The sequence below is a fragment of the Astatotilapia calliptera genome, chromosome 14 (assembly GCF_900246225.1).
Source record: "Astatotilapia calliptera chromosome 14, fAstCal1.2, whole genome shotgun sequence".
Lineage (NCBI taxonomy): Eukaryota > Metazoa > Chordata > Actinopteri > Cichliformes > Cichlidae > Astatotilapia > Astatotilapia calliptera.
In genome coordinates this window covers 38316110-38460288 of record NC_039315.1, presented here as the reverse complement: position 1 = coordinate 38460288, position 144179 = coordinate 38316110, and the positions used below count along the sequence as shown (strand labels likewise).

The 144179-nt window shown below is 40.8% G+C and overlaps 3 protein-coding genes and 2 long non-coding RNA genes across 7 annotated transcripts in view; all 5 read left to right on the top strand.

The window, feature by feature from the left end:
- Window positions 1-12486, top strand: part of LOC113036351 (PHD finger protein 12) — a 19257-nt gene extending 6771 nt beyond the window's left edge. Inside the window, exons 4-15 of one of the 2 annotated variants that reach the window (XM_026192659.1) lie at window positions 1895-2351; window positions 2473-2593; window positions 2672-2804; window positions 2899-3069; window positions 3533-3676; window positions 4510-5206; window positions 6367-6471; window positions 6597-6743; window positions 6858-6953; window positions 9577-9659; window positions 9751-9889; window positions 11271-12486. In XM_026192659.1, the coding sequence (XP_026048444.1) occupies window positions 1895-2351; window positions 2473-2593; window positions 2672-2804; window positions 2899-3069; window positions 3533-3676; window positions 4510-5206; window positions 6367-6471; window positions 6597-6743; window positions 6858-6953; window positions 9577-9659; window positions 9751-9889; window positions 11271-11743 (2766 nt within the window). In that variant the 3' untranslated portion in view covers window positions 11744-12486. The remainder of the gene's footprint in view (window positions 1-1894; window positions 2352-2472; window positions 2594-2671; window positions 2805-2898; window positions 3070-3532; window positions 3677-4509; window positions 5207-6366; window positions 6472-6596; window positions 6744-6857; window positions 6954-9576; window positions 9660-9750; window positions 9890-11270) is intronic. The other variant, XM_026192661.1, reaches the window with a different exon arrangement.
- A 26543-nt stretch (window positions 12487-39029) lies between these two features.
- On the top strand, window positions 39030-41887 carry LOC113036961 (dehydrogenase/reductase SDR family member 13-like). Its single transcript, XM_026193603.1, has 5 exons — window positions 39030-39281; window positions 39363-39481; window positions 40063-40186; window positions 40698-41024; window positions 41198-41887. Exons 1-5 carry the CDS (start codon window positions 39158-39160, stop codon window positions 41455-41457), a joined length of 954 nt encoding a protein of 317 aa, XP_026049388.1. The 5' UTR covers window positions 39030-39157; the 3' UTR covers window positions 41458-41887.
- A 7753-nt stretch (window positions 41888-49640) lies between these two features.
- LOC113036840 (dehydrogenase/reductase SDR family member 13-like) lies at window positions 49641-55620 on the top strand. 2 transcript variants are annotated; one of them, XM_026193377.1, is made up of 5 exons: window positions 49641-49867; window positions 51105-51223; window positions 54440-54563; window positions 54635-54961; window positions 55078-55620. In XM_026193377.1, exons 1-5 carry the CDS (start codon window positions 49741-49743, stop codon window positions 55335-55337), a joined length of 957 nt encoding a protein of 318 aa, XP_026049162.1. In that variant the 5' UTR covers window positions 49641-49740; the 3' UTR covers window positions 55338-55620. The 2 variants fall into 2 exon arrangements, with proteins under 2 accessions (XP_026049162.1, XP_026049163.1); XM_026193378.1 differs by lacking the exons at window positions 49641-49867; window positions 51105-51223 and adding an exon at window positions 53299-53323.
- Window positions 55621-63192: 7572 nt separating this feature from the next.
- Window positions 63193-77693, top strand: LOC113036939 (uncharacterized). Its single transcript, XR_003274525.1, has 4 exons — window positions 63193-63257; window positions 74995-75060; window positions 76684-76773; window positions 76885-77693. It is a non-coding gene; the product is annotated as an uncharacterized LOC113036939 (long non-coding RNA).
- A 33775-nt stretch (window positions 77694-111468) lies between these two features.
- LOC113037020 (uncharacterized) lies at window positions 111469-115053 on the top strand. The gene is made up of 3 exons (XR_003274542.1): window positions 111469-111691; window positions 112817-112952; window positions 114236-115053. It is a non-coding gene; the product is annotated as an uncharacterized LOC113037020 (long non-coding RNA).
- The last annotated feature ends 29126 nt before the right edge of the window (window positions 115054-144179 follow it).

Below are 144179 nucleotides of genomic sequence, written 5' to 3'. Positions count from 1 at the left end.
AATGTAATCGGCCTCCAAATGCAGTCTCCAAAGGGTGCGGCCCCTGAATTTGGACACAGCTATGATACCGGAGACTGCGGCTGTGTCCCAATCCAGTGACCGTACGCTTCAGAGTATTCACAGTTTGCGTACTAGGAACGGCGCGTACTAGGAAGTACGAGAAGTGCGGAAGTGAGAGGTTGTGAAATGGGACGGTCTAGCCTTCGTCGCGCTGCTCAGGTTGCCTAGCAACCATGATACAAACCGCGAGAAACGTTTCATACAGCATTGTTTGACAGAAATGAAGGAGAAAAAATGTTTTGTTCGTTCATTTTTTTTATGACATCACTTTGATTAGTTGAGTATCTGAGGCTGAGACATGTTCATACTTTTATTCCACAACCGGAGAGAAATAAACAGAGAGAGATTGCAGGACAGACAGACAGGTGACAGTCTCAGGTGTACACACTGCTACACAACAGCACCAGAGAAGGAGGATTTAGTGTTTGTGTTATTACGAGTGCTGAACAAGAAGAGTTCCCAGATGGTACAGTGGACACATGTGTGACTCCTGTGATTAAAGCATCTTTCTTTCAGCTTAACGAGTGAACCGTGAGCTCGTTCAAACACACGTTAAAGTCCGTTTGGCTCGACACCACCGAACAGAGGCAGCAATATAACATAGCTAACATTAACAGTGCAGTGAATCCTGCTTGTGCCGTGATATTCAGGACTGCAAACCAAGCAGCATCACTGACTTTCAGCTTGTTGTGTTTGTGGATGTATAACTGACTTTAATTATCCATAAAATCATCACATTCTCTGTCAGATTAAGGTTGACTATTGAACGGCGTATATTTTAAAGTAGAGGCTTTAAAACCAAGCTGACGCTGAAAGTACAAACATCACTAATGTCACACAACTTTGCTGACATGTGGGCAACAGTAATGTTTTAATGTTCTTCATTATTAAACATTTGCACATAAATAAGTGACATAACATTCAGTACTCACTTTTAAAAGTTTACTCTTCGGCCGCTCCGCTTCAGCCGTCTGCCGTATTTTTCGGCAAAATTATCCACACCCACTGTTGCGCAATGAATTGTGGGATGTATGGGACCACGAAGTCTACAACGGACCACACTTCAAATTTGGGGAAATTGATGGCACATTTGGCAACCGCATTTGGAATACACTTTGGATTGGGACAGCCGTCGTTGCGTCGCTGTGACGTAATCGGTCTCAAAATGCATACTTCGAAGCGTGCGGTCGCTGGATTGGGACACAGCCTGGTTCTTCTTCTTCGGGGTTTAACGGCAGCTGGCATCCTTGTACATGCAGTGCTGCCATCTTCTGTTTCATTTCGTTGTTACACTCTTAAATCCTACTACTTATTCCTGCATCTTTCAGGGTCTTACAAAGCTTCAAACGACACATTGACTATTAAATTAGTCGTCAACGATTTTGATAGTCGACGTAATCGTGGCTAGTTGACAAATTGTGGGAGCCCTAATACAAACCACTGCAGAAATAAATACCTACAGCATGCTCTAATAAATATTATGCTTGACCATAATAATTTAATAAAATATTATGGTCAAAAGTATTGAACGTTGCACTGAGGTCTAACAAGTACAAGTACAGAGATGAGTCCACTGTCAGAGGCCATAAGAAGATTAACTGTAACCTTCACTAAAGCTGTTTTTGTGCTGTGATGAGCTCTGAAACCTGACTGAAACTGTTCAAATAAGCCATTCCTCTGCAGATGATCTGTTTGCTTTTTTTTTAAATGATTTTTTTCAAGAATCTTTGAGATAAAAGGAAGATTAGAGATTCATCTATAATTTGCTAAGACAGCAGTGTCAAGAGATGGCTTTTTAAATCAGTGTTTGGGTTTTTTGTGTGACTTTGTACAGAAAAGAGAACAGAAGTCTGAACAGACCAACGGCCTGCCAGAGAAATCCTCCTCCAAGCGCTCTGCTTCTCCATCCGTGGAGCTGGAGCTCAACGCTGGCCCACTGCGGCTTGATGGTCTTCCTCCGGGGGCCGGAGCTGCAGGCCCTGGTCTACGAGTGGCCCAGGTACGACTATTGGACCGCAGAACCAGCAGCAGGCCAAGCAGCCGACCTGGGACTCCAAATTCCAACACTTCATCCACCCCAACCCCCTCAGAGGAGCAGAACGATGGAGAGGAGGAGGCAGCAGAGCCTGAGGATGAAGTTCAGGGTGCAGAGCTCGAGAGTTCTACAGTTTCTGCTCCGACCCCGCGACTCCTCAAGAGGCCCTTTCAGCTCCTAATAGCGGCTGCTATGGAGAGAAACCCCACTCAGTTTCAGCTGCCGAGTGAGCTCACGTGCACCACTGCACTACCAGGTCAGTCAGTCATAATGACTACCAAAATATGATTTCTTTCAGCACCCTAAGTTTAAAATACCTCTTTATATATGCAGTTTAGACTGTTTCTTCAATGTTGCTCTTTTGTTTGGATTTCTAGGCAGCAGTAAACGGAGGAAAAAAGAAGAGCTGCTTGGAAAGCCCTTCAGGAGGCCTCAGCATGAACTGGATCCCAATGGTCTAGTCCCTTTGCCAGTCAAAATCTGCTTTTCATGCAACAGGTCAGGAGTTCTGGAGCACAGTGCAAAGAAGTAGAAGCAATGACAGCAGGTACTAATTCTATTTATTTGGTCTCTCAGGAGTTGCAGGTTGGCTCCATTGATCCAGTGCGATTACTGTCCCCTCCTGTTCCACATGGACTGTCTGGATCCTCCACTCACAGCTTTACCTGCCGGCAAATGGATGTGTCCAAACCATGTGGAGCACTTAGTAGTAAGATGCACTGTGCTGATTCTAAGCTAAAGCTGCTTTCCCTTTCCTTTTATTGATGTAAATTTGTATTGATATATTTTTGTTTGCTATGCAGCTGAATCAGAGGAGCCTCAGCCTGTCCAGCCGCTGTCAGCTCTTCGATCAGTTCCAGGACAGGATGTCCCAGCACGCAGTTAAGTTGGACTTCCTGCGTAGAGTACATCGACAAAATGCTCCCAACCGGCGCACCACTCACCAGCGCAACAAGAAAACCATCAAGGTAGACGTACGTCTCAGTGTGACGGTGCAGTGTGTTGGATTTCATATAATCCTTTTTTCTTGGCCACTGGAAATGTCTTTTTGGTTAAACTGTCAGCAAGGATTCGCATTTGCACTGTAAAATTTTTATATAACTTTAATGCACATAAAAAACAGCTGCTTGTTTAAGTGAAAATACATTGATGTTTTGTTTTTTTTTTGCACTAATAAAGTTGAGGAGTTGGAAAGTGTTTTGTCTAGTGTCAATTATATAGTTATCGCAAATTTTCAAATGTATATCGTGATAAATATTTTGGTCATATCGCCCTGCTCTACCTAGATACTGACATTCTGTCTTTTTTCCAGCTTCTGAAATTTAAGCAGTTGTGCACTTGTATATGAAGTGATGCTATTTTTAGACACATCTGAACGTACTGGTTAATTTGCTAGAAAGTGTTAGATTGTCTCTAACAGTCAGTGTTTTTATTCAGGTGCCAGATGCCATCAAGTCCCAGTACCAGAATCCTCCGCCCATGCTGCTTCCTGCAGGGGTGCGCCAGCTGGAGCTGGTTTGTAGTGGCATTCCTGACCATCAGCCCACAAAGCATTTCACCACAGAGGCTGAGCAGCAGGAGGTAGGCACAAGAGAAACCAGCAGCTGCCTAACATGTTCTTTAAGTCAGATTGTAATGATAGTTCCCTCGAAACAGGCTTTTGTGTGCTACAATCTGTGTCATCTGATGTAATAGGATGTGAGATTAATAGGAGAGCAGCGTAACCTCCTAAGACCCAAACTCTTTCATGGCATGCATTTTTAATTTCTCTTTGCTATTTGGGCTGATTGGGACCTGATGAATGTAAAACCAAAGAATTATCAGATTTTATTTTTTACCTGATGTTTGTTTCTGAGAAAAATGAGATCCACATATGAGGACATTCGATTTAAATTTCAATAGAACAGTGGCAGTATAACGTCCTCGCATGTGGAAATCAGGCCTTTGTAGAGCAACATTTAGTATTTTGGTCTAGCCAACCCAAAATGTGATGTTCACATATGTGGACACCAGGTCCTAGGAGGTTAAGGATGATTGATCGCTTTCCTTTTCCTTTTGGATGATTGGATGAGAGTTTGGACAAGAAGTTTTTAGAGAGTTAGATTTTTGGTGTAGATGAGTGAAACACTGACACATCCTGTGTACTGTGTTTATCAGAAAGTAACAGAAAATTCAGTATCAGAAGTTCTGAAAACTGAACCAACTGCTTCACGGCACTTTGCAACAGTTGCATTAGAAAGTCTGTTTTTTTCACAGACTGTAGAGCTTTGAGTAATTTGAAAATTGCAGCAAAAGATAAATTCTGGTATCTGTTTGTTTGTGTGATATAAATGAATCCTTGATGAAGGGGAGGGCCTCTCAACAGAACTGCTGGTTGCTTCTTTATAAAAACATACATGTGTTGTGTTGAACAGTGGCTTCAGGATGTCATCGCTCTCCAGTGCAGTATCATGCGACACCTATCCATCAAACAGAAGGCCTCATCAACAGAGTGGCACTTTGAGCAGAAAGCAAATACACAATCAAGTGGAGCATCAGAAGACATGAAAACTCAGGCCTCATTAGAAAGGACTTCTTCCCCTGACCCCTGCTCTAAAGCTTGCAGTACACCCAGTGACTCCCAGGGGGCCTCTCTTTCCAAGGACAGCCCATCAGGGCTAGTTCTTTGCAAATGCACCGTGACACCATGTCAGAACTGTAGGAAACCTAATGGGCCTCTGGAATTGGTTCAGCCTCCCAGAGCCAATGGACCTGTAGACTGTAACAGTGCCTCAGATTCCTGCAGGCAGGCTGAGCTACAGAACAGACTGAAGGCTGGGAAAACGCCATCAGCTTCTGCCTCTGGACTGGTGAACCACATAGGAACAGAAACGGTTAAGAAGGAACCTGAGAGCACTGTAAATGCATGTGCCCAACAGAACTGCCCCACTGCCCCCACGATATGGCCCCACAGTGGCCAACAGAACCACAGGAGCCAGACAGAGCCCCAGGAGGAGTGTGTGAGCACCGATGAAAAGCCCTCCTCAATCACCAGCAGTTCCTTCACAGATGCACCATCTAGAGGCAGCCAGGAGCACGACACAGTAAAGTTTGGATCAGCACCTACTCCAGGTACACATCAGAAATGTCAAAGCTGCAGTCTAAATGTATCACTTTATACAGCTAATAATAATAATGATGATAATAATAGTAATAATATACTCAAGTAATCATTATGTTACTCTCTCCTCATTATACATGTAACGGGGGCCATGGTGTGCATGAGAGAACATTTAATTTGAGGCTATAGCAACATTATTTTGCGTATTTATATTAATTTAAATACATTTTTAACTTTAAGAAATTGTGTTAATAGTCATGCTGTTAGGCTGAATTATTATTAGTATTAACATCTCCACTTTCATAACGTCTGTTTTGCATTAAAGCACAGAGAAGGCCTCAGAACTGAGAATGGTTATATGCTCACCTTTCTTCACTGCAGCCACTACATGCTTGTTTGAAGGCTTACACACATTCACTCGCACACTTTAACACACATGCATTCACACGCGTGCACACTGACCAACTCTGCTTCATCCAGGAGATGCAATACTGTCAGAACTCTTTTTTTCCCCCTTATAATGTAAGAAAGAGCTCCAAGCAGATGGGAAGAAGGCCTTTTTATTTCATGCCTCAGTCTAGGATGGATGGGATGCATAGCTTATTTTATTTGGCAGATCACTTAAAATTGTGATTCTGTTATTTCTACTTTTAATAATTTATCAGTTTTTTGTCTTTAGGAAAATGTTTCTTCAAGAAAGTGGAAATGTGATTGTGATATGGGATGTAAATACAGTAAAAGAGTTGAGCTCTTTTGGCAGATACTGTGTATTGTTAAACTATCAAAACAAGCATTTTCTAAAGTGGAAACAAATGAAACGTTCATTTTAAAAGACCTGAGTTTTCTCTCTTTTGAATGTTTACTGTTGCTATTAATTGAATACTCACTGCTGACATAATCGATGGTGCTAACAGTTTTCTTGCATATTTTGTGTCGTGCAGCCCCATTTACCAAAAGGATACATGGCCATTTAAGAGCACATTTTATTTTCAGTTACTGAGTTATGAAGAAAAAAAAGTTATTCAGATACAACTTGCTTTGCCTTCTATCTCAGTAATAGTTCCTGTGCACTTTTTTCCTTTATAGTGAACTATCAAAAACTGTCTTTTTTCTGGTCCTTCTTTTATCTCATCTCATCAGTTTGTCTCTTTTTTCCTCTCCTGTCCCTCAGACATAAAGGCTGCTCCTGCACTGACGGACTCACTGCTGCCCAACACACTGCCCTCCATCACCAACCTGTCCAGCTGCATGAAGGATGGAAAAGAGGAGGATGGGGGTGAGTTTGTCACTCTGCGGCCACATGTGACAGTTTAAGAGCCTTCGTATTGCTGTGTTCTGCTATGAAACACACGAAGATGTAATTAGCTTCTAGCGGTTGTGTGTGTGTTTGTGTGTGTGCAGGGATTGAGCTGGACAAACTGGATACAGAGATGATCAAGCTCTTGGCCTATCAGAGGATCCAGCAGCTCTTTGCTCCCAAAGTGCCCAGCACTCAACCTCCCCCCACCACCAGCACTACCCCAAAAACCTCAGCACCCCACCCAAACAGTAAGATACCTTTGCACTACAGTTTAGTCTGTTTACTTGTCAAGAAGTCAGTTTTTCTGCTGTTTGATTGCTGTTTTGTTCTAATTATTAAAACCTACACTCTCCTCCTCCCAGGTCAGAAAAAGGTGCAAGCCAGAGCGGTCTTTTACCCTCTGACAGGAAGAGGAGCAGCTGTCAGCATGTGCTATAGGACGTTACACATAGGATCAGGTAGGACATTCAGTCGCTGTGACTTTGACCCTGCTGCATTCTGTGCCCTGGCTCTGAGCCACTCTTAGGTTTCACCTTTGATGAGGAAAGGTTCACGTACTGACGTACTTTATAAAAATCATACCACTTCACCAAACTCCAGTCAATCATGTTTGATTTAGGTTAGGGTTAGGTTAGGGTTTTTTTTGGGACTTTAACTCCTGGAAATATTTTGCAACAGTCTTGAATGTTTTCCACTTGAATAGTGAATAATCTTTCTCATGGTAGAATTATGAGCGTGTTTGGGACTGGCTTCATGCAACTTCAGATACTGACATGCAGCACTCATTTATTCTTTAAGACAGCGGTCCCCAACCTTTTTTGCGCCACGAACCGGTTTATGCCTGACAATATTTTCACGGACCAGCCTTTAAGGTGTCGCGGATAAATACAACAAAATAAAACTAGTACCGGTACCGAAAAAAAGATTTATTCATAACACACGTGAAAAGACCCAGGAAAACCAAGTCAACGATAAAAACGATAAAAAATAACGCTGAAAACCATACATTTCACACCTGAGTCTCAACTCTCGCGGCCCGGTACCAAACGACTCACGGACCGGTACCGGTCCAAGGCCCGGGGGTTGGGGACCGCTGCTTTAAGACATCTTTCCTCTTTGGCATTATGTACACACCAGAATGCTTCTGGGTTTTTATAGAGGTGGTCACTCGTGCTGATCAATTGTGTTTGATTAGCAGTATGTACCTGCTACTTGTCATCTTTATTTCTATGGAAGCAACAAGGGTTTGCTTAGTGCTTCATACACTAATTCTGCATTTTGGCTTAGTTTTTTTCAAATACATGGCAGTAATGTCATATTTTAGAGTATAATATAATAATATATCACAATCTCTGCATCATTAGTCAGGTTGAGTGATAGTTGATACTAGAGCAGGGCGATATGGCCAAAAATATTTATCACGATATACATTTGAAAATTTGCGATAACGATATAACCGACGATATAATTGATGCGAGACAAAATACAACTCCACAACATTACTAGCGCAAAAAGACAACCTTCCATTTATTTTCACTTAAACAAGAAGCTGGTTTTTATGTACATTAAAGCTTTATAAAAATGTAACAGTGCAAATGCAAATTCCTTGCTGAAAGTTTAACCAAAAGGCATTTCCAGTAGAAATGGGCTGACATATCCTGAGTATAACCATGTATAATATCCACTGAAGTTAAAAAGAGGTGCTTTGCAACATTAAACTGCAGTGTGCAGTACGCATTTTTCGGACCATAAGGTGCACAGGATTATAAGGCACATTAAGCGAAACAAAGCAGTCAGATAAATCAAACTTTATTAAACTCATTCTTCTTGCTTCGTCCACTTCTGTACCATTGATTCATTAATGTTGAATTCTCTGGCAGCTGCTCTATTCCCATGTTGCAGTATATTAATGACTAACCTCGTATTGTGGATGGATTATCTCAGTTGTTCTCCTGACTGAAGTTTGGTCCGTTTACAGCATCCTGCCATGCGATTGCATTTGTCTCTAACCATGAAGAACCTTCACGTTAACTTTTATAAGTGGAAAAGTGTTAGTGTTCGTCCTCCAGCTTCACTGTTTATGTTATGCTAATATAGCTGTGTCGCTAGCGATCACGTAGCACATCATTATATACCAGCTAGCCCAACTTCAGTAACCCTACAAACGTCACTGCTGTTTAGTTTCCTGTCTTCATTTATGTTGGAAGTGATAGCAGAGCTGTACGTTTGATTTTTTTCAGAAATCTCTCAGTCAGAACATGCTATATCATGCTTAGGTAACTAGCGAAACTAGCGAGCTAACTTCTGCTAGCTTCCTGCTAACTTCTAACTCCGTTAAATGTAATAACTTTTGTTTTCATGGATGCCTGGAAGTTAAACTTTATAGTTACACCTGGTAAAGCAGCAATGCTGATCGTTTTATTAAAGATGAAAGAATTTAGACAGTTTTTAACTCTAAGTGATGCTGCAGTGTTGTTTGACCTGAAGAATACGGAGTTTAGGACCCAGATTACTCCCAGATTTAAGAGCATCTTAGTCCGACAAATACGACAATAACGACGGCCGCTTGCATGTTCTGCAAAAAAATGTGCTTTGTCGTGTATCTGACGGACAAACACCAAATCAGTTCCACATCACTGAAGTTGCACCATTTTTACAAACCAATTCTGGTTCATCTGTTTCACTCAACAATCGGCCATGTGCGTATGAAAACAAAGGCACTGCGCATGCGCGTTTTACTCCCATTCTATCGCGATATTTCATTTTCCTATCGTTGCCTAACATTATACCGGTATTACCGTGAACGGTATAATATGGCCCAGCCCTAGTTGATACCGTCATCTTTAAATCGGAGTATTTTAAGCAAGTTGTCTGTGAAAGTAAGTTCTTAGACCTGTGAGGGTCACAACAGGACCATGTGGAATAAAAACTACTGAACAAAAACACAATATGTCACATTGGAGTGCAGGTCATTAAAATACATTTTGACACGTCAATATTGCAGAAAAAAAATCCATGTTGCAAATCTGTATTCTTTGTGTTGTGGGAAAGGGTGTTTAAGTCTTTAACTGTTTCTTTAAGGCGCTGACATGGATGTGTGCCTTACAAACTACGGTCACTGCAACTACGTATCGGGGAAACATGCCTGTATTTTCTATGATGAGGTGAGGCCGTTAAACTACATCACTCTGCAGAGCACTCCTGTGGTTGTTAGTGACCAAGATGTAAATTGTGTGTGTGTTTGTCGTCCTTCAGAATACCAAGCATTATGAGCTTCTGAACTATAGCGAGCATGGCACCACAGTGGATAATGTCCTGTACTCGTGCGATTTCTCTGAGAAGACCTCACCATGTCCACCCGGTGGCCTGGTAGCCAAAGTCCAAGGAATCATTCGTAAGTACATCTCCGTCATCTGTTTGGATTGGCTTGAAGGAACCCAGGTCTGTGTGCCCAGTTTGACTTGGACTGCTGATGAGGTCGTCACTCATAGATTTTGTATGAACTTTTTATGAATATCCATCCATCTTCTTCCACTTAGCCACTCATCTGTATGTGTTCTGGTTAAAATGGTTAAAATTTTAATTGTGAAGAAATCATAACATCATTGCTTCTGTAAATTAAAGGAATACTTTAATTTATACTCTAATACTGAAAAGAATCATTTTTAGTTTGGCTAGAATTTCAGGAAGTGTAGCCCCCCCATGTGCTTAATGTCAGTGTCCTGTTTGTTACACTGACACTGCTCCTGCAGTATTGGACAGCTTTTAGTGTTCTTCATCCAAATTGTGGTCAAGGTCACATTTGTCATTCTTAATGGGTACATGTAATTAGTTTGTGCAGTGCAGTGAACCAATGACAAGAAAACTTATCACCTTCTTGCTGTAATTCATACCTTAGAGTAGTCTATGAGATGTGCTGAGCTATGCGTGCTTATATTTAAGTGAATAATATTAGCTTAATATAAAACTAAAATAAATAAGTGAACATCATCATTAGCTGTCTTCAGTCAGCCCATGTTCTTGGACTGCAGCTGCTGGCTCTTGTTCTGCTCTGAGTCCCAGTGAGCTCATTGTATTCTCATTGTGTGAGAACTGCACACGAACCAGTTCTCCGTCTGTTGTAGGTTCTGGTTAGAGTGCCAGCTTGAAGTGCAGGAAAAAAACAAACCATGAGTTTGGTATTGGAATTCATCTCCATCCATAATGGCGATCTAGCCAGCGAGCCTGCTGGTAGAGAAAACACCAAATGGGAAAGAACGGGCTGGCTTATTATTAGCTATTGCAATTTCAAAGTAAAAGTAAGGATGTAGTAAACGTACAGTACAGTGGTAAACTTGGTGCATGTGGCATTGTAGCAATGAGAAAGGTAAATAAAGTGCTAAAATGAGCAGTCAGATATACTTGTTCTGTGGCAGACCACGTTATGTAAAGTCTGAATGTTGCTGTATCACATAAAGCTTCCAGTCTTAATCTGTTATTAAAGATCATTTGGACAGATGTTTGATTAGTAAAGAGCTGCAGTGTGAAACAGCATTAAATCAGATTTCTCTGAAACTGTTTATAGATGATGAGTGTAAAACATGTTTGCCAGAGTTCAGCTTTCCACATGATTTTAGTCTCATTTTCAAAACAAAGTGTTCATTTTTATTTTGTGGATAAAATGTAATCAGTGAAATCTTTTCATGGTTGCATTGTCTCCACATTAATGGAGTTTACTGTGACACTAGTCTGTACAGACGTCTTTCTCAGACCTGCTGCATTTCTTCTTTGCGTAGGTCGCAGTAAGAAACGGGAAGAGAACGAGGGAGCCAACTCCATGGTGGGGTTGTTGCCAGTAGGAGGAGTGATGAGTAGCCAACGTCAGGGTGGTGCTGAGCCGTCTTGTAGCTGCAAAGCGAGTAGCTCCAGTCTAATTGGAGGCAGTGGGGCGGGCTGGGAGGGCACGGCCCTGCTCCACCATGGCAGCTACATCAAACTGGGCTGCCTCCAATTTGTCTTTAGCATCACTGAGTTTGCCAGTAAGCAGCCCAAAGAGGAGCAGGCCACTACACCTGCTGCCAGTTGCACAAGCACCACCACCAGCAGCAGCAGTGTCATCAGCACCACCCTCAGCACCACCGCTAACACCTCCACACCACCACCACCCAGCACTGCCACAACAAGCGGCTTTTCCAACCAGGATGAGGCTGACTCTGAGACTGTACCTCCCCACCAAGTGCCCGTACTGCGTTCTAACTCTGTTCCATAATCCGCACAGGAAGCCCCGCCCTCCCTCTTATTTTGCACCTTCTGTGTCACGATGAAGGGAAAGCTGCACAGCTGGTTGGTCAACAGGGAAAAGTTCTTCTTTTTTTTTTCTTTTCTTTTTTTTAAATGGTTTATATCTTTGCATGAACTTGAAGTATTATTGACAATCTCTTTTTTTCTTTTTTCTTTTAAATGACTGACGTAACCGTCAGGACCGTTAGGACTTTGAGCAAACATTACTTCCTTGGGCTCAATCTTTGTTTTTGCCAGTATATTAGTTATGTATGGTGTAACCTTTTTGTCAGTCAGCCCATTTAGCACAAACATTTTTTTTTCTTTGTAGTATTCAATTCCATACATTCTAATTTCTTTTGCTGCTTTTGCACCACAGGTAGCTATATATGTATGAAAACATACATGCTTATACACTATAACATGTATATATAATGTAAATACATTTTAATTCAGTGCCTCTCGATTGGAGAAACATTGGATTTCATGTAGATTTGCCATTTTTTGGTTTTTAACTGTACAGCTCATTGAATTTGTGATACTGTGTAGAGTACCAGACGTTTTGTGATAAAACTTGTTCTTAGTCTGTACTTTCCGCTGTAGTCCATCTGTAAATACCGTATAGTTTTAGCACTCATTTTAACATCTTGTGCTGCTGTGTATATAAGCACTCTGTCTGTACCTGCTTGTCTGTTCAAACCTGTAAATACAGAAAGATTTTCTAAGAACAAACTCAGTGTTTATGCCTGTTATTTTCAGCCTTGTTCTAGGTCCACTTTGAGCTCTAGTTTGGTTTTCACTTTCTGAGACAGCAAGTTCAGTACTGACAGGGGTGGATCTACAAGGGTGGCATGGGGTGGGCATGTGCTACCCTAAAATAATCTTTGCCACACCCTAGTTGTTTGCATATGACATGTTGTTTATTAAAATAAGTTAGCATTAACACTTTGAGCCTAGCTGCAATTAACGTTGAATATAAATTCTAAAAAATGAATATATTGCAGTGTTACCCTCCCTCCCCTATTAGAAAATGGTTCAGCCCTTGATCGTTTTTTTTAAAAACAATGAAAATCTTTGGCAGTCAGTGACTGACTGAAGTCTAGATGCTCTGTCGGACCTTTGCTGCAGCAGCTTTCGGTTTCTTGATTTGTCTCTGCCTTCAGTTTTGTCTATGGTACAGTTAATAGCATTTTTTTCCATATATACAAAGGCCCTGGAGCCATGCACATTCAATCCTAAATGAAAACATGAACAAGTTTTTCTTTACTGAAAATGAAGAAAAAGAAAATTAGGTTCACAAAAATAGAAGTGTCTGCATTTTCATTTACAAACTGGAATATTTACAGTAGAAACTAAAATGAGGATTTTGCTTTTCCTTTAAGCACACAACTAATATTAAGTTGTGTAACTATTATTTCTGATCACTGTTTTACGTCTGTGTGGCATGGAGTCAACAAATATTTGACACCTGCCTCCAAGCTGACTGGACTACATTAAACAGATCTTCTGCATTCTTGGGTTTTGCATCAAGAAGACAATTTTTGAGGTCATTCCACTAATTCTCAATCAGATTGAGGTCTGGGTATAGGGCCGGCCACTTTATAACATCAATCTGTTTTTGTCTGCAACCAGGATGTTGCCTGCTTGCTGGTGTGTTTGGGGTCGTTGTCCTGCTGAAACACCCATTTTAAATGGTAAATGGCCTGTATTTATATAGCGCTTTACTAGTCCCTAAGGACCCCAAAGCGCTTTACATATCCAGTCATCCACCCATTCACACACACATTCACACACTGGTGATGGCAAGCTACATTGTAGCCACAGCCACCCTGGGGCGCACTGACAGAGGCGAGGCTGCCTGACACTGGCGCCACCGGGCCCTCTGACCACCACCAGTAGGCAACGGGTGAAGTGTCTTGCCCACACAACGACCGAGACTGTCCAAGCCGGGGTTGCCGGTTCGAGCCGGGGCTCAAACCGGCAACCTTCCGATTACAAGGCGACCTCCCAACTCTTGAGCCACGATCGCCCCACGATTTTAAGGGCATTTCTTCCTCAGCATAAGGCAACATGACCTCTTTCAGTGTTTTTAGGTACTGACACTGGTACATGGTGCCTCTTATGTGATAATGGGCCCTATTCCAAAGTATGAGAAAGATAAGATAAGATAACCTTTATTAGTCCCACACGTGGGAAATTTGTTTTGTCACAGCAGGAAGTGGACAGTGCAAAAGTTATGACGCAAAAATTTGAATACAATAAGAATAAATACAGTACACAGCTGTACAGAATAGAATAAAATAAAGATCCCCAGGTGCTTGCACCTCCATGTTTTACAGTCTTCACAGTGTGCTGTGGCTTGTATTCAGTGGTCTTTACACCTAATAAGAACCATCTTGCTCTCATCTGTCCACAGAATATTGCGCCACTTCTCTTTAGGCCAGTCAGTGTGTTCTTTGCCAAACTGTAACCTTTTCAATACATGTCTTTTTTCATCAATGGTACTTTACGAGGGTTTCTTGCAAATAGCTTGGCTTCACATAGGCATCTTCTGATTATTGAAGTACTCGCAGGTAAATGGAGATCATTGATCTGTCTTGAGCTGATCATTGGATGCTTCTTTTCCATTCTTGTTATTCTATGATCTAGGCAGATGGTAGTATTCCTTTTTCTACCATGTGTTTTGGGTTTTCTTCCCCATTTCAAAGCATTTAAAATCGTAATCATTTAAATTCAATTCAATTTTATTTATACAGCACCAAATCACAACAACAGTCGAGAAAAACCCCATCAATCATCCCCTAAGAGCAAGCACTTTGGTGACAGTGGGAAGGAAAAACTCCCTTTTAACAGGAAGAAACCTCCAGCAGAACCAGGCTCAGGGCGGGGCCATCTGCTGAGACCGATTGGGGAGAGAGAAGGAAGACAGGATAGAAGACATGCTGTGGAAGAGAGACAGAGAATCAGCAGAGACGTCTGTTAACACATGTTTAGCAGCATGCATTTCATGTCTGTTAAGTCTATTGGTTGGCTGTTACTCTGCTACACCTAGTCATGAATTTGTTCCCATGTTGTATCATCATTTCTGCCAAAATCAGTACTTAAACACGTTAGTAATGTTAGACACGTTAATAACTGTAACTGTAACGAGTGTGCTCCGTTCACTCAAAGAAGTCAACTGTGAGTTATTCAGTTAAATAAATGCAGCTACACACAAATTAACTCAGATGAATTTGTTGGCATTTTAAACATATCACACTTTACTAGTGATGGGATTTCCGGCTCTTTTTAGAGAACCTGCTCTTTCGGTTCGGCTCACTAAAAAGAGGCGGCTCTTTCGGCTCCGAACCGGCTCTTCAGGTTGTTTTGTTGCTTTAATTAATTTATTATTAACAATAATATAAAATTATGCACAAAAAGGAATTACTAATGTTAAAAAAGTGGTTTTATTTATATATGTTTATATATAAATATGTACAGTGGCCCCTAGAGACAAAGCACGTACAAACTCCAAAACACATTTTTAGCATTAACTGAACTTCCAAAACAGAGCTACCTAGATCACTTAAATTACACAATTGAAAGCATATGTGTATTGTTTGTGTATTAATACACAATCACTCATATATATTCAAATCATTTAAAAAAAATCTTCATTTACCTGTTATTACCACACCAAATCCGGTCGTTGGTACTTGCTGGCTTGTGTAGCCTCTAGGTAACAAAAGCTCAACACTGCCCCCTAGCATCCTGGAGCACTTCTGTTGTGTTTTGTTTGTGTTTTGGAGTTTTTACGTGCTTCTGAGTTTTTATGTGTTTTGGAGTTTGTACGTGCTTTGTCTCTAGGGGCCACCGTAAATATACTTTTATTTATTCACTCCACATAAAATATAATAAATAAATCATATAATACAAAAACCAACTAGTCACAGTTCAACTTTTAACTATTTAAATTTTCAGCTTTTTCCTTTTAAACAAATTTAAAGTGAAACAACACAAAACACTGCAAACCACAACACAATAAAATATTAATTAAAATATGAAAACAAAAAGAAGATGCATATTCTCTGTCATATGGGCCTGCATGAATAAACCTTAATCCTTTATCATCCGCAAATGAAAATAGTTGTGGATAATTACTATACCTTTCTAATGTGACGTTGTTGTCTCTGGCTCTTTCTCTGTCTCTCCCTCTGCTCTGGTGAGAGAAAGGAAAAAACAAACAAACCACGACTCGCGATAAGGAGCCGGCTCGCGTCGTTCACGTCAAAGACCTGGCTCTAAGAGCCATTTCGTTCGCAACCGACACATCACTACACTTTACCAAGTTTAACCCTGTAAGATCCAACCCATCAAAAAATAGCCAGAAAATTCAGATTTTTTTGGAACTCAGATGTTTAATAACCCTTATAACAAAATCCACTTTTTTTGCTATATCATTTTGTATATGGTATATTTTTATTATATATTTATTATATATTTTTGTATATATTTGATACATTGGGCATTTTTTGCAACTTTTTGTTAACAACAATTTTAATTTTAGACAAAAAAGAGTTTTGTCCATAACATTTTGAAATCATGGCAAGTATTGATCATGCTGATGAGATAGGGGTCTCAGAAACTCATGTATCAAATATGATACAAAGGGCATTATAGCGTTAACTCAAATTTTGGACTAGCTACAGTCACAGAACCCACTTTGTGTGCATGTGCTCTAACAGGTTCTCCTAAGAGACGAATGGTATTGATATCAGTGTTTACATTCAAGTATATCTGATTGCTTCTTTTGACAAAGGTCCTTTTTTCCTTTTTACAACATAACAGGGCTGAGTGAATTCAACAATCCAAACTGCCTCTTTACAAAGTCCTGTATCATATCACACTGAGAAAACATCACACGTGCTCAGAAGCTCTCTCTAGTAGTGATGTGGGATACCACTGAGATCAGTTATTATTATTATTATTATTACCCTTTTTTATTTTGTAAAGGGTTCAGATCTTTCGTGAATATTCACCCAGAGCTGGAAATTGTCATTTTCAAATTTGGTTTGTAGTTAAGAAAGAGCACCACTGCCATTTCTGATTATTTTGACTTGTTTTAACTAAAATGAATCAGATAATAAAAATGCATTTCATTGTTGTTATCATTATCCTACATCAGATTGCTGTGGTCCACAGCACTTTTTTACTGTAATTATTACATGTTTGTAGGTGGAAGCAGAGTTTGCCCACATCACCACTGTCCCACTGACATTCATGCAGCAGTTAGATCACCGCTCCTTGCAGCTAATAAAATTCTTCCAAAGGAAAAGACAAGCTCAAGGGGTTGGGAAGCGTATCTGTAACCGGAAGGTCGCCGGTTCGATCCCTGGGCTCTCTGTCCTGGTCGTTGTGTCCTTGGGCAAGACACTTCACCTACCGCCTACTGGTGTTGGCCAGAGGGGCCAATGGCGCGAAATGGCAGCCTCGCTTCTGTCAGTCTGCCCCAGGGCAGCTGTGGCTACAACCGTAGCTTGCCTCCACCAGTGTATGAATGCTAGAGTGAATGAATAGTGGCATTGTAAAGCGCTTTGGGTGCCTTGAAAAGCGCTATATAAATCCAATCCATTATTATTATTATTATTATTATTATTTGCGACAAAAAATTAAGAACATCAAGGCAGACTTGGACAAGGTGTTTTTTTTTATTGTTGTTTTTCTAACAAATGTCTGTTCATCAATATATTTTTGTATTCAATTAATTCTGTTATTATTATTTGAGTGCAACTGTTACTCAATTACTCTTTATTATTCTGAACTCTGTATGGGTTCTTTTTTGGGTGCTATAACTTCTGGCATTTGTTCCTGTTATTCTTTCTGTAATAACCTTTTCTCAAGAGATTTTTTACAAAGTCGATTTTGAAAAATCTTCCTAAAATTAAGATTTAAACTGTTTAAACTGCTACTTTCAGCTGCAGAAACTATTAAAAATTTCAGTTATTTTGGACTTTTCAGTGATTACTTTTTGTGTTTTTTCCTTTTATTTTTTTTCTTGTGTTCTTTACGGCACAATACAACAATAACCTTACACACTGCCCTTTTCTTTGCTGCAGGCTGCTGCCATTGAAACTAAAAGAGCTCGTGTACTAAAAGCACGAATTGTTTATCTCAGTGAAGACCCAGAAACTCTCATAAAGGAGGACACTGTAAGTTTAGTGGCCTCTGCTTTCCACAGCTTTGCGGAAGCAAAGAGAATGTTTTTTTGCAGGTTTGTGTTCTGGCTAAAGATTTATTTCTTTTTATTTTGAGAATGACAACTATTAGGCAATGCGGGAAATGATCCTGGGAATCTTCACCATTAAGATGGAAGCAGAACCCACAGATGACCTTGAAGGTGTTGGAATAATCACTGAAGGTGTCGAAGTGCTTCATGACCTTGGTAACATTGCAAATGTAGTCGCCATGTTGTTTGGCCTCCTTTACTCACTGGTCTTGAGCTACCCCACAAAGCTTAAGTAGACATTTGAGGTTTTACAAACAATTGTCATGGAACTTGATGGAAACTGTCTCTCAACAAAAGCTCAAGAGCTAAAACAAAAACAAGAAATGATGTCTGGATATGTTTTAGCAGACTTTCAGATTTTTAATATGAGATTTTCATTTTATGTTGGTGAGGGAAGGGGGCTCCCAGCTCTGACTGCAACAGACTGGCGACCTGTCCAGGGCGTACCCCGCCTCTCGCCCTAAGACAGCTGGAGAATGGATGGATGGAGAGGGAAGGGTGAAAAATAAAAAATGGAGAATGTAACAGATTGGCATGAAAACGGGGCAATAAGAGATGTCACAAGGGTTGCGTATCTTAACTATTTTCTGTTTTTCCAAAACTTGGTATGTGTAGTTCCCTTCTGCTACAGAGTCCATTTGTTGTTGGCTTGCTTTTTAAACAGCATTTGACACAATATTAACACAGCATAGAAAAACACCAGCTATAATCTTATTAATGTAAAAGTGAAATAGAACCACTTTTCCTACTTATTTGCTCTTTAGTGAAAACTGTTAAACATTACGCCCGATATAGAAGAAGGAAAATGTTTATTGATACTCAGAGATACAGTGGGGCAAAAAAGTATTTAGTCAGCCACCTATTGTGCAAGTTCCCCCACCTAAAATGATGACAGAGGTCAGTAATTTGCACCAGAGGTACACTTCAACTGTGAGAGACAGAATGTGAAAAAAAAATCCATGAATTCACATGGTAGGATTTGTAAAGAATTTATTCGTAAATCAGGGTGGAAAATAAGTATTTGGTCAATAACAAAAATACAACTCAATACTTTGTAACATAACCTTTGTTGGCAATAACAGAGGTCAAACGTTTACTATAGGTCTTTACCAGGTTTGCACACACAGTAGCTGGTATTTTGGCCCATTCCTCCATGCAGATCTTCTCGAGAGCAGTGATGTTTTGGGGCTGTCGCCGAGCAACACGGACTTTCAACTCCCGCCACAGATTTTCTATGGGGTTGAGGTCTGGAGACTGGCTAGGCCACTCCAGGACTTTCAAATGCTTCTTACGGAGCCACTCCTTTGTTGCCCGGGCGGTGTGTTTTGGATCATTGTCATGTTGGAAGACCCAGCCTCGTTTCATCTTCAAAGTTCTCACTGATGGAAGGAGGTTTTGGCTCAAAATCTCACGATACATGGCCCCATTCATTCTGTCCTTAACACGGATCAGTCGTCCTGTCCCCTTGGCAGAAAAACAGCCCCATAGCATGATGTTTCCACCCCCATGCTTCACAGTAGGTATGGTGTTCTTGGGATGCAACTCAGTATTCTTCTTCCTCCAAACACGACGAGTTGAGTTTATACCAAAAAGTTCTACTTTGGTTTCATCTGACCACATGACATTCTCCCAATCCTCTGCTGTATCATCCATGTGCTCTCTGGCAAACTTCAGACGGGCCTGGACATGCACTAGCTTCAGCAGCGGAACACATCTGGCACTGCGGGATTTGATTCCCTGCCGTTGTAGTGTGTTACTGATGGTGACGTTTGTTACTTCGGTCCCAGCTCTCTGCAGGTCATTCACCAGGTCCCCCCGTGTGGTTCTGGGATCTTTGCTCACCGTTCTCATGATCATTTTGACCCCACGGGATGAGATCTTGCGTGGAGCCCCAGATCGAGGGAGATTATCAGTGGTCTTGTATGTCTTCCATTTTCTGATGATTGCTCCCACAGTTGATTTTTTCACACCAAGCTGCTTGCCTATTGTAGATTCACTCTTCCCAGTCTGGTGCAGGTCTACAATACTTTTCCTGGTGTCCTTCGAAAGCTCTTTGGTCTTGGCCATGGCGGAGTTTGGAGTCTGACTGTTTGAGGCTGTGGACAGGTGTCTTTTATACAGATGATGAGTTCACACAGGTGCCATTCATACAGGTAACGAGTGGGGGACAGAAAAGCTTCTTACAGAAGACGTTACAGGTCTGTGAGAGCCAGAGATTTTCCTTGTTTGAGGTGACCAAATACTTATTTTCCACCCTGAATAAATTCTTTACAAATCCTACCATGTGAATTCATGGATTTTTTTTTCACATTCTGTCTCTCACAGTTGAAGTGTACCTCTGGTGCAAATTACTGACCTCTGTCATCATTTTAAGTGGGGGAACTTGCACAATCGGTGGCTGACTAAATACTTTTTTGCCCCACTGTATCTCTGCTTCATTAGTAATAAATGTTTGTTCCACTAAAGTGCCGTAACTTAACTACACTCTGTGGAAATTGTTGACATATCCTGGTTTAGTAAATCAACTTTAAACTACTACGGTTATACCAGTTAAAACAAGTTAAGTAAAATAAAATCCAGTGATTGCCACACTAATTTAAGAGCTGCAAAGTATTGTTTGATTGGTTTTACTAAATATGGTTAACTTACTTATGTAAATAGAACTTAATTCAGTATAATGAAATATTTATGTTTGCATTAATCAACAAGAATTTTTGTTTTGGTCACTTTAATTAGGTGAACACAGACCTACTACCTAAATCAAAGCTGACCAGATAAGGTTAGAATGACCTGATTTTCTTATGTTAGTTACACTTAAGTCACTTATTTGCATCTTAATAATCATTTAGAATTAGAACAAAACTCTGCTTAGTGGAAATTGTTGACATAACTGTATTAAGTAAATTGAACAAGTTATTTTTTTTGAGTGTTGACCTCAGATCATGTGATTGGTTTGAACATTTACAAATATCCGATTTCTTTGCCTTGGAATATTTTGAGTTGTTTTTGCAGTACATTTTGGGTCCTTATGGAATTGCACTGTTAAATTCAGTCCAATCAACCGACATCAGCCAAATCTCTGAATCTGAGCAGCAGTGGAGGAGCGGGGGGTGTCTTACTGGGCTTAAGCCTGGGTTGTTTTTTCAGAAGCTCGGGGTCTTTTGGAGGGTAATTTTTCATAGTTAGATGCCTGGCTGACAACTGTATAAAACAAAAACTGGAAGCGCAGCCAGGCAGACAGAGGAGAACTGAAGTTCGACCAGGTACCAAAGCAAATCATTCGTACTGTACAAATAATGTAAATATGAAGGTGTATCACAAAAGATTGATGTCAAACTGATCACTTGACCCATATTACGTTACTTCTCTTCAAGTGAATCAACAAATGGCGAAATGAAAAGCCGAACAACAACAATGCTGTTTCTTTAGAGAGTCTTAGCTTACATGTGTGTTTATTTCATATTTTCAGTTGTTACCCTCCACGGCTAAATAAATCGGTTTCAGTAATGTACTGATATACAAGAATGGACATAAGGAGCTTCTTTCAAAGAAAAAACTCTGGTAGATGTTATTTTATATATTATGCTTTGTATGTTGTTCAGTATATTTCTATGCAAAACAAGAGGAATTTCAATACACAGCAGTATATTCACAGTTTAAACCAGATATTTACATACACTTTATGGAGAAAATACAAGAACATTTTTTACTGTACAACATCAATTTAGAGTAAACTTGTTTTGTTTTGGATAAATAAATATTGAAATATCTTTTGAATTAGTTAAATGTCAGAATAAAGAGAGACAGAGCTGTCTATTTTTTATCACTTTCATCAAATGTAGGAGTACATGTACACTAAGTCTATTGTTAATTAATAAGAAAACTGCAGACGATTCCATTCTGAGCTGAAGAAGCTTCTGATAGGTTAGTAGAGTCCATGTGAGTAAATTGGTGGCACACCTGTGGATGCATATAAGGCAAAACACAGAGCCTGTTTCTGTGACATGGGAAAATCAAGAGATGTCAACCAAAACACCAGGAAAAGAATTGTGGAGCTCCATAAGTGTGGCTCAATTTTGAATACAATTTGGTGCCATTTACAATTAAGAAATACAGACAGTTTCTCTCTTTACTCTTAAAGTTAACAAATATGTTTTTTATTTTTATCAATCTAAAAGAAATAAACATTTAGTCTGATTTGATGTTACAATTTAAAAAGTGTTTTTATCTGAAGAGTTTGTAAATATCTGGTTTCAACTGTATATTTGATGATGTTGGAGAGAGAGGAGCAGAGAGGGAGAGAGAGGAACTGAGAGGGAGAGATAGAGGCAGAGAGGGAGATGGAGAATGAGGACAGAACAGAGATGGAACAAGAGCAGGTGAGACACACATGTTAGTCAAATGGTTGTTTACCAAAAGTATAACTGTATCATAGGTCCTCATAAGATAAGATAAGATAAGATAAGATAAGATAAGATAACCTTTATTAGTCCCACACGTGGGAAATTTGTTTTGTCACAGCAGGAAGTGGACAGTGCAAAAGTTATGACGCAAAAATTAGAATACAATAAGAATAAATACAGTACACAGCTGTACAGAATAGAATAAAATAATATACTATATACAGTAGAATAAAATAGAATAAAAATATACAATAAGATAAAAATAGAATACGAATGCTATATACAACTGAGTAAAAATACAACGATGCCAGAAAAGATTATTGCACTTAGTGTTATTGCACATGTGTGGATGTGTGTGTTTGTTCAGTTAAAGTCTTTGTTGTGGAGTCTGACAGCAGTGGGGAGGAAAGACCTGCGAAATCTCTCCGTCCCACACCGTGGGTGCCGCAATCTCCCACTGAAGGAGCTGCTCAGTGCTGTCACAGTCTGCTGCATGGGGTGGGAGACGTTGTCCAACAGGGATGACAGCTTAGCCGCCATTCTCCTGTCACTCACCACCTCCACTGGGTCCAGAGGGCATCCTAGAACAGAGCTGGCCCTTCGGATCACCCTGTTCAGTCTCTTCCTGTCCCCAGCAGAGATGCTGCCGCCCCAGCAGACCACACCATAAAAGATAGCAGAAGCCACCACAGAGTCATAGAAGGTCTTCAGGAGTGGGCCCTCCACCCCAAACGACCTGAGTCTCCGCAGCAGGTACAACCTGCTCTGCCCTTTCCTGTAGAGGGCGTCTGAGTTATGAGTCCAGTCCAGTCTGTTGTTCAGATGAACACCAAGGTACCTGTAGCTGTCCACAGCCTCAATGTCCATACCCTGGATGTTCAGTGGTTGCAGTGGAGAATGCTTGTGCCTGCGGAAGTCTACCACCAGCTCCTTGGTTTTACTGGCGTTGATCTGGAGGTAGTTCAGCTGGCACCAGTCCACAAAGTCTTGAGTCAGTCCTCTGTACTCCTTGTCGTCCCCATCAGTGATGAGGCCGACTATTGCAGAGTCATCAGAGAACTTCTGCAGGAAGCACTGGGTGGAATTGTGGGAGAAGTCTGCAGTGTAGATGGTGAAGAGGAACGGAGCCAGAACCGTTCCCTGTGGGGCCCCCGTACTGCAGACGACCCTGTCCGACACACAGCCCTGAGTCCTCACATACTGTGGTCGGTCGGTGAGGTAGTCCAGGATCCAGGTAGTGAGGTGATGGTCCACTCCAGAGTTCACCAGCTTGTCCTTTAGAACCGAGGGAAGAATGGTGTTGAAGGCACTGGAGAAATCAAAGAACATGATTCTCACAGTGCTTCCAGCGGTCTCCAGGTGAGCGAGGGAACGATGTAGGAGGTGAATGACGGCATCATCCGCGCCAATGCCAGGCTGGTAGGCAAACTGAAGTGGGTCCAGTGATGAGCTTGTTAGGCGCCGAAGCTGAGCCAGGACCAACCGCTCCAGGGTCTTCATCAGGTGGGATGTCAGAGCCACCGGCCTGTAGCTGTTGAGGTCCTTGGGGCGTGAAGTCTTTGGCACTGGTACAACACAGGAGGTTTTCCAGAGCTGTGGGACTCTTCCCAACCTCAGGCTCAGGTTGAAGAGGTGCTCCATCACCCCACACAGTTGGTCCGCGCAGGACCTGACGACCCTCGAGCTGATGCCATCTGGGCCCGCTGCCTTCTTGCCATTAATCCTCCTCAGTTCCCTCCTAACCTGGGTGGTTGAGAGAGACAGGCTGGAGCCTTGTGTTGAGTGTGTATTGGATGCTGTTGTTGGGGGTGGGGGGGAGTGAGCAGGGTGAATAGAGGAGGTGTGAAGTGTCTGAGGTGTCACAGGTGGAACAGCAGCAGTGGGGGTGGGTGAGTCTGCAGCCGATGTTGTAGACTGTCTCATGGTTGAATCAAATCTGTTGAAGAAATGATTCAGTTCATTTGCCCACCTCACATCCCTCCCAGGCAGAGAGTTCTGCTGTTTGTGGCCTGAGATGGTTCTGAGGCCTCTCCAGACTTCACCAACGTTGTTTTGCTGAATCATCTAATATTTTCATGTTTTTAACTGGTAGTATATTTATTTGAAACATGTGTATAGTTACTCCATTTTTGTATACTTACTATTTTAATGATATATAATGCATATTGCAGAATGTAACAGCCGCATATGTGTCAAAAAAAAGACTTTTTTCTTTTTTGCCACCCCATTTGATCTCCATGCCACCCTCATACCACCCTAAGAAGATTTCTCTTGATCCACCCCTGAGTACTGAGTATGTAAAAGTTCTTCCAGAAGTAACACAGGGAAATGAAGTGGAACGGAAGTAAGTTCACACCACAGTGTGTGGCTGTCTTCTTTTGAGTAGGGTGTTGTTCAACTTTGCAACCACTAGAGTGCAGGATGCCTCAATCTGCTTTTATTACTGAATGAGACTGACAGTGTAACTGTGCTGCGACCCAGTGGTTTGGGAAAAGTACTTGATACGAGTTAGAGGGCTGAGGAAAACATGTAGGACTTTAATCATCAATTGAAGACCATGTCAAGTCTTACATTTAACATTAAGCTTCATTCGGCTTTAAATTTTCAGATTTTCTTTGATAAAACATTTTAAATGTTTTTTTGATTTTAATCATAGAACACCTGTTCACAATGGCAGTCATCTCAAAACCTTATTTAACGAGTTAATGACCCTAAAGTACAGAGAGAGAACCCCCCAAATCAGACCATCCACTATGACCAGCACGTGGTGATGTAGGGGAGGATTGGCAATGGATCACAGATCAGGAGCTGAATCATAGCTTAACTATAATTGCACAGGCTCACGCTCCTTGGTGACATCTCATGATGATGAATAGCAGCCCCTCTCTTTCACCATCCATGTATGCTACTGTGGCATGTCAGTTACCATATCTTCTTTGTTTGTGTTTGTTTCTTTTCTGTCTATTTCACAATACCTTTCTGTAAATATTGCTGAGAAACACTAATATGTAATCAGTAAATAAATGACTGAATCTGATTAGGAAGCTAAAGAGTCATTAATTCAGTGAGTGATGTTGCTACTTTTGTTGTTTTCAGTAGAATGGCATTCGTAATGTGTTGCCATTTTCTGCTTGTTGCCATGGACCCAAATGTAACCATGGAAATCACAGAGGAAAACGCAGGAGCTGGTTTTACTGATGCTACTGCTATCACATCTGAATGATAGCGGAGAGCACATGCTGCAGGAATGCACTGAATCAACATCTGGTTCAAAGTGTGATTGACTTTCATGGGCCAGCTCACTTTTTACGCTGTTAGTTAGTAAAACATGCCAAATTAATCCCATTCAGCTGTTAACATTTTACCCATTTTATGCTGTTAGTTGTCCAGCGTTTAGCTATGTAGGCAGCTCAGAGGCACCTGGAAGGGCTAACTTTTCAAAAAGAGTGCCCGGATGTTCCCAGACAGTGGCAAGTGTCTAAAATCAGTTTCAACCCTTAGATACATACGTGCAGTTGGCCAGTGAGGTTGTTTTCTTGCAATATCTAATTAATGAAAAGTCTTCATCATTTCATGTTCCAGCGATTCCTCGAAAACATGTTGCTGATATCATACAATTGAAATTTTCACCTTACGTTTTACACATTTTACAAAAATTGTAGTTTTTGTATTACTACCCCAAACTTTCATAGGTGGGTCAAAAACGACCTGCATTCATTTCTGCAGTAGATTCAGAAAAACAAGATGCACCATCACCACAGTTAACTTTTCTCCAGTGTGCCCCTTATCCACTGTCTCCTGGAGAAACATTTTTGGGGACTCTACAACTGAACAAGGCAGATATCCTTCTTCTGATCAAGGCTCCCAAGTCCAGGGAGTTTTACAGCACAGTTTGGATTCAATGGCAGCCTTAGCATGGGCAGCAAGAAAAGAAACACTGATGTACTCCTGAGCATGATGTGATACCTCTGCAAGTGTATAACACAGTGGTGGCCCATGGTGCTGTGCTACAACTTGACATTACCACCATTAATGACTTTTTAAAATAAATTAAATTAAAGAATTGTATTAATAATGCATGCCAGCTCTTCCTGACTGAGCACTCAAAGGAGCTAACCACACCACACATGAGAAGTCAACTGGAATGTTGCCCCCAAACTCCGATCACTAAGGGTGGGAAGGTGTAGGGTGGCATAAACCAGAACTCGGCCACAGGGGAAAAACAGACAAGTTCCAACCTAAGTTAGCAAGAGTTCAGAGCCGAGTAAGAAAGATGGTAAAGTCAGCAGTCTATGAGGGAAATGCAATGTACCTGTATGCCGGGATTCCGGCCAGAAACAGGTGGTTTGTCACAACTCTGTACAGTGAGGAGACAATGCAAGAAAAGAGAGCCGACAGTCACAGACACACATATTCTCTCTCAAACATGCTACCCACCAGCTTGATAGCTAGCCGGGAGCTCGAGGGTCACTGATACCGCCGAGAATGGCACAACTCCCGGCACATCATTTTCAGATCACCGTGGACTTTCGCTACTCGGGTTAAACGTAATATATAAGTCACTTAAACAACCTAAAAATGTTATTGTTGGGCTTTTTTCAGTGTTTTGTTTGTTCGTGAGTAAATCGGTTTGGCTGAGATTAAAGTTATTAGATTGGATAAAATAAAACTTTATTAATCCCCCGGGTGGGGTCCTCCTTGTTTTTTTTTTTTTTTTTTTTTTTTTTGTGTCCCGTTTGGATCTTTAGCCATCAGAATTGTTGTCTTAAGGCCAAGAAAGATGCCAAGCGGATTAATTTTACCAAGTGGATCATCATGGCCTTGCCATATTGGTCCATTTGATTGACCTTTATTATAATTATGAATTTATTTTATTTTCAGTTGCTACAAACGGGACAGACATGACTGGGGGCTAGGACAGGGAGAAAGAATGAAAGAAAGAGAGGGAGAGAAAGAAAACCAAAGAGGAGAAGAGACGGTGAGAAGGGGGGGAAGAAAGAAAAAAAAAACAAAAAAACCCAAAACAAAACAAAACAAAACACCTGGGTCACCTGTATGGAGAAAAAAAACAGAAGAGAAAGCAAACAACGAAGAGCAACATAATAAAAAAAACAGCACCATCACAATAAACTAGCTAGCAGTAGATATCAGTAGATACTAAATAATAAACGATATTGTGCAGCACGCAAGATAGACAGCGCACAATGTGCTTTGAGGCAGCAGCCAAGAAAGCTGTAGTCCGTGTCTGTGAATACCCGTGTGTACACCTGTGGATCAGCATGCTTATATTCCAAAGGTTTCTCCATGTAACGATCTGCTAGGGAGTGTGGGGAGCCACAGCCCCGCCCTCCAGGGTATGAAGCAGGTATGGAGGAGATCAAAACTCCAGACATCCAGAGGCCCCCAGAACACAAGAGACCAAGGAAGACCAACAGAGGGGCAGCCGCGCCACTGTCCCAGAAAGAGCTGAGGAGAGTCCCAGATGAGGGCTCACTCAGCAGCCACCGAGCAGAAGCCAGGGGGAGTTGCAGTGACGCGCCCGTGAGCTCCGCCGGCAGCCAGCTGTGCCTGAGTGACCGAGCCCCAGGCCGAGAGGCCGGGGGCACCCCACCTCCGAAGTGGCCCGAGCGAGCCCCAGGCTCCAGGCCCCGATAAGCGGCCGCCAAGGAGTGAGCCAGTGTGTACCTGGACGCCCATCCCCAGACACAAAGAACCACCAACGCACCGACACCTGAGGGAGTCCGCCACTGGCAGGGGAAGTGGTGGTGGGTGGAGATAGGCCTCCAAACCTTGGAGGGCCTGAGATGTCCCCAGAGAGGTGGCGCCTGACACCCAACCTGACATATAGACACAGACATACAGGCACACACAGACACAAACATCCATTCCCACCCTCATGCTCTCATATGCACTTACTCCACACTCAACCAACGTGGAGACAGACATAAAGAGACGCTGTACACACGATCACACTCCCCAAGCGTACTCTACGAACCGGGTCTAGGTACCCTTGCCCCTGGAGGGGGGAACTGCACCCAGACCCAGGTGGTGTTACCCTTTTTCCTGCGGTGGGGAGAGGCAGACCTCCCCGACTCCGTAGCAGCAGGGAGGCCCCACACTCCAGACCGCAGTCGGACGGCCAACTCCTCCTAGCCCCCCCGCTCCAGCAGGCCGCAGAGAACGGGGGTGAGAGAAGACTCCAAACCTCCCTCCACCCGCTCATTGTAGTGTTGATGCATGTGTGTTCTAAGGTGCAATTAAAACCCAGGAGGGCATGGAGCTACCTGCCAGAGAGCAGCAGGTAAGCGCATAGTCCCTCCTGCTAGCCCTCAATGTCTACGTGTATTTAAAATTGAGAGGTGGGCAACGACGCCAGGGGTGAGGTGTACACCCTGATGGTAATTTAACTCCGTGTATCGTGCCCACCCCCAAGATCCTATATGTATGTGTAATGAGAGTGTGAGTAATGTGAATGTCTAAGTTGTGGGATAAAATTGAGGCAGAGGCAACCAGAAGGGGACAGAGGGGGGGGGGGGGGGGGTAGCCTCCTCTGCACCCTGGTGACATACCCCTACTCCAAGACCCTGCATGTGTGGGTGGTTGTGGTGGAGCGGGAAGAGGGAGGCAGCTGGAGATGGGGAGGGAAGGAAGGGAGGGGCAGGTGACCCCTCCCTGGGGCCAGATCCCCCGCTGACCCCAGTAGGCACTCCCATACTCCGCGACCCGCCAGGGAAAGGGGGCCCAGGCCCATCCAGACCGGGGCCCAGTGCAGCAGCGCCCCCCGGCCCCACAGAGCCCGGGACAGTCCACCCAACCCCACCACAGAGAAAACTGCACCCACCCCACCATCCACTCATCTTCCAGACTACATGAGACAATAGACGCCCAGGCTGAGATCTTCCTCCACCTCTCCTGTATCTCCCCCTCCTGCAGAGAGAGTTCCTGAAGAGAGGAAAGCTCCTGCAAGGTGTGACAATCTCCCCCACCAGTTGAAGAGCCCCCCCAGGTGGCTCGACGCACCAGCGGCACCCTGCGCCAGGGATGGGCCCCCATGCACCCACCCGCCCACAACCCCGGCAACACACCAACCAGGACCCGAGGCCCGGCCAGGGCCCCAGCCTAGAGACGGAGCGCCCCCAGAACCTCACGCCCATCCCGGACCCACCCAGGGGCAGCCAGGCTACCAGGTCAGTAACCCACTCCCGACAGCACAGCCCCTCCTCTAGCCCCGCTGCACGCAGCCATGAGGAAACAGTCACCTGAGAGCCAAAAGAGCCCCCAACCGGACATGACCGCTACCCCGGGTTATTAGATTGGATAAAATAAAACTTTATTAATCCCCCGGGTGGGGTCCTCCTTGGTTTTTACACAGCTGACTAAACGTCAAACAGAAAACTGATTAAACAGAAGTATGAGACGGTCGAGAATTTACGCCAGTGTCCTGTTATATTTTAGATAGCAAGGAGCAGACGGCTGAGTTTATTAAACTCCACCGAGACAGCGGTCACGCTAATCAGAAGGCTAGACTGTCCAATTTCCCCAGCCGTTTACTTCCAGCCTACCCAACCTTCTGAGGACCCGGCCCACAGGAAGATGCAGCCCATGAATTTGGACACGACCATTGGGACCTCCACAGTAACTGGAAACACGTGACCTCCACAGTAGGTGGAAAGACGTTCTTTTTTCTTTTTTTTGTCTCGTTCCTGCATGGATCATTAACCTTGCAAATCGATCGTAAAGGTTGGTACAGAGTCATCCATGTATAAATTCGCCGTTAATAAATATATAATTCTAGGAATCATCTAGGAATGTCTGCAGGAATGTCTTAAAGACATAAAGACCTGGATGGCCGCTAACTTTCTGCTTCTTAATTCAGATAAAACTGAGGTTATTGTACTCGGCCCTGAAAATCTTAGAAATATGGTATCTAATCAGATTCTTACTCTGGATGGCATTACCTTGGCCTCCAGTAACGCGGTGAGGAACCTTGGAGTCATTTTTGACCAGGACATGTCCTTCAACGCACATATTAAACAAATATGTAAGACTGCTTTCTTCCATTTGCGCAACATCTCTAAAATTAGAAATATCCTGTCTCAGAGTGACGCTGAAAAACTAGTTCATGCATTTATTACTTCCAGGCTGGACTACTGTAATTCATTATTATCAGGATGTCCAAAAAACTCACTGAAAAGCCTTCAGCTAATCCAAAATGCTGCAGCAAGAGTCCTGACAGGGACTAGAAAGAGAGAGCATATTTCTCCTGTTTTGGCTTCCCTTCATTGGCTTCCTGTTAAATCCAGAATTGAATTCAAAATCCTGCTCCTCACATACAAGGTCTTAAATAATCAGGCCCCATCTTATCTTAATGACCTTGTAGTACCATATCACCCTATTAGAGCGCTCCGCTCTCGCTCTGCAGGCCTACTTGTTGTTCCTAGAGTATTTAAAAGTAGAATGGGAGGGAGAGCCTTCAGTTTTCAGGCCCCTCTTCTGTGGAACCAGCTTCCAGTTTGGATTCGGGAGACAGACACTATCTCTACTTTTAAGATTAGGCTTAAAACTTTCCTTTTTTCTAAAGCATATAGTTAGGGCTGGACCAGGTGACCCTGAATCCTCCCTTTGTTATGCTGCAATAGATGTAGGCTGCCGGGGGATTCCCATGATGCATTGAGTTTTTCCTTTCCAGTCACCTTTCTCACTCACTATGTATTAATAGACCTCTCTGCATTGAATCATATCTGTTATTAACCTCTGTCTCTCTTCCACAGCATGTCTTTATCCTGTCTTCCTTCTCTCACCCCAACCGGTCGCAGCAGATGGCCGCCCCTCCCTGAGCCTGGTTCTGCCGGAGGTTTCTTCCTGTTAAAAGGGAGTTTTTCCTTCCCACTGTCGCCAAAGTGCTTGCTCATAGGGGGTCATATGATTGTTGGGTTTTTCTCTGTATCTATGAAGCGCCTTGAGGCGACTTTTGTTGTGATTTGGCGCTATATAAATAAAATTGAATTGAAATTGAATTGAATCTACTTTGCTGACACTGATTACGTTGGCACTTTGTTAGCGTTACAACAACTGTCATACCCTCGAGGTATCTAAACTTTAGTGAGGAATGTGTGTACTTTTGGCACCTCTGGTTAGCATTTAGTGGTCCCTTTCGAACGTATTTGATTTTTGCTTGTTAACAAATTCACTTCACTGCTTTTCACTATCTGACATCAATGCACATTCCATTTACTGCATATTGCGCTTTATTCATGTCTCTCATTCCACCTGCATCAACATTGTAAAGTTTGTCACAAAGAGATATATACATTTAAAAATATTAATATTCTCTATTCCATTCTGTTCTGCTTTTTTATTGCCCAGATTTTAGTTAGCCTTTGTTAAATTGTCTGTTATATGTCAATAGATATGTATGTCACAAATAAAAGTGTCTTGTAAATTAGGTTTTGTAATGAATTTTCTCCCAAATCTCTTACATGCTAACTGTAACGTGTTATTTCTGCTAAAACCTGAACTTAAATGTGTATATGGTGTTTATTTGTTTTTCTCTCTGTTTTAGATGCACATATCAATTTGGAATTCTGCCACCAAGCCAGAATTGCAGGAATGCACCACGTGTTGCAGAAGACTCTTTCACTGCCCTCTGTGCCCCCCTTTCAGCCCTTCTTTCAGGGCAAAGATCGAAGAGCATATACACTGAACAAAAATATAAACGCAACACTTTTGTTTTTGCTCCCATTCCCCATGTGATGGACGTAGAGACCTAAAATTCATTCCAGATACACAATATAACCATCCCTCCCAAACAGTGGTCACAAATCAGTCCAAATGTGTGGTAGTGGGCACATCTGCTATATTGAGATAATCCATCCCACCTCACAGGTGTGCCACATCAGGATGCTGATCTGACATCATGAGTAGTGCACAGGTGTACCTCAGACTGCCCACAACAAAAGGCCACCTTGGAATGTGCAGTTTTGTCTCACAGCAAAATGCCACAGATGCCACAAGCAATGAGGGAGCGTGCAATTGGCATGCTGACAGCAGGAATGTCAACCAGATCTGTCGCCCGTGCATTGAATGTTCATTTCTCAACCATAAGCCGTCTCCACAGGCGTTTCAGAGAATATGGCAGCACATCCAACCGGCCTCACAACCGCAGACCTCGTGTAACCACACCAGCCCAGGACCTCCACATCCAGCAGGTTCACCTCCAAGATCGTCTGAGACCAGCCACCCAGACAGCTGCTGGAACAATTGGTTTGCACAACCAAACAATTTCTGCACAAACTGTCAGAAACCGTCTCAGGGACGCTCAACTGCATGCCCGTCGTCCTCATCGGGGTCTTGACCTGACTCCAGCTCGTCGCCGTAACAGACTTGTGTGGGCAAATGCTCACATTCGATGGCGTCTGGCACGTTGGAGAGGTGTTATGCTGTTTTGTGGATGACAAGGTTTAAAACTACTTATAAACACACACACACAAAGTAACTCCACCAGAGTGCCTATTTCAGGTCACTTTTGCCGGTCCAAGCCCGGGTAAAGGAGCAGGGTTGGAATTGTGACATTAAAAAAAAACAATAATTGCTAAAATAAATTTAATTTGTAGTTCTAAATAAACTCTAAATGCATTTAGGACGTTTTTTACTCACTTTATGTCTCTTCCACGATGTTATTTCTCTCTCCAACAACATAGGTTACAATTAGATTAGCATGACCAATTATGCAAATTAGGCGATGACGTCATTTAGCGACTTCTAGCGACTTTTAGGACAACCAATAGCGATTTTCCTTACTGAGGAGTTGGCAACACTGGTTCAAGCCTTTTACCACAAACTTAGTCACTGCTCGGTGACATTCGTCAATCATGGCCTGAAAGGAGACGCTACCGGTAGACTGCAGCGAGAACTGCCAGCATCTGAGCCAGCCAGACTCTGTGTGTCTCTCTTATCATGGTCACCTAAATGCACAGTAATAGCAGGTTTTGTAATAAGGCAGATCGCGCTAACATAATATGCACTGTTAGTTGATTATTTACCTGCCGCATTAACGGGAGAGGACGTGCAAACGTTACCGCTGCTGCTGGGTTGAGATTCACGAGTCCAGAGCGGAATTAAAAACATGACATTCATTTAAGGTTATCACGTGTTTTGTGAGCAAATGTTTTTGCATATTCGTAGTGTTTCCTCCCTTAAATTAAATATCTACTTTGCAAGTATTGCAAGTTGCCCTGTTGTCATCCATTCTCGTAAACTTTTGAGCGTTTGAGCCGCTTACGCGCCGTGTTTCCTGCCAGGTAAATGACGCTCCGCAACGTGGTGACGTCATTCGGGGCGACTGGAATCGATAAGGGAATCGTTTGCAAAAATGGCAAAAAATTCCAAGGAATTGAAACAGTGGGAACCGGTTCTCAACAAGAACCGGTTTTCGATACCCATCCCTAGTTATACCTGTATGCAAAAAAAAATATTTCATAGTTCAGCAATACTGATCAATCTAATAAACTTAAACCTACACCATCCTCCCTATTCTGGTATTTTAAAGAGTACTTAGCGTAAATATTAAGCAAACTAACTAATAGGGTTCCAACTCCTAGCAACAACAAAAATAAATAAATAAAAAATAGGGAACCACCCCCCACCCTCCACCTCATGATGCTTAATCGACGTAATCAATCTTAATTTGATGCAGTGTGAAAAAAAAATGCACAGAAATAAATTATTTTTCAATATATTAAAATATTAACATCTTTCTTCAACAAAATTGCACACTGCACAGATGGTACCTTCCCAAAATAAAAAGTACTATAGCTTACTAGGGTATATATATTAGACTTAATCGTTACTAAATACAGTAATGGACTTCTATTCATTTTGCATCAAATTAAAACTTTGGGTGTCAGATAATTATTTATTAAAAGCTAGACATTTTAAATGAGAATAAGAAAGAAAAGTATGTCTTTGTGCCCCCCTTTTCCCTGTTAATGCCCTATCGGCTCCCCTGGCTAAACTTTGCTAGATCCGCCCCTGCACAGTTACCAGCGTCAGCTACAAAAGGATCCTGGTGTAGAAAGTAATATTAAATAAATTCTAACAATAGCTTATCAAGCTTAAACGTGCTGCTGTTGTTCAGCCGCTGGTTTCCTCTTTCTGGAAGGAAACAAAACAAAACAACAAAAACAAACAAGAGAGACGGACTCATGACAGAAAAGCCGATCAGCTGATCATTAAGCAGTTTCATGATTGAAGTAGCAGCAAGAGAGGGAGAGAGAGAGAGGCAGTCGCTCCATATATCGCTTGTTAAGCTTAACGCAGGAATGCTTTACAAACATTCAGAGATGGACTTACACACTTGCTTTACTTCTCTCGGGATAACTTTGTCGGAGATGAAATGCCGGGTTGCTAGCGAAACTCCAAATGCTATCCAGACCACCGACAGGTCCCGAATGCCACAGCCGCTCTATCATGTGATGCATACTGCTAACGTTCTGAGGTGAGTTACGGCGTGTTGCAAGTTTTGTGAGGTGCTTTCGTGATATTTAATGGATCGGATTACATTTTTTATTTTTCTCCGATATCCGATCCAGTAATTTAGACCGATACCGATACGTAATATCGGATCCGTCCATCTCTAGTTTTCATTAAATATTTTTTTTCTTGTTCACCACATTTCCTGACTGCTTTTGTGATCCACACCATTTTGCTTTCATTATTGAGGATGGCTTGGATATTTTTGTTAATATGTACAATCTGACTGTTAGATAAACTGATTGCATTCTATACAACTACATTTAAATTACATGTGGGGTTCTTTCTTTTTTTTTCTCTCTTACAGACAAAATGATTTGCCGGTGCACTTTCACTGCCCTGTCTGTAACATGACAGTCATACAGCGTGGGGATATGGCAAGTCAATTATTGTCATGTCAGCGTTCAGGACTGCTCCCCACTGAACTCTCCGTGGAGCCCCATCTCCCTCTCGATGTCTTCTCTCCAGCATCTAAACCATTTTCTGAATCTTTGGTAGAACATTCATGTGCTCTACCCTCTGTGCTAAATGAAACTGCGGCTTGTGGAAAGTCCATGAAAATGGAATTCCCTCACTGTGGTCTTAGTCTTCTTAAAAAAACCCTTCAAGGCTCACATGCTGAGGAGGCATTCAAACAGGTCAATAGATGTTTGCCTGGCCTGTCATCTGCAGTGTTTTTGTGTAGAGGGACTTCTTCCTCTTTGTTTTTCAGTTTGCAGAGGACACGGAGCTCTTTTTAAAAGCATGTGCTGACGAGCAGAGACTACAGGTCAATGCGATGTTTGACATTTAATAAACAGACGAAGGCATTGGCTGTTTGTTTGTGTTTTTTATTTGTTGTTGTGGGTTTTTTTTTTTTTTTTTTTTGCAGTGTACAGAATTCTAATTAAGCTTATTATAAAATGTTGTTCACTTGTTTTATGTCCATACTTATGGTAAAAAAAAAATTAGTGTAAAGGTAACAGCATTGTTTATACTTGTAACTTCAAAGTAAAAAGCTTACAGTTGCTATTAACAGTAATGTATTATCCTGTAATCAATCATATTTTTATACATTTTACGAATTAACCCTCTGGGCTCTATCCTGGCCATTTGTGGCCACTTCACTTGTTTTTTTTTTTTTACTACACTACAGTGGACCAAAAGAATGACACAGGTTTGATCTTAAGGATCTAATAGTTGTGTGTGTTTGTGCATGACATTGCAACGCAAATATGTATTTGCAAGATAGACTGAAATAAATTATGATGCATCAAATATTACACAGGCTGCAGTGAATTTTTGTTGATACAGACTATTGAGCTTTGAGTTTCCCAGTCAAACTTAGCTTTGACCGCAAGCTAACACTGTTAGTCTTCTATATATTTCATAACAAGACACCATAGCCAAAATATTAACAAAATATATATTAATAAAAGATTCAAAGCTGCAACACATACTGTTAGTAAATGTGCACCTTTACGCAGGTGCAGAAAGTGCTGCTGCAGTAAGTAAGCCAAACAGCTTCCAGATCACTTATTTTTCTGGAAAGATGGCAAGAAGGGCATCACTGCTCATTTCTACAATCTCCCAGATCTTGGAATCAAATGCCTTTGGCCCATGAAAACCACGTCACAGTAGTAGGAGTCCACTAAAACCTACAAATGAAGAGTGATCCTGGAAGAAATAGGGCACACACTAGTGACCTCAACAATTGCAAGACAGCATTGTCCCCGATGCTTATATGAAATTTATATAATATTTTTATATTTTCATGGACCGGCCTTTAAGGTGTTGCAGATAAATACAACAAAATAAAATGATACAAAGACAAAAACGATGGTATTTTGTAAATACAACAATAAACGTGAATTCGGCTGTGTAATTGTGTAACTTTATGAGCAGCGTCCTTCTGAAATGCGCACTTCTTGTGTTTTTTTTTTTATTCATTTTTAGACAGAGATGAGATCATCTGCAAACTCTACAGAGGCCCAGAGTTACTGTTAATATCAAAAATATAATGCTGTCCTTTGAGATTTTAACATAAGACTGTGAGTGTAATGGATCTAAAACTGTTTAAATCTTCAGAGCCCTCTACAGCCTGGTAACATGGAAACTTTAAAAACAGCAGGTTTTAGTAGTGTAGTCTAATTTGTTCTTTTCATTTAATAATAGAGTCCATATTATATCAACAGCTACATTCACCCTGGAGAGAAACTAGTGAGGGAGACCATCAGGACCAAGCTGGGTTTCCTGGGTCCAGAGGTTTGGAGAAACTTCTTGCCTTTTTTTCATCACAGCTGTCCTGCGCCAGAAGTTCTGTTGACCCGCTGAGAGAGGCTTCATTTACAAAACAACAGGAACACTGAAGCTCATCGCATTGATCAAGCAGGACTCTTCACTAGCAGCTCCCTCACAGGGAAATCTTCAGCACTTCTCCGTAGGCCCGCCCCAGGAGATGGATAAACCCAGCATTTCATGAACACTGTGTAATGTTATAAATACTCAGATACTCCCCAGAGGCTCCAGACTTTTACATAAAGATATTATATTTAGTCCTGTAGAAAGTTATACATTTAAAAATATATGATCCTCTCTGGTTACTCTGGTATGAATAACTCTGAATTACTTTATGGTAAATAACACACTATCTGCAAAAAACTGAAAGAATTCCAGATGACAAGTTTGTAGTTAAACATACAAGTGACGACCTTTGACCTTCATCAGGTTTTATTTAATTGTGTTAGAGAAAATCTCATATGCTCTTCATGCAGCTGAGTACATCAAGTGTTTAAAACGGAAGCTGTGCAGGTCTGAGATCAGCAGCTTTGTGAAACACCAAACTGAGGTCGTGTTAATGCTGATATATGTGACACAGTTACAGGTGTGATTAATCCTTTTGTTTTTTTGTCTTTAACTTTATCAATAAAACAGCTGCAGCTTTCACTACAGCACATGTGGTACTTTAACCTTTGTACTGTTTTCATCAGTTCATTTTGCAGTTCACACGTGAACATGTTGGATGATCTGTCTGCTGTCACTGGGTGGTGCTGAGGTCTGAATCTGAGGGCAGCTCCTGTAATCACAAAGAGAACAGAACCATCAAACTCAAATATAAATTTTATCCCTCAAAATTGAAATAAAGCTGATTCTTCTGTCCTCACACACTCAGGATCTGAAGTTATTCTCTTACATTTTTTTCAGTATTACAGTACACTACAGTACTTTAATCCATAGTTCCTGATTAATGAGGAGTTACTGAAGTACAAGCTTTTAAAAATGGTGTTACTGTCTTTACAGATGTGGCAAGAGACTGAAAACATGTTGTTTGCACATATTTAATATTCAGCTCTGCACAGGAGCTGCAGCAGGGTGCAGCCTGTTGCTTTTACAGTATAATACTTGTAATAAAAGTACAGGAACAGTAATTAGTGACTGAGTAGCCCGGGACGTTTCTCTTGATTTCTTTAGTAAATTCATTTACCTGCACAGATTAGCTAAACGAACCCTGACAGCCGAGTGCTCATTTTAGCTAGCTAAGGTCTCAGGAGCTAGCTAAGGACGGTAGTTACTGAGTAGCTTACAAACACATTTAACTTACCGAAAAAGTGCAGCGGGGCCTCGGGTCCTTCTGTCGGGTAGTCCAGTTTACTGAAGAACACCTCAGGCTGTCAGGTTAAAACAGTCAGTCGTGTTTTCGTAGTGTAAACACTGGGCATCCTCTCAGAGCCTACGCTCTATCTGCTATTCCCGGACAGAGATACGCAAGTTTCTCCGTGACTGCAGCTGCCAGTCAAAGCTGTTATGATGACGTTTCACCCCCAATTTAACATCACCGCGGTAGGAATTAGAATCAAACTTATGGGAGAGGAGACCCCTTGGACATAAATCAGCGTGATGAGAATTATTGACAACAAAAGAAAGAATCTTTGGAAAAAAAATTATCTGAGGAGAATAAATTTATTTTAGTCTGACCCCAGCCACATGGAAGAGGCGGGGTTTATGACCTATACTGCAGCCAGACACCAGGGGGCGATAGAGACGTTTTGGCTTCATTTTGGCTGTAACCAATGACTGTCATTGGCTGTAACCCGATAACAAAGACACAGTCACGCCCATGCAGGAAATGGGTGTGTTTGTTTAAATCTCAGAGCAAGTTACAGCCAGCTGAATTGCTTAGACTTCTTGTGAGCAGGCAGTTTGCTGTGAAACTGAGGCAGGAACAATGTGCCTTCTGCTGGTCTTGGGTCTTGCTATAGCTGTTGCTTATTTTTACCGTGAGATTGTAGTGAAAGGAAAGAGGTGCACAAGCAAAGCAAAGCTACATGGGAAAACTGTGATTGTGACTGGTAAGTAAAGGCTGTGTTTTGTGGCCACTGTGTTGCACTATGTTTCTTTGATGAGCAGAATAAAAGCTTTTTCACCTGCAGGCAGCAACACGGGTATTGGGAAGACCACAGCCCTAGATCTGGCTAAAAGAGGAGCTCGGGTGATTCTGGCCTGTCGCAGCAAGCAGCGAGGAGAGGCTGCACTTGAAGAAATCAAGAGGGTGACTAGATATTTAACCAAGCAAAAGACCCATGTCTGTCCTAAATAACCTGCAATGTTATCTAGTATGTACATTATTGATAGGTTTGTAGCTTAAACCTATTCGCTGGAACGTTCAAGACAATTCAGCTGGGTTTATGGGGTCAGACTGTGACCCCATAAACGACTTCCCTAAACCTACTGGTCTGGAAGTCCAGCAGTTCATCTAAACAAAAGGCACTTATACTTAAACAGATATACGTGTGTTTGCTATACCATATATCAGAAGAGAAGATACAACCTCGCTCATGATCCCAAGAGGTGTGTGATCCATGCTAGAACAACACTCTGGAGAGGAGTAAACGCACCCCCCTCTTCATGCTACACAGAGTTGTTACAGACCTCCTAGGATGAGACATTCTTTCAATCTACAAATGGTTACATACTTCTAAGCATATATAAATATATATTTCTAAGCATAAATGACAATCCAACAATACAAATCTAACAATTATTGTACAGGTTATACCAGGCTCATTCATGACAGTAGATGGACATTGTAAAATAGTTATGTGCTCAATGAGTTTTTCATGTTTTCTGCAGGACAGCGGGAACAACCAGGTGGTGTTCATGCAGCTAGATCTGGGGAGTCTAAAGTCTGTTCGCAGTTTTGCTGAAAACTTCCTCAAATCTGAACCCCGACTGGACATCCTCATCAATAATGCAGGTTTGGCTGTCCATTGCAACTTCATGTCATATGAACAGAGAACTGTGTCAGTGTCTGTCGTCATTGGTTATTATATTTATATTATTATAAATATATTTATCTCTAGAGTATAAAGGATTTTATACATTTAATGGATAATATGGTGAGCTTTGGAAAGCGATTAAAATGTTTTCCAGTCACTTTAGCACACTACGTAAAGAATACAGAGAAATAAGGCTACACAGTTATTACACAACATCCATCCCAGTTCACAGAACTACTTCATATGTCAACTTTGCAAGGTTATGATCCTCGTGCTGCCGATTTTGAACATTCAGGGTTGCAGTCAGTTCTGATACACTTAAACGTGCACTTCTAGAGAATCAGGATTCTGTTGACTATTCCTGTGGCCTGAACTTATCTGACTTACCTAACTATCTACTCTACTGTGATCAGATGTTTAAAAGTCTTGCTTGTTTAGATCTTAACACATCTTGAAACAAGATAAAAGTTTTCTCCATGTTTTGTCCAGGTGTGCAAATGCAGGGTCGCACAGCGGACGGACTGGGCCTGATGTTTGGTGTCAATCACATTGGTCACTTCCTGTTAACGAATCTGCTGCTGGAACAGCTGAAGGCGTGTGGACCAAGTAGGGTGGTCAACGTGTCATCTATGGCACATTACTTTGGAAAAATTGATTTTGACTGCCTTAACACTCACAAAGCTCTTGGACTGGGGACCTCATTCATGGAGGTCCTTCAGTACTATTCTGATAGCAAGTTGTGCAATTACCTCTTCACCCATGAGCTGGCCAAGAGACTGAAGGGTACCAATGTCACCTGCTACAGCCTCCATCCAGGTCAGTGGGCATGGCACCAATATTCCCCATCAGTTCATGCAAACAAACACCGAATTAATGTATAGTACACACACTCGGTATACACTTTAAGTTCTGATCCTACATGATTTAGAAACTGAAGCAGATCTAACCAGCTTTCCCTTCAAGTTAAAGTTGTTCTTCTATTTTTGCAGGAGCCATCAACTCTGAACTGGCCAGGAATATAAACTCGACTTTGCAATTATTCCTGAAGCCCCTCACTGCTTATTTTTTCAAGAACACAGAGCAGGGATGCCAGACCACCCTGCACTGTGCCCTCCAGGAGGGGATTGAACCGTTCAGCGGACGTTTCTTCTCCAACTGCACAGTGAAAGAAGTTTCTGACAAAGCTAAGGATGATGCAGCATCAAAGAAGCTCTGGGAGCTCAGCGAGAGACTATGTGGCCTTGCATAAAAATAGTTAATAGTGTGAAGTTTTCACTGTTTCTGTGATACTTATAGATGAAGTCTTTGCCTGATTTTGTTTCTCAACCAAACAAAAGCCAGAATGACTGGACTGATTTTCAGTAAACATAATTGACTTGTTTTTACAGTAATGATCAGATGTTCACATCGGTAATTATTCTGTGCACTGAGTGCATAAGATGTATACACTTAGATAAGGCTTTGTAATAAACCAGAGTGACTGGTTTATTTTTGAACCACAGTAAACAATCTTCAATCTCAGCAAGTCCAGACTGTCTCGAAGTCACTAAAAAAAAGCAGGTTTCAAATAACTAGTTTGGTTAGCTGAATGATCCTGGTTTCACTGGTTGAGTAGGTGGAGTAGCAGAGTGGTGTTGTCATGACAGGTTTTACATAATAAACATCTACATGTGACTACAGCAAGTTTTTGAATTTTTATTGCATTAGTATACAGCTAATAATCAGTTTATTCAAACGTTTACTCTTTCAGAAGACTAACTGGAAGCTTGAGCTGCTACGTTGTTTCTAATCTCAAATCTCCACCTTTATTTTGAATTGCCTGAAGACAAAAACAAAGAACACCTGTGTCCAATATCCCTTCTCTCCTTTTTCATTTTTAATCCCCTGTATCGTTAAAAACAAACCAGCTCAAAACATTAAAAATTCAGGTAAACAAAACTGTTTCATGGTTTGCTAATTACAGTCACAGACACTTTTTCCCACACGTGGAAACAGCACGTGGGGTATGTGACGGCACGACACAACAACGAACAGAGGAAAAAACGGCTCAAATACACAGAGGGATAACGAGGGAATGAGACACAGGAGGAAAAAACAGGAAGCAAAACTAAATACACTGAACACAGATCAAGGAATGTCAAAATAAAACATGAGCCTGGAGTCATCTATGTGACAGTATTATATCATACTTGTAGCACCACTTACTAATCATCTTTCACTCTACATGAAATTTTATTTGGTGGTTCCACGTATGATATATATACATCACTGTGACATATGGGTAGAGGGTATTCTCCATCACCACCTAGTGGGCATAGGAGGCATTCAGTAGTAAAAGGACGCAACACCCAATCAGATTATGGAGCAAATGGTAAATGGACTGGTTCATACATAGCACTTTTCTACTCTGAGCACTTGAAGTGAAGTGAAGATGATTGAACACAACTTACCTCATTCACCCATTCATACGGGCACTTTTTCTGTAGGTTTTTTTGGTCACTAGAATTTGGAGTGTTGTTGTCATGATTATACTGTATCATGGTTTAAGCATTTCAGCCACTGTAAGTGCTGAACAAGTCATGACACATATGTACAGCCAGTGGGCCTACCCTCATCACACGTCTGAGTACGTGGCTCTTGTATGAATGATAATCTTTCAATCAAGGTATCAATTTAGGAAACTGAGCTAAGGATGTTTTTAAATGACACTGCACATAAAACAACGCAGGGTGCATGCTTACACTGTTATTCATACTTTCTACTTACTCTCATCCTCCTCACCAGGAGGACGAGGTCACAAATTCAACAAAAACAGGTCCTTAGTTCAGTTCAAGAGTGCAGACCTTCCAAAGTGTTTTTCTTATGGTATGACAACAGTGAGTATGAGAACAACTGAGAAGAACATAGAAACACACAGTTCATGAGAAATGTGAACCACTAACCTATAATAAAATATTCAAATATAAATATGGAGAGAGAAGGAATTGTATCAACTGGTATCAATGATCATTTTAAAAGGTACTGAAAGGTGTCGGGAAAGGTCGAGGGATTAAGCATATTTTCCCTGAAAAGCCTTTAGCTAAACCAAAATGCTGCAGCAAGAATGCTGACAGGGATTAGACAGAGAGATATTCCTCTTTTATTGGCTATATTCCTATATTCTTCTTCATTGGCTCCCTGTTAAATCCAGAATTGAATTTAAAATTCTTCTCCTCAAACACAAGGAGAAGGTCTTGAATATTCAGGCTCCATGTTATCTTAATGACCTTATAGTACCATATGACCCCATTAGAGCACTTCACTCTCAGACTGCAGGCTGACTTGTGGTTCCTAGAGTATTTAAAAGTAGAATGGGAGGCAGAGCCTTCAGCTTTCAGGCCCTTCTTCTGCAGAACCAGCTCCCTGGTTGGATTTGGGAAACAGACACCCTCTCCGTCTTTCCTTTTTGATCAAACATATAGTTAGGACTACACTCAAAAAAATAACTCTTTAAATGAACATAAAAAAATCATGGAAAGAATTTCCACGTGATTAAATTGCTTTATTTTAGCATTATGCAATTCTGTTACTCCAACTTAATGCACTCAAGTTGGACCAACTTAATTAAAGATTGATGAATCAACGTATTTACTGCATTTTGATCCAATATATTTTAATAGTGTTGATCCAACTTAAAGAGTTTTGTTCTTTAAGTTGGATCAATTCAACTCAATTGAATTGATCCAACTTAAACCTACTCAATTCAGTAGGTTTTCTCCAACTAATTTACTAAATTTGGTCCCAGCTTAAGTTAATTGAGTTGAACCAACTCATACAAATTAAGTTATTCCAACACAAGTCTTTAATGCTAATAGAAAGCAATTTAATCACGTGGAAATTCTTTCCATGATTATTTTAAGTTAATTTAAAGAGTAATTTTTTGGAGCATTTAACAAAGTCTAGAGCCTGGTTAACATACATTTCACTATTACATCTAAAAAGTAAATAAAAATTTGTCATACACATCTTTTTGTTTTCTCCAATTTATTGAATTTATAGCAAATTTCACATAATGTATAAAGAATACATGAAATGCAAGTACAAGTTACATAACAGAAAAAAAAGTAGTGGACAAAGTGGAAAGTTAACCTGTTAAAACAATTTTTTAACAACAATGAATGGCTGAATCAGGTGATTTTCCGATGACCAATACAACGCCAGGCTCCGCACCCTCTGACCGAATGACACAGATTCCAAAGACTGTCTCTGCTATGGCAGTGGCGATGCTTTTTATCAACTTCCTGTGACAATAAAACAAACAAAAAAAAGATAATGATTTCTCACTAATGTCCATTGCAAACAGTTTTAAAAGTAAATATCTGTTTTACATTAATGTAAAATACCTAAAAGCTTTACTCATTCAAGCCTTATAATAATGTAAATGTAATCAAAAATGACTGCCCGATATTTTTCCTGACTCAAGAGAAGTTCATTCAATACCTCAACAATGTCCTGTCTTTCAAAATCTTGAGTTGTGATAGGGGTGACTGTGGCACAGGAGGTAGAGCAAGTTGTCTACTGGTTTAATCCCTGTCTTCTCTAATCTGATACTAAAACTATCAATGGGTAACATACTGAACCCCAAGTTGCTCCTGATACATCCATTGAAGTGTAAATGTTACATAAAAATCTTGTATGAATGTGTGTATGAATGAGGTTATTATAATGATATTATAATAATGATAGTATAAAACACTCAAGAATGGTGTGTGTAGTATCCAGTGAGAAACTTAAAGCTCTTACTTTTCCTATTTTAAAAGGTATTTTTTACAGCCACCGGTAATTTATAGGAAAACCCCATCCCCTGAAACTTTTTGTATGTAGTTCAAGCTTATCTTTGATCATCTCCTTAGTTAAGGATACAGGCAAGTTAACATACCAGGTAATCCTTCACCAGCTTCTCAGGATCTTCATTCAGGTACATGCAAAGACCTTTGGTGATGTATTCTCTTCTGATTTCAACAGCATCAGTCTTTATACACAGAGGGGGAAAAAAACAAATATATAGGGAAATCCATCTCAACGACCTAGCAGTGGGATTAAAGAACTATTAGTTGAATTACCAGGAATTTGTGAGAAATACAGAGGCTATTGTTTTACAGTCTTAATCTTTTCAAATAGTATTTATGCATTTTAGACAAGTCTGTCATTTTAATATTGTTTTGTAAATTGTGTATTAATTTAATCATGCCATACCCCCAATTCAAGAAAGTTTAGATGATGTGTACATAAAATCAGAATGCAATGTTTTCTTGGTCTCAAAAGTATATGTCACTTACAAATGAATATATTACATTTTTAACATGGGAATGTGATAATTTTTAAGAAAAATATTAGCTCACTATGAATTTGATGAACTGGCCTGCCAGCTCTCCAGACCTTTCACCACCTGATAAGATTAAACATTTATTATCTTTACAGGAGGGAACTGCAAGTCTCCAAGTTTATTAAGTAGAAAAATATTTAATTTCAAAAAAATTAAAAAACAGGAAAACATATCTGTTCATGTTTTGTCTTTCCTCCTCAGTGTACTAAAAACACATAAATTGTTAAATAAACCACTGTCCATCAGTTGCAACTTACAAACTTACAAATTTCAACAACCCACATGTAAAATGTAAATTTATCACAACAGTCTCTGTGGTAGAGCCAAACTAGCTTATGTGCAGAGGTTAAGTTATAAACAATATCTATATTTGGAGTAGCTAAGTCTTTCATATTAGGCTATCATGCTAGCATGACATTGTGCTATATTCTTGCACTAACGTGTTAGCTAGCTAGAATGGCATAAACAAACAGATATTTAAAAAAACAAACAAAAAAAACAAATGTGAATAAATAGAACTGAAAAGAATCGACAAACTAATGATACCTTTGTGCAAAAAGTATTTTCATCAAGATGGATGAAGATAGATTCACTCTTACCTTTCCAAGATGACCGCGAAGCAAACCATGTGCTTTCCTGCCTCTTGTTGTTTAGAATCTCACGTGATCTTGTGATATCGCGAGTCTTTAAGGCAGCTAACCACTCTTGTTAGATTTTATCATGTCATATCAACAAGAATAAATTTAAGAGGCCCTAAGTTGGTAAATTTCATGTAGATCTTATATGATTTTATTACGTTCACCTTAGAAACATAAATTCATTGTGTTCAAATTACATGTTAGAGTCTTGTAAATGCAATAACCACCAAATTTCACTTTTTTGAGTGTAGATCAGGTGACCTTGAGTCCTCCCTTAATTATGCTTAAAAAGGCTATGCAGCTGGAGGCTTCACATGATGCACTGAGTGTTTCTTTTTCACTCACCATGTGTTTATAAACCACTCTGCATTCAACCAGTAGTTATTATTAATCACTGGCTCTCTTCCACAGTATGTCTTCATCCTGTCTTCCTCACCTGGTCGGGGCAGATAACCACCCCTCCTTCAGCCTGGTCTGAATTGAACTGAATAGATGATCTGCTGTGGCAGCATCTAAAGGGAGCAGCTGGAAGAAGAAGAAGAAGAAGAAGAAGGGGAGGAAGAAGAAAAACACCAAAAACATGGAAGGGACTTCTTCTCTTTCAGCAAGTCCTCTTGGGGTCCTCTGCTTCCATCACACCAAATGCTTAGCAATCCAGTTCTAAAATCTGAATCTTTTCTGTAGTTCTACCTCTTTGTGGTCTTTCATTTTCTCCTGCCTGCAGCTCCACCTTCAACATCCTTTGTACATCCAATAACCCTCGTCTGCACATCTCCAAACCATCTCAGCCATGCTTCTCTAACTTACCTCCCAATGATTTATTCATTTCAAATCTCATCTATCCTGGTCACTCCCAGTTAAAATCTTCAGTTTCAGCATTCTGTCTTTTTGTCAGTGCTCCAAACCATACATAATTGCAGGTCTCATTATGCTCTTCTAAACCTTCCCTTTCACATTTGCTGTTATCTTTCTTCCCAAATCCCCACTAACACTTGTCTCCACCTTAATGACTTGTGATGTTCTATTAAGGTCATTCTATCTGAGGTCACTGTGGACCGTCTGCTCAACCATCTCAGATTTCCCTAAAAGTTTTACGACAACATGTCATAAAAAACTGCATGCCAACAGTGAAGTGATTTTAAAATGGTATAAAAGTACAACAGTCAGCATGTCATGCATGTATGGAACACTTATAATAAACTGTATATTAATAAAGTACCAATTAATTCATTAATAAATAATAATTTACTTCTCAGGAGCTTTAAAGCAAAACTCCAACATGTTATAGGATGTTATTGTTGTTGGGCAGTATTTAGGAGTGGACTTAGCTTAAGGCTAATCAGTGGACCAAAGGTTATGGCAAATGTTCAGATCACACCCTTACTTTTACTGCTACCCAGTTATTCACCTAACCATATAAAAAACAAGTCTAACTTGATTTTAGTCTGGGTGACCTGACAACTACGGAGCCCCGCAAGGGACATGGGAGAAAAAAAATTACGATGAACTTTTGCAAAGATCTCGCAAAACAAACTCGGGATCTTGCAAAGCTTTTGAGAGATTTCGCAAAAGTCGAATTCCAACAATGGCGGCAGCTACTTAGTTGTAATATTACTCTTTCTGGGTCACAAAATAAACTTTTAAGATATTTTGAGGTGTGAATGTAGTTGTGTAAACGTCAAATATCTGCTCGGTTTACAAGACATCACATATTTCTGACACCCACCATCTCGAAGCTAACGGGAGGTCGAGACCTACTACAGTTTGTTTTGCGAGATCTCGTTTACATGATGGATGACAGGTTTCAAAGTAAAACAAAAGTCACTGTGTGAGCACAGCTTTTTTTCTCTGTGGCGAATACACTGCTGTGTCACTGTGACTACTCTACATGCTAATGAGGGATGGTTTCACACAAAGGCGACCTTCTGCTCCTACGTTAATGAGCAGAGTGCAGTGCCATAGCAAAAGAGTGTTGTTTAGTATGAACGTTCCTTTTTAGAGTCAGATAAAACCAAACCGCTTTTTAAGAGCTATCAAGATTATAATATGTCAGTTAAAATACAGATTCATGAAATCCCATTTTCCTTTACTGACTGACACAACCATGTCTTTTAAAAAAACATTTTAAGTACTTAAACCTCTTGTGATTTCAAAGGGTCTCAGCTCTTACAAGACACAAAGAGTTCTCTGGTACCTTGCTGTAACTTTTACTGTACACAGGGAAGGGTTGGAGAGTGGGGGTGTGGGTGATTGGTGTGGAGAGAAAGGAGGGTTTTTCCCCCCAACTAAGGATTAACTAATTGTTAAATAATTCATATTACAGTGACAGGACTGACAGGAATCATGACAGTAGCAATATCAAGTTTGCTGTATTGTTATCTACCATCCACCTAAATCCTAAAATAATCCTGGTCTCAGCTATTGTCACATTTTTGTCAGTTTGTTACCTTCACCTGAAGGTGCTGTTAAGCAAGAATTAATTGATTAATAATGATAAGCACAAGCCAACGTTCTGTTTAAAATCATTAACAGACTCCTTAGTGCTGATCCAGCTTCTTTTCCTGCCAAATCTTCGGATGACTGTGAAAAATTCCCAAATTTCTTTGCTGGCAACATCAGTGATATCACATTACAGTTTAAGTTTAAATTAATCACTTTCATCTAACTCCAGCCCAAATTACTTTAAATCATCCATTGTCTTGATCTGCCAAAAAAAACCTTTCATTTAAGAAATTTTTAATAAATTTATTAATTTGAAAACAAAAATTTCTATGCTTCAATAACCGACAATATTTCATTTGAGTCCTTCTAGATTTATCTGCAGCCTTGCCACTCTCATCAGAAGATTAGAAAATTGGGCTAGCATGATAAAAGCTTGTTTTAGCTGGCACTGCTAAAACAAGCTTTTATCATACTTTTCTGGCTGATACTTCGAAATTCATTTTAACCCTTTCTGCTCAGCATGACCTTTAAGTCTCGAGGACAAAATGCGATATGCTCACTAGGGTTGAGAATGACCAAGCTAAGATCCTGTGAGACCATATACAGATGGACAAACTGGTAACGACTAACCAGCCAAACATATACAAGTGACAGCAACATCAGGGAGAAGGAACATGAGAAGCTTGATAAGTGCCAAGTGCTGAGAGAGGAGATCGAAAGATGTGGAGGGGGAAGGCAACAGTGGACACAGTGGTAACCGGGGGATTTGGGGCAGTGACCTGACCACCAAGCCAAGAAAAAATCCGAGATCTCTGCCCAGAAAAGGGCAACAGAAATACTCTGCAGGACCCTCAAGGCTCCAGACCTGTGGCAGAGGACTTTATCTAAAAAAATACTTTTCTTTTCTTTTCTTTTCTTTTCAAGAACTGCGGATCTGACGCTGGCGCTAAGTAAATCTGAATGAATGAGAATAGAAACGACAGAGGGCAGCAGAGAGCCTTTGTTGCTGCTGGTAGCCGCAAATAGTGATAGAAGAAGAGACAGTCACTTGGTTACGAAGAATTGAGCAGTGTTTGGAAGTGTCGTAATGTCGGCTTTACTATGCCTCATAGCGGGATTCGTATCGTTTTATGTGTTAGTTTATTACTGTGTGTTCAGATCCGCGAGATGCTCCAGTTCAGTGAAGCTTAAGGGCAAGACGGCCATTGTTACAGGTAACACGCCCCACTGTCCGCTCATATCATCAACTGTAAACACAGTCACTAACTCACGTAAGTTGCGCAATCTTACCATTGTCCAGTCAGGTCCCAGCTTACTGCTGGTTTGAGTAAAAGTCAGCAGTGATACTTGAAAAATCGCGAAGTCCTTTTAGAATCAGCCGAAAGGGACACACTCCTTCTGAATGATAAAACTATGTTTCTGAAACAACTGTTACCGACGGGCTGTGTCTCTATTTCAAAATGAAAACAAAGATGGCAGTTCGCTGCCTGTTGTAAAAAGGACTTATAAATTAGTTAACGTCTTTGAAAATCTTTCATCATTAAGTAGAGGGATTTTTGCCATGCTGATGTTTAAAATAGTCTCCGAAGATTGTAAAAATGTATTCGGAATCGGAGTAAAAGTTGTGAAACTAGCTTCGCTTTTTTTTCCAGGTATCAATTGTTTATTCTTTTATAGGAAAAATAAAACAAAAAACTATTAGTTTTAAATGGTTAGCTCTGTGGGTGGTCTGAAAAGCAAAGTGAAACATTTGTGACTTCAAGATGATTAGCAGAGGACTCGGCGTCCACCTGAAATACAACTTTATTTATATAGCACATTTAAAAAACCAACAGTACACCAAAGTGCTTTACAATAGAAACAGGGAAATTAAGACATGATTAAATAAAAGGCCATTAACAATGTACCACATATGTACAACTCTATGTACCATATGTACAGACAGGTACATAGATACAAATGGAGCCAAATATAAAATAGGGGCACTAACTAGATGGAAAAGCTAGGTTAAATAAGTGAGTTTTTAAACGTAATTTAAAAGATAGAATGGATAGCGATGGGAAGGTTGTTCCACAGGTTTGGTGCAACCAGGGCAAAAGCACGGTCACCCCTAGATTTAAGTCTAGATTTAGGCTGAACCAAGAGTAATTGGGCTGAAGACCTTTTGAACCCACAGTGTCCTCTGAGTTTTTAGCGAGGTCCACCCTCATGCTTCATGTCTCATTTTTAAATACAAAGGTCAACTGTAAAAACGGATATCTGTACATTTGCACTGTTTTCCACTTTTGATGTGTAATTCTATCACAAGACTGTGAATTTAACTGAACATGTAACAGGTAAAAACAGTCTTAGATTGAATTTTCATTAGATACCCAGAGATAATGCCACTGTATTCACAATGACACCTTTGCCAGTGGTTTGCTGAGATGTTTGAATTGCTTTTCTGAACAGGAAGCAACACTGGCATTGGTAAGTCCACAGCTTTGCAGCTGGCGAAACGAGGAGCCAGGGTGATCCTGGCCTGCCGTAACAAGGAGAGAGGAGAGGCTGCCGCTTACGACATCCGCAGAGTAAGAAGTCAGAGACTGACACACAGCAGGCACTATCCTGTGCCACAGTCAGTTGAGAGAACTAGTTGGTAGTTTCATTTTCTTTCATTTTAACTGAAAAACTTACAGGAGTGTTCACTCAATCACTAAAAATGAGAAAGAGTAAGTTATTAAAAATCAATTTTAGTATATATATTGTGAAAGTTTTTAGACCTTTGTCTTTATGCATGCTCAATCATCCAAGTAAGCAAATCTCAGAAAGTTGTTTCGGTTCAGAGGTGGGCAATGCTTATCACATGCTGCTACCTGCCCAACAGTGAAGCATGGTGTTCGAGGGATTGTCCTGTGGTAGTGCTTGTCAGTAGCAGGAACATGAAGACTGATCACAAATGAGGGAAGGATGAATCCATCCATATACAGAAAGAAACGCACTCCTGACAGCAGCGACCTATAATCGAGGTTACGAGTAGAAGTAAACAGTAAGGGTAACACTGCAGTGGCCTCTAGCTGTGTTTTAGTGGTTTCAGCCAGAGCCCGTCTCTTTGGTGGAGATGTAGAGTTGGATGTCTCGAGACCACTTTTACGTGGTCTCTTGGTCTCGTCTTGGTCTCGACGGACTTTTGTCTTGGTCTTGGTCTCGCTGTCTCGGTCTTGCGTTCTGAAATCGACATAGTGTTCGGGAGATTTGGAGTCAACCATCGGCGGAGCGGGGGGGTGGCTTACTGGGCTTAAGCCTGGGTCATTTTTTCAGAAGCCCTGGGTCTTTTGGAGTGTAATTTGTTTCATAGTTAGATGCCTGACTGTATAAACTGTATAAAACAAAAAATAAACACAATACTCGAAGCACAGAGCGCACAGTCGTAAATTCCCCCTAATTTTGGTATGATCCGAGCTCAGGCACTAGGCGACTGAGCACAGCACCCATGTGAGCGAGGGGGGAGAAGCTGCTGCCTGCGAGTTTGCTGCAGACAGAGGAGAGCTTAAGTTTGACCAGGTACCAAAGCAAATCATTCGTACTGTACAAATAATGTAAATATGAAGGTTTATGACAAAAGATTGAGATTAAACTGATCACTTGGTTGCGTTACTTGCTCTTCGAGTGAATCAACAAATGGATAAATAAAAAGCCGAACAGCAATGCTGATTTTTTAGAGAGTCTTAGCTTACATTTCATATTTTCAGTTGTTTCCCTCCACGGCTAAACAAACTCTCTAAATCGGTTTCAGTTATGTACTGATGAACACAACAATGGACATAAGGAGCTTCTTTCAAAGAAAAAACTCTGGTAGATGTTATTTTATATATTATGCTTTGTATGTTGTTCAGTATATTTCTATGCAAAACAAGAGGAATTTCAATACACAGCAGTATATTCACAGTTTAAACCAGATATTTACAAACACTTTATGGAGAAAACATAAAACCTTTTTTTTTTACTGTTAAACATCAATTTAGACTGAACTAAAATATTGAAATAAATATTGAAATATCTTTTGAATTAGTTAAATGTCAGAATAAAGAGAGACAGAGCTTCTATTTTTTATCACTTTCATCAAATTTAGGAGTACATATACACTAAGTTTATTGTAAATTAATAAGAAACCTGCAGACGATTCCATTCTGAGCTGAAGAAGCTTCTGATAGGTTAGTAGAGTCCATGTGAGTAAATTGGTGGCACACCTGTGGATGCATATAAGGCAAAACACAGAGCCTGTTTCTGTGACATGGGAAAATCAAGAGATGTCAACCAAAACACCAGGAAAAGAACTGTGGAGCTCCATAAGTGTGGCTCAATTTTGAATACAATTTGGTGCCATTTACAATTAAGAAATACAGATAGTTTCTCTCTTTACTCTTAAAGTTAACAAATATGTTTTTTATATTTATCAATCTAAAAAAAATAAACATTTAGTCTGATTTGATGTTACAATTAAAAAAGTGTTTCTGTTTTGATCTGAAGAGTTTGTAAATATCTGGTTTCAACTGTATATTTGAAGATGTTGGTGTTTGGTTTGATTGTCAGCACAAAGAGGGGGAGAGAGAGAGGAACAGAGAGGGAGAGAGAGAGGAACAGAGAGGGAGATGGAGAATGAGGACAGAACAGAGATGGAACAAGAGCAGGTGAGACACACATGTTAGTCAAATGGTTGTTTGCCAAAAGTATCACCGTATCATAGGTCCTCATGTATCTCGTACCTAGTGTTTCTTTTTAGGTTTGTTATTTTTCAAATTCTATATTTATTAAGTTATGCAGGCTTGTTTACACAACAAGGCTAAATAATTATATAAATGTTTCTGAATCTAAATAGTGGACTTTGGTAGAATTAAAAAATAAGTGTAGTGCAGGTCTATGATGATTTTTAGTGCTACTATCATCTAGGTCTGATTCTGGTTCTGTTTTGGTTAAATCCTAAGTAGTCCTGATTTTGAGCTGTTGTAGTCCTGTTTTAATTCCGGATCAGTTCTGGGTCTGGTTGAATTGGGGTTTAGTCCGCCTGTCTTTGTTCTGCCTTGCTGCTTAATTAAAAAACTAGTTTAAGGTGTCCTGCACATGTGATATATATTTTTTGTCTGTATGAAGTCATTCTTTTTTGAACAAAACTCAAAACAGAGCCTATTAATCTTTCAGTCATTTCTACCCTCACTTAATTTCCTTTGGCTGCTCAGCTCTCACAAAGTGGCTCAGCTATGCTCCAATCCCTCCATATTGTGGCCAATCACATGCGAGGATATAGGATAATATCATTATGTGAAAAACAGAGAGGGTGAGAAACGCGACAGTCAAGTGGAGCGTGCGTCTGTCCTCTCAGCAAGTAAGTGAGACCGTAGACAGCGGTGAGGAGGGCTGTGCGAAAGCAAAAACACATAAATATGCCTGACACCCGTAAACGAAGCAGCATCTGGCTGCAGTTTAAAGACTTTTTTTGTCTCGTCTTGGTCTCGATACCCTCTGGTCTTGGTCTTGTCTTGGTCTCGGATTAGGTGGTCTTGACTACAAGTCTATGGAGATGTAAGAAAACAAATGATAAAAATAAACGGTACTTTATTTGTATTCGGTATCAGACGCATGGTTAGCATGTAATTCAACAAGCATCAAACAGACATCAGATCTATTTCTAGCGCTTACATAAGGATGTGTTTTAGGTTTTATTTTCAAATGCACCATCATTGTTCAGTCCTGCCAGATATGTGACAGATCTATCGCAGCCTGTCTTACTCAGCAGTTCTGTCCTGTAGGAGAGCGGCAACAACCAGGTGGTGTTTATGCATCTGGATCTGGCGAGTCTGAAATCTGTTCAGAGCTTTGCTGAAACCTTCCTGAAGACCGAGCCCAGACTGGACATCCTCATTAACAATGCAGGTGGGAATGTTGCCATACAGGGAAATGTCGCTGTCTGTTCTATCGATAGTGACTGAAACTTTGTGTTGCAGGTGTGATGGGCCTGGGATGTACCGAGGAGGGTTTTGGTATGGCGTTTGGTGTGAACCATCTGGGCCACTTCCTGCTCACCAATCTCCTCCTGGAGCGGCTAAAGCAGTGTGGTCCCAGTAGAGTGGTCACAGTGGCTGCACTGCTGCACCACCTTGGAACCGTTGACTTCTCTCTGCTTAATTCCCAGAAAGATTTGGTGTCAGGTCAGTCTACCTGGGACAGCTTCCAGGCCTACTGTAACAGCAAACTGTGTAATGTGCTTTTTACCAGGGAGTTGTCCAACAAACTGGAGGGCACCAGTGTCTCCTGCTACTGCCTGCACCCAGGTCAGTGTCTGCTTCCATTTTTGGTGTGAGGCTGTGTGTACCACAAGCAAAAGCTACTACAACACTACATGTCCAAATGAGTACCTCTGAGTTAAGATCACCTCTGTTCTTCCCAGGAGTCATCTACACAGAGCTGGGTCGCAGTATGAGCCTGTGGCTGCAGCTTCTCATGATGCCTTTTGCAAAGCTGTTCTTCCTCAGCCTTGAGGAGGGGTCACAGACCACCCTTTACTGTGCTCTACAAGAGGGCATTGAACCCCTCAGTGGACGCTACTTCTCCAATTGTGCGCTGCAACAAGTAGGAGTCAAAGCTCGAGATGATGCCCTGGCAAAGAAGCTGTGGGAAGTGAGTGAGAGGTTATCTGGCTTATCATAAGAGACTCCAGAAAAATTCAAGGACTCTGTGAATACTTTGTAACATAGAGACGATACCACACCTTTGGTTTTATTATGTGCTATTGCTGGGCTGATGGTATGTCAGGTCTTAAGGTTCTCTGGCATTGTGCTATAATTTCAACATGGGGACCATTTTAGATTCTCAAGTGAATAATATGTTTTTTTAACTGTTGTGTAGAAAGAATATTCTACAGTATGTGTCATGTTGTTTTGTATTAATGAAGTAGATATGTTTTATCATTAAAAGTCATATCTGCGTCTCAGCACTGCAGTGAATTGGGCATTTTGTTTTCACATGACGGTTACATTTTTTTGGACCAGTTAAGCCAGTGGCAACGCCTCGATGAAAGCAACAGAGGAAGAAGGTGACAGTTTGGACAAACTGCTATAGCTTTGTGGAGTGGTGCATTTGTTAGCTCGCTTGCCTCGCAGCAAGATGGTTCCCGGCTCAAACTTGACAGTGTGGGGATGAACAAAAGTATTTTACCAGCACAATATAATCTGCAGTATGATCATTGCTTTAACAATGTAACAGATAGCTTTAAGATGGTTATGCATACTGTTATCATATTAATCTTGTATTCCAGATGCAGTTATAACTATTTTATACATATTGCATATCTGTGCTTATTTTGAGTTGATGTTCGGTTCATTAAGGGTCTTAAGCTTCACTGGCGTGACTGTCCAGGTCATTCATGTTGAGGGAAACTAGAACATAGAAGGAATTGCAATACATGCTTACAAAACACTTATATCAGGTCATTTTTATTATCTTTCATACAGTGGGGCAAAAAAGTATTTAGTCAGCCACCGATTGTGCAAGTTCCCCCACTTAAAATGATGACAGAGGTCAGTAATTTGCACCAGAGGTACACTTCAACTGTGAGAGACAGAATGTGAAAAAAAAATCCATGAATTCACATGGTAGGATTTGTAAAGAATTTATTCGTAAATCAGGGTGGAAAATAAGTATTTGGTCACCTCAAACAAGGAAAATCTCTGGCTCTCACAGACCTGTAACGTCTTCTGTAAGAAGCTTTTCTGTCCCCCACTCGTTACCTGTATGAATGGCACCTGTTTGAACTCATCATCTGTATAAAAGACACCTGTCCACAGCTTCAAACAGTCAGACTCCAAACTCCGCCATGGCCAAGACCAAAGAGCTTTCGAAGGACACCAGGAAAAGTATTGTAGACCTGCACCAGACTGGGAAGAGTGAATCTACAATAGGCAAGCAGCTTGGTGTGAAAAAAATCAACTGTGGGAGCAATCATCAGAAAATGGAAGACATACAAGACCACTGATAATCTCCCTCGATCTGGGGCTCCACGCAAGATCTCATCCCGTGGGGTCAAAATGATCATGAGAACGGTGAGCAAAGATCCCAGAACCACACGGGGGGACCTGGTGAATGACCTGCAGAGAGCTGGGACCAAAGTAACAAAGGTCACCATCAGTAACACACTACAACGGCAGGGAATCAAATCCCGCAGTGCCAGACGTGTTCCGCTGCTGAAGCCAGTGCATGTCCAGGCCCGTCTGAAGTTTGCCAGAGAGCACATGGATGATACAGCAGAGGATTGGGAGAATGTCATGTGGTCAGATGAAACCAAAGTAGAACTTTTTGGTATAAACTCAACTCGTCGTGTTTGGAGGAAGACGAATACTGAGTTGCATCCCAAGAACACCATACCTACTGTGAAGCATGGGGGTGGAAACATCATGCTATGGGGCTGTTTTTCTGCCAAGGGGACAGGACGACTGATCCGTGTTAAGGACAGAATGAATGGGGCCATGTATCGTGAGATTTTGAGCCAAAACCTCCTTCCATCAGTGAGAACTTTGAAGATGAAACGAGGCTGGGTCTTCCAACATGACAATGATCCAAAACACACCGCCCGGGCAACAAAGGAGTGGCTCCGTAAGAAGCATTTGAAAGTCCTGGAGTGGCCTAGCCAGTCTCCAGACCTCAACCCCATAGAAAATCTGTGGTGGGAGTTGAAAGTCCGTGTTGCTCGGCGACAGCCCCAAAACATCACTGCTCTCGAGAAGATCTGCATGGAGGAATGGGCCAAAATACCAGCTACTGTGTGTGCAAACCTGGTAAAGACCTATAGTAAACGTTTGACCTCTGTTATTGCCAACAAAGGTTATGTTACAAAGTATTGAGTTGTATTTTTGTTATTGACCAAATACTTATTTTCCACCCTGATTTACCAATAAATTCTTTACAAATCCTACCATGTGGATTCATGGATTTTTTTTTTCACATTCTGTCTCTCACAGTTGAAGTGTACCTCTGGTGCAAATTACTGACCTCTGTCATCATTTTAGGTGGGGGAACTTGCACAATCGGTGGCTGACTAAATACTTTTTTGCCCCACTGTATGTTCATGTTCTTGTATTGAGTTTTAAGTAGTATCAGTTGGTTAAAACATTTATTCAATTTATATTACATCTATAAGTTTTAGTAAACTGTTGACACATTTGACAGTGGCCTCTGTTTGACTGTGAGCGTTAGTAGGTGAGAGGTGACATAGAGTGCCGAGTGAGGTCGTGACATATACACACACACACACATTAGTTAGACTCATTTATAGGTGAGAGGTTAGTCATGTCTGCTTGTAACTGCGAAATTGTCTCTGCAAAAAGAGGAACAGTTTCCAGACGAGAACTGGAAGTCAAAAGGTTGACAGGAAATACCGGCCATGAAGATAGAAGACAATGTTCTTTTTAAACTGTGTTAAAAGTCATTGTGGTTTTGATTTGACGTATGTATATATTCTGTCTGATGACGCATGAGGGGGCGTCATTAAATTCAAACTCTGATGGTATAAAATATCTGTTTATGCTTTGATTAAGTCGAAGATCAATTGCTGTCTGTGTAAGTGATCTTCCCACGCGTGCATTAAAATCATCGTTTGACTTCACCCGGCCGGATCAGTGTGGTTATTCTTCGATCACCTCTTGTACCCCTTCCTAATATTGAATCCTTAACAACAGCCAGCTGGGTCCTATCTGCTCGTCCAGTGCCTGTGTGAGTTCTTTTCCAGGTATTCCAGTTTGCTCACACAGTCCCCAGACATGCCTGTTACTTTACTGAAATGGAGACCTGTGTAGCCAGACTCTCACTCAGTGACTCTGAACTGAATAAACAGTTAAAATGCATAAGAACTGGTTCTTTTATAGCATTTTAACCAACATTCACACAAGCACATTTTCTTCTATGTCTAAGTGCTTTTCTCTAACATTCACACTTTTGATTAGGAGATGACCTGCTTTACCTCCTGAGCCACAGCACCCCTAATATGAATAGTGAGCTGTATGTGGTCAGTCCATACCACAGTGGCACAGTACTGTTGTCCAGGAACACCCACAGGTTTTGTCACCTGGACATAGTCATCTGGCCACTATGATTTGACATTGCTCATTGGTAATTTAGTCACTCATCCGAGTGACTTCTTCAGTCTGATGAATGAGTAACTGTTAATGACAGGAAAAAATCTAAAGAATGGAAAGGTGTTAAATTTAAAAACAGTTATTAACATCACAGATTTATGTATCTATCAGTATCTATAGCTTAGCTTCAAAAATTAAGGCAAAACTTGAAGAGTTTTAATTTTGGTTTGGTTTTGAATCCAGGCTTCACAGAGCTGATGATTTTAGTTTCCAGTGATCATTGCTCCGTCATGTTGTTCTCAGCACATTACACAACATACCTCGCATACATAGCTGGAATATTTTGTTTACAAAGCACTAATGTGTAATTCGGAGTGTTCGACCAGTTCTAATGAAGGCTTTGACCTAATTTGTCTTATCCAGTGTTTAGCATTTAGTTTCTGATTTGTTGGTTTTCAACGTATTTGACGTCGCTTAGAAGCGACTGGACTTTCTTTTAAAAGGAACTTAAAGAAGTCCAGTCGCTTTTCTTTCCAAGCTCCTTAGACTACCATGATCTGGATGAATGACTGTGAAACCTACACAGACACATTTTCATCATGTTAGCTTTTTGCCATTAAAAATGTCAAAGCAAGCATGTTTATGGTGTTTCTGTGGACATTTGACGAAAGATATAGCCTGGTCAAATACTGAAGGACAATTTTCATTTTCATTATTATAATGCTTGACTCAGGTTAGGATGTCAGATAGAGTTGCTATAGCATTTCTCACATAACAGTCTCTTTGGACAATTAACACATCATGCAGGGATAACTCAGGTTTCTTTAGTGAAAATTTTAATTGCAAGTAGCAAAATTAAATAAATGTAACTGATCCGCATCAGTTACATTTATTTAATTTTGTACTATCGAACAGTCTTTCATCTAAACATAGAAATTTCCTATTTCTCATATTTTTTTCTCAGTTACTGGTATTTTTTAAAATATATGTAATTTGAATGGTTTATGTGAAGCTGAACTCAGTGGCACCCATTTGAACTTGTCAGAATCAAAACATCCACAGGGGGGCAGTAGCGTAGCACAGGTACGCCAACAGCAAGCACAACATCGTTTCACGCTGCTTCTCGGCTGTTGTTGCTTGGAGCAAGGTTGTTGAGGACCTTAACCCAGCAGACCTATGGATTCTGTTCATTATGAGTGCTGATTATTAACACAGGCTGGCTTGAAAGCCGGGTCAGTTGTGTGTAAGAGAGGAGCTTTTGCAATTATTCGGCAGGACATTTCTGTTTGCAGACTTCTCCTTTAACCTCGGCAATCGTGGGGAGAAACACATGTCCACGATCGATTCCTGTCTCCTCCTGCCTTCAGTCATCACTCTGTCCTGTTCCTTTATCCCCACACACCTCTACTGTCTCTGCTGCGTGCTGAAAAGATCTGTGGTAAATTTGAGTAGCAGTTTCAATGACAGTCTCATTTATTGAGGTATAGTTGTATCTCATCTACTCCAACAGATACTGCTGGAGAAACACTTGAAGATTAAGTTCCACGTGAACATAAAGCTTCAGAAAGAAGCAGCCTATGTGAAAACACAGCAAAGTGAGTAACATACAGAATCTGGAACTCCTCTCACTGAACTCTGATGATGTCAAATCATTTACAGTTGGCTGGGAAACTGAAAGTATAAGAGTTCAAATAAACAGTGAAACACACAGAAACAGGAAAGATTTTTATAAAAGTGGTCTGCACAGTGGTCAACTGGTTAGCACTGCCACCTCACCCTGCTGGGTCCTTTCTATGTGGAGTCTGCAAGTTTTCCTTGCGCCTGTGTGGGTTCTGCAGAGGTGCTCTGGCTTTTTCTCACAGTCCAGAGGCATATACGTTCAGTTGACTAGTGATTGTGAAATGGTTGCAGTGAGATTGTGTGCTTGTAGGGCGTCCAAAGGTAGAGCAAGTCAACTACAAATCGGAAAGTTGGTGCCCCAGTTTGCCTGACAAACTTTCTTGGGCACCAAGTTGCTCTCTGGTGGATCCATCAATGTGTAAAGGTTTGCTAGAAAGCACTCATGTAGAAGAAGTTGCTTGTATGAATGGATGAATAAGGCAATAAAGAGCAGTCTGTTTACTAGCAAACCACCCAGCTTTTACTTTGCTTTATCACAGCTGGAATAGCGTTTTTCACTAATGATAGAGTGTCCTCCATACTGTTTGGGACAGAGACACAATTTTTGTAGTTTGCCTCTTTAAATCACCATGGTGCATTGCATCATCCACTGTCTGATTGAAGCGCAGACCTTCGGTTTTTCTCTATTTGGCCAGGACAGGCATTTTTATATACAGTTCCCATTTTCAGAGGTTTAAAATTTGTGGGACTAACATCAATTTAAATTTAACGACTCATTTTAATACTTGGACTAAAAAACTTTGAAGCCAACATCTGCCTGAAGTCTAGAACCCATGGACATCAACAAACGTTGCGTTTCCATCCTTGAAGCTTTACTTCAGGTACCCTCTTTTTAACAGTCCAATAGATTTTTGATTTGACCACTTCCAAAGTTTTTGCTGTTTCTCTGATAGGTTTATTTGGGGTTTTTACTTTTAAGATGGTCTCCCTCGGTTGTGTTAATATTTAATTTGTTTACATTAAAATTAAAGTGGAAAACTATACAATGTAAAATGAATAATAAAACTTCAGATATTATGTCAGACATAGAATCCCATGTCACGATGCTCCCAGCACACTGTTTTTGTGCTGATTTTAATACCAGAGGAGGTCAGGAACTCTGCAGTTATTGAGTCAGTAGCATGGCAACTTTTATATTTCAATTTACTCCTCGTCAAAAGACGAGGTAAACTTTGTAAACCCCCTTAAACAGCTAGAGGTGGCTGTAGCTCAGGAGTTGAAGCAGGCCATCTCCTAATTGGAAGGTTGGCTGCTCCAATCGGCATGAGAAAGTATCCTTGAGCAAGATACTGAACCCCAAGTTGCTCTCTGGTGCAATCATCGGAGTATGACTGTATGTGAATTTTAGATGGAATGCGTGACAGCAGAGGAGAAAACAAAAGGGCTTGTATGTTATGGGTGAATGAGGCATGTTTTACAAAGCGCTTTGAGTTCTTAAGCAGAGTAGAAAATCATTATATTCGAAGCAGTCCATTTACCACTATGTGCCTCAACACTTGGCGACCCCAGTCAGTAGCTTAATGTGGTCTGCTACTTTGTGGCTGAGTTGTTGTGGTTTCTGTAATGCTTCCACTTTGGAATAATACCACTTACAGTTAACCGAGGAACGAGCCTTCACAAACGTTTTGCGACTTGTTGCGAGAGTGGCATCCTATTTTAGCACCACACACTTAAATTCAATTAGCTCTTTAGAATGATGCATTTTTTCCACAAATGTTTGTATAGGCAAAATATAGGTGCTTGACTTTATACACCTGTGGCAATGGGACTGGAAAAAATCTGATTAGATCAAGAGGGGTGGTCCAGTACTTTTGTCCAAAGTAGTGTATTGTAGGTTTACCAGCTGAGCTATGGGGATGCCCCTAAATAAAGATATTATTTAAGGAGTTGACTGATCATTCAAGCCTAGTCTAATGTCATACTATTGAACTTGAGTCCTGTTGGTTACAAAGTGGTTAATAATAACAGTATCAGAAGTCACAATGGGCTCAACACACAATGATAGATGCTCTTTTAAGGAAGATTTGCTTGTAGTATGTAGTTGTTGATCTCCAAGAAAAGGGTATGTGTTGTTGCTTGTATGCTCAGAAGATTCACTGAGTGAGAAAACAGTGCTGTTTGAGGCCAGAGGTCAGCAGCTCACCGTTTTTATGCCTCTTGCCTGATCTATAGTTCATAGATGTTCTGTCAGTCCTGCTCCACTCTCTTGTTTGAGGGGCAGCTCATTGATGGCTTGTGTGTGTTTTGTTTGCTTTGGGCCAGCTCCACAGTGCTGCAGTACTTAGTGACTGGATTAGTGCATCAATTAGGCAGCTATTGGATGCAGAGAGCCATGTAGATTGATTTAGATGCTGGTTTGAGCTGTGTGCAAGTCTGAACATCAACACATCTTAGTGGAATGCAACTGATCTTCTGCTCATTATAGTATAATTTACACAGATGCACGATATTTGGCACACTTGCTCCTGGTTTTTAAATGGGCTGTACTTGACAGAAGGCAGCTAATCTACCTGGTTAATGAAAAAATGGTTAAGTTATACAAAATCATTTGTGACAAATGATCTGTGCTTCCCGACTCTTCTGCCTGCCTCTCTTCCTCTCTCTCTCTGTGTGGGTGTGTGTATGAGGGTGACCACCTAACCCCACCCCTGTCTTGTAGGGGCGGGATCCTTTTTGACTTCCTGCCCTTTGTTCCTGGGCACCTGCATTTAATGAGCTCACCTATTTGTCTTCGTCTGATAATGCTGCTACTATATAAGATGGGAGGAATCCATTAGTTGTGGCCTGAGTGTTGAACTACCCACATTAGTGAAACTGGCTAGTAAGTTGATTTTTTTCAGTTTCATGCCTGCTTCTTACTCCTCTGTGCCTAAGTTACCATGAGAAAGTAATCTATCTGCACAAATCTATTGAAAACTGTTGGTAATGTTAGTTGTTATTGCGGTAGGCAAATCAGATTTGCTACATCTACACTGGCATTTCCATATCCATGCATTACCAACTGCATGTGTGTTTGGTAACTATGTAGGTATGAAGCACTATGTAAACAGTGGATTTGATGTTGGTATTGTGTGCTGTACACAAGACAGTGTTACATCAAGATGCAACTGTAGAAATGTGAAAACATTTGAAACATGCCCAAATTTATCCAGCATTGTTCATGGTCGAAGCATATTTTTATTTCAGAAACTTTTTGATAGTAGATCTTGAGTTGCTGAGGTTTGGTTAGGGCCTCGACAACAATGTAATTATCACCATTGTTGCAAACAGAAAACTACACCGAAAGAAAATGACCATGCATTAGAAAACTATAGAGAAAACTACAATACTAACGAACACCAGCATCAATCATAAAGTGCATTATTAGCTGTTAACTGTTGATGCCCTTACTTTGCTTGGGAATATATTTGTGTCATGGATGGTGTATCATTCGTAACAGTCAATGCATATCTGCTGTTGTATAACCAAGGAGTGTAAAATAAGATTTAGCAGGTGGAGGAACACTAATATCTGACATGGTGGACTTGTTATGGCAGTTTGTTTAACTTGCCTTAAACTAACTCGGGGAATTTCAGATAACTGGATTTCTCCAGTTAAGCTATCATGGAAGCTTTCCAACCTCTAGCCAGTATAAAGGTAGTGTTAGTGGAATAAATGTAATATCACAATGGAAACTGAAAATTCACATAAAATCATCTGTTTGAATTCAATGCTTCCTTTTGATGACTTGATGACTTCACCTAACAGTGAAAATAGAGATCACAGTTTGCCCAACATAGTCCATTACTCTAAACTGTGCCAACAAACTCCTCTGTTTGGCCTATACTTATTTGAACTGTCAGTATAATAATGGAATAATGCTAAATTGTTGTCATTCAGTTTGTTATAAACACAGTTTCACAACATGAATAAACTAATTTGAGAAACAGATCCAATGTTAGGTTAAAAATAATTCAAAAATAAGTTTGAAAATTTACATTTCAAGTATCCAGATTGTCCTTTGTTGAGCAGTTTTCACCTTTAAAAATAATCTCTCATCTTTTTCTCTGGCTCTCTTTTTAACATCTCTAACAGTGAAGTTTCCCATATGCAGATAGTATTCCTTTAGCTTCCAAACTGTATACCAAACTATACACAAACTGTTTGCATATTTGCTGACATGAGCTGTTGAAAATGTTGCATTTAAAATTGGTTTTGAGTTCCACTGGAAAGTAACTCTGTTTAGCCTGGACCTGCACCTATGGATCTGTAGGAGCAGCAGCTACAGGAGCAAGTGGAACATCTTCATGCTAGAATGCATGACGGGGATGAGAAGTGTGTGGACTTTGAGGTGCAGGACAGTGCAGGACTGTCAGGCTACATTACTTTCTGATTTTTTGAGTGAAAATCTCCATGGAGCCATATGGAAACAATGCCGGGCTGCTGCACTAGAAAGATCAGCTTGTTGGATATCATATCATCAATCTGCAAATTAGACTTAATGACTCTTTGCTCCAGTACCCATTAAACCCTGTGAGCAAAGCAGAGATTTGCGATGGTTGAGTAGAAGGCTCACAATGATTTCAGATGGAATGATCTTATTAACAAATATGTAAGCACAATTATCATCACATCTTTTTAGTAACATCAATATGAAGGGGACTTGCATAAAAGTACGCAATATTGCCAAAAGTATTCACTCACCCATCGTACGTATAGACGTATAAAATCAAGCAGACTGCTTCTACAGACATTTGGGAACAAATGGGTCACTCTCAGGAGTTCAGTTTATTCCAGTGTGGTAGGATAGGATGACACCTGTGTTAACTGTCCTGTGTTAACAGGGAGACAACGAAGAGCAGCCAGTATGGGTGATATATGCTCTGTCTTTCTTGTCTCAGCATTTTGGATCAACTGAAGGCTTTTCAGGGAGTTTTAAACACATCTTGATAACCTAGAAGTAATAAATGCATGAACTAGTTTTTCAGCATTATTCTGAGACAAGATGTTTTTCTTTTTAGAGATATATGGAAGAAAGCAGTCCTACATATTTGCATGGATTGAAGGACATATTCTGGTCAAAAACAACTCCAAGATTCCTCACAGTGTTGCTGAAGGCCAAGGTTTATAACTACCTTAAACCTATTACTAAAGGGTGCTGGCTCCTGTCTGTTTTGTTCAACTTATCTCAAAAGCATGTTTTTGAGTGTTTGTGCCTTGGATGCCAATTTGTGTCCTTCAGAAAATCTTCTGTAAGACTTCAAACATGTATTTGAGCTCTAGTGGATAGCTTAGGTCCAGAAAGCAGACCACATGCACATGCAGTGCTAGCCAAACCGGGTAGGACCACCACAGCTTCAATAAAGACACTGATATTCAACTGGGCATCTTCTGGCTGCACATCTTCTCTGTCAAAAATAGCCCCATCACTGTTTTCTTCATCATGCCTTGAGCCTCCATGTCTATATTATGTGTGATAAAAATATAAATCTACCATTAAGAGAAGAAACATGTTAAAATAGTAGAGCCTTTTAAAAAGACATTTGAAGGCAAGACAATGCTTTTTGAAAAATTTTCAAGAATCCCACAAATTATATTTAACAGAATCCTGATTTATCCTGCAACATAGAATACAGGTCAATATCTCAAGCAACACAATTAATTTTAAAATTGCACTACAAGAAGACTATTTCTTCACGAATACACACACACACACACACACACACACACACACACACACACACACTGCATAGTGCAAACTGTGTATATGCACAGATACAAACCTGTACATAACCATTTCATCCACTTTGGTTGCTAATCTTGACCTAACCAGACTAACACCCCACAAATTCTAACCAGAGAATCTACTTTTTTTCCGTATTTTTAATTGGTTTACGGAATACAAACGGTTATGATGGCATATCATGTAAATCATTTCATCATAGTAATTATGTATGAGTTATTGCACTTCACATTCCCACGATGCATTGTGTACAATATCCTCTAGTAGAGTGCAACCAAAATAATATGAAGCTTACCCTAACCCTAAGTACATAAATGAGCATCTGCTTAGAAATGTGCCAAAATTTACTATGGAGTAAAGAGAAGGTGCCCATGAGCAGATGAAGGAGACTTTTTTTGTGATGTACCTCTGGTCAAGAGAAGAATATTTAAACAAATTCTACTTACATCTCAACTGTAAAACAAACACAAAGAACTCTAATTTCAACCTCAATACAACAGTTGTTTAGCTCTATTAACCATTTAGAGGCTGGTTAATATAGATCATTTGTAACCTTCACTAAAGCTGTTTCTGTGCTGTGATGAGCTCTGTAACCTGACTGAAACTCTTTAAACAAACCATTTCTCTGCAGATGGTCAGTTAGCTGTTTTACAACTACTATTTCAAGATTTTTTTTAGATAAAAGGATGAAAGGAGATTGGCCTGTAATTAGCTAAGACAGCAGGGTCAAGTTGTGGCTTTTCAAGTACCTGTTTAGCTACTGCCTACTTGAAGGCCTGTAGGTATGTAGTCAATTAACCCTTTAAGACCTACCATAGAACCAAGTCCGCCAGAGCTTATATTATATTTTTACATGCTGTGGAGCCATTTTTGGGAGCATTTCAAGTTGCTATACATCAATACAACCATTATAGCCCAGATTTTAATAATATGTATTCATTAAGTGCATAGTAATTACATAAATTGCAAAAAAGTGCAATAAACTACAAAAAAATTGAAAATCGTTTTTGCTTTTTTAACATATATTTGTAGTTAGAGAAATTTAAGAGGCTTATCCCTCAAAACTGTAAATACAAAAAAGTTGCACAAAATAGTTTCCCACCACAGGAAATTTATTTTGAGTGTCTTCATAGTTTTATTTTTGAAATACACCAATTTTTATACACTGCAGGAAAAACGAAAATAAATATTATACTGCAAATTTGCAAAAAAGCAGCATATGCATCAAAATAAACTATTTCCAGCAGTGCAATATGAGTCCTAAGCATCCCAGAAATGACACAGAAAGTCATAAAGTCAAAGATAACTTTTAAAAAGACCAGTATATGCCCTGAGGCCCTGATCATAAAAAAAGACTACATTTCCGCAAAATGACGTCACTTCCGGTTTCGGGCAGGTAATGGCGGAAATGCAAAAGTTCGCGCTGACGTCTATTCCAACATAGGAAGTGTTATGAACAGCTGATCGGATTGGCAACGCGTGTTTCTGGAATATTATGTTTTTGTTCTTGCAAGCACTTTTTATGCAGTTTTTGCAAAGCTTTATGTGGAAGGAAACCGTGACCTAGGACAAGCTGATGGCATAAGATGTGAGTACAACTCCTCCGGTTTCATATCCAAAAAAAATTATTGCGCTAGCTCACGTGGTTGCAGAGCTACCGGGATTTAAAAATAGTTACGCAAAACAGAGCGTGTCCGCTCCGATCGGCTCTAAAGGGTTAATACAGTTCGGTTAGTCATATTTAAGATTGAAACATTAATAAAAGGTAGGACTTAGTTGAGCAGTCTTGTAGGAATGGGGTTTAAAAGACACATTGATGGTTTGGATGAAGTAATTAACTTAGATCAGAGCCAAAGATCAGAGAAAGATCCAGCGCAATGCAAAGTGTTGGATGCAGTGGTGTAAAGCATGCTGCCACTGCACTATAGAGTAGTTGAGACATGTTCTCTAGGGCTATGAATCACGCTTCTCCATCTGGCAATCCAATGGAGGAGTCTGGGTTTAGTAGTTGCCAGGACAATGGAAAAGTGAGGTTTGGTGGAGGGAGAAATGGTTTGGGGTTGTTCTTCAGGAGTTTGGCTTGTCCCCATTGTTCCAGTGTGTTTTAGCACACCAAGACACTTTGGACGATTTCATGCTCCCAACCTTGTGGGAACAGTTTGAAGAACATTACAACATGACTGTGCAACAGTACACAAAGCAAGGTCCATAAAAAAGGCTGAACAAGTTTGGTGTGGAAGACCTCTGCCTACACAGAGTCCTGACTAAGGATGGGAATCAAGTAGTCGGATACTTGGAACTGATAGTCTGCTTTTGCATATCTATCCCACTTATTGATTCTTGCACTTGCAAACAGTAGGGCAGTTTACAGCCTTGATATGGACATAACTTTTACTTTTATTGCACAAAAGGACGAGAGCACGATGGTACAGTGCAAACTGAATCCAGGAAAGAAACAGCTGCATTAAGCTGCTAACACAGCTTTAGCTCTTTTCAAGCACCTGTACAGACATAGTGACACTAAAGCTGGACTGTGGTAAAGTGAGCCATCATTTGTGAACTACGGTGAAGCCAGATGCTGCTGAACTGCATCAGGTAGCAAACAAATGAGCTGTAAACTCCGTTTCTACCTGTTTTTTTGTAATTTATTTATTTATTTTTATACCACCAAATCACAACAACAGTTGCCTCAAGGTGTGTTTATATTGTAAGGTAAGGTAAAGACCCTACAATAATACAATCCTGTTCATTTTTCTAAAATAGAATCATGATGGAGATCGCATTAAAGTCTCTTTGTGCTGGCATGTGCGAATGTGCGTAAAGCCAGACTAGCAAATACTTTTTGGACATAGTGTATGTACAATAACATGGGATGGAAGATACTTCATATGTTTTATAATGGTGGTGAGCAGAATGAGAAAAATTACATTACACTGGAGCACACTAGGATTTAATCATTTTTTATGGATGGATTATGACACTTAAAATGACCGAGGGCCATGAAAATGTGAAATGTCTAAGAGTTTTCCAAAAATATGGAAGCCAAAAGAATGTTTTTGTTTGAATCCACTAAATTTTTGCAGATACTGTAAGAGAGATGCTAATGAGGAAAATATAAAAGACAAAGTTTTGGTAAACTCAAAATGATCATTGCCCCTTCCCAACATTTCTTTCCTCAAGACACTTTTCAGTGCTCCCCCACCCCTTACACACACTCACACACACACACACACACACACACTCACACACACACACACACACACACTCACACACACTCACACACAGACACCCCCCCCCCCCACACACACACACTCACGCTCACACACACACACACACACACACACACACACACACACGCCCCCCCCCACACACACACACTCACGCTCACACACACACACACACACACACACACACACACACGCCCCCCCCACACACACACACACTCACGCTCACACACACACACACACACACACACACATGCCCCCCCCCCCACACACACACACACTCACGCTCACACACACACACACACACACACACACACACACGCCCCCCCCCACACACACACTCACACTCACGCTCACACACACACACACACACACACACACACACACACACACACACACGCTCACACACACACACACACACGCTCACACACACACACACACACACACACACACACACACACACACACACACACACACACACACGCCTTATCAGTAACAACGGGGGTGTCGATAAATAGAAGCATCCTCTGGGTCTTGTTATTTCCTCTGTAGCAATTAACGTTCCCATCTGCTTACCTGTGATTAACGGTCCTTACCAATATGCTGAAGTGTGTTTGACTGTTTGAGTCACAGCACACAACTTGCAATCCATTTTAGCCCCTCCCATACAAGGCTCAGGCTTTCAACAGTGAGTATAGCTAAACACTTCTCCAGGGACTCTGTGTTGTGATGATGTAAAGTTGTAATGATGGAAGGTTGATAAGTTATGATTATGCTACACTGAACCACAGATATGTTGTATAAGACTTTTATAGGTCTAAAAGTTACACCTTAAGCTAACTGTATCATGCTGCTATAGCAACTAATAACTTCTTAGACCACTTTGCCCCTCCCTGCCCTTTTTTAAGGAGGCAGCTGGCAGGGAGGTTGTTGCCTCTTTTGCAGGTGGTCTCTGCTTGTGAGGAGTCCACTCTGCAGGTGTAGTCTGGGAGTTGACTGAATGTTGGGGTGGGTGTAGTTTTTCCTTTGCGATGGGCCACCCCAAGTTCTGTGGGCTTGGTAGTGCTGCTGCTGTGGGCCCCAGTGTGGAAGGGCCCAGGCTCCCTGCCCTTGGGGCATTTTGGGGATCCCATGGGGCTCACCGGGGGAGCTGGCTCCTAGGAGGGGGTACTTGCTCCCTCCCCCAATCCTTTCCTCCCCATTCCTAATTGCTTATCTCCTCCCACTCCATCACACCACCACACATGCAGGGCCTTGTGATGCAGGTGCATCATTGAGGTGCAGGGAAGGTATTCAGAGGATGGACTGTTAATTTAGGCAATTGCATGAGTATTTGTATATGTGTGCAGGTCCCATACAGGTCCCTGTTTAAGCACGTAAACCCGGGACAAAAAATTCACCGAACTTGGACATGCACAGAATTTTTTCCTTCATGGTGTGGTGATGAAGGAAAACGCTGGCACATGCCACGTTCGAGGTGAAAGGACCTTTATCCTTCCAGGACCTAAGCTCAGGAAAGTTCCACTCTGCACTGCTATCTGGGGCCCGTTCTTCGTACCTCGCTAAGTAGGTTAGCCGGATTAGATTGTTGACGATTTCGCGTGATCCTGGATCAGTCGGTTCCCCGAAGCTCATCCGGGACTTGCTGTCATAGCAACAGAGCCGTAAGCGTAAACCTGCTCCCGAGCAGGTTTACTTTATGTAAACAGGATAAGATCGCGGCCACGCAGGTATGTCCGCTTCATTTATACGAAAGCAACAGCGATATTCCACCACTGTTTCACCATAAATAAATATTATCAATGTAACTAAAGACAATGCAGCACCTGATCCATTTATTGATTTCACACAGATACATACAGGTCATTTCCTAAAAAAGGGAAATGTACTATTAACATTCTATTACATGTATGTGATTATTACAGATGTAATTCATATTTCAGAGTAGTAATTGTAAATTACTTCGTGTAATCAAGATGAGAGACCACGGCTATAAAAGCGAAGGTGGATTTGGGAAGTCTGTCGCAGCCATGTCCTGTCCGTATACGCGAGCAGCCCATTGCGGAAGGTGCAAGATTGATAAGGAGAGTCCTCAGAATTCAGCGTATATTGTGGGATAGACAGGATCCTTTAGCTCAGCGCGACAGTGTGCTCATAGAGAGATATCGATTTTCCCGTGAGGGTATTATTTACTTAACCAACTTGTTGACGAGGGGGTGCAGGACCACCACCTGTCTTTTTTTCCTCTGCCCTTTTCTTGGTTGCTGTTATGAACAAACTAACAGAGTATTACAGGCCAGTATTACCTTGCCAAGAGACGCAAAGCAATCTAAGAGATAAATATTACCATTCTGTAGAATACTCCTGTATTCCACTTTTACTTGTTCCCATGTTCTTGTGGGTCCTGTTGTGGCTCTAATGTGAAAGGGGATATAATATAACATATTATAATATAATATAATGCCATATGATATTGGACAATATAGTGTCATATGATAGATCTACCCTACCGCCTACTGGTGTTGGCCAGAGGGGCCGATGGCGCGATATGGCAGCCTGGCTACAACCGTAGCTGCCTCCACCAGTGTGTGAATGTGGGAGTGAATGAATAGTGGTATCGTAAAGCGCTTTGGGTGCCTTGGAAAGCGCTATATAAATCCAATCCATTATTATTATTATTATTAAATTACCTACGAGTTTGATTTGTCAGCAACTTTCTGCCAGCCCTCTCTCCTTGCTTTTGCAGCCTTTGCAGTGTTCTCTTGCGTTTTAATTAAACTCTGAAACTCCTGAAATCCCTCACTCAAGAGTTCTTGCTCTGCTGCCGGAAAATACCGAGCACGCCCCTTCGACATTTTCGCCGACCAATCAGCGGGTTGCCGATCAATGTTTCTACTATCGATGCGTAGCCCCTTTTACGACGCCCAGTGATGTCACATTCCTGCGTCCAGCTGTAGTAATCGTCAACAGCAAGTGTGTTCGGGGAACCGGATTAGCGAGCTCACGGTTAGCGCGATGATTTGATCTTGGATGTGTCATTTGATCTTGGATGTAGTAAGCGACGTACGAAGAACGGGCCCCTGTTCTCTGATTGGATTGTTGCATTTGTCATTGACATGACATTGACCAATCAGCTGAAAGGAAGAAAAATTAGGTCAAAATTCATACTTGCAATTTGAAACTCACATACAAGTGAGGGAACCTGAGAACAGAGTTTTACATGTAGTTTTTCGTTTTGTATCTGTAGCCAGATCTTAACGAAAACATTTGTAACATCTGTAAATATTTTTCACAAACACAAATCTTTTTTTTACACAGCTGCACTCATTTTTTTTTTTACACTCAATTCTCATTTATAGATGCACAAACAAAAAATTTTCAGATATTTTGATTTACAAGGTTACAAAACTCTATGCATATTTATGACCACAATTTTGAGCCCATATTAAAAGGCTTAAAATCTTAAATTTGTAAAACTCATTATTGTTTTTGAGATTGTGGAACATTTACACAAATAATGCACATTGACTCATATAGAAATACTATCAGAGGGCATATTGTACACTCTTGGTCAATTTCTTCCCTCTGAACAAAGACTCATTTCAGATTCAGTGACAAATCACTGATTAAAACTCAGTGTGCAGGTGGTAATCGAAAACTGAATCATGTCAAGTCTTTTCATTTGTCTTGTAGGTGTTCTAATGATCCTGCCTGTTACCCACTGTGTCAGGAAACATCATGAAACACATGTGGAGAGAAAGCAAATCTCAAGTGTTTTAAAAGCCTCTTTAACAATACATTCTTTCATTTCACTGAGTTAATTTTTTTTGTGGCAATTTGCAATTTGCAATTATCTAATGAGAAAATGTTTCCTGCAGAGACTGTAAAACTGCCACTTAGCTGAGAGGTTGCTTCTAAAAAAGCTATTAATTAGTTTGGAAATATACCACTATGTTTCTATGGCAACAAATTGCCAATTTGTGACACAGGAAAATCTGTCATGTTTGTTTGTGACGTCCATCCACTCAGTCACATTAGCTTTTTCACACAGGGACTTTTCTTTATCCAACGTGTCAGTTTGGACAGATAAAACTAATAAATCAGTACTTTACTGTGGTCCATCAATAAATATTCCATGTGAGATTCTACATTATGTGGACAAGTGAATCGTGTTTCTGTTTTGAGGAAATGTATTTATTACAGCTTCTTGTGATCTGTGATTTAAAAGGAAGTCATTTAATCAAACTCTATTTGAAGTAATAGATTTCTGATTTTCATAAGCTACAAGCCATCATCAAAATAAGTGCAAATAAGATAGGTCACTTTACATGTAATAAATGTAGAATATTTGATTTTGTTTTACCTTTTTGAATTAATTAAAAAGAAAAGAAAATATATGTTTCCATTCCATCTGTGCATCCACATAAATGTCAAAATAAAAAAAAGAAGCTGGAAATGCACCAGTCCTTCTGTAGGCTTGAAGACTGGGCCAGTTTTACACAAACGTTCATGTTTGCTTTTGTTTGTATATGCGAATTGAAACTAGATTGTAATCTAAAATGGCACCAGTGCTGAGATGACAACCTAGAATTTGACTTGAAGGAATTGAGATCACCAAAGATTAGTGACTCCAATACAGTATCGAACTAAATATAAAATTATAATCACAATTCCTTAATAATAATAATGATCTTGAGTTTATTTGTTGAACATTATTGTCATGGTCCCTCAGTCCTCTCTGTGCCAGGCTCACAGCTTTTTCTATCATACTCTGTAATGCTCTATCAGAAGCGATCTGCGTATCTGTTCCGGATGAGCTTGTCACCACCACTAAGGTAATGGCCAGCCTTCAGTCTTTGTTGGTGAAGGCTGGCTGCTTTACTCTTACAGATTTTCCTGGAGTGCTAAAAGCTGAAAGTCTTCTGTGAGAGATTCTGTGGAGAGATCATCTCTCCTTTTCTAGAAGCGAGACGTGTTCCAGTGTTCCACATAATTTTGTCATCACTTTGTATTTTAATTTATAATTTCTATTAAACACTTGTCTGAAATCTAATCAGGGCATAAGGGAATACGTGCATTATGGCCAAAAACATATTTGTTGAGATTTCTGTAACAGTCCCATAACCAGTAAATTTGAATAAATTCATCCTTGAGTAAAGGTGATAGTTTGTGCTAAATGTAAAGATCAGTTGATCCAACTGATCAATGGTCATGACAATTTGCATATTAACAGCCATGAAACAAACCTTACCGCCCATTTGTGGCATTATGCAAATGTACTGTTTATAAAATTGGGGAAATCTGCAGTCAGCTAAGACTGAAAAGGTCGCTGGGATGAGTGTCGAAATGTTTCTCCCACTGAAAAATGCTACGTCCAGATGAACAGGATAGACTTTTTGGGGGTAAATGAGAAGCAATTTTCTTTCGCCCTCTAAGAGATAATTTTGTGATAATTAAAGAGATAAATAAACAGCCATGAAAATACCCTTGTTTACAGTTACTGCCAGTGTAGAGGTGTATTAGAAGTTGAAGTCAAAACATAATTTCAGGTTTTCAAATTTAACATGTGAAAACAATGTGAAACATGCTTTCTTATTTGTTATTTTTTCTAGCACTGACAGGCAATTGTAAAGTCGCTCGTGTGTTGATCTACAGGTGCCCATTCATGGATGCCACAGGTCAGTGTCTCTAAAAGTAAAGAGGCTTCAACACTGTTTTTTTTGGAAGTAGCATTCCTACAGCTGCAGTAAAATACAAACAAACTGTGAGGTAAACTACAGAAAATCTAAAACTATTACAATATATGTTTATTATTTAGAATTAAGTTAGTCACCCTACCTAATTTGGTTTTATTGAAATTATATTTAGGTTTTTTGATTGTTTGCGTTTTATATTTTTAGCAGTATATCCACAACCATAGCAGTGGTTCTGGAATGCTGTCCACTCAAGAAGCAGCTCTTATCAGAATTCCCCATATATGGATGTTTCTTCAGACTTCAGATCTTGAAGAGATATGTGATTATGACTATTTCTAATGCTATATCTAAATGTGTATGACTGACCCATGGCATTTTAAACAGAGACAATATAAGAACTTTAGTGATGTTTACAACTTGTTGGCTTTTGTAGTACCTGGATGTGATGTGGACAGGCTGCTCAAGGCTACTGATTCTCTATGCTTTTTACTGAAAAATTGATTGAGAAATTCTACAGAAGTGCCACTGTCGATTAGACACTGATTTTGGGGTGTGAGAAAAGCCAAACATCCTAAGCTGGCAGTCACAGATCGAAGTCAGCCATCTGCGCAATTAACACCACACTAGATATACAATAGCTTTTATGAAGAAGTGTCCTTTTGTAGGTGCAGGGCTGTTTCCCTGCAACTGCAGCAGGAATCTGCCTTCCTTTGTGTGATGGGCTTGTTTACACAGCTCACAGTCCATCTTTCATTCAATTACAACATCTGAAACAAGGTCAGCATTATAGATTAGGCAAACATTTACAATGGTAGCCACACACACACACATAGATAACCAACAACAGCAATCGGACTACCACACTTTATAATTTTAGTATTTATTTATTATTGTGTATTCCAAATTAGACACTTTTATGTAAAAAGGACACAGCTCATGAGTTTTCTGTCCTTTAAAGGTACAATGAATTATTAATTAGGTCATTTAATATATAAAAATGATTTTGTACTCATACATATACATTCATTGTTAAGATTAAGTCTTTCAACAAACTGATGCATTATCATAAACTTAAACTTGGAAGCTGCCATGTTGCCCCACCATCTTGAATATAGTAGCCAAGATATACATTGCTGTTTGGCCAAATCACACTTAATGCATTTGTCATATGTATGTGCCACATATGTAGTACGTCTTATACGTTCCTTTTGATTAGAAATAGGTCTTTAGAACCACTGAAAATGTGTTTATCTTCTGATTGTTATTATGTCTTTCTATTCCTGCACCACTGCTTTTTTTCCTCCCTCATCTTCACCCCCTGAACTGAAGTCAGGGCTCTAACACCCAAAATGTGCATAAACATACTTATTAATTCCTGATGTTATTGCAGTTACTTAAAAAAAAAAGAAAAAGTTTTACCATCGGCTCCAGAGCAGTGATGGGAAGTTCGGCTCTTTTGGCTCCTAAATGGCTCTCAATTTATTCTGTTGTTTTTATGAGAAGCTTTGTAATTTTGAGTGTTTGTTCTGTTACTACATTTTATGAAATATTTGTGGGTGTTGTTTTCTTGTTTGTTTGGTTTTTTGTCCTACTTGAACACCAAAGTGGCCCTGCATGAAGATGACACTGAAGTTTGAGGCCCCTGCTGTAGATGAACAACAGCTGGAGTGGCTTTTTCCCACAACAGCAACAATAGTACGGTGGCCCCTAGAGACAAAGCACATACAAACTCCAAAATACGTAGTTTGTAGTTTTATAACAACTTTCACATAGTTGTTACTCTATCCATCGTCTTGTCTTTATCAGGGTCGCAGGGGGGTGGAGCCTGTCCCAGATGTCAAAGATCCAGAGGCGGGATATACCTTGGACAGGTTGCCAGTCAATCGTAGGGTTAACACAGAGCTACAGTTTTGCAGATGAACTGACCCACTTGTCTAACCATCACAACTTGACCCTTGAGATACTTGCTCACATCCCTACATTTGCCTATGTTTCCTGTTTCTAACACATTAACTTAAGGATAAAATTTTCTCTTGCTTTCTAATCCAACCCACTAACACGTGATGAAGAGTGAGTGTTATTCACTTCATCTGTTAATGATCACTGTTTGTGTTTGTGTCTGTCTGTCAGTGTTTGTGTCCTGACATACTGTTGTGTTACTCGTGTGTGAGAGAGACATCCCACTCCCATTTCACCCCCAGCACCACCACTAGCTGGCCAGCTACAGCAGATGAGGCTGAGTCATCAATATCTGTCACTCACTATTGATTACCTAATTGATGGCACAGTGAATGTTTGAGAAACAGTAGGAAGAGAAGAAGCCCGGGCCAACCCAATTGTTTAAAGCTGGGGTCCTTCATGAGAATAAGCGGCTGATGTCGATACTTCAGCAACGTTGCCTGTATGGTGGCTGTCAGTCAGAATTAAAGCTCCAGTCTAGACTTCGTGCCAGGATTAGGGAGGACATAGGAAGAGATAATCAGTCTTTTTCACTTCATGTATATAAAGTATATCTATAGCTATGTGTGTGTGTTTCAATACATAAGTTAAATAGAGAGGTTCACTCACATTTAGTTGTTAATAAGCCGAAACTTTTTTTTATAACAGGGTTTAAAAATGCTATTTAACTCTTTTTAGATTTAGATTTTAGATGAATGTTTTACTGGATTCACTTGCTTTTGGATCAGGCCCAAATTAGAAGAACTGTTTTTCAAATTTGTGTGTCATGTTCAGTCCTGGAAGTTACTACTGGGTGTTTAACATTAAAACAATACAAAAACATTTTTTTACTTGTTATTTCCAAAAATGTGAGTAGTGTGATTTCTGTTATTAGAACTGCTACTATTGTTAAAGACGTTTGTCTAGTCAAAACTGAAGAATTTACACTATGGCAGTCAAGACAGGAAAACTCAGATGGTCTTATAAACTGGAATTAGGTGTAATTATGCAGGTTAGAAATTTGGAAAGTGAAAGAAAAAGAAGTAAGTTTATTGTAGATTTACGACAGTAAATAGTCATAAATTGCTGTAATTGTAACTGCTTTGATTGGTTGTGATGTTATAATGCAGTGGGGAAGCCCCCTTTGTTTTTTGCTGTGTAACTGACTAAACACTCTCTAACCAGCTGACAATTACAGAACAGGGCTCGAAAACGTTGCTCGCTAAGTAAAAATTTGTGAGCGGCTTGTATGAACAAAGTAATAATTATTCCCGGTTCTTATTGTGATAGCCTTATGGTTTTTTCAATAGATCCCTTCATATTGCAAGTTACAGATAAAATTTTGCATAGATGTAGAGGTGAATAACTAAAAATGACAAAATGTCATAGTTTAAGCTTTTGAAATATTTTCTAATTTTTCTTTACTTTGGAGATTTTAGCTTTTTAATTATTGGCTGCTATATACTAATTATTTCATAGATTTTATGGGCTGCACAATTTACCCAGCCCTCACTGAAACTGGCACAGCTAACCTCCTACACAAACAGTGAATGAGGGATGCAATGAGTCATGAATGTACTTAAAAAAACCCTGACATATCATAAACATCATATCATGATATTTATGATGGCAGTGTTTGCAAATTCAGGTTTCATAGAATACTGCAGAGTCCTGTAGCAACTGTAGCCACTCTTCTACTTTTCATTATTCATTAGTCAAACTAGAAAGAAATTACAATTTGCAATTATAGAGAGCCCAAAGTAACATGTTCAAAGTACCTGTGTAAAATATCAGCATTTTCAGACCTGAAATTCTCATATTTAGAAGCGTTAAAAACAAACAAACAAACTTTATACTTGCCATAAAAGTTATTTAATGACAGCAAAAATAGCTGTCTTATTGTTTCACCACTGCTGTTCTTGTTAACTAGTTCACAGTATGTGATGCTTTGGCATCAAAATAAATTAAATAATTTATTAGCAAAGAAAAACTGAAACTGTGCTGTGAAGAACATATTCAGTTACGTAAATGAACTCAGATTCCACCTACTGCTTTCCTCTGTGTGTTCAGTACTAATTCATAAGCTGCAGGCTTTGGGCCCATGAAGGTCACTGAAAAGATGTTGAGGTCAAGCATCTCTCCTTGTAAACTTGAGGGTATTTGATTTTGTTGGATCAAGCACAAATAGTAATGCTAGAAGTGTAAAATCCTCACGTGCTCTGATGTGTTTCTCAAAACAAGCAATTACGCAGTGCACTGACAAAGACCTTTCTGCCTTTCTCAAACTCCCTGTTAACCCTTCAAGACTTTACATACCTCTGTCTCTCTACACACTAAATAAAATACACCAGTTTGCTGCAGTCCTGTTGTGCCTGTCAGCGACCTTGCTTCTTTAAATCTGTAAAATGTCCCATATGAACAAACTGAACTACATGTTTTTCATTGAGGCTCCACAGGGACTCTCGTGCCTGTTGGAATATTAGGGAGTGGAATGTAGGTCATAGAAATGTTGGCTTCAGCAGCCCAGTTAAAAGGATTCTAGGTCATGTTTATAATCAATTTTTCAATAAAGCTTAGAGACATGCCAGTGTAGTCAATGAAAAAAAAACATTCTGTAAAAAATCCTATAACAATATAAAATAAGAAACTGTAACTACAGTTTTTTTTATTACATTTTGAATCCTTAAAAACTTTATTGAACAGTTTCAATTAATTTAAGGGATTCAGTACAGATTTTGCAGATGGAGATTAGTCCACCTATCATGGAGGGCTCTTCTACTTAAAACAGCTTTTTCAAGTCTTTTAACATTATCAGGGTTACATCTGGTGAGCTGTGAAACCAAACTTTGTATTTTTTATCTTTTTAAAGTGTGGCTTAAAAACAAAAACATACAGTTAAGAAGTGGAATTGAAATAATTTACAAGGAAGTTGCAGAAGCTGATCCATAGGACTAAATGTCAGAATATCCAACAGAGTTTGTGAGGGACAGTTTCTGTAGATTTATTCTTCAGTTAGGTCCAGTAACCAAAACTCTAGTGTTAAGTTTAGACAATAAAACTGCTCAGTATGTATCTCTGAAATATCTCTGGAACAGGCTAAGACACTTTTTTTTGATTGACTTCTCTTCAGAGAACTCTCAAAAATGTACAGTGCTGTGAAACCTTATTTACACATTCCTGATTTTCTTTTAATTCCTCACAATTAAATGCTTCAGATTATTTTAAAAATAGCCGATAGTCTAAAATCTGCTTCTGCCTTATTGTAATAATTTGACAACTTTTTTCTCAGTTAGCTATAATCCTTTGTATAAAGGCAGTGACTGTTAAACAGAGGCTTTAATCTGACGTTACCCTACACAGCCTCATGTGTTTGGTGTGAGGTGTAAACAGGAAACACATTAAGCATTCTGGGATCATCACCAACCCACAAAAGCATATCCTGTGTCTATAGACTGTGGGTTCTTTTTCAAAGCAAGTGATATGGCAGCAGTCTTATTTTTACCCCCTCTCCACACACACACACACACACACACACACACACACACACACACACACACACACACACACACACACACACACACAGTATTTCAGGCCTCTGCAGCAGTGGGAGTCATCCTGCTGCCTCTTGCTAACAGTCAGTGTCACAGAGCGGCGGCAGTTGTGGCAGCTTTTGAATTAAAACCATGGCTCCGGGCACTTTGTGAACTTAATATGGAAAACAGAGGCCCTCGCCGACGCCCTCTCACAGACGCACACAAACACACTCTCATATCTTTTTATAGGGCTTGTACCCTTGTCAACAAGCACACATTTTAATTAGTGTTGATTGTTGTTGGCGCATTCAGTGGTTATTAATTAGAACGGGGAGGGGTCCCAGTCTTAATTGCATGCCCGAAGCTGTGATGCATTGTGATGTGTCACACTCCAGAATAACAGCAACGCTGTGAAAAATCAAAGAGTGGTGGGAAGGGTGAGGTTGCAACCCCTGATAATATCTTCTTAACTAAGAACATATTTTTAAGAAGCCAAATGTGGACAGAAAGTGCAGCATTATTATTTATGCATGTCAAACTACTTTAGTAATACTGGAATGTTGATTTACTAAGTGTGAGAACTGCTTTTTTCGTCACAGTGTACTATTGTACCTCATAACAAACATTACAGTATCCTTTGTCAACTGTAGTTACAGAATTGTGAAACTGTGTTGTAACAACACAGAAAGTCTATAGCCGTGCTCCAGAACTGCACTCGGACTGACCTCCATCCCCACGCTCCAGGGCTGACACTTCATCAAGAGGCCTTGTGACAGAGCAGGAGTGTCGAGGTCCATCCTCCCCCTTCCGCCTCTTCCTCTCTGTCCCGCTCTTGATGTGCCTTTTGTTTGGTGCCTAATGACAGCTGTGATGGAACCGTTATGCTCTGCGATCACACCAGCCCACAGCCAGGCCGTCTTTCTGCATTCTCTATCTCTGTCCTCTCCCTATAACAGTCCTCTGCACATCCAACATCGCTTCAAATTCTCACTTTATCACCCCTGATCTTATGTTGCTCCACATCAAATCTCATTTGACTGCAGATTTAGTTATTTAGTAAGTATGCATTTGTATATTTTGATGAATATGTTGCCATATGATGCAGACAAGAAGACCCACTGGCTAAAAATATCACTTTCCTTGGCATGGGGACTCTGTGGAGGGTTCATTGGAAACTTGTGCAGCTGGGTGCATTTCCTGCTGTTTGCCTGAACGCATACCCTTCATTCGGAGACGGTGAGCAGCTCTGCCTATTAAAATGTAAATTCCCTCTCACTGCAGCATTGGTAGTAGCAGCAGCAGCAGCAGCAGACTGGGATGAAGCAGAGAAAAAAGGGGAAGTTGGAGGGGGTGAGAGGTGTATGTGCTATAGGCAGGATCTGTCTTTCACAATGCAGAGGCTCGCAGATAGGCAGCATGTGGCTATATAAAATGCTCTGCTGACCGGGCCCTTCAGTAAATTTCATAGCTTAGCCTGGAAACAAAAGATGATGGAGCCATCCATCTGATGTAAGCTTGTCTTAAGAGACTCTGATGACTTGATGCTTACTGTTGATGTTTTCAATCTTTTTAAATTTTCACATTTAATTACTTAGTTTATAATAATTACATATAGCGTCTGTCCGTCTATCAGTATACCCACCTGTGTTATGTATTAATATTGACAGACAATATGCATTAGTATATTGGAGCATGTAGTTGTAATTGCCCCCTGCATGTATTGTATATAAAAATATGAACTTGAGGGGATGCAGTTCATTCAACTTTTTTACGACAAAACATTTAATTCCAGTGTTTATTGTAAATTTTATGATATGTAATTTTTTCTCTTTTTTCTTTTTCAATATTATCTTTTTAATAGACACACCGTGTGTATATGTGTGGTGTTTTGTCCTGTATCTTAAAAATAGGTGAAAAAAGTACCAGTAAAGAACACTAGATGGAGCTCTGATCACACTGCAGCTCACACACTGCAGCGAGGCACCGGCCACTTCCTCAGTCTCCACCTGCATCTTTGGCTACAAGCTGAACACAAGAAACACAGCTGGCTGCTCTTACTTTGGCCTCTGTGCTTGTTGACGTTGTGCTGCATGTTGGATGTGTGTGTGTGTGTGTGTTTGTGTTTGTGCAGTATTTTCTTTAGGAACAAATGACTGAAAGTAAGGAGAAAGAGGGTGAAACAACACAACAAGAAATCTTAAATGATAAGCATCTGTGATCACCAGAGTGACGTCGGGTTTCTGCTTTGCTGGAACATTTATATACATACAAATGTTGCAGTATTCAGAGATTATATTGTGGGGCCTGAGAGGAGCTGATTATTCCCTGAAACAGAAAGATTGAAAGACTGGAATCTCTTAATGCTGTCAAGTATGTGACAATAAGCAGAATTGATTTAGCTGTACAAGAGTGCTCTATGTAGGACCAGACAACAGTGTGATGTCTGCTACCCCCAGAGAGAGTTTTCATTTTTTGCCTTTAGTGTTGAGCACTCATGAAACTTTATTAGTACAAATCAGTTCATTTTGAACACAGATGACATGACAACACAGAAACCAATAACAAATACATCAGTTTATTGCATGTATTCAAAACCTGATCATTATCTGCATTACTGCACGTCTGATATGCTTTCTTTACCTTCTGAAATGCAAAAATGCAACTTACACCATGTATACCAGGTAATCCTACTACATTTACAGCACATGGACATTTTCAGCTCTTCACGCATACGTCCTGAATTATACTTACAGAATCTGTACGTGCTGATCAAAGAACTGTGGAATGGTTTATTCCTGTTTTGACAGTTGTGATATTACTCAAATTGAGCAAATTGAGAGAGAGCTTTTAAATGTAGCTTCTTATTAACCTAAATGCTTTTGCACACTATAGAGCTGACCTGCTGCACAGACTTACAGTGCCTAATATGAAATCACTGGGAGCAAGATGGTTGTGGTGAGAATGAATCAGTCACAGTTGTCCATTTTTAGTATTTGAGAAAAAGTCAAAATATTATCAGCTTCAGCATTCACATGAAAATGATCTAATAACTCTGTACATGATGAAAGTGAAGCCAAATTAAGGACGCTGGCTGTTTAAATAATTTAATTATAAGCAACTGACCCTGGAGTTTCACAAATATAATGTACATTGTGGTACAAAATTACACTATTACTATATAGCTATTAAAGAATTTTACGTTTTTGCTGTTGTTTTTGTTTTGTTTTTACTAAATTTTACTGAATAAATTAGCCTCTTACTCTTTGGAAAAGAGTTCCCTTTTTCACAAATCCCAGATTAACTCATGTTCATTTTGTATTTTTTGCTTAACCTTATTTATTCCTATTTTGCAGCATTCAGTCGCATTCTTCTTTTCCCCTAAAAGCACTTGCTTTACCAGCTTATTTAGCTGGCAGTGTCCACTGTGGCTACAAATAGCAAGCAACTGGTCATAATACACCAAAGTAAGTTTTCTGAGCAAACTGAATCATTCATGCTAATGAACTCAGCTTTCTATAGGAAAAACTGTTATTTCTTCTTCTGAGGATGTAATCATCTTGCCTTTTCACAGTGTCCACATATATGCCAAAATTGTGATCAAAACAATTAAAAATAATAAAATACTTATATAAGTCCTAAATATGCAAAATACAAAGTACAACTTCATTTCATCAATTATAGAAAATGTTATGGAAATAAATAATGCATTTTTCTACATATGACAATACATATTTCATGTGTAACAAATGAAATTCAGTATATACCTGGGTTGTTAATGGATTTCATTGATTATTACTTTGTTTTTCTTTACTATTACTTTGGCAATTTAAATTGTCTGCTTTCGATTCCATATCCCAAAACAGCTCATAGCTTCACCCAAACACCTGCAGAAGGCTGTAAACCATCCAAAGCCTTTAATTAATTTCTCAAAATGAAGTTTTTGCATCAGCAAATAAGTCATTAACACCAGCACAGAACGTTCACTTTGACCCTGTGTAAACCAGTATGGTCAAAACGTTTTCATAGACACTGACACTGTTGTGACAGCATCTACTATGGAAATGAAATGCAGTGTGTAATAATAATAATAATGATAATAATAATAATAATAATAATAATAATAATAATAATAATAATAATAATAATGTGTAGTAATAATAATACACTACAGTCATTTTTCTGTTTAGTTCAATTCAGTTTTATAATAAAGACTATAAGACTATAATAAATTATAGAAAACAGACAAAAGCCCAACAAGCATGGGACTGTGTAACACAGAGAAAGACCGCCTTCAGATGTACACAACACTTTTTAAAGATTTCAAATAGTTTGTTGAAAACTTTACCTGTCATGGAGAAAATGAGTCATATTAGAAGTAAAAGTAGTAAAAGTCCATTGAAAGTTTTAAATACCCAGAAAAACACATCTGCTAATTCTCTGCACCAATCTTCAATGAGCTTTGTTTTGGTAGATTGGTACTTGGCAACAAAATAGGTTACCATGAACTTACAAAGGTTTTATATTAAGGCAGGCCACCATTGATTATTTTACCCAAGATCTTTATGTGTCTAAACACAAGTTAAAAAGTAAAACTATATAGAAAGATCACTATGGGTCCCAGTAAACATGAAGACAGTGAGGAACTGCTTTAAACCTTCATTCTTTCTTGAAAAAAACAACAACAAACTATTACACTAGACATTATTCACCCGATTAGCAGGGCACATTATTTTTGGTTGCAAAAATGAACATATGAACTATTTTACATCACTTTTACTACTGGATAAGGAAGTAGACATGACTATAAAGTGTAAACTGCACATAGGCCAGAAACGGCTGCAAATAGGACACTGAATCTTTGCAAGCACATGTAACAGAAAATATGGTAAGACAAAATGAGGAGCTAAGAGCCAGAATGATGCTAAAGCTTAAAAATTAGCGACAGCAGCAATGAGCAGACAGGGTGTATCCTCTAATTTTACTTGTATATGTTACTACAATGGAAATGCTGTGGGCATAACAATTTTCTGTACTCCTTGGGATGGTAAATGGTAAATGGCCTGCATTTGTATAGCGCTTTTCTAGTCCATAGGACCCCAAAGCGCTTTACACTACATTCAGTCATCCACCCATTCACACACACATTCACACACTGGCGATAGCAAGCTACATTGTAGCCACAGCTGCCCTGGGGCGCACTGACAGAGGCGAGGCTGCCAGACACAGGCGCCACCGGGATGGCTTTCATCAACAACAAATTTGTGTTCATTCTTAAACACTAAAAGAAAGTTATTCTGGAGGTTGTCATTAGGATAAGAATGTGTGTGGGTGTGTGGGACTATTGCCTCTGGTTTCTGTTATTAACTGCTAATTATGTGACAATGCAAGGCTATGCTGCAAAAAGTAATATTGAGTTCTCTAGAACAAGTCTTGTGAATTTTAGTGAAAAACGTGGTCATGATTTCTGAGAGAGACATTTCTACTGGGTTTTCAAAATGTATGTTTTTGGCGTGTTTTATTTGCATTACGTGCATGTAGAGAACAATTTCTCCACAGCTGATATCTCTGGAAAACTTACACCAAAACAGTCTAGATGTAGGCCACAGAAAAAATGTACATGTGCTTTTTGTCTGAACTGACTCTTTAACTGCCCAACTGCCACAGTGTTGTCATATCTGGGACCTTGAAGAACTCCTCACCTGTTCCACAATTCTGTCCACAAAATGGTTCTCTTCCTCCTTGCAGTGAAATGGTTTGTTCTCTCTTAGAGAAATTTAAGAGGCTAAAATTGTCCATCTGTCTTTTTCAGTGAAAACGAATTCCAAGTCTAACCAATTGTCACGACTTGTGTAATCTAAGAGACTGCTGCAAATATCTTTTAAGTAATGAGAAGTCATTTTCGTGGCTGTTGTTAGACGATTTTGCACAAAGGCTTCCATTCTGTCTGAAATGATACATTCAGCCATGATGAGGGGAAAAACGAGATAGCCGATGTCTGAATGACTCCAAGGCCTTTTGAACCCCAAGTCAAATATCATTGTGTTAGCTCGTCTTCTGAGTGGCAGTCACCAAATACTGCTGTTACTACTGATTGAAAATCCATGAGGACCTTCATGAAAGCAGCACAGTGCCCTTGAAAAATGATACAAAAAATGTCCCTGTCCATCCTATCAAAATGTTTGTGTCAGAGGTCCAGAAAACCTCTACTCCCAGCTCACTTATTTCACCTAAAAAAGGAGAGACTGAAGAGAGTTCACAAAAAAATTCATTTTTATTTGAAATGACTGACCACGACGGTTACAGCAGATGTTTATAGACCATCAGGGCTCTTTTTGTGGTATCAGCTTTGGCCCTCACTGTTTCTGATTTGCCACAGTATTGTTGTTGCTGTAGTGTTTGTTTAGCTGCAGGTATGCTGAAAAGTGATGAGTTAAGGTCACCATTTTTTTTCCTGGAAATGTTGTTGATTTTTTTTTTATTCAGGATTTTATTGCATTGTAAAGCATTAATTTGATCAAAAGCTGTTTTGTGATATACAGAGTAGGTAAGAACATAAGAAGCCGTCAGTGTTTAAACAAATGGTTCTGCAATATTTTGGTGGCTGTATGTGGTGGGTCACAAAATTAAGTCTTTCCTCCTACAAGAGAGTACTGTACAGTAATGAGTGTGTATTGTATGTTCTAATCTAGTATATAAAGAAACTGCTGTACGTAATTATGGAGAAATAAGAAGATAAGTAGCCATCTGGATACTGACTTGTCCATGTTGTGCATTTGACCTGTAAAATCAATGGAGTCCATTTTCAAGCTTTATGATGTTTGAAACATTAAAATCTAAGAGTCCATGATTTTTATGACAGCACCATTCCATCAATATGAAAAGCTGTAACTACTGAAAAATGTTACTCAACGCAGGTTGAATAAAATTCTATCTAGATTAAGTTGGTAAAGCGGTACCAACACTGTTGGAAAATTGTGACATATGTATGCAACTCATTTTAGCAATTTTAATATGCATGACACTTTCCAAAATCAGTTTTCTAATGAGAAACCCCCTAGTCATTGCTATCATGATTGTCCACAGTCCATCAGCTCCATCTCTGGAGAGGAACTTGGTGATGTAGTCCTACTCCAGAATTCTGGACTGCAGTTGGCAATGGGAATTCTTTTACTCTGCTACAAAATTTTAGTAGCTGAATAACTGGTTTATCTTAGTCATTACAATTTTAAATGTAGTGAAGAACAGTAGAAGAGTGAACAAAAATAGCACTCTTCCTACAGCTGTCCTGTTTCTGCATATTTTCAGGTGTTTAACTAGCAAGATGTTTAATGTGATGCAGCTCCCCTGGCTGTAATACGTGACTCTGTTGTACACTCTGGTCTTTCGTGCTACAATTCTGGGTGCTACTGAAAAAACACGGATAAGCTCTCCTCCTTCTTCTTTCCTTCTTCTGCATTCCATCTTCGTTTGTCTCATCCCCTCTCATTTTGTTCATGACAAGTTGAAGCCACCACATGGGTGGTGCAGTTAAACGCCGTATGATTTATGGAGCTTTAATTTGGTTTAGACTCCATTCATTGTTTTGCAGCTTGCAGTGCGGCAGGCTGCCCTGCTGACAATAATTTCCCGCCAGTTGGGTAGGATTGTGTATCATAAGCTAATGGCACCCTTTCTCTCCCTCATTTTTAGAGGAGGGAGGAGGTGTGTGTCATTGTGTGAGGAAGCAAGCTTGTGTTTGAAATAAAGTGAGAAGGTAGTGGCAGAGTAGGAAACAAACAGCGGTTCCTATTTACTCTGCCAATTGCACTTGAAGGTGTTGTGTGTATTGAAATGAACCAAGCTCTTTGTAGCTGGAAGAGGGCCGGCCTGGCAGTCATCGAATAGATGGTAGCAGGTAATTACAGCAGTCAGTAGTCTGATTAGAGAGTTGCTGGAGCTAAGCCCTCCCCCCTTCCCATCAAACCTCCCTCACCTTACTGTGGTCTCCTGATGGGGGTGGACAGTCGAGCCATACACTGATTGATTGCTCTTACCCATATTTAGGAAAGAGAATCTCTATGCACACATCCAACCAGTTTGCTGAGTTCAATCGGGTTCATCTTCCTGAACACTGTATTTATTTGTATTTTTAAGCACGACCAGTTCGCGTTGGACACGCGTTGAGGTGCGAATGTCCATGTGACCAGCTAGGGGCGTCGCACGATCTGATATCCTCATGTTGGTGTTGTTCCCACATCATCATAATAAATGTTGTTCCAGGTTCAACATTGCAAGTGACCAATCACATTGTTGTGATGTCATACTTTTGCGACTTCGGAAAAAAACAGTAAAAAAAAGAAAAGTACTTAACTTGCGAGAAACCGACTCTGTCCGGCGATCCAGCAATTTGAATTCTTTGTATTTCAGGATACTGTTCTTTAATAAACGGTAAGCATTATACATATTGTCCTTGCAACATTGGAATTTCATAAATGAACGATCACTTAGCTCGCAAAAGTATTACGTCACAACCAGTGTTGCTCAAGTTACTTGAAAAAAGTAATCAGTAACTAATTAACGATTACTTCTCCAAAAAAGTAATCCCTTTACTTTACTGATTACTTCTTTTCAAAAGTAATTAATTACTTAGTTACTTTCTGAAAACCAGTACAGGCTGTATTTACACTGTCACCATGTCCATATAATAAACTCCACAGGCATCAAAACTCTGAATTCTGTAGACTAGACATTGCTAGCGCTCACGGTGAAAGAATTGTGTCAATACGACTTGTAGTTTTCTTTTGGGAAGCATTTGTTTCAGGGACCCTTTTCTCTATGATTAAAGCAGCAGAGGAGAGGCGCATGTCTTTTTCTGTGTGTGTGGTGCCACTGGCTGAAGTTGCTATAGCAACCAGGCTCACACCTGCCTGCTTAATGAGCTCTGTCTTTTACTCTGCCAAGATTAATCTTAAACACTTCTCTTTCAACTGCTGCTGTGTGCACAGTGTTTGCTCTACAGCCATCATTTTATCCTCCCAATGTAGCCACCATTGTTCTCTTTCCAACAGTGTGTCTTTCAAAGCTCAGAGATGTAAACTTTTTTAACTGTGTGAATCCAAGTAGAGGGATAACCTTCTAACCGACCCATATAAATACACTGCATTTTTAGCCAGGAGTTTGTCTCAACAGCAGGAAAGACCCCCACTTGTTAAATCGCTCCTGTCATCACATTTTTGACTCCACAAGCATAAAAGAGAGACTGTTGTGTAGATCAATTCCTTGGGATCCTCACAGTTCAAAAGCTGTATTTCACAAGTAATGGTCTTGGATTTAGATGCAGTTTTTCAACAGGTGCACCAAAGCAGATTTGACAGGGTATTGCCACAGAATAACACTATGCCAGTAATTAGTGCAGGCCAGCTAAATACAGCATTCTGATTGGCCCATTAAATTCAAGCTTTTTGATCGTTGGTGGATTTCTCTTCTGCACACAGGTGGTTCTGATCTGGGCAGCTTGAGTCAGATGCTGACTTTTAGAATAATCTTTTCTGACTGGATGATTAAAACTTACAGGATTTACCTGTCTTCAGTGGATTTCCCCACATTTCAGTCATTCAGTGATTTAAATAATATGAGGTTTCACTATTCATTCAGATGTTTTATGAATTTTCCTTTGTCATTACTCAGCTTTTTCTCATCTCTATTTTAAACATGACCTGCTATTTTTTAAAATTCTTTTGTGTCAATGTCAGCTTTCAACTGTTCTGCACTTTTGTATTCAAGTGAAAAATTCTGTATTTTTCATCTCATTCAACATTTTTTACTTAACATTCAGCAATTATTTCATTTCAGGTCAAAACATTTAGTTATCAGCATCCACACTGCAGTTTCTTCAGAAAATGCATTTTCTAGTTTTAAATATTATTGTTTTTTACTGCTATGCTTAAGGAAATTGTGCAGAAAGTTGTAAGCAAATTAGACAGTCTTAAGGTAAAGCATGGATCATAGACACTATGTAGATATGCTACATAGTGGCATGAACAAACTTTTTCTTGTCTTAGGTCACAAATTATTTATGTTGGAGGCTTATAGAGAGTGTTTTAAGAGAGTATTTTAAATCCAATGCCAATGTTTTTGAGAATTCTACATTATAATTGTGCATTGCAAGAGTGTGGCTAAGGCTAGGGAAAGATCTGACAAGGTGACTGTTAATTACAATTCTGTGGCTAGATAATAAGGTTTCTTGCTTTAGACTCCAACCTCAGGACCCATCGACTCACCTGTCTCCAGGGGTGAGGTCACTGAGTCAGTTGAACAACTCCTTGATGGCAGAGCCCCTTGGGTGGATGAGGTTCACCCTGAGTTCCTGAAGGCTCTGCATGTTTTAAGGCTGTCTGGGTTGACATTGCCTCTGCGTGGAGATCAGGGGCGGTATCTCTGGATTGGCAGACCAGGGTGGTGTTCCCATCTTTAAGAAGGGGGACTAGAGGCTGTGTTCCAGCTATAGGGGGATTACACTCCTCAGCCTTCCTGGGAAAGTTTATGCCGGGGTACTGGAAAGGAGAGTCCATCTGTTAGTCGAACTTCAGATATAGGAGGAATAATGCAAGTTTTCGTCCTGAAGAGCCACTGTTCCTCCATATCAAAAGGAAACAACCACAGAGGTGGTTCGGGCATCTGACAAGGATGCCTCCTGGCCGCCTCCTGGATGAGGTGTTCTGGGCATGTCCCATTGGGAGGAGGCCCCAGAGCAGGCCCAGGACACGCTGGAGTGATTATATGTCTCGGCTGGCCCGGGGATACCTTGGTGTTCCCCCGGACAAGCTGAAGGAGGTGGCCAGGGAGAGGGAGGTCTGGGCTGGTCTGCGGAAGAAGATGTTTGGATGGAGTCTAACGTTTGGACTGTATATAAATAAAGCATAGAAACTCCTAGCATGGACAATATGTATTCATTTGTGTTAGTGGACTCTGCTTAACTATTGAATGAATCGCAGAGGTATTCTTTCTACACTGATTGTCTGACTTTTCATTTATGACACCAGCTCATTTACAACATTCGATTTTGCAAAGACACTTGAGATAGTAGATCAAAGTTAAAATTGTATTTTGAAAGTAGAGCCATGCTCCACATTACAGGTATGCATCACTTACCCAATATTTATAATGCATACTGTGCAGTGCCAGCCAGCCTGGAACCTCCATAAGCCACTGCCTGGGCTTTAGACTTGTCTTGATAATAGAATTGAGTAAACAGTCTCTACTAACCTTCTCTCCTGCTTTTTTGTAGAGAACTGCAGCTCCTTTTACTTCTTATTTTTCTCTGAGTATACATCTGGGCAAGAAATACAAAGCTTATTTGAACATGCCCTTTTATCAAGTGCGCAAGTAACACGGTGTGGTGGAGTTGAGTGAAATTATGCTTTTCTTGATGGTTAGTGAGTCTGTCCACTTCCATATCTTTCACCTCAGGGGAGCTGAGCTCTCAATGTCTCTGGTGTCCATATTACATCATAAAAGCACTCATTATTAACAGCTTTAGAATAACATTCAAGGGCAAATGACTTTGAAATGGGGAACTTGATGTTTTTTTTCCTCTCCTCACACCACATATTTGATTTAGCTACCTCTCAGTAGTAATTCACTTTGATATGGTTTTCAACATAAACAAAGCTATGTGGCTGAAAGCAAGCTGCTGGCTGATGTAGTGTGTCAGCCATAAGAATCCATATCGCCACAGCTACAGAACACAGAAATGAAAACGGTGTCATCAGCATTAAGGGAAAGGGAATGCCCATGCTGATTGTTCTCATTCTGTATGTGTGTGTATGTGTGTGTGTAAGAGAAAACCATGGGGGAGGGAATGATTGTCTGTGTTTATTGAACTGTGTGTTTGTATGTGTATGTGTGCATTCACGCTGACTAGTCTCATGATAGCTTGGCTGCGTGGTGTGGACTGGTGCTCAAAGCGCACTCCAGACTGGCAACAGTGTGTGCTGTTAGAGTTTCACCTAGAGGCTACTGTAGCATTTTGTGTGTGCATCTGTGTGCGCGTGTGTGCCGATGCTATTTCCGAGACACACAATGAGTCATCACAGACAAAGAGAGGGAAAAAAGAGAATTATAAACAGTTATAGTATATATATGTTAATGATAATGCAATTAAAGCGCATGATTCAGAACACCTAGAATTTTATGGTTTAATATAAAGTAAATAGTAAATTAAAGTAACAGTTTATAATTAAGTATCCATTTAACAAAGTGAAACTAAATCAAGTTAAATCAAAACACTTTGTCATTAAATGGGTTTTAATTTTATTTAGAACTTCACAGAGGTTAACTGCCACTGTGACAATGAAGCCTTATAATTTAAAAATCAATTTATAAAATATAACATTAGAATTCAGTTACACCCATCTCACAATATACCGAATTTTTCCGAACATAAGGCGCACCGGTGCATTAAGTGACAGAAAACAGTCAGATGAGTCAAACTTTACTCAACTCATTCTTCTTTCTTCCTCCACTTCCGTACCATTGATTCATTAATGTTGAATTCTCTCACAGCTGCTCTATTCCCATGTTGTTGCAGTATATTAATGACTAACCTTGTATTGTGGATGGATTATCGCAGTTGTTCTCCTGACTGAAGTTGTGTCTGTTTACAACATCCTGCCATGTGATTGCATTTGTCCATAAACATCGGGAACCCTCACATTAACTTTCATCAAGTGGAACAGCTTCACTGTCTTTAGGTTATGCTAATGTTGCAAAAGTGGCCTGACTGAAATTCCCTACAACAGATTACACTGGCTCAACACGAGGGAACCTGCACGTTTTACATATTGATTCAGTGTTTTTAGTGATTTATGGGTTGTAACAATTTTATTACTGTAACAACAACCACTTTTGGTATGGTTGATCTTAACAGGATATGTAGTTAAACTTTCTGAATCATGTTTTTCGATAAAGACGTGAGATATGCTGATTCTTTAGTAGAGCTTTAGGAGATTGTATATGTACACGACACATTCGGAATATTTATCTCACTTGTGGGTGCAAACAAATCAACAGTAGTACGCACAGCTATTTTTTCTTTTGTTGTTTGGGAAAGACATTACGAAGGAGAAACAAGACTACAGATCTCTGAACAGCTGGATGGGCACAGAAGGTGAGTGAGAGAATGAATAAAAAGGCCATGTTTGCTGAACAAGTCGTCAATGGAAAAAATGCTACTACGACCGAAAACAAGCAAACAAAAAAACAAAACAACCCAACAAATTCAATTCAATTTTATTTAGACAGCACCAAATAACAACAACAGTCTCCTTGAGGCAACTGTATCACTTGAGTGTTGTAGTTGTGACAACAAATGATTCCTTGCATCCCCTATTTTGATATGATGAACATATTAGGGGATCGACCTCTGCCAGACTAATCAGGAATATTCATTAATTGCTATTCATTTAGCAGCTTGGAAAACAATTGCAAAAACTGGAATAATGTTTCCATGTAGACTGAAATCTTTGAGGCATATACAAATATTCGTACAAACCTTCATCTGGAAACTTTCTGGATATTTAAAAAGGACACAGTGAAAGTGCAGTAGCAATAGAAAAACCTCAATACAACTATACTCCGTCATATCTCATACTTACCCTCCCAAATCCTGCCATGCGCTATATTTAGAGGTGATATACACTAGCACAGCACAGTTTACAACCAACAAGGTGATAAAACGCTTTACATCTTGGAAGCTCAGTGGAAACTCAGGTTTTTGGCAAGTGCCAAAAAACCTAATTCTCTTATCACTTTGTACATGTATGCTATTATGTCTTATAACACCATTTTAAGTTGCATTAGCAACTTGGGCACCCCCCCTTTCCAGTCTCACAAAAGGCAAGTCTTCAATGGAAAGGCCCATCCCACCGTTTATAAAAGCATCTGCAAAAGCCCCACTTTTTTAAAGGAATGCCACCACCGAGAAAGCTGTAAGCACTGATCCTTGCTGTGTGTGTATTCGCAAGGCCTCGAGAATTAATCCCGAGCAATTTTTCTGCACCACTTGTGTCTGTGATAAAGGAAGCCTGAGCATTCAAATAGGCTGGGTCCCTGGTGGCATTAAGTTCTTACTATATTGGGCTGCAGTCAGGCCTGCAGTGTAAAGAGGAGACTCGAGCGAACCATTGAGCCTTACTGGGCTTAAATCTCTATACCTCTATATCTACCTCCCTCCTTCATACTCTGTGTCTTTTCCAGCCAATCTCACAGATAAGCAACAAACATAGCTGATGATGAAATGACTAGTTTACTGTTCTGAAATCAATAGCAGAGTAAAATCTTTTTCACTTATTGTGCAGCTCACATGTATTTACCTTCATACCTTAGCTAAACTAATTAAAGGCAAGTTAATTCAAGTGGTCATAATCTTCACAGGCCTTTTAAGGCTTTTTGTGAATTAGTCGCCCTTTTTCAATTTCACAGCTTGCCTCACCAATTTGAAGCTACTTATTGCATTTAACATGGCTGTATTTTTAACATCTTCAATCCCAGTGACCCACTGACTGGACCAGTTATTACAGCCTTATATTGTCCTGGCTGCTGCCAAACTTTGGTCAACTTTTAAAACTCTGGTGGCTATCCCCAGGTTTCCAAAGCTAACATTTACTAAACACCCAAGGCAGGATTACTGACTAGAGAAACACTGAGTTTACCACTTTGATCATATGTATTGGAATATTTAGGCTGATTTAATTATTACAATTACAATTAGTGCTTCTTCCCTTAAACTGCATTGGAGTTTGAAATAGATTTAGAACGTAAAACTAGTGCGAAATCCATTCACTAAAGAAATCCATACGATGAAAAAATTTAATAATCCAAGTTTATAATAATTATTCAAATATTCATGCTATTATTATTCTTAGAATTCCAACTGGTTAGCTGAAGTTTGTAGGGAAAACCCTCTAAGAGAAACAACAGTTTAAACAACTTGGATTTCAGTTTCTGTAATGGTCCTGGGTCAGTGATCCAGTGTTTTGCATTTTGAATTTTATTGCTATTTAGTGTCTCTTGACTTCTCTGTGCTCCCTCCAGTTTTCTCTGTGTTTGGCATCACCGGCCGTCTGCTGCGCTGCTGTGCTGACCAGCTAGCAGGTGTGTTCACTTACATCTTCAACGAGTCCCTGGCGAAGTCTGTGGTCCCCACATGCTTCAAAAGATCCACCATCATCCCTGTGCCCAAGAACAGCAAACCCTCATCCCTGAACGATTACCGGCCAGTTGCACTGATCTCAGTAGTAATGAAGGTGTTTGAGAGGCTGCTGAAGAACATCATCTCCTCCTCCATCCCAGACACCACAGATCCGCTGCAGTTCGCCTACAGATCCAACAGATCCACAGAGGATGCCATCGTCCACGTCCTACACACCACTCTCAGCCACGTGGACAAGAAACAGGGTAACTATGTGCGAATGCTGTTTGTTGATTACAGTTCAGCGTTTAACACAATAGTGCCCTGCAGACTGTTCACAAAGCTGAGGGATCTGGGACTTAACAGCCGTCTGTGTGCATGGGTGTTGGACTTCCTCACTGGCAGAACTCAGGTGGTGAGGGTGGGCAGGTGCTTCTCCAACAGCATCACCATCAACACAGGAGCACCTCAGGGATGTGTCCTCTCGCCACTGCTCTACTCCATCTACACTTCAGACTGTGTGGCCACCCATGGCTCCAACACCATTGTGAAGTTTGCTGACGACACAGTGGTGTTGGGTGCCATCTCCAACAACGATGAGGCGGCCTACATGGATGAAGTGAAGAATCTGGCATCATGGTGCCAGGACAACCACCTCCAGCTGAACGTCGGCAAGACCAAGGAGCTGGTGGTGGACTTCAGGAGGGGTCAGCACAGAGACTACAAGCCCATTATCATCAATGGAGCTCCAGTGGAGAGGATGCAGTCCTTCAAGTATCTTGGTGTCCACATCTCCTCAGACCTGACATGGGCTGCCCACATTCAGGCCCAGACCAAAAAGGCTAGGCAGCGCCTGTATCACCTACGACAACTGAGGAAGTTCAGGGTCTCTCCAAAGATCCTCAGGATTTTCTATACAGGCGCTGTGGAGAGCATCCTCACACAGAACATGACATCGTGGTTTGGGAACAGCTGTGTGAAGGACCAAAAAGTTCTCCAGAGAGTGATCCGTACAGCAGAACGCTGCTGCAGGATTGCTCTCCCCCCGCTTCAGGACACCTACACCAGGAGATGCCGGACTAGAACAGCGCAGATACTGAAAGACCCGTCCCATCCTGGCAACAAACTGTTCCAACTTCTGCATTCTGGTAGAAGGTTCCGCATCTTCCGGGCAAGGACAGAGAGACTCAAGAGGAGCTTCTATCCCCAAGCCATCCGTGCCCTAAACAAACACACACACGCCCTCTCGCATCATCTATAATTGACTGAGACAGGACTCTCTTCCAGACACTAAACCAAGGAACAATGTACATTTCAAATTCCTTTAATTTTAAATATGTTTATATTGTCTATCCTGTAAAATAGTAAGATGTCTATTCATATTAATGTACAGAATTCACCTGCTTGCTGCTACTACTGCACATTCACCCAATGTACAGTGGGGCAAAAAAGTATTTAGTCAGCCACCGATTGTGCAAGTTCCCCCACTTAAAATGATGACAGAAGTCAGTAATTTGCACCAGAGGTACACTTCAACTGTGAGAGACAGAATGTGAAAAAAAAATCCATGAATTCACATGGTAGGATTTGTAAAGAATTTATTCGTAAATCAGGGTGGAAAATAAGTATTTGGTCACCTCAAACAAGGAAAATCTCTGGCTCTCACAGACCTGTAACGTCTTCTGTAAGAAGCTTTTCTGTCCCCCACTCGTTACCTGTATGAATGGCACCTGTTTGAACTCATCATCTGTATAAAAGACACCTGTCCACAGCCTCAAACAGTCAGACTCCAAACTCCGCCATGGCCAAGACCAAAGAGCTTTCGAAGGACACCTGGAAAAGTATTGTAGACCTGCACCAGACTGGGAAGAGTGAATCTGCAATAGGCAAGCAGCTTGGTGTGAAAAAATCAACTGTGGGAGCAATCATCAGAAAATGGAAGACATACAAGACCACTGATAATCTCCCTCCATCTGGGGCTCCACGCAAGATCTCATCCCGTGGGGTCAAAATGATCATGAGAACGGTGACCAAAGATCCCAGAACCACACGGGGGGACCTGGTGAATGACCTGCAGAGAGCTGGGACCAAAGTAACAAAGGTCACCATCAGTAACACACTACAACGGCAGGGAATCAAATCCCGCAGTGCCAGACGTGTTCCGCTGCTGAAGCCAGTGCATGTCCAGGCCCGTCTGAAGTTTGCCAGAGAGCACATGGATGATACAGCAGAGGATTGGGAGAATGTCATGTGGTCAGATGAAACCAAAGTAGAACTTTTTGGTATAAACTCAACTCGTCGTGTTTGGAGGAAGAAGAATACTGAGTTGCATCCCAAGAACACCATACCTACTGTGAAGCATGGGGGTGGAAACATCATGCTATGGGGCTGTTTTTCTGCCAAGGGGACAGGACGACTGATCCATGTTAAGGACAGAATGAATGGGGCCATGTATCGTGAGATTTTGAGCCAAAACCTCCTTCCATCAGTGAGAACTTTGAAGATGAAACAAGGCTGGGTCTTCCAACATGACAATGATCCAAAACACACCGCCCGGGAAACAAAGGAGTGGCTCCGTAAGAAGCATTTGAAAGTCCTGGAGTGGCCTAGCCAGTCTCCAGACCTCAACCCCATAGAAAATCTGTGGCGGGAGTTGAAAGTCCGTGTTGCTCGGCGACAGCCCCAAAACATCACTGCTCTCGAGAAGATCTGCATGGAGGAATGGGCCAAAATACCAGCTACTGTGTGTGCAAACCTGGTAAAGACCTGTAGTAAACGTTTGACCTCTGTTATTGCCAACAAAGGTTATGTTACAAAGTATTGAGTTGTATTTTTGTTATTGACCAAATACTTATTTTCCACCCTGATTTACGAATAAATTCTTTACAAATCCTACCATGGGGATTCATGGATTTTTTTTTCACATTCTGTCTCTCACAGTTGAAGTGTACCTCTGGTGCAAATTACTGACCTCTGTCATCATTTTAGGTGGGGGAACTTGCACAATCGGTGGCTGACTAAATACTTTTTTGCCCCACTGTGTATATATATATATATATATATATATATATATATATATATATATATGTGTGTGTGTGTGTGTGTGTATATATATATATATATATATATATATATATATATATATATATATATATATATATAGCTGCTCTCACAGCTAGAGATTGACGAGGTACAACACAAATGCTACGGCAAGGAGGAGTCAGGACGCCAGGTCAGGGGGGCGATATCATCACCCCCACCCGAGATTGGGTACATAGCCCCAAGTGCGATAGGAGAAGGATCGTTGAGTGCGAGAGGAACTGACCTGAAAAATAGGATCATGGCCAAGCTTGAAACCTCGATCCCCCGTAGCCGGTTACCAAGATTACGTGAAGTACCCTCAGAAGGTCTGCTAGATGATGTTAATGCAGCACTACGGGCAATACCTACAACCACGATTACCGACACTAACAAGCTGATCTACAATACGGCAGCAGTGATCAGTGAGATGCTTGGCTACACGTTGAACAGCGACAAGGGGCAGTACCCTCCATGGAGAAGGAGGCTAGAGGGCAAGATCAAAGTAGCACGGAGGGAGGTTAGCCAACTAACGGAGTTGCAGAAAGGTGCGACAAATAAGTTGCCTAAGAAATACAGCAAGCTGTCCATACCTGAGGCCTTGGAAACTGCCAAGCAAAGACTCACAGCCTTGGCCATCCGCTTGAGGAGGTACACCAGAGAGATAGAAGGCAGGAGAATAAACCAGCTGTTCTCCACAGAACCAGCAAAGGTGTACTCTCAGTGGCAAGGGAACAATAAGAGAACAGCACCACCAAGGCTGGAGACGGAGCAATACTGGAAGAGCATATGGGAGAAGGATGCAACCCATAACGGCAATGCTCAGTGGCTAGAGGATCTGAGGGCAGACCACAGCAACCTCCCTGAACAGGGTCCAGTAACCATCACAGTGGCAGATATCCAAGAAAGAGTCTCCAGTATGAAGAGTTGGACAGCTCCAGGGCCCGACATGGTTCATGCCTACTGGCTGAAGAAGCTGACTGCACTCCACGAGCGTCTGGCAGCACAAATGAACCAGCTGCTAGTTAACGAGAGACACCCGGAATGGCTAACTGAAGGCCGGACAGTCCTGATCCCCAAGGACCCCAAGAAGGGACCGGTCCCCTCCAACTACCGACCAATAACCTGCCTCAGTACTACATGGAAGCTCCTGTCAGGCATCATATCGGCTAAGATGAACAGGCACATGGGTCAATACATGAGCGGGACACAGAAAGGAATTGGCAAGAATACCAGAGGCGCAAAACACCAGCTACTGGTAGACAGAACAATCAGCCGAGACTGCAAGACCAGACTGACCAACCTGTGCACTGCCTGGATTGATTACAAGAAGGCCTATGACTCAATGCCCCACAGCTGGATACTGGAATGCCTAGAAATGTACAAGATCAATGGGACCCTAAGAGCCTTCATCAGGAACTCAATGGGGATGTGGCGTACAACACTAGAGGCCAACTCCAAGCCCATAGCACAAGTCACCATCAAGTGCGGGATCTACCAAGGAGATGCTCTGTCCCCACTGCTGTTCTGCATAGGCCTGAACCCCCTCAGTGAGATCATTAACAAGACTGGCTACGGATACCGACTACGGAACGGAGCAGTTGTCAGCCACCTCCTGTACATGGATGACATCAAGCTGTATGCCAAGAGCGAACGAGACATCGAGTCACTGATCCATTGATATAAGGCAATGACATTGGAATGTCGTTCGGACTGGAGAAGTGTAGTCGGATGGTATCAAAGAGAGGGAAGGTAGTCAGAACTGAGGGGATTGAACTACCAGAAGGCAACATTGCAGACATAGAGGACAGTTACAAGTACCTGGGGATCCCGCAGGCAAATGGGAACCATGAAGAGGCCGCTAGAAAGGCTGCAACCACCAAGTACCTGCAGAGGGTCAGGCAAGTCCTGAGGAGTCAGCTGAATGGTAAGAACAAGATCCGGGCCATCAACACGTACGCCCTGCCCGTGATCAGGTACCCTGCTGGGGTAATAGGCTGGCCAAAGGAGGAGATAGAAGCCACTGACATAAAGACAAGAAAGCTCCTTACCATGCATGGAGGGTTTCACCCCAAGTCCAGCACCCTGAGGCTGTACGCTAAGCGGAAGGAAGGGGGCCGGGGACTGGTGAGTGTCAGCACCACAGTCCAGGATGAGACAACGAACATCCAAGAATACATTGGGAAGATGGCCCCAACTGACCGAGTGCTCAGTGAATACCTCAGGCAGCAGAAACCCAAGAAAGAGGAGGGAAACGAGGAACCATCATGGAAGGACAGGCCCCTGCACGGTATGTACCACCGGCAGATAGAGGAGGTGGCTGATATCCAGAAATCCTACCAGTGGCTGGACAAAGCTGGACTGAAAGACAGCACAGAGGCACTAATCATGGCAGCACAAGAACAAGCTCTGAGTACAAGATCCATAGAGGCTGGGGTCTATCACACCAGGCAAGACCCCAGGTGCAGGCTGTGTAAAGATGCCCCAGAGACAATCCAGCACATAACAGCAGGGTGCAAGATGCTAGCAGGCAAGGCATACATGGAACGCCATAACCAAGTGGCCGGCATAGTGTACAGGAACATCTGTGCCGAGTATAACCTGGAAGTCCCGAGGTCAAAATGGGAGATGCCCCCAAGGGTGGTGAAGAATGACCGAGCTAAGATCCTGTGGGACTTCCAGATACAGACGGACAAAATGGTGGTGGCTAACCAACCGGACATAGTGGTGGTAGACAAACAGAAGAAGACGGCCGTAGTGATCGATGTAGCGGTTCCGAATGACAGCAATATCAGGAAGAAGGAACACGAGAAGCTGGAGAAATACCAAGGGCTCAGAGAAGAGCTCGAGAGGATGTGGAGGGTGAAGGTAATGGTGGTCCCCGTGGTAATTGGAGCACTAGGTGCGGTGACTCCCAAGCTAGGCGAGTGGCTCCAGCAGATCCCGGGAACAACATCGGAGATCTCTGTCCAGAAGAGCGCAGTCCTGGGAACAGCTAAGATACTGCGCAGGACCCTCAAGCTCCCAGGCCTCTGGTAGAGGACCCGAGCTTGAAGGATAAACCGCCCGCAGGGGCGTGCTGGGTGTTTTTTTTGTCCTTCCTCTACAGCCCCCCCCCATTTTTGCACATGTCGAGGAGCGTGTCAGGCTACATTTCACTGTGTGTTATACTTGTATAACTATGCATGTGACAAATAAAGAACCTTGAACCTTGATCTAGTTATGTTTTCATGTCTGTGTTTCTCCTGATTTCAGTGTCAAGTCCCTGCTTCTGTGCCTGTCTCAAGTTTCCTGTTATACTTTGATAGTCTCATGTCCTGTGTTTGGTGTTTTAAGTTTTGCTTCCCCTGTTCTCCTGTGTCTTATTCCTTCATTATCCCTCTGTGTATTTAAGACCTGTGTCTTCCTCTCTTTATTACTGATTTGTCTACTTGTCATCCACTACTAGCCTTCCATTTCTCAGGTATTTGTTATTTTCCTAGAGTTCCTGGTTTTCGTGTGTTTAGGGTTTTAGAATTAGTTTCTCATTTATCTGGTTTTTCGTGTTTGGTTCATGTTCTGTTTCTTGGCCTCAATAAAAGGTACACCTTTTGTTATAATCCAGTTTCATTTTCACGCCGGGTCCATTATTTTCCACTCCATATGGTCTGCCAGCCCAGACACTTTCTTTTGCAACTGAAAAAAGTTACAAATAGTGTTTGAAGCCAGAAAATGTGCCATTTCTAAAGTGTTTTCATGGGATTGCCAATCTTTAAAACAAAAAACGTTTTGGGCTGGAATTATGGAGGAGCTGAATATTGTTTTCTCTATGACACTTACAGCGCAGGTAGATGCGGAATAAGAGGAAAGTTGTGTCTTCAAACCTAATACAGAAAAGTATGACATAGAATTAGTGGCAAATGAGAAAAAAATAGGGGGGGGGGGGGGGGGGTTGGCAAGATGGCGGTTTGTTTCATTCTGTATCTTATTTTCAACATCCTTATACTTATCACCACACTGTACGATCTCACTAACTCATCTACACAAGACATGTTGAAGAGGGTATAGCAGCTGCGGCAGCTTGCCTTGCAACAAGTGTAATTACATTTCAAGTATTTTCTTGTAATTAACGTTTTTATTACTTTTTGAAGACTTAAACAAAGATAACAGCACAAAACAACACAAACCACAGTCAGTGAGAAAGAAAGAAAAAAAGGAGGGGGGGATGATTATAAATAAACCATTGCACACACAAGACCCTAATTCTTAACACTACATCTCACATTAACCTCATGCTGTAGGCCCATAAAAACAAAAACTGTCCCATTGTTCTGTTAGAGTCTCCGTTTTGCTGCTCAGTCTTCCTAGCATTTTCTCACATGTGGCATTTTCAGTCATTTTCTCTCTCCACATTTTCAGGGTTGGAGTCTGAAGCTCTTTCCAAAGTGTTAAAATAAGACTAACACAGGTCAAAAGCTCAGTGTTTAACACCCTGAAGCCTGCTTTGTCTAGCTTTGGCACCTCGCCTCTGTCCCCGAAAAGGCACAATCTTGGTGATCTAACTCATTTAAATTTCACCCATATATTATAAAATATTTTCCCATATTGGGGAGACCAGTGGACATTCCCACAAAGATCCCACGTTAACACAAGTTAAACCAGGACAAGATAAGATAATATGTAATTAAATATATTTAAATAAAAAAATTAAAGTCTAATCATTTATTTATGTCTTTAGATTTATTTATTTTATTAACTGTAATTATGAGCATTATTTGGCTTCTAGCTTTTAGAAAACTGAAAACAATGAGAAAAAAGAAATCCAGGTTGCACCCCACCTCTCCACCTATGGCAGCTGGAAAAGGGATAGTTTTTGTGAATGAGTTCATTTTTGCCATATGTTTCCTGCGGGTAGATGTGATAGAATATAAACACAGAGAGTAAAATTTAATTTTGCCCCAAGGCACCAACATAGGCTGATCTATTCATTATTACATAATTATAAAGGACACTGGTGCACGACGCATGGAAAATATTTACATTTTGAGCAGCTGTAGAAAGAACTTGAAGCTACTTAACTGGTAGATTTGATTTTAAAGGGTTAAGGAGAAGTGTGTAAAGGTATGATTCGGGCAGTGAAGGTTTAGTCTTATATGTTTCTGTATGTGTGCACCGTAAAGACTTTGGGCCTTTATGTTTCCTGTTGTAGATCTAAAATGTAATCGCAGCAGCCCTTGCATATATCTTAGCTCTATAAGCTGCTGTTTTTCAAGATAGTTGATCGAAGGCCAGGGAGCCATCGAGAGATTGAGTCCTGCCTGGCTTTGATAGATAGAGCTCTTTATTCAGACAGGGAGAAAAGGGGAGAGTGTATCTGTGTGCATGTGGAGGGGTGGGGTGGGGGTCTGAAAATCAGCAGATGGAGAAGAGAGAAGAGGCAGCATTGCAGCTGAGGTGACGGGTTTTGGAGAGTGGGCACAATAGCCTATCACAGACAACCTGCCGCTGCAACAATCATTGCTGGATTGAGAGCTGCGATGGCGCTCAGCGAGACAGAAACGTATAAAACTCTCCAGCCAGCCCTATTATACCCACTGTAATAAAGCCCAATAGTCTGATAGCGCCTCTCCTCTCACTTTCAAGCTATAAAAGTCACCAGTGAATGCCACAACTGCTGCAGAAAATTTATGTCATGCTGTTTATTTGTCCTTCCACACACTTGGTAAAGAATTGGTTCCTTTTTAATGCTATTTGAGTTTGGGTGGTTGCAGACACAGTCTCATTTTTCTCCAGTTGTTTGCAAAAATATATCCTGTACTTACTGAACAACTACTTAGCTGTTCGTGTTCAGACTGAATATAAAATGTAAATACATTATGTTAGAAAGCAAGTCATGTATATTAGAAAATGGCTCAAAGAGACCAACTACATTACTTACGCCTCCTTGCGCCTGATAATGATGATAACATATGAGGTGAAGGAATGCCACCCAACAGGCTCACCCAGGGGAGTAAAAGTGAGGGTAATCGTGGAAATAATTACTCAGGGGCCCAACATGCATGAATTTTTATCATTTTGAGTAAATAACTGCTATTTACAATTACTGCAGGTTGAATAAATAGTTTGTCTTGTATCTAAATTACATTAACTGCTCTCAGGTGCCTCAATAGTTTCCCTCCTAAATGTGGTACTTGTACTCAATCACAGGAAATGTTATCAAAAGACAAAAAAATAAAAAATTGTTATAGTAATTTTTCTTTTTTGTCATTGGCCAGGTGAGTCTCACCATATCTGATTATGGCACTACCTCTGGGCGGGTTCCTCATCAGTTCACCTGTCGTCCGCACTTGTTCGTTATCTGCTGCAACTACCCAGTGGTATTTAAGCCCAGCATTGTCAATTGTTCTTCTCCAGTTTGTCTGCTAACCTCCGTTAGTACAGGCCACCTTGGTTTTCTATGTTCAGTGTCTTTCACGTTTTACTTGCCTGTGCTCTCCTGTATCTCCATTGGAACTCTCATACTCATACGCCCTCATACTTATTATCTCAGACTGGCTGATAATAAAGTTTATTGATTCTGAGTTTGGCTGTTTGTGTCTGTTTCTGCGTCTGGATGCATCAGAGTGTCCCGCCCAAGGATATTTGGCAACAGACTGGAGCAGTTCTGGATCAAGCCATCAACCTTCTGATTAGTAGATGACCTGCTCTACCTCCTGAGCTGCACCCACAAGTTCTACACAACTTCATTAGTTCTGTCTGGAGCGCATTCAGCTTCACTATGAAATACTGCTATAAACATTTTGTGTGTCATGTAATACTGTAAAATGGCATGCGTAAGTTTAAGTAGCAAAATTGATTTCTTGATTACATTTAGAAAAAAAATTGGTTTAAATAAATAATAATAATGATCTTTGCCACGCCAGCTCATAAGAGATAATATGGATATAGATTAAGGAGTGGAATATGTCAAGAGAAAGTTGGTTATCAACTCACAGTGAAGATGCAAGTACCTAGGTATCCCACACGCCAACAGGAACCATGATAAAGATGTATAAATGTTAGCCAGAACCAAATACCTCCAGAAAGCAATAAAGGTGCTGAATAAGTTCTAAGTCATCAGTACATATGCCCTATCAGTCATTTGATGTTCACGTGGAATAATAAACTGGCCTAAATTGCTAACAATGCACCAGGGTCTCCATCAAAGTCCAACACTCTGAGGATCTACGAGCAATGGAAAAAGAGAGGGTGAGGATTAATGACTGTCAGTGCCACAACCCAACATGAAAGAATTTTGAACATTTTTGCCTATAATGTTGATTAATAAAATCACCTGTCAGACAAAAACAAACAACAACAAAAATATTGATTGCAACTTGGTAATTCCCAGATAATACGTTACGCACACCTAAGCAAACTTAGAGCTGTCACTGCAGATAAAAGCAGAAGGCATCAGTATCTTTAGGGGAAAAATCTACATGAGAAAAGACTGCTGCAGCCATTATTCCCCACCCCCATCCCAACGAGTGCCCCCTTCCGTCCCCAACAGAGGAGTCCACCTGAATGACATTATGACATTTACAAATTACCCGGCCCAGAGTGCTTGGTCCCCTGACCCGTGAGCCTCTGCTCAGCACCGGCGTTTTGTCATATAATTACTGAAAATCCCCTGAAAGTAACCTCCATCCACCACACACACACACACACACACACACACACACACACACACACACACACACACACACACACACACACACACACACACCATCCCCTAGATATATATAGATAGATGCTTGTAGGTACACAAGAATAAGCTTGGAGATCTGAATGTTAATATGTGATGTTATCTGAGTAAACATCATCCTGACATCTTCCTGGGGTTCCATGGGGGTTTTTACATCCCCAAACCCTGCGCCCTTAGAGTCTGTATATGCTCCAACAAAAAACAAACCAAAAATTAAAAAAAATAATTTATACATAAAAAAATCCCAAACTGAAGAAGAATATCTTATTCACTCACAACAGCACCAAAGAGTAAAACACTGAAATGGCGATTGTTCTGCTAAGACCATGTTAACATCTTAATTAATAATTGATCGACAAATTGATTTACTTTGCCTTACACAATCCTGCTTACAGCAGGATGATTGTTTTAGTTTAATTTAATCAACATCTCCAAGTTCTACTAATTGTCAGAATCCTCAGACTGAGGAGGGGGTGTGGCAGCCACTCTTTCACTCCAGCTTATTAATCAACCAAAGACCTAGACAGAGTTTTCATTTATTTGAAAGTTTGATGGATAGAATTGTCCACCCTAGTGGGAAAACTAAAAAAAAACAAAACAAAAAAAGGTTTTTATTTGTTATTATCTGTTGTCCACCTGGGCCTTACTCAGAGCTTTTGTCTGATTTTGCATACTTTTAATCTGATTTAGGGCTCAGCTCATTTAAAATAATTATTGTGGGTGATTTTAACATCCATGTGGATTCTAAAAATGATAGCCTCAAAACAGCATGTAATATGAAGCTTAAGCATAAGTTCAGTGGAGAAGATCTGTAGTCAAACATTTGTCTGCTTCCCAGGTACTGGCAACCCGTTCTCACTCCCAAAGCGTAACATTTTACGCTAGGTGACAAATCGTCACCATATTACGTTTTCGGCTACCCACCACGTTCCTAAATGACGACCTCGGAAAAAGAGGAAATATGAGAACCGTCTGGACTGAACCTACACATGTTCGCTCTTATTCTTCAAATCGCTTAGAAACACGCTATTTAACATCATTAAAGTCCTGGTTAAGGTCAGGAATAAGGTTATGGTCAGGGCTAGGGATAAGGTTAGGTTTAGGGCTGGAATACAGGGCTGGAACGTCTACTCCCGCGGGAGCGTCATTGCACTGGATTCCAGCCATAACCCGCCGCGTACCATAAGAACGCCGAAGGTCTCCTTTCGCGTTCCTCAGGAACGCCGCGGGACGTGACAAAACGTCGACATGTTACGCCTCGGGAGTGAGAACGCTCTGGTACTGGCAGCTAATCTAAGCTTTATATCACTTCCTCTTTCCCATGCTGTCAAGCTGATTGTGTGGTTTAGTCCAATCATTTTTCTGCCGGCCTTTTCCTGGCTAATCAGCCTTCACTTCGTGTACTCCAGTAACACTGTGAGGCCAGTGTTACTCCTTGGAATCATTTTTGACCAGGATATGTCCTTCAATGGAACTATTAAACAAATGTGTAGGACTGATTTGTTACACTTGCGCAGTATCTCTAAAATTAGAAACATCCTGTGCCAGAGTGCTGCTAAAAAAAATAGTTAATCCATTTATGACTTTATTTATTACTGTAATTCTGCATTTATTACATTGGGCCGGACTACTTTAATTCATTATTGTCAGGATGTCCTAAAAACTCCCTGAAAATCCTTCAGTTGGTCCAGAATGCTGCAGCAAGAGTCCTGACTGGGACTAGAAGGAGAGAGCAGATTTCTCCCATATTGGCTTCTCTTCAATGTTAAAGCCAGAATCAAATTTAATGGTTACTAGAATATTTAAAAGTAGAATGGGAGGCAGAGCCTTTTGGCTGCTTTCAGGCCCTTCTTCTATGGACCAGCTGCCAATTTGGAATTGGGGGACAGACACTCTCTCTACTCTCTACTCTCTCTCAGATTGGGCTTCAAACTTTCCTTTTTCATAAAGCATATAGTTAGAATAGAATAGAATAGAATTCAACTTTATTGTCATTGCACATGCACAGGTACAGGGCAACGAAATGCAGTTTGCATCCATCCAGAAGTGCTTTAGTGATATAGATATATTACAATATATATTAGCAATAATATAGATATGTGAGTATATTACAGAAATGGGTCTATTATGGTATGTTATAATGTACACGGTATGAAGTATGTTGTGAATATTCTATAACTATAAGTATGTACAGGCTGTAGTGAGTACAAGCTATGTACAGGATATGAACAGGATATAAATATGAAAAACTATACAGAATATGAAATAAATAACTTTACAGAATCTGGGATATACAGCTATACAGAAATGGGAACTATGCAAGTTGTAAACAGTTGTAGGATTAAAGATTATCGAATGTACAGAATGATTATTTACACAGAGCTATACAGTAGTGCAGTTAAGATAAGTGAGGGTGTAGATAGTTTCTACAGAGGCTATATAAAGTGCTAGTGGTTGTGAGTGGTGGTTCAGTCCATGTTATTATTGTGTTTGAGGGTACAGTTGTCCATTGTGGGTGTGTGTATGTTCAGTCCATGAGTTTAACGTGGGTCAGATGTCAGGAGGCAGAGTTCAGGAGTCTGACAGCTGTGGGGAAGAAGCTGTTCCTGTGGCGCCTCCCAGAGGGCAGGAGGGTGAAGAGTCCATGTGATGGGTGACTGGGGTCTTTGATGATTTTCCCAGCCCTTTTCAGACACCGCTTCCTGTAGATGTCTTTTATGGCAGGAAGTGGTGCTCCGGCGATGCGCTGGGCAGTTTTCACGACCCTCTGCAACGCCTTCCGGTCCGAGGCAGAGCAGTTGCCGTACCAGACTGTTATACAGTTGGTCAGGATGCTCTCGATGGTGCAGCAATAGAAGTTCACCAGGATATCTGAGGACAGGTGGTTCTTCCTCAGAGTCCTCAAGAAGAAGAGGCGCTGGTGAGCCTTCTTGACCAGCTTGGAGCAGTTGGTCGTCCAGGTGAGATCCTCGGAGATGTGGACTCCCAGGAACTTGAAGCTGCTCACACGCTCCACAGCCGTCCCCTTAATGTGGATGGGTGGATGTGGGTCAGCATTCCTCCTGTAGTCCACGATGAGCTCCTTGGTCTTCTCGGTGTTAAGCAGCAGGTTGTTTCTGTCGCACCACTCAGCCAGACGATCCACCTCCTCCCTGTAGGCGGCCTCATCGTTGTCACTGATGAGGCCAATCACCGTGGTGTCATCTGCAAACTTAATGATGGTGTTGGAACCATCAGCAGGTCTGCAGTCGTGGGTGAAGAGGGAGTAGAGGAAAGGGCTCATCACACAGCCTTGTGGTACACCGGTGTTCATTGTGATGGTAGATGAGCAGCGGTTATCCAGCCGGACATGTTGGGGGCGGTTGGTCAGGAAGTCCAGTAACCATTTGCAGATGAGGGAACTGATACCCAGGTCTGTCAGTTTCCTGATGAGTTGTGAGGGGTGGATTGTATTGAATGCTGAACTGAAGTCTATAAACAGCATTCTGGCGTAGGTGTTGTTGTTGTCCAGGTGTGAGAGGACAGAGTGCATTGCGATGGAGACTGCATCCTCTGTGCTCCTCTTCCAGCGGTATGCGAATTGGTGGGGGTCCAGGGTGGGGGGGAGACAGGATTTGAAGTGTGCTAGGACCAGTCGCTCTAAGCACTTAGTGATGATGGGGGTGAGTGCTACTGGGCGGTAATCATTGAGGCAAGATGGGTTGGAGTTTTTGGGTATCGGGACGATGGAGGTGGATTTGAAGCAGGCCGGTACCACAGCGTGGGCCAAGGACAGATTGAATATGTCTGTGAGCACTCCTGCAAGCTCCCCAGAACACGCTCTGAGAACACGCCCGGGGATGCCATCAGGGCCTGCAGCCTTGTGGACATTGATCCTGCTCAGCACCGCTCCTACATCGGTGGGGGAGAGAGTCATAGGTTGGTGGTCTGGCGTCATGTCTGCTTTGGTTGTGGTTGTGGGATTCCCTCGCTCAAAACGAGCATAAAAGTTGTTGAGCTCGTTGAGGAAGGAGACATCAGAGGATGCGGGGGAGGGTTTGGTGGTCCTGTAGTCTGTGATGGTCTGGAGTCCTTGCCACATGCGTCGGGGGTTGGAGTTGGAGAAGTGTTCTTCTACCTTCTTTTTGTAATGGTGTTTGGCTTTTTTGATGCCCTTCTTTAGATTAGCCCTGGCTGTACTGTAGGCGTGTGCATCTCCTGACCTAAAGGCAGTGTTGCGGGCCTTCAGGAGGAGACGAACATCCCGGTTCATCCAAGGCTTCTGGTTGGGGTACATGGTGATCCGTTTCTGGGTGGTGACACTGTCTGTGGTTTTGGAGATGTAATCCAGTACAGATGAGGCGTACTGGTCCAGGTCTGTGTGGGTGAACATATTCCAGTCTGTGTTTTTAAATCTGTCCTGGAGCACTGCGTCTGTCCCTTCTGGCCACACTTTAATTGTCCTCACAGCAGGTTTCACACGTTGGATGAGTGGTGAATACCGAGGTGTGAGGAACAGGGAGAGATGGTCCGATTGTCCAATGTGGGGGAGGGGTGTGGCTTTGTAGGCTCCAGCCAGGTTGGAATACACATGGTCTAAAGTCTTGTCTCCTCTGGTGTGTCAGGAGACATGTTGGTGGAATCTGGGGAGGACTGTCTTTAAGTTGGTGTGGTTGAAGTCGCCAGCAACAATAAAAGCAGCCTCGGGGTGTTTATTCTGGTGTTTGTTAATGGCTGCAGAAAGTTCTTTCATGGCCAACCTAGCATTAGCGTCGGGGGGTATATACACGGCAGTGAGTATGATCGAAGTGAGTCCATAATCTGTCTGTTGTTAGTGATGGAGAGCCGTATCTCATCCATTTTGTTTGCCAGAGAACGGACATTGGCGAGAAAAATACTGGGTAAAGGCAGCCGGTGTGGTGTTAGCTTTAGCTTAGCCCGTAGCCCTCCGTGCCTACACTGTAAAAAAAATCCGTAAAAATACAGTACAATCTACTGTATAAACGTGAAGGAATTTTCCGTATTAGTCATTTACAGGTATTTTTCTGTATTTCTCAACTACTGCAATGCATTGTGGGAAAAAGAACCTGAAAAGGAGGGAAAAGTAAGCGCAAGAGCAGCCATTAGGCTTCTTTCAGGCTTCATCTGGATTTTGGATTCTGAAGTTGGAGAAACTGCCTTCAAATTTCTGTGGTAAGTATTAAAACTCATGTTTCGTTTTATTAAAATAATGTTTTTCAAAAGACTCCGTGTTTTTATTTAGAAAGAATTGTTAATTTATTTGTTAACTGGTTTCGGCTGTCTCCAGACAAGTCAGGAATATTTTGCTGACTCATTTTTTAAAATAATTGTTATTTAGGTTTAACATGACTTAAGCTTTATTTTAATTAATGTTAAAATAATTTTTACTGTGATACCACCAGTTTTGCCCTTCAGTGGCTGAACCAGTTTTCATAAATATTATAGTTAGCTGTCTGTGTCTCTCTGGGTATTACACAGCTGTGACTGCTAACTAGCTAATTAGCGAAAGTCAGCGATGTGGATAACTGGGAAAGTGAGAACTTCATGGTTCTAGAAATTATTCTAGGACTCTAATAAGTACTGTATCAATACCTGTGTTTTACAGTTGGCTCTACTGTACACTTTAAAGGGTTTCAGGCAAAGTTACACTAACCCTAGTTTAAGCCTCAGACCTTCCTGGCTGACGCTAGCAAATGCTAATGTTAGCCTCTGATTTGGGCTGCTAAAGTAAAGACTTTTAGCTAGCTGACCAGCATAGATTATTTCGGTGGTTAACAGACTGTAGTGGTAAAATTATTGAAAGTATAGTTTCACCTCAGCACATTTACAATTACAGTATGTCTATTTTGTAGCACATAGAAATGTTTAGTTAATATTTACAGACAGACACATTTTCCCTGTAACTGTGTTTTTACTCCAACATTTGTTGAAAATGTAATTTATGAAATGCTGAGCAGCATTTCTTGTATGTGGAATATTTTTGTCACCCCACTGTGCTAATGTGATTAAATACTAAAAATTATTACTAAAAAAATTCAATAATAAATCAATAATAACTATTTCTTGATTGAACTATAATGTAAGCGCAGTGCTGGTGTGCAGGGGCTCTATATGCCTTGTCTATATCAAGCTTTTAGCCAAATATAAGCAGAGATATTTGTATCTTTCTTAAAAATCCAGATCCTTACAGATTATTTGAGAAATGGATCAACAGCTATCACTACTTGAAGCACTTTAAGTCCTGCAGTGGAAAAATATCCCTTATTTCACCTTTGATCACACACTTTGGTTTTCCAGTGCAGAGCAATGGCCAAGAAAAGGAAAGACTTCCCCGAGTGGAAAAAAAAGATGAAGATACAAGCTGGTGATGATCCAGAGCAGCTGGTCTCAGGAAATGAAGAAAAACCCTGATCACCTTCTCTACAAACACAAGGTGAGTTTAATGTTGTGGTTGATTTAGTTTTTCAAGGTATGTATGTTACTTTAATTATAAACTGCTTTTGTTGCAACAGAATGGTGTTATGTGTATGCAACTCTACGTGAATTATAATCCTTTGTAGGGCTGCGTGATATGACCAAAATCTCATATCCCAATATAAGACGTATCTCTCCTGATAACGATATATATCACAAAATAGTGCATTTTCTGTAAATTCTGTGATTCTCGGGCAACTCGACTTATGTGAAATGTTTTCAGTTGGGCGTCGTGTACCTGGAGTCGAGTGTTTTGACCGATGCATAAAACTATACATTTTTAGACATGAGTTTAAATGGCCGCCATTTTCTTTCTGAGTATTTATTACACGGCGTGCTGCAAGGAAAAGCCTGTTCTAACGTTTGAGTCTAAGGATTATTTTGAGCACCTGACGACTCTTTTTTTGCTTTTCATTCGTAAACTCTCTCGAAACTCTTTCATGTGATTCTTGTGTAGGTGGTTAAGGAGGTTTGTCGTGTTCGAGTGGTGGTGGGGACCAGTTTGTGGCATAATTTGCATAGTACAGTTTTCTGGGGCGTGTCAGACTTTTCATAACCAAACCATGTCCATGCTACAGAGGTAGCCCCTCATTTAACAATAAGGTCCTCGATTTCTTTTGACTGGTCCTTCTGGTTCTGCCTCATCCTTGCTGGCCATGCTGGTATTCTCTGTGCCTTCGTCTGCGTGGTGACTGTAAGCGCCATTTATAGTTACTTGATGTTTTTATTTGAGGTCATTTGTTTGATGCATATTCTGAAATTTTATGTTTGAGAATAATGTATATCATTTCAGTTTAGTTTGAAAAGTCTCAACAGAAACTTGAGCTTTATTGTGAAAGGTTTATGTGGAAAATAAACAAGCGGACGGCGGAGCCACACGATGGTTTTATCCTCATTGTTGGTAACGAAAGTACGCGTAAAAACAGTCACTTGTCCGTCCATAGTGTGGTTATTTTAAGTATAAGAGAAGGAGAGAACTTTAAGAAATAATATAGCCACTACAGTGACCATCAAAACCATGAAAAAAATATTGCCGTAAACAGTTTATTTTGCAACACCACAAAACAAAGAATAGTGTATAATATGAAACGATAGACATTTTTATATCGTAATCTGATATATATCGTCATATCGCACAGCCCTAATCCTTTTTTTGTTTATGTTGTTTATGCTCTAGGTAAAAAAAAATTATAAAAATACAAACTTTTTAAAAATGTCTTGTTGTTTCTCTTTTTTTCTCAGAATAAATTGCGACTAGTCTCAATGGCTGACACGGAGGAGCAACACAGCGACACGTTAACTCCGACTGCTGCAGTTCCTGTATGAACTGAGCAACTCTTAAAATCCAAGGAAAAGCTGAGTGTATTTTACTTAAAGCTCAGATGGACCTTGATGTACTAACATGCAGGCTGCATTCAGGACTTTGTCACACTGTTATATGAAGAGCGGTAACAAGACTTTGTAGTAATTTGTCTTACTATTGTCTTATTTGTTGTGATTTAGGGTCTGTGCGCACTAGCAGAGGTTTTTGTTTGTAACTGTAACCTCGTTTTCAGAGCCTTGTCTAACATTTAATGGTCATGAAATATGTCAGCCTTTTTCCTCTACTTAACCAGCTTAGAGAATTTGAACACCGTGGAGAAAAAGGTGTGCATTAAGGATTTTGAACTATGATGTTTAAGTGTTGTCACTGCTGAGGATTCGTGGACACAGATCCTTATTCACTATGCTGCTGTTTACAGTTTAACTTTTCATCAGAACAAGCACTTCTAATTATACTTTGCTCCTCACTGACAAAACAAGTCCCGTAAATACACTTTTATCTTTAAGTTTGGGACAGTAATCTGTCTTAATTTATTATGTGTTGTAGTTATCATATGGGGAAAAGTCCTGTGGTTATCCATCCTTCCTGTTCGAATAAACCCAAAGTTCAGGAACATCTTCTTTAGATCTGTTCAGTTGTATTCATGTGGCACCACTTAAACAGTCAACAAATTTTGACTCAAGTATGTTATATTGTAAGGTAAAGAGCCCAAAGAGTTAATCTCAGACAAATGTTCACACAAATGTGAATTACATTCACTTCATTAATGAAGTGAATGTAATTCAGTAATCAAAGGTGTTTGGCTATAACTGACTACATGTGTATACTGTATCATAAGTGGACAGAGATGGATGTAAACCACACCTTAACCATTTGGCTGAGGCAAAACTACCACAAGGCAGTGATTCTAACTAAAAGGTACTCTGGATATTATTAAATGTGAACATGTCGTTAAATATGACATTTTTTGTTTGTCAGGTGTCCTGTTTGAAGAAAACACTTGGTAGCCACTTGAATGAATGTAAATAAACACATTTACATGAGGGCAACCTGATTTCAAGGAAATAAAAATGCTCAAATTTGAAAGCTTGTGAGTTATTTTGTTCATGTATCAGCTGTTTAGTAGTTTTATGACAAGATGGATGCTGTCATTATATTTAAGTATAGTGTTTGAGTTAAGGAGAATAAAAGAATATTTAACATTAATTGTACCAATGTTGTTGTGTACGAAGCACAAATTAATTTAAGTTTTAATTTATGAATTTTTGAGTACATGGTGTACTAGGTTGTAATTGCATAGAAATGTACGTTTAAGGATATAAAGAACTATATTTAATGAGTTACAGTGAAAAGAAGTGCTTGGAAATAGTAATATAAACAGAAATTTCAATTTTTCTATTAACGGAAAATATCAGTTAATGATACAGAAAATATACTGTGAATAAACGGAATTTTCTGTTTTATAGCTGAAGGAAATGTCCGTAAATAGTACAGAGAGTATACTGTAAATCTACAGAATTTTCCGTTTTATCATTTACAGAAAGGTCCGTCAAACCTCCGTAAAAAAACAGAAAATGTACTGGCAGAAAATTACCAGGACATTCTCTGTTTTTCTACGGAATATTTTTTTACAGTGTACCTCGCCTTTGTTTACGATCTCGGCGCCGTCTGCGTGCACTTCCGCCCAGCCGGGGAGAGTGGGCAGCCTCCGGTGTTCTGGAGATCTCTGGGATGAGTCGGAGATCGGCGATAAAACTGTTGGAGTTGTGAGTCCAGATGTCCAGAAGCTCTTGTCTGCTGTAGGTCAGCAACGCACAGCAATTCTGGACGAATAATCCGGTTAAAAGTAGATAAAAAACCGCTAAATAGCAGATTCTGGAGAGACACTGAGCCTCGCGTTGTTCACGCGCCGCCATCTTAAGTTAAGGCTGGATCAGGTGATTTCCTTGAATCCTTCCTTTGTTATGCTGTAATAAGTCTAGGCTGCTGGGGGAGTCCCATGATGCACTAAACATTTCTTCTTCAGTCACCTTTCTCAGTCACTATGTGTTCATACACCACCTTGCATTTAATTATGATTAGCTGAGGGTCTCTTCCACGGTGTGTGCTGTCCTGTCTTCAGGAAGACAGGCCATCCCTCCCTGAGCCTGGTTCTGCTGGAGGTTTCTTCCTGTTAAAAGGGAGTTTTTCCTTCCCACTGTCGCCAAAGTGCTTGCTCATAGGGAGTCATATGTTTGCTAGGTTTTTTTCTGTATGTATTATTGTAGGGTCTATCTTACAATAGAAAATGCCTTAAGGGGAGGTTGTTGTGATTTGGTGCTATATAAATAAAACTGAATTGAATTGAACTACTTCAGCCTCCGGTCTAAAAACTAGTTGCTTCTTTTGTTCAACATGCAGAATCCAGCAGCGATTTCAGAGATATTTTGGCTTCATTTCTGTGAAAATGGGCTATTATTTTCAAAATACAAAGTTCTTAAACATCTTCATAATATCATGGAAATAATTTTAGACTTCTGTTTAAAAAAACGAAACACTAAAGAATACTTTCCATTTCCTAGAGCTGTGGTCAACTGAAAAGCTTCATATTTTTAAATAAGGCCTTTAATTTTTGAAAATCTGACACACATCTACTTTCAGTCTTTTCACTGTTGTCTATTGTCCATTGGTATGTGTATGTGTGTGTGAGAAAGACAGGAGTAGATTTTAATAATAAATGACATCTTACATAGTTGAAGTTGTGATGATGTTACTTTAAATTGTAATATGATATGAACTGGAAGAAGATGAATCACTTCAAAATATGTGTTTGTTTCCCATACTGTATGTTCATACTTAAAATCACAGATAGTCATGGAAACACTGACAGACATAAGGATAGACAAATGGGAGTTTTTGGACGTTACTTCAGAGATACAATAACTGCTATTTTTTGGATTTTAGTGTGTTGAATTCAAATATAAATAACAACTGAAAACAATGGCTACTGTTTCTAAGATTTTTATAAAAAACATTTTACATGTGTAAATTGTTTAGGTCATTTTAATTGTAGATGTTAAAATTATGTTTAAAAGCCCTACATAGAGAAGATGTATTGTGAAAACTTAAGGAAAATATAACAATTCAACTACATTTTATGGTGGCACAGTGCACAAAATCACAACAGTTGCCTCAAGGCACTTTATATTGTAAGGTAAAGACCTTACAATAATAAAGAGACATAGAAAATCTGAACAATCAGATGACCCCCTACGAGCAAGCACTTTGGTAACAGTGGGAAGGAAAAACTCCCTTTTAACAGGAAGAAACCTCCAGCAGAACCAGGCTCAGGGAGGGACAGAGATCTGCCACAACTGGCTGGGGGTGAGGGGAAGAAGACAAGACAAAGACAGGCTGTGAAAAAGAGCCAGAAATGAACAATAACTAATGATTACATGCAGAATGTGTGTAAACAAATTGTGAGTAATAAAGGTGGGTGAAGAAGAAAGAGTGCATCATGGAAATCCCCCAGTAACCTAGACCTATTGCAGCATAACTAAGGCTGGATTCAGGGTCACCTGAATATAGTCTTACTATATTCTTTATGCAGTCCAGATAGAAAAAAGGAGCAGTGGAAAGTAATTTTTTATAATGTAAACAATTTAGTCATGTGTCCTTTTGGTTTAAAGGAAGGTGTGGACAAATAAGATGATTTGTTTTGGTGTAACTTGGCCGATCAGCAATGAGTGACCAGCAACCATTGCTGTTGACCTTGATCACATGACTTTCCACAGTTGCCATTGCGTTCATGTTCATACAGCGCCATGTGTTTGACAAACTGATGTTACCGAAGCTAAATTGCAGGGACTCTGCTGCAGTTGTTGATTGTTCACAATTTCACCCTGTTAATCAGTCAAGTTTTTGTTTATCTGGTAAAAGGATGACTCGACAGACAAAGCCAGTCTGAAAGCAAGCCTCCATTGAGGAGTAGCGATTACACAGTTCAAGTTAACTGGATGGTGAGCCAACCCATGAATGGATGTAAAGCGCTTTGGGTGCCTTGAAAAGCGCTATATAAATCCAATCCATTATTATTATTATTATTATTATTATTATTATTATTATTATTATTATTATTAAGATTGCCGAGGCTTTACGGAAACCAGAGCTTCGTTTCCATCGCATGTTGGAACAGATATTTCCAGGACTTTAAAATTTCCTTCTTCATAGGAGTGTGGTAGGGCAAACAATTAAACCAGCATAGACTGGGCCCCAATGATCCATCAGTTATCAAACATTCATTCATGCATTTGTCTCCCAAATCCAAACTGTAAGCTAGTTCAATTGGAGAGGGGCCTAAAAGCTGAAGGCTCTGCCTCGTATTCTACTTTTAATCACCCAGATGGACAACAGTAAATTTCATCAACTTCACAAAATAATAAGGTGCTTAGATATATTGGTTTCATCACTTGGCTATTTATCTGTCTACTTATGTCTCCACAACCTAATTTACTTAATTATTTAATCCTTGAACAGATTATAAGGGACCTTGTTTGACAGTTAGATGGCACTCCTACTTAGATGCCCACGACTAAGACTGTAAATCCGTTTGCTTAGGGAAGACAATGCTTGAAAGAAGACAATTTTGTTACTTCTTAGTGATAATATGATACATCCAAAATGAAAAATGTAGGCTCAGTGGCCAGTCTCCTACTCAGATATCTAATTAGTCCATCACTCCAGCTCTGAACATTTAACCTACATATACATTTCCCTGATGCAAGTTCTGTGAATTTTCAACATTATGTGAAATAAAATTGCAGCATTAAAGTGAAGTGTATTAGCACATATAATGCAAATTTGGGTCAAATCTTGGCATTTAAATGGAGTTACTATGACAAGTGGACCAGGATTAGTTAGGTTTGAAACTTGTGCTATACAACAAGATATGATGGGTTGGCTTGTTATGGTGAAGGGTCTGAAAGGGTCTGCAAGTAAATCATGTGCAGTTACTGCAGCTCTGCATTGTTGTGTGCTTTTGGAAGGGATATTATCTCCTCCTACCCTCAAACAAAAAGGTGTACAAAACTGGAGAGTTGCTTGACTCCATTAGCATCTCGTCTGTCTCACATTTGGCACAGAGAGTACCAAACTGGAGGATAAACTGGGATAGACTTTCTCAACTTACAGCTCCTTCTCTGTTTGGTGCCAAATCATTCAAGGATTTATTTCTCCTTCATGACCTTGATATTGTAGATAGTGTATCTCTCTCTCTCTCTCTCTCTCTCTCTCTCTATATATATATATATATATATATATATAAACACCCAGCACGCCCCTGCGGGCGGTTTGTCCTTCAAGATCGGGTCCTCTACCAGAGGCCTGGGAGCTTGAGGGTCCTGCGCAGTATCTTAGCTGTTCCCAGGACTGCGCTCTTCTGGACAGAGATCTCCGATATCGTTCCCGGGATCTGCTGGAGCCACTCGCCTAGCTTGGGAGTCACCGCACCTAGTGCTCCGATTACCACGGGGACCACCGTTACCTTCACCCTCCACATCCTCTCGAGCTCTTCTCTGAGCCCTTGGTATTTCTCCAGCTTCTCGTGTTCCTTCTTCCTGATATTGCTGTCATTCGGAACCGCTACATCGATCACTACGGCCGTCTTCTTCTGTTTGTCTACCACCACTATGTCCGGTTGGTTAGCCACCACCATTTTGTCCGTCTGTATCTGGAAGTCCCACAGGATCTTAGCTCGGTCATTCTCCACCACCCTTGGGGGCATCTCCCATTTTGACCTCGGGACTTCCAGGTTATACTCGGCACAGATGTTCCTGTACACTATGCCGGCCACTTGGTTATGGCGTTCCATGTATGCCTTGCCTGCTAGCATCTTGCACCCTGCTGTTATGTGCTGGATTGTCTCTGGGGCATCTTTACACAGCCTGCACCTGGGGTCTTGCCTGGTGTGATAGACCCCAGCCTCTATGGATCTTGTGCTCAGAGCTTGTTCTTGTGCTGCCATGATTTGTGCCTCTGTGCTGTCTTTCAGTCCAGCTTTGTCCAGCCACTGGTAGGATTTCTGGATATCAGCCACCTCCTCTATCTGCCGGTGGTACATACCGTGCAGGGGCCTGTCCTTCCATGATGGTTCCTCGTCTCCCTCCTCTTTCTTGGGTTTCTGCTGCCTGAGGTATTCACTGAGCACTCAGTCAGTTGGGGCCATCTTCCCAATGTATTCTTGGATGTTCGTTGTCTCATCCTGGACTGTGGTGCTGACACTCACCAGTCCCCAGCCCCCTTCCTTCCGCTTAGCGTACAGCCTCAGGGTGCTGGACTTGGGGTGAAACCCTCCATGCATGGTAAGGAGCTTTCTTGTCTTTATGTCAGTGGCTTCTATCTCCTCCTTTGGCCAGCCTATTACCCCAGCAGGGTACCTGATCACGGGCAGGGCGTACGTGTTGATGGCCCAGATCTTGTTCTTACCATTCAGCTGACTCCTCAGGACTTGCCTGACCCTCTGCAGGTACTTGGTGGTTGCAGCTTTTCTAGCGGCCTCTTCATGGTTCCCATTTGCCTGCGGGATCCCCAAGTACTTGTAACTGTCCTCTATGTCTGCAATGTTGCCTTCTGGTAGTTCAATCCCCTCAGTTCTGACTACCTTCCCTCTCTTTCTTACCATCCGACTACACTTCTCCAGTCTGAACGACATTCCAATGTCATTGCCTTATATCAATGGATCAGTGACTCGATGTCTCGTTCACTCTTGGCATACAGCTTGATGTCATCCATGTACAGGAGGTGGCTGACAACTGCTCCGTAGTCGGTATCCGTAGCCAGTCTTGTTAATGATCTCACTGAGGGGGTTCAGGCCTATGCAGAACAGCAGTGGGGACAGAGCATCTCCTTGGTAGATCCCGCACTTGATGGTGACTTGTGCTATGGGCTTGGAGTTGGCCTCTAGTGTTGTACGCCACATCCCCATTGAGTTCCTGATGAAGGCTCTTAGGGTCCCATTGATCTTGTACAATTCTAGGAATTCCAGTATCCAGCTGTGGGGCATTGAGTCATAGGCCTTCTTGTAATCAACCAGTGCACAGGTTGCAGTCTCAGCTGACTGTTCTGTCTACCAGTAGCTGGTGTTTTGCGCCTCTGGTGTTCTTGCCAACTCCTTTCTGTGTCCCGCTCATGTATTGACCCATGTGCCTGTTCATCTTAGCCGATATGATGCCTGACAGGAGCTTCCATGTAGTACTGAGGCAGGTTATTGGTCGGTAGTTGGAGGGGACCGGTCCCTTCTTGGGGTCCTTGGGGATCAGGACCGTCCGGCCTTCAGTTAGCCATTCCGGGTGTCTCTCGTTAACTAGCAGCTGGTTCATTTGTGCTGCCAGACGCTCGTGGAGTGCAGTCAGCTTCTTCAGCCAGTAGGCGTGAACCATGTCGGGCCCTGGTGCTGTCCAACTCTTCATACTGGAGACCCTTTCTTGGATATCTGCCACCTCTGACCTTGTTGATCCGTGCGACGTCCGAGCCGGCATGCCTTCATATTTATCTGTCTCGCTCATGTCTGCGGTAGGCTTGCTTAGCATAGGGGGTCTAGCCTTAGGACCCTTACTGGATACAGACGCCCCAGGCAGGAATCGAACTTGCGATCCTGTGTTCCAAAGGTGTGTAGTCTAACCACTACGCTATCCAGCTGCTATATATATATGTGTGTGTGTATATATATATATATATATATATATATATATGTGTATACACACACACACACATATATATATATATATATATATATATATATATATATATATATATATATATATATATATATATATATATATATATATATATATATATATATATATATATATATATATATTAGATCATGAGATTACAGAAATGACTCCCTGCCTCTTATGACCATGTGTGAACTCACCCTTATCTGGAGCTCATTTAATTTCACGATACTTTGCGAATGTGTTTTCTTTTCTTTCTTTCTTTTAGTACTTTCATTTGATTGAGTCTTTGATCTATTTGTGTTCTCATTCAAACATTCTTTTCTGAAGATGAAATGCTTTGAAAGCAGTCCAGCCAACTTACTCCATTATTTGTTTTACATCAAATAATTTCATCAAATATTCCGTTAGCTTAAAGAAAAAGGGCTGCTGGGAAATGAGACCAAAATTCAGTGAGGGAAAGAACAGATATAGAAGGGGGTAGTTCTGATTGTCTTTCCTCCTCCTCAAGGAGGGATGAAGGTGAGCTGTAGATGGAGTAACCATATTATTTAACTAGGTTTGAGATTGTTGGTCAAGAGTGATGTGCACCTGCACTTGTGGCCAGGGGGCACTGCAGTACTGTTTATAGCAATGCTCAGAACATTTGGTTGTGAGCACTGCACTGGGAACCACTGAAGCATATCACCACATATCAGTTAAACTAAACCACATAAAAGGATCATTCAGTATGGTAGTCATGTAATTTCTCCACTACAATATTAAACTATATTAAAAAAAACAACACACAACAACACAGGAGCTTTTTTTTATGCACTGATAACCTACGATATGCCAAAACTGTGAATAGGTAATGACCACTGCTTAATGGAAACAAGCCTTGGTATTTTAGAAATATGATCTAGGTGTTTGGTCAAAAATGTCCTAACCACACAACATGTTCTGAAGAACAACTTGCATGTTACGTTTTTCTCTAAACTCATAGAATAATATGTCTTGAAAAAATAATGTTTGAAAAGCAAAGGCATGATCTTATATGTTTTGCAAGACATAAAGGTTAAAATTCAAATGAGAATGTATGAATTTAAACAGTAAGGAGAGGAAGGCTTTTCTCCCTTCTTAAATGCTCTTTACAGAAGTAAGTGTTAATCAGTATGAAAGGCGATAATTTAGCGAGCTTGTGAATTACTGTGTATTTCCAAGTTGGACAATCTCGAGCCTTTTAGGACATTTTGCTTTTTGTACAAGTAAAGGAACAGCACGTCACTGCTGCATATGTGATTAAAAAAATATGTTATGTTCATAATAGATGGAAGGATTACATTCCTTGTGTTGTGATGGACTGCATAGTGGTTCATTGGTAAGCACGATCATCTCATAGCAGGAAGATCCCATTCTTAAATCTACAGGGAGGAGGTGGATCGTCTGGCTGAGTGGTGCGACAGAAACAACCTGATGCTTAACACCGAGAAGACCAAGGAGCTCATCGTGGACTACAGGAGGAATGCTGACCCACATCCACCCATCGTCATTAAGGGGACGGCTGTGGAGCGTGTGAGCAGCTTCAAGTTCCTGGGAGTCCACATCTCCGAGGATCTCACCTGGACGACCAACTGCTCCAAGCTGGTCAAGAAGGCTCACCAGCGCCTCTTCTTCTTGAGGACTCTGAGGAAGAACCACCTGTCCTCAGACATCCTGGTGAACTTCTATCGTTACACCATCGAGAGCATCCTGACCAACTGTATAACAGTCTGGTACGGGAACTGCTCTGCCTCGGACCGGAAGGCGTTGCAGAGGGTCGTGAAAACTGCCCAGCGCATCGCTGGAGCACCACTTCCTGCCATAAAAGACATCTACAGGAAGCGGTGTCTGAAAAGGGCTGGGAAAATCATCAAAGACCCCAGTCACCCATCACATGGACTCTTCACCCTCCTGCCCTCTGGGAGGCGCTACAGGAGCCTCTGGACTAAGACCACCAGGTACCGGAACAGCTTCTTCCCCACAGCCGTCAGACTCCTGAACTCTGCCTCCTGACATCTGACCCACGTTAAACTCATGGACTGAACATACACACACCCACAATGGATAACTGTACCCTCAAACACACAATAATAACATGGACTGAACCACCACTCACAACCACTAGCACTTTATATAGCCTCTGTAGGAATTATATCTCACTTATCTTAACTGCACTATAGCTCTGTGTAAATAATCACTCTGCACATTTGATAATTTTTAATCCTACAACTGTTTACAACTTGCATAGTTCCCATTTCTGTATAGCTGTATATCTCAGATTCTGTAAAGTTATTTATTTCATATTCTGTATAGTTTTTCATATTTATATCCTGTTCATAGCCTGTACATAGCTTGTACTCACTACAGCCTGTACATACTTATAGTTATAGAATAACAACATACTTCATACCGTGTACATTATAACATAATAGACCCATTTCTGTAATATACTTACATATCTATATTATTGCTAATATATATTGTAATATATCTATATCACTAAAGCACTTCTGGATGGATGCAAACTGCATTTCGTTGCCCTGTACCTGTGCATGTGCAATGACAATAAAGTTGAATTCTATTCTATTCTATTCTATTCTATTCTATTCTATTCTATTCTATTCTATTAAATCGACTTTGTTTTGGGGTTTTGCATATTCTCTCCATGTTTGCTTGGGTTCTCTCTGGGTACTCTGGTACCCATATTTTCTGAGAATTTTTGCACATTCTTCTTTGCAGAGCTTTTTAAGCTCTGTCAGGTTGGACAGGTTGGACAGAATCCAGGTGAAATGGTAAAATGGTTGTCCTTTCGAAAGGTTTTCCTCTGTCCACAGACCAATGCTGGAGCTCTGTCAGAGTGACCACCAGGTTCTTAGTTATGTCCCTGACAAAACAGTCATGGTGGTTTCCAAACTTCTAATTGTAGACGATGGTGGCCATTGTGATCATTGGGTGCTTTACCTCAGATCTGTGCTTTGATATAATTCTGTCTTGGTGAGCTACAGATAATTCATTGCACTTCATGGCTTGGTTTGTGCTCTGACATTCACTGTCAACTCTGGAACTTTATATATAGACAGGTGTGTGCCTTTCCAAATGACGTCCAACTGACATGTCTGACTATATCACAGGTGGACTTATGTAAGTAGAAAAAACATAGAAAAAAGGGCTTTACCCATATGGAAAAGATATATATAAATCTTATAAAGTTTATATCTGTCTTGTGTGAAACTTGTATGAAAAGCATACAAGAGTGAAAACAGATATAAGATCCCTTGAAAAATTATATAAATGAAACTTGTATGTTTTGGATGCTTACTAAAACAATATATGAAAGTAATGAGAAAGTGGCCACTTTCATGAGTAAATCATATTAGCCTTATATGATTCACTATATGACGTAGGCCACATCTTATGCAAGTCTTTTATACGTTTTTTCTATTTCTTTTCCATATGGGTAAGAAGGTGAATGAGGCATGTTGTGTAAAGCGCTTTAAGTGGTCAAGTAAAGTATGCTTTATATATGAACCAGTCCATCTGATTGTGCACAAAGTTTAAAGTCTGACTAAGGTAAAAAGAAGTTGGAAGAATGTGTCAAGCTCTGGACTTTTTTCCACCAGACTAATGGTTGTATCACTTTACAACTAAAGACAGCTAATAGTACTGACTAAATCTATTTAAAACCCAGTGAAGTCATAAGCCATTTCCATCTCTCTGCTGAATATTGTAATAAATATTAGCCTCCTATATGAAAATAAAGTTTTATAATGGTATGACTGAATGAAACAGTAGTTGGGATGTAAGGAAGAGAAGAGGCAGAGTGTTAAAAAAACAAGGTCAAGTAGAAGAGAAAAAATTAATATGAAAATGAAAATGTAAATTTGTGGAGGAAGGAAGGGTTGTGAAGAATAAGAGGATAGTGGTTAGTAGTTTTTCTGCTGCCCCTAATCTTCCCTCAACAGAGCCTAGATTGTGATTACTAACAGGAGGCCAGCACTGGGGACCCTTTGAAATGCATAGCAGCCCAGTGTATAAATTGGAGGTATCGTGGCTATGTGTCATCCTGGAAAATGACACATAGCCCTTGCGACCCTTGGTGCCCATCCAGGGGCCACAACACTACAAAGTAAATCTTGCCCATCAGACGATTTCATTATTGATTATTATTTTTGATAACATTCTCATAGATGTTGTGCAATTGTGAGTTATTTAGAGGCCTAAATGTACTTTACTGCCAACACAGAAGTATATTGCCAAGGTTGGCGCAGAAATTCAGACCCAAATGCAGACTCACCAAAAAACTAATTTATTTAAAATACAAGATACCATAAATAACAACACCCAATCAGAAAGAGTAATAAATAATGGCACTACAGAATTCAGAATTCAGTTCTGTAAAAATGTCCTAACTACAAGCTAAACTACAATATTTGGTGGAACATAATATATTTCTTAGTGGTAAGAAATAGATAGAGGTAATACATTATTAATAATACTGCTAAAAAGAGAGAGAGAAAAAAAAAGTTCTCAGCCAAACTGAAACTATCAATTGTTTAGGTGATGGTCAGAATGGGCTGAACATTTTTTCAGGTGAACTGGTTCCAATTATGCACAAAAGACTAAAGACTTTTGTAGGTTGGTAATAAGTAAATTTATCTTTACCATTGTGCGTCTCCATTGTTTTTAAATGCACGACTCCACGACTCGACATTAAAGTCCATCTTTAACAACTGTAAAATCTGGCTAGGAAGATTTACAAAAAGAAGATTGCAAACAGCAAAATTCTTTAAAAGTACAGTTGTGGCCAGAAGTTTAAACATAGTCATGGCATGAATGACTCATTTTGAAAAGTTTGAGAACCACTGTTTTACTTCATTAAAGATGCCCACTGTACAATGATTCCACTCCGGAAAAAGAACAATGTAAAGAAATAATTAAAAGTCCAAACTCACCATGGCATTCATGCCCATAATGAGTACATGTAAACTTCTCACCACACCTGTATGTTCTCTGGCTGATACTCTCTGGCACATTGCTCTCAAAAGAGGAATTGGGAAGCCAAAATTACTTCTGCTTGCTATCCAAAAACTGTAATCTACAGCTTTTTTTAATGTTGTCTTCATCGTTGCCTTGCTTGTTGCAGCAGCCCTACTCACCCTGGCATTGTTGTGGCTTGCTATCTCTGCTAAGTGGCTGTTATATATAATTCCCAAATGAAGTCTCCCTTCCCATGTTCCTCATCTCTTAACCACCTTCCTAGTCGGTCTGTTACAAAGTAAGTAATGTCCCAACATATCCCTCTGCTCTCTGTGTTTCATTGTATTTAACACTGGCTTATACTGACCCAGTCACCCCACACTAATAAGCAGCCTTGTATTGAACAGGTCCATGAAATAATATTTAGTGCTTTTCCCTCTCTGGGTTTTTTCACTCACTGTGTGGTAAAAAGAGGGTGATAGATGCTTTAATCTCATGTTGGAGAGAGAAGGAAAGAAATGAGCAGAAGAAAATGAGAAGCAATGACATCTAAAAAAATCTTTCCTAACTTGGGAAAAAAAATACAATTAATTATCTAAAACTGGTGAAAATGATAAGAAAGAAAGACAATTTTTTGTTAGGTTACTAGTATGATTGACAAAACCATGAAGTCCATATGCTAACAGGGATCTATGCTGGAATATGGCCCTCTCCTCCTCCAATATCCGCTATTCCAGAACTAACACTTGAATGCAGCCCCCACATATAGATGGAAAGTGACACCATGATTGTGTACAGAGGCCCAGTCACACTAAGATGAGAGTGTCACTTCTGCCTAGCCCGATTCCCACATTCAGTGTGCATGGGAGCAGGCAGTTAAATTGAGGGAGAAAAGGTCAGGAGCCAGTGGTCATCTGCTCTCCTGCTCTCTCCCCCAAATTACTTGTCCTCCAGGAGAGGAATGAAAACAGACAGGGCCTGGCCTAGGCACCCCAAGCTCAGGATATGATCTGCTAGACCAGCAGGCCCCAGGAGAGGGATGTGAAAGAGGGAATGGCAGTGAGAAAAAAAAAGATGGTGAAGATAGGGGGTTGCGGTCGACAATTTACAATCAGGTATTTGAATGAAAGAGTAAAAGATAGTAAACGTGTGAGATTCAGATGAGTGCACAGAGTAGTGCTGCTGCATGAAAATGACTGAAGGTCAATAGAAGAGTGGAATCACAGAAAAAGCAGCAGAGTGTCTGGATGCATGGTGGAGGTTTCATTTCAGCTCTGGACTGTGGAAGAATACTGAATATTGTTTATACTGTAATATACTAAATATCATTTGTCAAACAGTGACAAACAGCGTTCTGTTTCCTAAGTTCCCCAAGAGTCTTTTTCTTCTAAGAAAAAAATGACAAACATCTGTTGGAAACCTATTTTACAGCTAAACATTCACTTTTAGGCATCTTGAAATCAAAAGTTTATTCCTTTTTGCTTAAGTTTTTCAGTAGGTTAGATGTGTGAATCTGTTGAGGTGAGTAAGGGGTATCTGCAAACAACTGTGATGGTAGCTAAACTTGTCAAGTGAGTCTTGATCTACTTCATGTACACAATCACATGGATACAGTGAGTTTCCAGACTGAAAAACATAAAGTTTGAATTTTAACTGAATTTTTAATTTACTTAGCAGTAAGAGTGAGCTGTTCTCTGCAATTCAATTCAAATCAATTTTATTTCATAGCAACAAATCTTGTGATTTGATGCTATGAGAAGGACCAAGTGCATCCAGGTCTTTATGCAGATGTAAAGACCTGGACGACCTCTAACCACTATTGAGGACCACAAGAGCCACACGCATCACAATAAAGAATTCTGTGCTTAAATAATGAATTGTACAATAAATTATGGATTTGTGAATTCATTTACAAATTCATTTTTAATTATTTTATTTATTCAGACATTACTAAAGTTATTTACTATTTAATAATTTCATTTAAAATAAAAAAAAACACTATTTTTGAATAAATATCTCAAAATAAATGTTAATCCATCAAAAAAATATTCAAATCGAAAATGAATTTCAAAAAATAATTAAAATCTCAATAAAAACCTCATTTCAAAAACCTCATTCTTTAATTCCAAATTAAAGAACAGATTTTCAAAATTGTTTTGAAAACACAATTTAAAAATGTGAAATAGATTTAAAATTCAAAGATTTATTTCTGAAATTTAAAATGGCGATTCCACTCCTCATATAAAAATCCACTTCCCTTTTTCTGTTAGCTCACGAATTAGCTATTATATTAGCTATTGGAATTCCTTTGGGATTAACTACTGGATTAGCGTTCTCATTTTCAAAATCCCAAACCAATGCAAATTAGCCACGCAGTGTAAGGAGCTCCCTGATTGGTTGGTTTTTTCTACACTGCTATTTGTGCTCACAGCTTTGCATTGCTAAGAAGTGTGTGTGCTTGCACAAAGGCCATTCAGCTTCAGGATTTACACTCTGCCTAACACAGATCTGTGAAGAATGAAGGAACTCTGCAGTGAAATGTAGAGCTGAACTTCTGAGTGTGCGCCTGTGGACTCAGCTTGACCAGCTGTTGAAGGTAACGTGCTAACATGGCTAACGCTAGCATCACCACTCTATCCGGTTGTTCAGTCTGACGTCACTAGCCGTGTCTGGGTCTAAACTCCGCTGCAGGTCCACATATCAAACAATCACTATGGTATTACTGAGAGTTAAAAAACTGTCTAAAGTCTTTCATCTTTAATAAAATGATCAGCGTTCTGCTCTACCAGGTGTAACAATTGAGTTTAACATCCAGGCATCCATGAAAACGGAATTTATGACATTTAACGGAGTTAGGTTAGCAGGGAGTTAGCTCGCTAGCTTCTATCTAAATGCAATATAGCATGTCCTGACTGCGGGGTTTTGGAAACAAATTAAAACGTACAGCTCTGTTATCACTTCCAGCATAAATGAAGACAGAAAACTAAACAGCAGTGACGTTTGTAGGGTTACTGAAGTTGGGCTAGCTGGTATATAATGATGTGCTACGTGACAGCTAGCGACACAGCTATGTTAGCATAATATAAACAAGCTAACTTTTTTTCCACTCGATAAAAGTTAGCGTGAGTGTTGTCGGTGGTCAGGAACAAATGTAATCGCATGGCAGGATGCTGTAAAAGGACCAAACTTCAGCCAGGAGAACAGCTGAGATAATCCATCCACAATAGTCATTCATATACTGCTGCATGGGCTGGGCTGTAGTTACATCCTAAGGTTTTAAAAACTGAGCTTAAATAAATGATTAGCGGTAATAAAAGCCGAGGGAGGTCAACAGGGATCACTGACTGTTTTAGGAGCTTTTTGAGATCAAATAGAAGAAAATACGTAACATTAAACATGTTAACAACACAAAAGCCATATTAAACGCAGACTACTTTAGACCCGGAAGTAGGATTTGTCGCGTCATCACTGAACAACCGGATTAAGATCATCTTAACTTATGAAAGTACTACCTCCCAGCTGCGCTAGCTAGCTATGTTTTTTGTAAGCTGCTGTGCTCTTCACAAATAAAGCTTGCAGCAGCTCAGACTATTAGAACCAGCACTGAGCCCTGTTACACTTATACAGTGTTAGAGCAATGGCTGCAACATACAGCCTTTAAACTCTTGATTAAAATGCTGTCTGTAAACACTTTAGTCCAGATGTTACCACATTATTTTATGATACAAGTTAAAAGAACTGAAACAGGGTGATTAAAATAATAGCTGTCATTTCTCTCATTCCTTATATTATCTCCAGTCTCAGGAGAGGGCAGTGACACAGTTGATTCCACCCCAAAAAGTTGATTTTGTTCATCAGGATGTACCCTTTTTTGAGACTAAGACACTTGGATGAGTGATGAAACGTTTCTCCCACTAATAAAGGTACGTCCAGATGAACAGAATTCACTTCTTAAAACTTTTTAAATAGGCAAAGATAAATTGAGTGAAAACAAAATGCAGTTTTCAAAACAAGATTTAATTTATTAAAGAAAAAAAAGCTAAATAAAAAGAAAAAAGATAAAAATTTTTCTTTCTTTATCATGATTGTTTAATTATTAATTATGAATGATTGATTAATGAATGATAAACACCGATCTTAACTGAGAACAACATCTAAAAAACAACGCAGGCCTTACTTGCCTGTGTTCTTTTGTGACCTGTTGGAGGTCATTGATGCACTCATGGCTGGCCACCCCTGGAAGGTTTACTACCGTTCCAAGTGGATAATGGCTCTCACCACAGTTTGCCAGAGTCCCAAATCCTTAGAAACAGCTTTCTAACTCTTCCCAGACTGATAAATGCCATTGAATCTGATTCCTATTTGTTCTCAAGTTTCTTCAGAAAATTTCTTAATTCAACAGGTATGGCGATAATCAAACCTTGGTGTAGCTAGTGTTACATGTATCTAAAAAACTCTATTCACGATTTAACCATGTAAGTCTGACATAGTAAATAAAATAAAAAAAGACATCAAGAAGAGGATTTCTTTTTCACATCACCATAGTGCTGAAACACTCTTAGCTCTTAAGGCAAGATGGATTCAACCCAGAAGCTTTACTAATAAGTTATCCTATAATTAAATTTAATTATAAATTAAAAAGAAAAATGACTTAAATGCCCATAAAAACAATTGTGAATGTAGAATTTTTATTTGTAGCAGACAATTATTACAAGTTAAAATGCTACTTTTGCACTTTTCTCCCAATACCAACCCTTGTTTGGATTAAGACCTTCTTTGCTGTACAAATGGTCTGACTGACATTATCAGCAACAATGATGAGTACAGAAAAACAACATAGAAGAAAAAAACCCACTGCAGGCTCAGTTCAGAGACAAACAGACAAAGCCCTAAAAACAAGCGGGTTATGCAGCATTAATTTCAAATCTAAAAGGTCAATCTTTTAGATCCAGGTACAAAATATTCCAGGAAAAAGTTGCAGCTCTTTAACCTATTCTTCTGTGATTTCTAACAAATCTCTTCAATAGTCAGCTATCTCATGGCAACTTTTTGCTGTTCCAGCTAGTCATTAAAATTTTTTTTCTTGGTTAATCAAAATGTTCCTTCAAACATTCAAATCTTTTGGCGAAGGTGTCTAACCTTCTTGCAGAAAAGACATGCCATCTTATTTTGCCCCCATTAGGTGGTGCTGTGCGCCAGCTCCTTTGTTTAACACCCTCACATAATGGCTGAAAGCTCAGAAAAACTTGGATTTGATTTTTTTCATCATATACAGTATAACACAGCTGCCAGCTCCTGGTGGTGTGTAGGCGAGAACCCATCGGGGCCACTGATGCAGAACCTGGGGCCTTACAGTGCAGGATGACTAACAATTAAACAAAAATGGCATCCTATTTCCATCTGGTCACTCTTTTGCACCAGGACAGATAACCTGGTAATAATACAATGACCATGTGTTCTCTTCCTTATTTAGCACACAAACACGTGGACACACACACACACACACACACACACACACACACACACACACACACACAAGCTCATAGCCCCTCAGGCCATAGGAGAGCCATTGGATTAGAGGAAGCTAGCAAAGATAGTTTAATGTAATGAACCATTAAAATGACGACTACTAAAGATGATTTGTAGTGTTCGAGTGCAGAGAAGAAATAGAAAGAGCAACCTAAGCTGGCAGGGTATCCTAATTCTTTATTCTAATATTTTTGTACAGATAAAAATTAAAAGACCACTTTTCTTCTCAAACTGAAAAAAAAAATGATACATTTAGTCTACACAGTTTTAAATAGAGAAATCAGTTTTTTCAGAGATCCTGAACATGAATCTGAGATATTCTGATACACAAAGAACATCTGAAATAAATTTCATAGATTATGTAACATGTTTTTACCCTACTAGCAATCAAAGTGCATTAAAATAACGTAATTGTCATGTAAACAAACAATGAATAATCGTTCACATTTAAGATAAAAAAAAGTTTAGTTTGTTATGATGAAATAATTATTTTTTTCAATAATGTCATTTTCCCCTCAATAATAATAATAATAATAATAATAATAATAATAATAATAATGATAACATAATATGGATACTTGCAAATCCTTATGCATATGCTACATTATGTAGAAAACTTCTCAGTATGCTAGTTAGGAGAGCTAGGTTTGTCACAAAACTGTTTTCTCAAACTTAAGAAGTCACTTTGCTGAATTAGCAAAAAACAAACTTGACATTTTTCAGCTTTGAAGAGCAAATTTGCAGTTAGGATTGAACCAAGCAACATGTTTCTGTTTTAAACACTTATGCCCAGTGGTCAGGTTATGGTATCCATATGTTATTTCAATGCTACCAAGTGTCCCCCTGTGGTAATGCTGGTGAGTACAACTGTTATTAATGGGTGTATAATTTGTTTGATTAAATTAGAGGTTCCATAATAGTATTAGGTAGAGTTGCAGACATTCCATCCAATTAGATCAGGAAATCTGCATTTAAAAAATACAATTTAAAAAAAGTTAAATAATAATAATATTGAATAATTTACTCATAGCTGCTCACCCTTAATGGTCTTGCTATTGTAACAAAATATGTACTCAACCATGGTGCATATAAAAGATGAATGTAGCTTGAGAGTGTGAAAATCTAAGCCACTTCAGAATGACCTAACACCTGGTCCATTTTTAAAGGTCACCTTCTTCTTCTGGTTGCAAAATACTTCCACATTGTAACCTGTAAGAAAATGATTTACTGATTATTTACTGATCTCCATCAGTAGTTTTAATTTTGTAAATTATAGCTCTCGTTGTTTTTGGGAAACAAAGATATACTCTTTAGGTAATGACTTGTCAGTCACTAGTCATTAATACATTGTTCATTGGTTTTCAAAGTCAGACTCTGCAATTACCAGAAAATTTAGCTTGAGGTGTCATAGCCAGGTGTTTTTGTTAACCAGTGTATGCATTTAACCACAGTATTTCCCCATTACTTCAAGAAAACAGACAGTTGACATGTGATACAGACATTCATTATCTTCAACAGTACTGTGCAAAACATAACGATTGTATGACTGTGAGCTCATGCTCATGTTAAAGAAAAAAGCAAAAGCCAGTTAGTTCATTAGCACATTCAAATGACGCACCACTGTTTATTTTTATTTTTTGATTTAATGGATGTAGTTAAGAATTTTGTATGTTATTACAATAGGATGAGAAAAATCAATGTTACTAGAGACATTTTTAGAGTTGAGTCTGGTGATCAAAGACTCTGGAGAGTGTCTCTTATCATTAAAAGCTAAAGCTGTTTATTTGGTCATTATTTTAATATATTTAATATTATGGTTGCTCAGAAACATTAAAGATGTTCTGTAAAATGCCTGTTACAAGTAAAAGTATCCTTCAAACAAGGATATACCACAGATACCTCAAAAGCTCAGTAAATGATATCAAATACAAAAGAGACAACAGAGCTGTGATGTCAGGTATTGAAGCTCAATATGCTTGCAGGTCCTGAGTCCTGTTTGGTCGAACATGTAGACATTTTTCAGCTTTTACCATGCTGAACACCTCCAATGTGCATTCTTAGTGTGCTTGGGGTTGTGATGGAGCCTCTCACCATAGTCTGCAGACCTCACTAAATCTCTCAATATCTTTGCAAGCAGAAGACCAGATTGAATTTTCCTTTGGAGTCTCCTAGGATGAGAGCAGATGCCACTGAGGGATACTTCCTTTTCTACACCTCCTGATGCAGTCCTATAGATGAATGTCTCAGATATTTCTCCCCAGACGGGAACAAGGCATTGGCTGTACTGCATGAATGCTCCGGATTCACTTTAGCTTTTTACATTTTGTCAACAGTGGGAATTCACTGATAAACAAAGAAAGTCCATCTGGCATGAAACACAGCGTCCTCGGAGAGCAAAAGCATGTTTCCTAGATTGGAGTTCTTATAGCTGATTCTCAATATAGAGATAGTCACAGAAAAGGAACAAAGCAGCCTGTATTTGCCTCGACATTCTTTGATAATTTCAGAGCTAATTTTCTCCATTGCCATTTCAGTTACCATTGTGGCCTGTCTGTGTGTGTGTATTCTGTAAACAGGAAGAATATTTAGAAGAATAAATATTTACAATCTGAAGCATTTTTCCCTATCCTCTTTTCCTCCGTCAAACAAGATTTTTTTTATCAGTACTGGAGTTCAGCCATGGGCCTTTTTAATTTTCTGCTTTTGTGTTTTTAGCTGCGATTGACAGGCTGCTCTCTCCCTGGAGCATTGTTCTATTAATCTGTTTAATATGCTACAGAAACATTCGAGTGCTGGAACAGGCAGCCGGGGTAATGGAATCACAGCAGGTAAAGGCGGGCTTTCATATCTGACAACTGGCGTTGTGCAGTAAAGAAGTCCCCGCACGCACGCATGTGCGCGCACACACACAGCACCAAACCCTCTGCACACCAGCACACCTTATGACCTGATGAAACCAGATGGACAGAATGCATCCCTCACATATTGTCAAAAGCAAAATGGTTCCCCTCATCACTGATTGTTACTCTCAATCAGTCATCTAGATAAGATGCACACTTAAAAACAAGCCTTACTGAACTCCAGCACACAATCTAATACCAATGACCGCTAGTAGCAGGATGCTACACAGCACATGTGCATTGAAAAGTGACTACCAACTGAGTGCTATATGTTAAAAATGGCAGGTAAATGCCAGTGTATAATTGTATATCCCCCACATCCTCATCCTTTCCCTTTTACCCTCCTTCCACCCCTCTTGCTGAGGCAGTGAGTTGTGGTTTAATTAACTCTGCCTTAATGGGTGCACAGCAAGATGGAGGTGAGGTGGAGAGGGGGTTGGAGGTCGCCGGTTTGTGGCGTGTGGCTCTATAATGGCACTGTTCCAGAGAGATAAGGTAGAAAGAGCTCTCTTTCCACTGACAAAAAGCTCCCTGTTCAACACCACCACTAGACCTGACTAACGGACAGCCTGTCCAGGTTGAAGACAGTGAACACCGCATGGATGATGACAGTCCAGCTCACACACTGGCTGAAGACTGAATAGAGCAAGTGGAGTGCTAATGACAGAAGAGCAAGATAAGTATGCACAGGAATTCATCCTCAAAGTCTTTACAGTGTTGCAGACAAGGTCTAGCCTCATTTTATCTTCCGTATATTGCACAGAGCGTAATGTGCTGATGTTCTGACTTGGGTTAAGCTTTTGATCAGGCTGTTATTCCAGACTGGCCTGGGGGTGAGAAACAAAGGACTCACAACTGGATTTGCAGAACATGATGACACTAAGAGCAAAGGTATTCTGGTAGAAGGATTTGTCACTTTTGCTTTTCCCTGGACTGACAGAGAAGATCTCAAAGAAAACAAAAGCAAGTGATCCCTTATTACGTGTCTCATATATACATGCTCAGATGAAAATTACACATGCACTCAGCATCACTGAATGCTTTTAGATTCAACTTTTAATGAGGTGAAATTCTAATCCATTCACTCCACGTCTCATTCCATCTCAGATGTTATTGTCATAACACCGTGTCCAACTCAGAGAGCCTGGTAAAAGCCACCGCTTAATATCACCCACCCGCATACATAGACTTTTTCTGTTCCATTAAAACCATCTCTCTGCCTTTATCTCTGCCACGTAACCGAACCTATATATCCAGCAAAAAAGGCTGTGCCAAAAAGAAATTAGGAATCCTGATGAAAAATGACTGGAAGAGAAGTTGTGAAGGTGTAAAGGGAACTTAGATCAAAGCGAGCCACCAGTAATTACAATACATGCTGAAGAGAAGCAGACGTTGGCAGAAATCAGGATGTACCTGGAAAAATCACCTGTTGAGCTGTTCAAATAATAAATGAGAGTCATGTCTTGTTGAAGTGGGAAGACAGAGAGCTCTGCAAAGTCAGGCTCACCGGTCGCCTTGTTTCCCAAGGTAGTGTGGCAGACACGGAAGAAATAATCTCACTTATTTGCAGTTTCCATCTGTATATTTCAGAATGTGTTTGTGGAGCTCTTTCTGCTCCCCCACCCCTTCCCTCCCAAGGACAGTTTTCCTTTATGACTTTACTGCTATGCTTTTTAAGCAGCCTTTGTTGCTATCAACTTGTCTGTTCTTTGAGTCTTTGCTGCCTTATGTATTCATTGCACAGCTCTTTTTGATATCATTCATGGATGAATTTTAGCAATCATTTTAATGTTGAAAAGGAAAAACATGGGTCACTTATACCCATCAGTGCTACATTTTGAAATTAGCTGATATCTTGGTACTCAGCTTAATGATCAAAGCTCAAGTTGGGCTCTTAAGACACCATTCTTCCTATTGGACACTTTTGAACAAGAGAGATATTCAGATGGTCCGACGAGTACCAAAGACAAATTTGGCCCGGGTGGGTGGAAGGGGCTACGATAGTGGAACAAAGAACATGACTAAAAAAACTAAAAAAGGGAGTCCAAAAAGAGTAGCAGTCCATATATCATTTCTATGCTAATACAACTGTATTCAAAAACCTTGTGCTTGCATTCAAACCTTCTGATCTGGAATCTCCTGCAGTCTGAGTGTCTTTGATATACACTGTATAGCAACGCTCAGAGAGCATACACACCCACAAGAATAGTAAAGTCACAGCTGATGTAGAAGTGGAAGCTAGTGCTGCTGTCTCAGAACGACTTGGCTTTGCCTCCCAGGCAAAGTTGGGGGTGCTTTTGTGTTTGTTCGTATTCGGTTATGTGTGTGTTTGTTCATGGTGTTTGCAGGGGCAGTACGAGACACAGTATGCTGTAAATGTCACCCATCATCAGGCATTTGTGCAATGCATGCCCTTGTAGAAAGGGGAAAGTGCCAGTGTTGCAGATCCCAGCCTTTGATTTAGACATGAAAGGCAGACCAGCAGCAAATGCACTGAGGCATGAAGGTAAATTCCCATAATTCACAGCTGAAAGGTTAGCCAGTGGTGTGCTTCGCTCCTCCCTCATGTTAGTTGCTAACAAATGTCATCTGATTGAAATGAACACATTTATGCATTTTATCTGTATGTGTGTGTGTGTGTGTGTGTGTGTGTGTGTGTGTGTGTGTGCGCGTGCGCGTGCATGTGTGCATTTGCTGCAACTCTAAAACTGATATATTATGTTTTCTCATACGGAGTAAATTTAGTAGTCTTGGTCTGCATCCCCACAGAGCTTGCTCTTTGGCAGCATCAGTCAGCTGATTCATGAACACCACTATTTTGTACAACACTGAAATGGACGCACCCATACACACATACATACACATACATAGACCTTAAGGATCTTTATAACTACAGTAATATCAGAGTAAAGCCTAGCAATCACGTGATTCCTTTTGAGCAAACACTAGACAATGGTGGGCATGTTGTGGTACCATAACATGGAGCTAGGACATTATCTCCTCCAGCTAGTGCCCAAAAGACAGTTTTCTTCCAAGTAAGGAGTACAGGGCATCTAGCAAGTAAGGTGGAGAATGCTATGATCCTAGCATGAGTACCAGATCAGTACTCGTGTATCCTGTGGGACTACACTAAATAATGCAGACAGTGGGCTAGGACTGATAATTACTTTACTGTGGCGGGGTGTGGTTTGTGGCTCAGTTCCAGAGATGGGGTGGAAGAGTGGGTTAAGGGTGTTGTGTCAGGGGAGGCTGATTGTCAAAGCTGGCAAACATCATCACCTTTCCTCATTTGAGTAGGACAACGGGACCTGACGAGTGAGCTGTGTGGTGTATGCTGAGCTAAAATAGGGAGCTGGAAAGTTGCACAAACAGACTGTTTGGTAAAAACACCTGTAAATAAAAATTTTGTCACTTGCAACGCTCTGTGTGTCGGGTCTTGCTTGTCACAATGGTGTCAAAAACCTAGCCGTGGACTCACAACTGACACAGATCATAGAAATTCTGACGCACATGGAGAAGCTTGTGCCGACACATTGGGAGCAGGTGGTGGTCAACACCAGCTTGACCAGCTGCAGGACCAGGCTGAGCGCAGAGCCGCTTCCAACTTTGCCAAGTTAATGAGAGTTTCTTGACCGATGGATCAGCTGAAGGGGATCTCTTCAAATGGTCTCCATGCTCACCTGACCTTAAGCCTTGTGACCTTTGTTTGTGGGACTATAACAAAAGCAATGTGTATGACACTAAGACCCATAAAGTGCCACTGCTTGAGAAATAAATCTACATGGCCTGCAGTGAGGAGATGGAAGAGATGCTACAAACGGCTGGAGAGGCTTGCGTCCAAAGGTGGCTAAAGGTTGTCGAAAATGGAGGCATCCATGTGGAGATACACCATTGGTCTTCCAAGTGTTGGAATGTGATGACAAGCCTACCCTAGCAAGTAAAACTCATTTGTTGATACTCAAAATATGAATAAACTCAGTTTCGTGTGTAATTTTTAGGAATTAGGAATAGTGTATAGTAACTTTTGGAACACTCTCTATTTTACTGTATTCATATACAACATGCTACAGAATAAGTAGCTATATCAATTTCATTGTGCTACAGTGCAATGCAAAAAACTTTAAAAACAAGACCCACAATGTAATAAACCAGATGAGTCCTTAGTCAAACAAGCAGAGAAAGAAACACCACACTTTTGAGGATCATGTATGCATTATGCTCAGCTATGTATGTTCTTAGTTCTACCCAGGTTGTAGTCACATTTGATCGAAGTTACTTCCCCCAAATGATGGTGCAATAAATCAATGGAGGCTTCAAAACATCCCTTTGTTGAATTTTTGAGGCCTTGTTTGGTTCTACTGAGGTAGACTGGAGAGAAGCACCAAACATGCACTTTTGTTTCATGGGGTTTTTTGTTTGTTTTTTTTACTTTTTTTGCAGGGGGGGGGGGGGGGGGGGGTATTTTTTTTTTAAGAGAAATAGACACACAGACAGAAGCAGTTCTCCAATTGCGTTCCTTTTATTTTTTTGTGCTTGCTCCCTCCCTTTCTCTCCTGGGGTCGAATGAATACCTCCCCCTCCCACACCACACACATACACACACTGACACACACACACAATTGAAAATACAGCATAAATTTTACATGACAGGCTCCTGGTTCATTACAGTCCTTGAGTTATTAGCTAATTTGCAGCTATGAAATTTCCAACCCCTGTGAGTGAACTGGGGTGTCAAGAGTTGGCTAAATGTGGTGTGTGGAATTTGATGTTTGATGGGCATCTCCTTGGATGGTAGTGTGTGTGCGTGTGTGTGTTGTGTGTGTGTCAGAGAGCGAGAGACAGAGAGAAAGAGAGAGGCTATAGTTGAAGTTATGCAGGAAGGTAGTTGTGGGAGGCACTTTCCCCACGTACACACACGCACATCAACACATGGTACGTTATTGTAGATGCAACGTTTATTCTGAGCTTTTGGTATTAGTTTTGGGCAGCTCCTGTCTCAGCTGATCTCAGCTCTTTCTCCACTCCTCTCCCGTCTCACTAAAAAAGGGAAGGAAAGACGTCATCAGCCCAAATTCCATCAGCTGTGTTCTCACTAGGGCTGGGTATTGTCACTGATTTCTAGAATCGATTCAATTCCGATTCACAAGGTCCCAAATCGATTCGATCCACGATTCGATTTAATTCGATTCGATTCGATTTAAATCTGGGAAATTTTGACAGTCAGAAGTATAATTCAGATCAGAACATTTACATATTTTTGTATCTATAAAAAGGAAGCTGACACTCGCAAGACTTTATCCAAGGTGTGAGCATCACAGCAGATGGCTTTGTGTCAAAGTAGCTGAGGATAAAACACAGAAAAACATGAAGGTTTTCCTGGCCTGGGATTTTATAAAAATATTCTGCAGTACATCAAAAACGAAAGAAAACCATTAATTAATCAACATTACCTCTGACGTTACAGCAGTTTTATTAGACACACGGCTAAGCATTTTGCATTTTGAATAATATTAAAAAGTTTAAATTTGTTCAGTATTGAACAGCAGAAATTAGGTTTTCTTTTCGGAAGAATGTAAAAGGGAAAAAAACAGCAGCCGACAGCGCTGTAAACAACAGTAGACTTGCGCGTAACAAGCAAGCGAATAATGAAGAAAGCGAAACTGTTCGAGAGAGAGAGAGGGGGGGGGGGGGGGGGGAGAGAGGGAGGGAGAGAGAGAGAGCTGCGCATCGCAATGGAAGCAAAACAGTAAAAGAGTGAATTCATGACGATGTTTATGTGAAGCGTTTGGATCTTCTTTTGCTGCTGGTTCGGTCAATATTGTTTGGAGAGAGATCAAACTAACAGCTTTAGAATCAGCGCATAAAGGGCGTGAACACAAAGCGCGGACCCGGATCAGCGAGCTGTCGGCTTTCAGCCCCGACTGTGAGAAAGGCGACATCTAACTGATTCTGATCCACGGGTCGCGCTGTGTGTTTAAGTCTATGTGCAGAATCCCTGTACCTGCTCTCATTTACTGTTTGGTGGTTCTTGAAATTTTGTGAGATGTCACCAGAGATTCTGGCATTTTGGACAAAATAAATTTATATTAAAAAATCGATTCAGGATTTTAATGAATCGATTTTACGTTATCCAAGCCAGAATCGATTTTAATCGATGAATCGATTATAAAAACCCACCCCTAGTTCTCACCTGCCTCTCCAGCACCGGTACATTGAGCTCACTGCACCACCACTCCCCTGCAGCTGCGCCTGGGACCATACCTCCGCCACACACCCCCACCACCCGACTGAGGCCAGGGAGCCGTCCGGCCGAACCTACACAGGACCACAGCCACCCGCTGCACATGCTCCGCCCAGGTGTAGCTGTGGATGATCACGTCACCCAGGTAGGTGGCAGCATATGCAGCGTGCGGATGCAGCACCCGGTCCATGAGGCGCTGAAAGGTGGCAGGGGCTCCAAGCAAGCCGAACGGAAGCGTAACAAATTGGTACAAACCATACAGAGTGGAGAAGGCTGTTTTTTCCTTGGACTCGGCAGACAAGAGAATCTGCCAGTAGCCCTTGGTTAAATCCAGTGTCGTGAAAAAACGGGCCGTGCCCAACCGATCCAGGAGCTCGTCGACCCGGGGCATGGGATAAGCATCAAAGCGTGACACTTCATTCACCTTGCGATAGTCGACACAGATCCGTATAGACCCATCCTTCTTCACCACAAGAACTATGGGGCTACACCAAGCGCTGTGCGACTCTTCTATCACTCCCATTTTCAGCATTTCAGCCAATTCCCTCTGAACAATTTGCCGTTTATGCTCAGGAAGCCTGTAGGGCCGTGAAAGCACCGTTACGCCAGGCTGTGTTTCAAAATGATGCTCAATGAGAGGCGTTTGGACGGGCAGGGCGGAGAACACATCTGCAAACAGCTGTTGTAACGCGACAACGTCCGCTCTCTGGGTCTGTGTGAGATGGTCATCACAAGGGAGGGAGGCGGGAATGATGGAATTTGGCACCTCCGGCCCCAACTCAGCTCTCTCCTTAACCAGGCTCACCAGAGAAGCGGTTTCAGCCTCTCTCCACGCTTTAAGGAGATTGAGGTGATAAATCTGCGTGGCCCCTCTCCTGTCCGACCGAGCAACCTCATAGTCAACGTCCCCAACTCGCCGTGTGACCACAAAGGGTCCTTGCCACTTGGCGAGCAACTTTGAGCTGGAAGAAGGGAGTAATACAAGCACTTTGTCTCCCAGAGTCTAGCCCCTCTGTCATACAGGCGTTGCTGACACTCCTGAGCCTGGAGCAAATTCTCCCGTGACAACCTCCCCAAAGTGTGGAGTTTCGCTTTCAGGTCCAGCACGTACTGAATCTCATTTTTGGCGGGGCTCGGACCTTCCTCCCAGCTTTCTTTAATCAAGTTGAGCACCCCACGCGGCTTCCTGCTGAACAGCAGTTCAAAGGGAGAAAATCCCGTGGAGGCCTGGGGCACCTCCCACACTGCAAATAACAGAGGGTCTAGCCAGCGATCCCATCCTCGTTAATGAACTTACGAATCATGGACCTCAAAGTCTTATTCAGCCGCTCCACCAGCCTGTCCATCTGAGGGTGGTAGACGCTGGTCCGAATAGATTTAATACCCAGTAATTCGTACAGACATGAACGACGTGCCCTGGTCAGTCAGTATCTCTTTCGGGATTCCGACTCGGGAGATGACCTGAAACAGTGCCTGCGCCACACTTTTTGCAGAGATGTTGCGCAGCAGGACTGCTTCCGGGTATCGCGTTGCATAATCCACCAGGACTAACACAAAGCGATAGCCGCGTGCACTCCGGTGAAACGGCCCGATGAAGTCCATGCCAATACGCTCAAACGGGACCTTCATGAGTGGAAGCGGGTGCAAAGGCGCTTTTGGTAAGGCCGGCTGGTTAACAAGTTGGCAGGACGTGCACCAGCGGTGCACATCCGCTCGGATGCCCGGCCAATAGAATTGGGCCATTATTCACTCCAGAGTTTTTTCATATTCCATATGCCCTGCCATGGGGTTATAATGAGCCGCCTGGAAAATCATTTCCCGGCGGTGTCACGACTCACTCGATATAACCTATCTTTCAATAAAATGAAGCAGGTCTGCACAATGTCAGGGCGCACCATGTGACCATCAATCTCAATCACCTGGTCAAAGGCTGAGCGTAGGGTGTCGTCACGAGACTGCTCCAGTGGGAAATCTCCCTTGGGGGAAATTTCCGGAGCCGCCGGGGCCTCCCGTGAAGGACCCACCGTCTCCACCCATTCTGCCTCCAGCAATGCCCCGGGAGGAACCAAGCTTTGGTGCACGCGTGTCTGCGTACAGCCCGTGTCCACCAAAGCATGGCTTATACCCCCTCGAGTCCTTACAGGAATGCTGTACGTCCCTTCTGGACCGGGAGAGGGTGCTGGGGCACCGGCGATGCGGAACACCTGCCCTACTTCCATCAGAGGGCAGTCCCTCCTCAGGTGTCTTTGCTAATCTCCGCCAGCATTTGCGCCAGGAACTGCAAAGGCTGGGCGGGCGGCGTGTGGGTCAGACATCCCCACGTAGACTGGGTTTTGGCACCACTTGTGGGAGGCACTTTCCCCACGTACACACACGCACAGACACACACGGTACATTATTGCAGATGGAACGTTTATTCTGAGCTTTTGTTATTAGTTTTGACAGTCCGCGGTCTGGACAGCTCAGTAGTATACACTATCTT

What these genes read in the sequence shown, in the direction of transcription:
- LOC113036961 (XM_026193603.1), top strand. Translation starts at nt 39,158, where the DNA reads ATGTGCCTTCTGCTGGTCTTGGGTCTTGCTATAGCTGTTGCTTATTTT. An exon ending in GAAAACTGTGATTGTGACTG is followed by an intron (nt 39,282 to 39,362) that starts GTAAGTAAAGGC and finishes TTTCACCTGCAG; the next exon opens with GCAGCAACACGGGTATTGGG. An exon ending in CTGCTACAGCCTCCATCCAG is followed by an intron (nt 41,025 to 41,197) that starts GTCAGTGGGCAT and finishes CTATTTTTGCAG; the next exon opens with GAGCCATCAACTCTGAACTG.
- LOC113036840 (XM_026193377.1), top strand. Translation starts at nt 49,741, where the DNA reads ATGTCGGCTTTACTATGCCTCATAGCGGGATTCGTATCGTTTTATGTG. An exon ending in CCGCTTACGACATCCGCAGA is followed by an intron (nt 51,224 to 54,439) that starts GTAAGAAGTCAG and finishes TCTGTCCTGTAG; the next exon opens with GAGAGCGGCAACAACCAGGT. An exon ending in CTGCTACTGCCTGCACCCAG is followed by an intron (nt 54,962 to 55,077) that starts GTCAGTGTCTGC and finishes TGTTCTTCCCAG; the next exon opens with GAGTCATCTACACAGAGCTG.